This window comes from Xiphophorus maculatus, chromosome 11 (assembly GCF_002775205.1).
Source record: "Xiphophorus maculatus strain JP 163 A chromosome 11, X_maculatus-5.0-male, whole genome shotgun sequence".
Classification (NCBI taxonomy): Eukaryota; Metazoa; Chordata; class Actinopteri; order Cyprinodontiformes; family Poeciliidae; genus Xiphophorus; species Xiphophorus maculatus.
In genome coordinates, this window is record NC_036453.1 from 5,089,029 (window position 1) to 5,233,207 (window position 144,179).

Below are 144,179 nucleotides of genomic sequence, written 5' to 3' on the forward strand. Positions count from 1 at the left end.
AGCTTAGAGGGAACATTTTTGATTGATTTTAAGGTTTTTATTCTTTTTTTTTTACGTAAGCACTAGTTAAACTTCGACAGGGATTACAAAAATCACTTACAGCAGCTTGTATTCTATTTATTCAACAGTAGGTCTGTAAATTATAGATTTTTACAGGAAAACATGTTAAGTGTTAAGTACTTCAATATTTTATTTAGATAATTACAATACGTTATATATAATCCATAGAATTTTTTTCCCTCTTCTTTTCAGTGGCTATTTTGGTGGGTTTACATATCCAGACGGAAAAAATGAAGGTTATGCATCTTTTTTAGGCTGTATTTTTATTTCAGCTGCTCTTTCCTAAAATATCCTCTGACAGGTAAAGTCACTGAGCTCTGCTGTTATTTTAAAAATAAACAATTTGCAATGTATAATCTGCAGCTTATCTAGTATGCCTTGTTGGAAGGCCTCGGGCCGCAGGATGAGGTCAAAACAATCCATTCATTTAAGAAAACGAAGATGATAATGATAATAGGGAGAATTTTAAAAAATAACCAATAATTTATTCAGTTTGAATTTCACACTTTTTTTTTATTCCAAGTGAAATCAAGAGTGAGGAAAATAAATACTTAACAGGTGAAAAAAGCCATATAATAAATATCTATACAGCTCACCTGTGATTCTGGAAAACATGTTCACACCAAAATACTAAAATATAGCAGCAGCCACATTGGTCGTGCTCCCTGTAATGTCGGTGTCATTTCCATTTCTTAATAATTCAAGACGAACAGAGTGTTATAGCTTGTGATGAAGACTCGCTTTTGTGCGTAAATCACGATCACTCACAGTTCACAAAGAGAGCGGCTTCATTCGAAGAATTCAGTGGTTAAAATGTGAAACCATGGAACATTTATATCGTAAAGGCTCCACAGGTGAAGACATGATTGTGTGGGTATTTATGGATATATGAAGTGGAGATCATAGAGTCTGTTTTGCTATTTGTTGTAAAGGGGAAAAGTCCAGTTGGGCTCCAATGACAAGAAATGTGATAGTTCAAAATAAAAGTCCCTTCTCAGCGTGTGCAGACTACATTATCAATAACATCAAAAATCCCTTTAAAAGAAACAAATATGCCACCTCAACAGCAGAATCCGGAAAAGTGCAACAATGCCAAGTGAGTGACACAAAAATGGGTAAAGTCATTTTTGGAAACGATCCCAGAGATGCTGATAAATCCCTGTTTGTTAGGGCTACTCGGGTTATTATTAATCACTCAATCAAAAATGTAGTAGGCTATTTTATTCATGATGTTGGTGGGAAGAACTCAGTGCACCGCCGAGTACTTCATTCGCTTCTGTTTCTGCCGCTGATTGCAGAACCACACTCGAACCACGTTCTTTTTAAGGTCCAATTTCTCGGCGATGGCCGCGATTTTCTCCGACGAGGGCCGAGGCTGGATGGCGAAGTACGCCTCCAACGAGCGCTTCTCCGGCGCGGCGATGGACGTGCGCTTCCTTTTCCTCTCGCTGCCGTTGAAAAGGTCCGGCTTGCTGCTCTTCTCCCGGTGCGCAGCCTCGGCTTCTTCCAGCCAGGCCTGCAGGACCGGCTTGAGGGCGATCATGTTGTTGTGGGACAGGGTGAGGGACTCGAACCTGCAGATAGTGCTCTGGCTGAGCGACCCCACGCCTGGGATCTTGAGGTTGGCCAATGCTGCGCCGACGTCCGCCTGGGTCACTCCGAGCTTAATCCTGCGCTGCTTGAAGCGCTCCGCGAACGCTTCCAACTCCCGCGGATCGGACTCCACGTCGCTGACGCAGGCCATGCCTCCGTGCACGGACAGGGAGTGAGGATGGGCCATGGTGGCCATCGCCTGATGCAGCTGTCCCATGGTCTGCAGGTGGTGGTGCGGGTGCTGGTGGTGGTGCGAGGTCGCAGTCATCCCTGGGGGCTCTGGAGCACCCATCCCGGTCACGGCCAGGCTGGTGGAAAGGTGATCCAGGAGGTCCCCAGCCTCCAGGGTCTGTCCCAGGTGGTGGTGATGGTGGTGGTGGTGGGAGATGGGCACGGTGGTGGAGGAGGAAGAGGAGGCTGAGGTGCAGGGGACACTGCTCATGGTATGGTAAGTCACGTCTGGTTTGAACGGGTGGCTCTTGCCTTGAGAGACAATGCTGTCAGCAGCCGCCAGAGCTTCAGCCCGTGCCAGCAGGCTCTCATCAAAGCCTCCGAATATATTGCCCTGCAGCTGCAAGCAAGAGTGCGCATACTGGAGTCAGTGGGGAATTCTGTCAGGCAGCTCTCAGGATCTAAAAAACATTTTCCAAAGGCAAGCAGCGCCGAGGAGAGGAGAGAACCCCTCCTCAAAGCGCAGGTCATAAAAATTAATATGAAAGCAAGAGCATTGCTTGAATAGACATGTGGATGAAAGGGGGGAAAGGAGGAGGAGAAGAGAGGGGGCGCAGAGGAAAGAAAGAGAGAGAGAGAGAGGGAGAGAGAGAGAGAGAACAAAGTCCTGTCAAATCAACTTTACAGACATTTCCAGTGTGATATTTTCCCCTCTCCTCTCACCCAGCAGCGCTGGCCCTTCTCTCCCACCCTGACCCGAACGTACCTGCGGGGCCGGCAGACAGACTCTGCGCATGCCCTCCGAGCCTGAGTGCAGGCCGGGATATTTGGGCTCGTGCAGGGCCGGGTGCATGGAGAAGTGTTGCTTGCCGTTCATGGTCATCATCGTCATCCTCCCAGCAGGCCCCTCGCAAGCAGTGTGGCCCCGGACATGAAAAGAGCCGGGAGGAGCGGGCAGCCACGGGAGCCTCCTGTGCTCTCCGTCACCAGACTGAGGCTGTTCACAGCCAGGGCGCCTCCCGGCATCCTCCTCCTCTTCCTCCTCCTCCTCCCTTCCCAGCCTCCCTCCTCCTCCTCCTCCCTCCTCCTTTGCTCAACTTACAGGTTGCAACCGTGTGGCCTGTGGACTCAAACATATTGCTGGTCAAAATTACTAATATATTTTATTTCAAAAACTGTTTATAGACGAGAATATGAATGCTTTGGTGACATTTTTTTTCTGTTAATATCCTGAACATCCTCTTCTGTCACCATTGTCAAGAAAATCCGAGCTCATCCCACTTCCCCATGCTGGAGATTTTAGTTTAGCAGTAATAATAAATAAAGTTATCTTTAAAATGAATCACTCAAGTGATATCTAGGCCCAACAGTAGACTTAAGTGTCAATAAAGTTAGTTTAACAGTAATAATAAATAAAGTTATCTTTAAAATGAATCACTCAAGTGACATCTAGGCCCAACAGTAGACTTAAGTGTCAATAAAATAAATCTGGTTGTGTGTCTTGTCTTTGTCTCATGCAAACTTTGCTTTAATTCTACTTTTTTCTATCTAATCATAAGAAATCATAGTCAGTCAGAGAGAGTCATTAAACAGGAAAAGCAGGTTTCCTGGAAAAAGAGGAAGTTTCCAGCCTGCAGATTTATAAAAAATAGCTGAGACTATTCCTTATTTCAAAGCATGAAAGTTTTAAAGAATGAAATCTAAACATTATTAGTAATTTCATAAAATTCAAAGTAAAATACTTATATTAATATTGGTTTACTTGTAATAATACTTACACTTATATTTGTGAGAACATTTATAAGAAAAACCAGTAACCGTAACTTTAGTATTAAATAATTAGAATCATGGATTATTCTTTTGGTTTCTTTTTAGAAAAACATCTGTAATAACTCACATTAGGATTATAATAAGGATAATTAATAAGTTATGGTTATAAAATCATAAAGGAATGATAGATCAGAGAAGCTGAAGAAAATAAATGTGATATAAGTTATGGTTATAAAATTATAAATGAATGCTAAATCAGAGAAGCTAAAGAAAATAAATGTGATATAAATGTGATTTTGACATTGAACTTGAAATGGTGTAAAAAGGTGTAACTGCAATTAAACATCACTGATATGTTGGAGGTAGAGAGTAGGTGAAAGGTGAAAGGCAAGGAACTAACAGGAGAGCAGAGATGATCAACGCCTTATTTAGAGAGTAGGTGAAAGGTTGTGCAGGCAATGGACATAGGAGGTTGAGCAACCCTGAGACATTAGCACAGACATCAGGAAATGTCTGTAAGACAGTGATGGATATGAGATCATCTGTCTGAGCAGTCAGAAACCCTATAAAAGGTGAGTGCAAAAGAGGAACCGTTCGTTGGATCCTCCGGGCAGCTTCGAGCCAAGATCGAGATGGACAAAGAACTCTGCAGCTGAAGAAGAGCCGGGGCCACGGAGCCGAAGACTGTCCTGCTCATGCATGGGGACCAACCCGTCAGCCCCACAACCTGTGGCTTCGAATCGCACTTCTCTCATCGGCTGGGTTCAGACCCCAAAGACAAAGATGAAGACAAAGGCAAAGGCAAAGACAAAGAAGAAGAACTGGTGCCTTTTTTCTTGCCAGCACCAAGTCCTGTGTGACCTCACCATCCATGCGGAGAGGAGGCTCATCAGACCTACAGAGATTCCTGCCTTCATCGATCAACATCTTCCTCCTGCTGCAACACCTTCTTCATCATCAGACCTGCGGAGATCCTGGCCTTCATCGATCGGCGTCTTCCTCCTGCTGCAACACCTTCTTCATCATCAGACCTGCGGAGATCCTGGCCTTCATCGATCGGCGTCTTCCTCCTGCTGCAGCACCTTCTTCGTCGTCGTGCCAGGTCTGGGGTTCGAGGCGCCAGGCTCCGTCCGTCTCTCTCAAAGGTTTCCTTTTTTAGTTCTCAGTGTCAGCAGTAGGGAAAGATAGACTAGATGACTGATTTTACTTATTTGATTATTTCTGCTACTGAATTAAGCTGTACTGACCCTTGCAAAAATGCCTTACTAATAAAATATTTAGCATAAAGAAAATCTAAAAGATGTTGTGGACATTCAGTTAATGAGTCACCTTAAAGTTCTTTGATGGTTGTAAAATAGCTGTGATGTTTGATTCTGGAGAGGAAAAAGTTTAAAATGTTTTTAAGTTGCTGGTAGCCCAAATTTAAAACGTCATCCTTGGGACTCGCCCGAGTCACTAAAACCTACCTGGTTCAATAACAAATGCAAGTTGTAAAATAAGAGAACGAGCGACCGTTAACAGGTGTGCTCTGTGAAACTAGTTGGCTGTAGGCTGCTCAGTCTGGCTAATTCACAGAGGGAAGAAGGGTGAGACACCTGGATGTAGGCCGTTAAAAATCAGGTGAATCGTTTCTCGAAACCAGCTTAAACAGAGTTTACTTCAGTTCTGGACAGGGTAAATCCCGGCAGATTTAGGAAACTCAATTAACCCGTTAGATGGAGAGCTGGTAGCACATCTCCCCTCTCAGAAGAGGAAGTACGAGAGTGAGAGAGTAGAGACAGAAAGGAGGGGGGGGGTGTTGCGCAACAACAAGTGGCGCCCAACGTGGGGCGGCGCACAACTGAGTAGGCGGGCCCCAAAGATACCAAGTCAGTGAAAACAGATGTGAGACTCTGAATAGCTCACTTGGGTTACTAACTCTTAGGGAAAAGAGTTAGTGGTGACTGATAAGGCCATCAGTCACAACCCTCGCAGTAACTGTATAGCGTACAGGTGAGGGAAAGCTTCTACTGAGGATAGAATGACCGGATCCAGACAGTGAAGCTAGTAGCCAACATAGTCTAGACCCATCCCTGCTCAAGAGCGCAAAGAGAGGCTTTGGGGGATAGACAACTCGAACCGACAGAGAGACGGAGTGATGGATGATCACTTCGAGGAGGAAAATCTGGGGAAGAAACCGGAGGAAGCCGGCCGTCCAGATCGTTTGGAAAAGGAGGAGACCTCAACAGAACTGCATCAACTTTCTGCACAGCTACCCAGGGCACCCAGGACAGCGGATGGAAGGTTTGTTCATCAAGAGCACAGTCCCATGGGGTTCAGTCTGCATGGACGTAGCAGAGCCAATGGGGACAACAGGAAAGAGAGGTGAGAAGTACCTCTTGGTGCTGATGGACACAGTGACAACTGCTAGAAGAGCAGGTCTTCCCCTGCAGAGGAACTCCGTTCACGTCACAGAAAGCAGGGAGGCGAAGACACTTCTCCTTTTTGCTCAGAGAAGAAAAAGGGAAGTTGCAGCTCAAAGTGTCACTGAAAACAGGGCAGAGAGTTTGGATTAAAGCTCAAGATCGGCCTGCAGCTACGGGGATCAAGCTGAGATTCAACGCCCAAGATTTTGTAAAGTAAGTACTGAACTTCAACACAGTACTACTGATGAAGAAAGGGGTCCATGAGGAAGCAGTGCTCAAGCCAGTTCTTAGCTACAGCAAACCAGAACATTACGAGAAGATGGCCAGAGAATCAAGCACCATGCCATCCTACAGTAGACTGGCCACTATTACAGGAAGGTTGCCGTTCAAAGAACAACTTCAAGGCTTTGGACTGGGAGGGCCGTGAAGAAATTGGACTATGCTAAAGAAGAACTCCTGTCACAATCTGATGGATTAAAATGGAAAAGGATCATGATTACGGATAAAGCGTCATGATGCTTATGCTTTTTGCTTTGCTCTGCTGAACAGCCAGAATTTTTTTTTTTTTTGAGGCCTTCTGTCTCAGCCCATCTTCCCTTCCCTAAAGAACCATCCCACATCCTGAAGAACCGACAGTTCATCCAGCGAAAGTTCCTGTAGAAGAATCAGAACGATCCAAGTTTTCTTCGACATTCATCACCTCATGGGGGAAATCAAAACTCCAAGGAGGGGGTGTCAAGAGAAGTGGAGTTTTGATGACTACACTGAGCCCTCTGTGACAACTGAGGATGAAGAATCTGCATCTTCACATCCCAGACGAACCTCTTCTCTTTCCAGGGGATGAGGACGGCGAACTGCAGGAGGGTGATGGACTCCCAGCATGTGAAAGGTCTGACCTCGTGGAGGGGGTGTCAAGAAAATCCGAGCTCATCCCACTTCCCCATGCTGGAGATTTTAGTTTAGCAGTAATAATAAATAAAGTTATCTTTAAAATGAATCACTCAAGTGATATCTAGGCCCAACAGTAGACTTAAGTGTCAATAAAGTTAGTTTAACAGTAATAATAAATAAAGTTATCTTTAAAATGAATCACTCAAGTGACATCTAGGCCCAACAGTAGACTTAAGTGTCAATAAAATAAATCTGGTTGTGTGTCTTGTTTTTGTCTCATGCAAACTTTGCTTTAATTCTACTTTTTTCTATCTAATCATAAGAAATCATAGTCAGTCAGAGAGAGTCATTAAACAGGAAAAGCAGGTTTCCTGGAAAAAGAGGAAGTTTCCAGCCTGCAGATTTATAAAAAATAGCTGAGACTATTCCTTATTTCAAAGCATGAAAGTTTTAAAGAATGAAATCTAAACATTATTAGTAATTTCATAAAATTCAAAGTAAAATACTTATATTAATATTGGTTTACTTGTAATAATACTTACACTTATATTTGTGAGAACATTTATAAGAAAAACCAGTAACCGTAACTTTAGTATTAAATAATTAGAATCATGGATTATTCTTTTGGTTTCTTTTTAGAAAAACATCTGTAATAACTCACATTAGGATTATAATAAGGATAATTAATAAGTTATGGTTATAAAATCATAAAGGAATGATAGATCAGAGAAGCTGAAGAAAATAAATGTGATATAAGTTATGGTTATAAAATTATAAATGAATGCTAAATCAGAGAAGCTAAAGAAAATAAATGTGATATAAATGTGATTTTGACATTGAACTTGAAATGGTGTAAAAAGGTGTAACTGCAATTAAACATCACTGATATGTTGGAGGTAGAGAGTAGGTGAAAGGTGAAAGGCAAGGAACTAACAGGAGAGCAGAGATGATCAACGCCTTATTTAGAGAGTAGGTGAAAGGTTGTGCAGGCAATGGACATAGGAGGTTGAGCAACCCTGAGACATTAGCACAGACATCAGGAAATGTCTGTAAGACAGTGATGGATATGAGATCATCTGTCTGAGCAGTCAGAAACCCTATAAAAGGTGAGTGCAAAAGAGGAACCGTTCGTTGGATCCTCCGGGCAGCTTCGAGCCAAGATCGAGATGGACAAAGAACTCTGCAGCTGAAGAAGAGCCGGGGCCACGGAGCCGAAGACTGTCCTGCTCATGCATGGGGACCAACCCGTCAGCCCCACAACCTGTGGCTTCGAATCGCACTTCTCTCATCGGCTGGGTTCAGACCCCAAAGACAAAGATGAAGACAAAGGCAAAGGCAAAGACAAAGAAGAAGAACTGGTGCCTTTTTTCTTGCCAGCACCAAGTCCTGTGTGACCTCACCATCCATGCGGAGAGGAGGCTCATCAGACCTACAGAGATTCCTGCCTTCATCGATCAACATCTTCCTCCTGCTGCAACACCTTCTTCATCATCAGACCTGCGGAGATCCTGGCCTTCATCGATCGGCGTCTTCCTCCTGCTGCAACACCTTCTTCATCATCAGACCTGCGGAGATCCTGGCCTTCATCGATCGGCGTCTTCCTCCTGCTGCAGCACCTTCTTCGTCGTCGTGCCAGGTCTGGGGTTCGAGGCGCCAGGCTCCGTCCGTCTCTCTCAAAGGTTTCCTTTTTTAGTTCTCAGTGTCAGCAGTAGGGAAAGATAGACTAGATGACTGATTTTACTTATTTGATTATTTCTGCTACTGAATTAAGCTGTACTGACCCTTGCAAAAATGCCTTACTAATAAAATATTTAGCATAAAGAAAATCTAAAAGATGTTGTGGACATTCAGTTAATGAGTCACCTTAAAGTTCTTTGATGGTTGTAAAATAGCTGTGATGTTTGATTCTGGAGAGGAAAAAGTTTAAAATGTTTTTAAGTTGCTGGTAGCCCAAATTTAAAACGTCATCCTTGGGACTCGCCCGAGTCACTAAAACCTACCTGGTTCAATAACAAATGCAAGTTGTAAAATAAGAGAACGAGCGACCGTTAACAGGTGTGCTCTGTGAAACTAGTTGGCTGTAGGCTGCTCAGTCTGGCTAATTCACAGAGGGAAGAAGGGTGAGACACCTGGATGTAGGCCGTTAAAAATCAGGTGAATCGTTTCTCGAAACCAGCTTAAACAGAGTTTACTTCAGTTCTGGACAGGGTAAATCCCGGCAGATTTAGGAAACTCAATTAACCCGTTAGATGGAGAGCTGGTAGCACATCTCCCCTCTCAGAAGAGGAAGTACGAGAGTGAGAGAGTAGAGACAGAAAGGAGGGGGGGGGTGTTGCGCAACAACAAGTGGCGCCCAACGTGGGGCGGCGCACAACTGAGTAGGCGGGCCCCAAAGATACCAAGTCAGTGAAAACAGATGTGAGACTCTGAATAGCTCACTTGGGTTACTAACTCTTAGGGAAAAGAGTTAGTGGTGACTGATAAGGCCATCAGTCACAACCCTCGCAGTAACTGTATAGCGTACAGGTGAGGGAAAGCTTCTACTGAGGATAGAATGACCGGATCCAGACAGTGAAGCTAGTAGCCAACATAGTCTAGACCCATCCCTGCTCAAGAGCGCAAAGAGAGGCTTTGGGGGATAGACAACTCGAACCGACAGAGAGACGGAGTGATGGATGATCACTTCGAGGAGGAAAATCTGGGGAAGAAACCGGAGGAAGCCGGCCGTCCAGATCGTTTGGAAAAGGAGGAGACCTCAACAGAACTGCATCAACTTTCTGCACAGCTACCCAGGGCACCCAGGACAGCGGATGGAAGGTTTGTTCATCAAGAGCACAGTCCCATGGGGTTCAGTCTGCATGGACGTAGCAGAGCCAATGGGGACAACAGGAAAGAGAGGTGAGAAGTACCTCTTGGTGCTGATGGACACAGTGACAACTGCTAGAAGAGCAGGTCTTCCCCTGCAGAGGAACTCCGTTCACGTCACAGAAAGCAGGGAGGCGAAGACACTTCTCCTTTTTGCTCAGAGAAGAAAAAGGGAAGTTGCAGCTCAAAGTGTCACTGAAAACAGGGCAGAGAGTTTGGATTAAAGCTCAAGATCGGCCTGCAGCTACGGGGATCAAGCTGAGATTCAACGCCCAAGATTTTGTAAAGTAAGTACTGAACTTCAACACAGTACTACTGATGAAGAAAGGGGTCCATGAGGAAGCAGTGCTCAAGCCAGTTCTTAGCTACAGCAAACCAGAACATTACGAGAAGATGGCCAGAGAATCAAGCACCATGCCATCCTACAGTAGACTGGCCACTATTACAGGAAGGTTGCCGTTCAAAGAACAACTTCAAGGCTTTGGACTGGGAGGGCCGTGAAGAAATTGGACTATGCTAAAGAAGAACTCCTGTCACAATCTGATGGATTAAAATGGAAAAGGATCATGATTACGGATAAAGCGTCATGATGCTTATGCTTTTTGCTTTGCTCTGCTGAACAGCCAGAATTTTTTTTTTTTTTGAGGCCTTCTGTCTCAGCCCATCTTCCCTTCCCTAAAGAACCATCCCACATCCTGAAGAACCGACAGTTCATCCAGCGAAAGTTCCTGTAGAAGAATCAGAACGATCCAAGTTTTCTTCGACATTCATCACCTCATGGGGGAAATCAAAACTCCAAGGAGGGGGTGTCAAGAGAAGTGGAGTTTTGATGACTACACTGAGCCCTCTGTGACAACTGAGGATGAAGAATCTGCATCTTCACATCCCAGACGAACCTCTTCTCTTTCCAGGGGATGAGGACGGCGAACTGCAGGAGGGTGATGGACTCCCAGCATGTGAAAGGTCTGACCTCGTGGAGGGGGTGTCAAGAAAATCCGAGCTCATCCCACTTCCCCATGCTGGAGATTTTAGTTTAGCAGTAATAATAAATAAAGTTATCTTTAAAATGAATCACTCAAGTGATATCTAGGCCCAACAGTAGACTTAAGTGTCAATAAAGTTAGTTTAACAGTAATAATAAATAAAGTTATCTTTAAAATGAATCACTCAAGTGACATCTAGGCCCAACAGTAGACTTAAGTGTCAATAAAATAAATCTGGTTGTGTGTCTTGTTTTTGTCTCATGCAAACTTTGCTTTAATTCTACTTTTTTCTATCTAATCATAAGAAATCATAGTCAGTCAGAGAGAGTCATTAAACAGGAAAAGCAGGTTTCCTGGAAAAAGAGGAAGTTTCCAGCCTGCAGATTTATAAAAAATAGCTGAGACTATTCCTTATTTCAAAGCATGAAAGTTTTAAAGAATGAAATCTGGATGGCTGGATGGCGAAGTACGCCTCCAACGAGCGCTTCTCCGGCGCGGCGATGGACGTGCGCTTCCTTTTCCTCTCGCTGCCGTTGAAAAGGTCCGGCTTGCTGCTCTTCTCCCGGTGCGCAGCCTCGGCTTCTTCCAGCCAGGCCTGCAGGACCGGCTTGAGGGCGATCATGTTGTTGTGGGACAGGGTGAGGGACTCGAACCTGCAGATAGTGCTCTGGCTGAGCGACCCCACGCCTGGGATCTTGAGGTTGGCCAATGCTGCGCCGACGTCCGCCTGGGTCACTCCGAGCTTAATCCTGCGCTGCTTGAAGCGCTCCGCGAACGCTTCCAACTCCCGCGGATCGGACTCCACGTCGCTGACGCAGGCCATGCCTCCGTGCACGGACAGGGAGTGAGGATGGGCCATGGTGGCCATCGCCTGATGCAGCTGTCCCATGGTCTGCAGGTGGTGGTGCGGGTGCTGGTGGTGGTGCGAGGTCGCAGTCATCCCTGGGGGCTCTGGAGCACCCATCCCGGTCACGGCCAGGCTGGTGGAAAGGTGATCCAGGAGGTCCCCAGCCTCCAGGGTCTGTCCCAGGTGGTGGTGATGGTGGTGGTGGTGGGAGATGGGCACGGTGGTGGAGGAGGAAGAGGAGGCTGAGGTGCAGGGGACACTGCTCATGGTATGGTAAGTCACGTCTGGTTTGAACGGGTGGCTCTTGCCTTGAGAGACAATGCTGTCAGCAGCCGCCAGAGCTTCAGCCCGTGCCAGCAGGCTCTCATCAAAGCCTCCGAATATATTGCCCTGCAGCTGCAAGCAAGAGTGCGCATACTGGAGTCAGTGGGGAATTCTGTCAGGCAGCTCTCAGGATCTAAAAAACATTTTCCAAAGGCAAGCAGCGCCGAGGAGAGGAGAGAACCCCTCCTCAAAGCGCAGGTCATAAAAATTAATATGAAAGCAAGAGCATTGCTTGAATAGACATGTGGATGAAAGGGGGGAAAGGAGGAGGAGAAGAGAGGGGGCGCAGAGGAAAGAAAGAGAGAGAGAGAGAGGGAGAGAGAGAGAGAGAACAAAGTCCTGTCAAATCAACTTTACAGACATTTCCAGTGTGATATTTTCCCCTCTCCTCTCACCCAGCAGCGCTGGCCCTTCTCTCCCACCCTGACCCGAACGTACCTGCGGGGCCGGCAGACAGACTCTGCGCATGCCCTCCGAGCCTGAGTGCAGGCCGGGATATTTGGGCTCGTGCAGGGCCGGGTGCATGGAGAAGTGTTGCTTGCCGTTCATGGTCATCATCGTCATCCTCCCAGCAGGCCCCTCGCAAGCAGTGTGGCCCCGGACATGAAAAGAGCCGGGAGGAGCGGGCAGCCACGGGAGCCTCCTGTGCTCTCCGTCACCAGACTGAGGCTGTTCACAGCCAGGGCGCCTCCCGGCATCCTCCTCCTCTTCCTCCTCCTCCTCCCTTCCCAGCCTCCCTCCTCCTCCTCCTCCCTCCTCCTTTGCTCAACTTACAGGTTGCAACCGTGTGGCCTGTGGACTCAAACATATTGCTGGTCAAAATTACTAATATATTTTATTTCAAAAACTGTTTATAGACGAGAATATGAATGCTTTGGTGACATTTTTTTTCTGTTAATATCCTGAACATCCTCTTCTGTCACCATCTATCAGAAGAGGACGATGTAAAATTTGGCGAATCTAATACAGTCTAGTCATTTCAGCACCATGGACAGAGCAGAACAACATCAAACCATTGATAAAGTTTCTCAATAAGTTAGAATATCATCAAATAGTTCATTTCTTTCAACAATTCAATTCAAGTAGTTGAAACTCTACATTAGATATATTCATTTTACACAGAGATATAGTTCATTTTGTTCTTTCTGTTAATTTTAATGATTAAGGCTAACAGTTGCTGAAAGCCCAAACTTCAGTTCCAAAAGTTTGCAAAAAAGATTTTTTAACACTGTTTTGTCGGCCCACTGAAACGTTTTTCCATGTGCGGTTCTGTAACGATTCTTGAACCTCAGTTTTCAAATAAAGTGAAAAAAATAAATGTTTTCATCTTAAAAGAAAATCTTGGACCCCTAAGCCAGAGTTCTTTTTCTTCTAGCCTGTATGTGACCCTCCAGTTGTTGTCACTGGTTTAGGTATTGTTGGACACCAGAGAGGCTGCAGCTGCAGCCTTTGTCCTGGAAACATCTGTCTGGGTCTCCAGGATGTCACTTGTGAATCTCAATTAAAATGCTATCTGGCCTTTGCTTCAAATCCTCTCAGTGCTGCAGTTTTATTCCTTGTTTTCCACTCAACTTAACATTAATATGCTGTGATACAACCCCTTATGAAAGGCCAGCTTGTGTAGCAATTACCTTGCATAGCGCACACCTCCCGTTCAGGCGTTCAGTGAATATTTACTGGACAATTGTCATATGAGCAGTTTTCTCTAGCATAGGGACAAGCCCCACCTTTGGTCTGCGGTTGAACACCCCTGGTTTTGGCCGCAGGTGTGTTGGCCTTGTTTCACCCATAATCATTCAATTTAACAAAAAATAAGCCCACAAAACAACAACAGCAAAAACCAAAAAAAAACAACAGATTTTCAGATGGCCTTGTACAGCAGGAACGGTAATTCCTTTCAAACCCCACAGTTACATCCACTAACTTCATTGTATTTTATTGGGATTTTATGATAGACCATCAAATAGTGATAGATGAATAGGAAGAGGAAGGAAAATAATAAATGGTTTTTAATAGTTTTTACAAGGCAAACTCTGGAAGGTGTGGCATGTCTTTATACTCAGCCATCTTTATTCACAAACCTCTAAAAATTCAGGATAAACATTCGCCTTCAGAAGTCAACTGTTATAGGTTTCAAGATACTTTAGACTGGTGCAGAGGTTCAACTTCCACTCTAAACAAGCAAAACATATCAAATGTTAGAATGTCCCAGTCAAAGTCTAAACCTAAATCTAATACAATAGTAAGACTTGAACATGTGGGTTTACAGACACTCAGCCAAACCGACTGTCTCAAAATGTTTTACTTCTATGTGCAATGATGTTTGCTGTGGGGTAAGAGACTTAATTACCCCACAGCTGTAAATGCAGCAAAGGCAGTTCTAAAGACGTATTCACTCAAGATGGCTGAATAAAAAAAACATTTTACACTTTTTTGATATTTTTATTTTGAAAAACCCTCTTACTAACAGTAATTGTTGTGCAAACTGTAATAAATTGTATTGGCAGAGGAACATAAATGTTCATTGTTTAGACTGTGGTGTTGTGTAAGCCTGCACTTTAATGACAAGCCTTGACCCGACGGCCTTGGCCTGGCTCCTCTCGACGTGAATGCTCAGTTCTCTGGAGCTGCTGCTTTACCCGACTTCTCATGTGGCTGCCTGGTTAAAACTCAGAGACCCGGATGGACAGACCGAAAGAGGAGCCATGCAGACAGAGGCCAAGCTGATGACACAGTGGGTCCATCTGATCCTGCCAGCCGCCTCTCCAGTTCCCCAGACTCTGAATAATTCAGCAACATGGTGGCAGGCATCCATTACCATGGTGGCATCTTCTCATTCATTACGCAGATTAAAACAGGCAACCTTTTCTCACCATGCAAACATATTGCAGCCAAACATAAACCCATTCATACACATGCTTCAGAGAGACACGGTTGTGACAGAGTTTGATAAAGTCTTGATTCTGACTGAAAAAATTCAGCTTTTGGTGCATACACACACGACAAAAAGAAAATGCTAAGTTCTGTCTGCCATAAAATCGATCTAATTGTTTTCATATGCCTTGAACAGAAAAGGAATAAAGTTTGACTTATTCATGAGTGGTACAGTTCATTGAGGACATGCACATTCTAACAATTCTTTTCAGTGTTTGGTAAATTTTGCATCCCTGAGAAGTTACAAGTACCTTCTAAAAACATTTTATTAAACTGTAAAATGTCTGCATATCAGATCTGCAAACTCTGGAGGTAGTATTAAAAAGAGAAGTTTTATCATTTGTTTCTTTTTTAAACTGTAGTCAGTTCTATTCACTGCTAAACAGAGGTCATGGATCAGGTAATTTCCAAACTATAAGCAGCTACTTTTTTCACAGGCACTGTTAGAAAAGAATATTTATAGTACACTTTTTATTTAAAAAAATAAAATAAAATCTATGTAACTATCTCATGGAGATGTGGAATTTACAGACAGCAAGGAATTTTCTTTTCAAAGTTAGTACATGTAACTTATATTCACACACTAACATGAATATTTAGTATCTTTTTACAACATAAAAAAGATACTAAATATTACAAGACATCAGGCTGCTGTATGCTGAAGATGTAATGTCTTTGAAATGGGTGTTTGAAATGTGGCTACATAGGTAAACATTAGTTCAGTGCTTCACAGCAATGATAAATTCTCAAACATTTTCAACGTAAATACTTGATTTTGTAATAAAAAACTTGGAAGAATCTGAATGGAAAAATTGGAATTCTATTCAAGATAGATTTTGTATGGAATGTCACATTTTCTAATGTGTTTTAGCACTAAAGCTAAAACATTAGACATTTACAAAACATTAGAACTTAACCAATTATTTAAAAATATGTCTGAAAGTTCAAGCACATCAATACGTGGGTGATAATGCTCATAAATGCAGCATGGGAAGTAATAAAATAAAAAATACAATGAAGGAGACCACACATTATTTTAAAGGTAATGTTCTCTGGAATGCTTTTGCTTGTATCGTTTTTCTCCCCATGGCCAATATTCTCATCGTTTTGCTCAATTTTCTTTAATTTACTTTTTTTCTTTTCCAAATCCAATGATTAATATATTTTTTCTTTCTTTTTTTTTTTTTTATCATTTTACAAGCACCCCATTCCTTTGTCTTTATTGGCAAAAGCAAACATGCTAGTAAATTATAAATCCATTTATACAAATAAAATACATGAAGAAAATACACACACATCCTGCAAATATAAACAGTAACAAATCCAAAACTATTATCCAATAAACATTTTACATTTTGTACACTATTGGGTGATAGTAGCATTACAGAAGGTTGTACAAAAACTGGGAGATGCTCAGAATATGTTTACTCAAATGAGAAAAAAAAAAAAAATCAAAAAACACAACACTTAAACCTCTTTTTGGCAAAGTGAAATGTAAAAATCTAAAATGAAACACATCAGGTTCTTATCAAACTTCACTGGGACTGAAACGTGTTTAAAAGTGTTCTGTAACCTCCTAAATTGTGCCACTATTGTGGAGCTAATGTATTTACAAGCAAGCAAAATTATGCCTGCTAATAAGTTAATCTCACCTTTAGCTTGGCTTCATTCTGGATATGCTCAACCGAGTTGAGTTCTGATTATCGAAATGTAAACAATTATCTGCTGAAGGGGCATTTAAAGTCATCTTGCTTTTATTTGAGCAAACTCAGCTCATCCCATCCAGATGACTTTGGAACACAGTATATGTTACAAAAAGGCAAAAAAAAAAAAAAAAAAAACAGGAAGCAGAATCTTCGGTTGTCAAGCTTGCACACCTAAGCAGGTTTTGAACACTGACAATGTGAGGCAGCACTGCACTCATGCAAATAAGTTAGGGTGTGCTGCGTGACTCAAGTGTTTTCAAAAGTGTTTTAACAAATCAGAGCAGCTCTGAGAACTGGTTTAGAGCAAACGTTCTACTTAGATGCGGAGTAAAAGGAAACAAAACAGGGTGGACTGTTCAACACATAGGTAAAATTGTGCACTCATGTCTGACCTCTTCTACCTGATATACAATCCTGTCATTTGTGAAAAACAAAAATGACACAAAAAAAAAATTCCAAAGTTAACAGTAATTTCTCTTCAAAGCATTTACAAAATTTACAAAAGTAAATCACAAATCCTGTAAAAACTCAGCAATGAGCTGATAGTTTAAGGCAAAGAAATTACACATTTATATATATTTCTTTAATAAAATCAAAATGTTCAGTACTACATTCAAACACCTGTCTATGGATGTCACATTTTGGAAATAGGTGATCCGACCAGCTCAACAAGTGAGGATTTTCCACCCTCTCCTAAACGCCTGTGTGGATGTGTTTTCACACCGAGTGGCACTGGACCGAGTGAGAAAGAAAATTAAAGTGGGAAAAACTGGGGATATATGCTACAAATCTGTCAGTTGACGCAGAAACTGTAATTTGTGAACACTGATCTGCTGCACCAGGATCCGTCAGTACCTGCACACTCTCTCTTATGGTTCAACAGAACCTCGATGTGCTGGGCGTGCCAAATCGAACATATGGAATCAAAAATACTTGAGATCTTTAAAAGATTTTTGGGTAATTACTGCCAAAAAATTCCACTGAGAGTAAAGTAAAATTGAAAACCATAGCAGGTACAACACAGTGCATCGATGTGGTGACAAAACATTAAATAAACAGACCTCTCTCTGGAAGCAATAGAGAGGTTTCTACTGGTGATGGAATGGGTGTCCCTGAACTGGGCGTGAGATTGTTTTGTTTTATCTTTTTTTTCCTTACAAAAAACTGGTGAGAAAAAGCTTAAATACAGTATGTATAAAAATACCTATTCACAGTAGACACAAATGTTGTGCATTACTGATATTAATCATCTGATAAGCACACTACAACATACGTAGATTTTTCTATCTATAAGAGCAAAACATTTATCACTCTCAGCAAAAGTGAGATGTTGTACATATTTCATCGAGGGATACAAAAACTAATGACCCTCTAAGCTTTTTTTAATTGTTTATCACAAAGAAAATATGTTTTCCTTTAATTCAAGTCTAAAATTAATGCAAATAAAAAAACTGTTTCCTTGTATGCAGGGTAAAAATAATAAAAAAAGAACTGAATCCACTGGAGGGCATGCAGGGACACATCAGTCTCCTTATCGTCTCCAAGACCGGCTCTCATTCTCGTCGTCTTCATCGTCATCTTCCTCCTCTTCTTCGTCCTCCCTCCCCTCTTCGTTTCCTGGGAGATACGAGCTTGCTTCCTTCTGTTCAAATCAAAACACACCAAGTAAGCATCTTTATGCTGTTCTGGTTTTAACATATTTTAGAAACGTAGCATCTCACTTTGAGAGAAACTTTACACAATCTGTAAAGTTTCTCTCAAAGAACTTTACAGTTCTTTTGAGAACCTTATATTCCCTTGCTTTGTAAATAAAGGAAAGGAAAATTACAAAATATCTTAAGGAAAGAACATAAGGAGGCATGGAAGGACACAAAAAGGTTACAAAGTAAAAGCAGACTGTACTTTTACTTTGAAACTCAACAAAAAATGAAATAGATGGCTGAAATATAACAAGTAAGTTACAGACAAAATAATGAACAACTTAAGAATTTAAAGAGAATATATCGGATTTTATAGCCAGAGAGCCCAAAAAAATTATATTAATCGGATTTAAAAAAAAGAACATTCCAGTGTGTTTTGTTTTTTTAAAGCTGATGGCAAGTTTTAAAATAAATTGTGACACAAGAGTCTTTCCACAACAGAACAACCATCACCATATATGAATGAAAGCGTACGTAACAGCAAAGCACAGTAGTTTTCAACAGGAAAGGGATTCTTTTCTTGCCAAAAACAAAACATTATATCAACAGAAATATTTCTAATGGATATGTGCTTATTAGCACTGCTCAGGAAAGATAGATTGAGTTTTCCCAAAGTTATGCAGGCGAAGTGAGTAACAACACAGTTAATAGATCAGAAGGGTCGACTTGTGACAGTCTTTGCTTTTGAATTATGAAACGCTTTCACTGCTGACTTTTTCTTCAGAACAAATTTTTCAAATTGTTAAATCCTGTTAGCAATTTTAAATAATGAATACAAAAAATTCCTCTACCTTCATGAGTACATATATTTTTACAGCATTAGATTTTATGTTCATCACCTAAAAACAGAAACTGACAGATGAAAGGTGGTCATGAGGAGTAAATTAAGCAAAGGAAAATTAAGAAAATGGCTTAAGGAAAGAACATAAGGAGGCATGGAAGGACACAAAAAGGTTACAAAAAAGGAAAAACAACACATGAAAGAAAGAAAAAAGGAAACGTATGATAAAGTAAATATGTGCAGGTAAAGGAGGAAGGACACATGAAAGGATGGAATATGGACCATAAGGATTAAAAGGAGGGAAGAGAGGGGGCAGACAGATGGAAGGAAGAACAAATGAGAAGGAAATGTGGGAAGAAATTACAAAGAAATAAATAATGAAAAGAAAACATGACTGAAGGATGGAAAGTAGCAAGGAAAGCTGCAAGAAAGTGAAAAAGAAGGAGTAAAGATGGAGGATAACAGGTCATAAGGAAGAAAAGAATGACTGAAACACAGAAGGATTAAAGGAAGGGTAGATATAACATTTAGACTACGGCATAGAGAATAATTACAAATGCAAATATTTTTTTTCCAAACTCTTTCTCTTTTTTTCAGCACTTGGTCCTGGAAAATCTTGAACCAAATTTGTCTCAGACAAAAACATGTCCATGGATCCTGGACGTGGCTCTGAGAGAAGACCAACTGCATGCAGACTTGAGGAGATATAGTGATAGCTAAATTAATCCTAAAAACCAAACCTAACCTCGGAAAAAATATGTATATATATAAATACCCTTCTTAAAAAAGAGCCAAAGACATTAAAGTGATATGGTAAAGAATCCGTCCTTAAACAGCTAAAAGAAACCATAGTAGAAAGATTTCACCTGATTTTAATGCAGATTTACTCAAGAGGCTGGAATGCTCTTAGCACAGAGAGGTTCCCCCTCTCTGGGAGCCGCAGTGAAAAATTCACAAGCACTAAAAACATCCAACTCCAACCTGTGAATATAACTAAAACTTCAGAAAAGTTCACCAACTTTTCTGAAAACATGTGTCAAAGCATAAAGCTTGGCCTGAACTGAGTGTGTATGATGTGCCGTACCACCTTCTCCTCGTCTTTAGTCTCTTCCGCCTCAGGTTCAGACGTAACGGATGATGACTTGGGCTTGTACCAGGAAATCTGCAGAACGCGACCTTTGAACTTAGCTCCCTGATTTGCTGCCTAGAATACAAAATACACTCATTATTTTCAAAACATAAAAAGGACAAAGCATCTGGCATCATTTGGAGCGTGCAGCTTACATTCTCCGCTTCACTTCGTGTCTTAAAGGTCATGATAACAGTGTTGGCATCTTGGTAACGCAGTTCTTCAATTTCCCCAAATTTCTGAAAGAAAGAGGAAAAGCTTAGCACAACAATTACAGACAATTCCTGCAGATAGTTCTGTGAAATTATGTAATTACACACCACAAAATGAGGCATTAGCTCTTCCTTTTCGTCCTGCGTGATTCCTAAAATAGCGAGCGTTCTGGGCCTGTGGTCGACGACCATGCGGTTTACGACTCCACCGCGAGCCATCATCTCTCGGCTTCGGCTCCTGCCGCGGCCCGCGTGCATCGCCCCGGGATCCGGCGCCATCTTCCCTCGGCCTCTGCCTCGACCCGTTGGTGGGATGATGAGACCTAGTCGCTTCGCCTAAAGAAAAGAAAGAGACTGTTTGCTTATTTTCCTCAAGGCACAAAGTAACTAAATTGGAAAAAAAAGCATGATAGTTTTCAAAATCATATCAGATAACTATATAACTAAATTATTAAACAGAGGTATAACAATAGCATAAGCAGCATCAACAGTTAATTCATTTCTTAAAGTCATTTATTTATAAGTACTGTTTGTTAATCTTTTCCAACAACAGTAGCATGATTATGTTTAACAATTATCTCTCATGATTTACTTTCATTTCTGAAGAGGATCTGAAGACCCCACAATGATCGATTTGTGACCCCTAATTGGATCTTCACCCCAACATTTGCAAGCAGTGTGTCAGAGAATATTCCTACACAAACAGCATCATGAGGACCACCAAAAACAGCAGACAGATCAGGGATGAAATTGTAGAGAGGTTTAAACATGATTTTCCACTACAGCCTTTAACATAGAGCCAGAGATACAATAGAAGGGGTCTGCTCAAAGAATGTTACTGTTAGAATGGCCTAGTTAAAGTTGTGAACTAATTCATATTAAGAATGTGTGGCTAAATAGCTCAAGGTCAGTCAGATTTGACTGCAAGTGTCTATACAAAGCAAAGCTAAATGAGAAAAAAATTCTATTTCTGTCCAAACCTGGTAGTAGCATGCCACACTTTTCAGAAACCTATGAATTATTTTCATTCCACTTCACAATTAAGCAATTATTTAACTTTGCCTATCACATAAAATTCAAATTAAATGCATTTAAGAAAAAAGTTTAAGGGGTGTAAATACTTTTGGAAGGGCCTGTATGCGTTCTGCTCTCCCACTTCACCATTAGTTGTCCCTCCTCCATTTTTAACATGACACCTCACTTCTTAACCACTCCACAACCTAACAGCCCGTCTCTTCTCCATTTGTCCCTGCCTCACTTCTGCCTTTAATTGTCATTCTGCGATTTTCCGACACAGACCAGCAGCTCAAACTTTAATGAGACGGGCCCACATCAGTGTAAGGACTTGTGTCTGATTTGGCTTCGTTAGCGGCTACTCCTCTGGGGTTGCTTAAGTGGCTGCGGTTTAATGTGCAGAAAGAGGTTTGGGCTTGGATGGATGAGGCGGGATGGGGGGGCAGAGAATATGCATTTTTAACAACCAGCTAATTAAGGACCGCTGGGATGAAGCAAGGAAGAGGGACATAGGGTGTTGCAAACTAAAGCTAAGTTGATGTTATGCTGATTGAGGGACTAAACCCATTAGTGTCTATATTTACAGTACATTTAGATGTACACTCACTCTGGATGGTCTGGGAAAAGTGATCAAAAAGTACCCTGATAACACTAACATGAATAAAAAAAACAATAAGTTGTTGCAGCAAACACAAAGAATGTTCTGACTAGATTTGATCCCAGCTTTGCAGACACTTGGCATGTTTTCACCCCACTTGTCTTAAACACTCTCTTGTTGTTTTATTGCTTATGCTTGTTTGTTTTAATACACAAAAACCATTGTGCACTACTTTAGTGCACAATGCTTTAAAGCAGTGCACTGAAGCAGTGCAGCAATCAAAATTAATTCACGGGACTCAGGAGTGCAAAACTGTTAAAATATTTGAAATATAGACCTTTTAATGGGCGGGCATTAGGGTAATTATTTTTAGCTTTATATCATTATCCTCTCATCAAACACCTACCCAGAGTGATCTCCCATGGCAACCATTTGGGGGTGTCTAAAGCCTGTTCCCATTTCCCTAAAGCTCTGCCTTGGAGGTTCAGCTCCCAGCCACAGGACACCCCTCTCACACTCAACTCCCTCAGACTAGCGGCAGCAGCAATTAGCAAACAGCTGGAACTGCATCTACTGAGCTCTGCTTTAAAACTGCAGTTTGGAAAACTAAAAGAAGTCAATGAACGGCTACAGGCTACAAACTGAAGGCTATTATATCAGCACATAGACTGACTACATAACTTATTACATCTTGCTACACCAGGATCACTCCAAATACATACATATTTTTCCCCCTACGGCTTGTTTATCCAAATCAGAATGATGATGAAAATCAATGTTCCACCCTATTATGCAATCTGTTTAATACTCCAGTAGAAGTAAAGGTTTTTCTGTTGCTTTTCTTATTTACGTAAAAAAAGTAATTTGATCCTGTAGGTTTTTGCTTTACGTCTCAATACTGGGATGCTGTAGCATGTTCACTCAAGGTCATCACACCTTCAGTCTCATACTGATTCAATAGCTTTCTCTCTCTTTCCCCTAAAGTTTTAACTGAACCCACATTACTGACTCAAATTATGTCTTTTTCGCATAACAAGGCAAACTGTTATGTCTGACAGAAGCTGAAGAGCTCAATAAAGACCAAGTCAGCTCTTTTATTTATTTTGTGTTAAGGTTTTGGTTTATATGTTTACTTTTGTTGCATAATTATGCATGTGTGGAAAAAAAAAGTAAAAAAAAAAAAAAAAAAAAAAAAAGAGTAATCTTATCAGTAAACTTCCTCTGTGACATTTCTAAGAATCACATCCTCAAATTCAGCTTGCAGAAACCAAAAATGTCTGATGTTGTCTGTGTGTGTTTGTGGTCCCTGTTTGGGGAACCTTAATATATATGAGGCAACACTCCGGTTGTTCAGATTAGTATTAATGAATTTTCATTTTACTCCTTTAAGGTTGATTTATATCAACAAATTAAGCATTAAATGTACTTTTAGGACTGTGTTTAGAAAATGATGTCAGTGTAAATTTTGTACCTCCACCCGTAGCTCCACAAGTTTTCTCTTAAGGTCTGTTGTGTCTTCTCCAGAGCTAATTTTTTTATGAAAGTCTAATTCAGCATCGAGCAACTCCTTCTGGGCCTGATGAGAAAACCAAGACATGTAAAAACACCCTGCTTATCTGGTCATTTACTCAATAAAGTAAGTCAACGGAAGAAAAGAGATTTTAAGGATTACCAAAGTACCATTACTTATGTTGTATAGCTTAAAACTTAAAAATATTTGTACAGCATACACATGTATTTCTAAACTTACATCAGTTTTAGTCTTAGGTTGGCTGTGGTTGGTTTTGCCACTTGAGACCTGAGAGGTGGGGTTCATTTCATTCTGCAGCTGGGTAATCTTCTCTGTTAGCTCCTTGAGAGTTTTCATAATGTTGGCCCGCTCTTCGGGCTTCATCGCTCGGTTTTTCTCCAAGCGGTTGATCAGAGCCTTAAGGAAAAGCAGTAAGGGGAAAATGAATTGAATGCAATTAAGAACACAAGGCAAGAGAAAACCTTAGAGCAAAGGTCACATCAAAACCCAGTGGAGAGAAAACAAAAGAGGGCATGTTACTTTCTGACACTCGATCTGCGTCTTCAGCATCTCCTGTTTCTTTTTCCTCATGTCTTGTTGGAGTTTCATCGCCTCCTACAACAGAAAACAAACCCTTAGCACACTACTAGCTATCAGTAAAAAAATATTTCACAAACAAAATACTCAATCTTTTGCATCTATTCTGGAATATGTTAGCAAATAAAAAATATATATGCTACTTACTTGCTTCTTTTTAATAGCTTCCTGCACTTCCAATGCTTTTCCAGTTTTCCCAAGGCTCTTTGAGGAGGATTTGGCAGCAGTGGCTGCATAGGGGCCTTTCTGGGTGTTTGGTGCCACCTATGTGTCACAAGAAGAGGAAAAAGAAATAGAACCACGTAGGTCATCAAAACAGGAATACACACAGCTGTAAACCTTTCATCACAGTAAAGGCATTGCCTGGAACCACCAGCTTGGAATGCAATCCTAAAAAATGGCTCGTAAGGAGCTTAATGAAGCTTAAAATAGTGCAGAAGATGACATATTCTAAAAACATTAAAGACATAAAAGCTTTTTAATTTTGCCATCACACCTTACATAACTTCATGACATGCAAACCTTCCTGATGTCTTATGATGTGTAGAGTACCACTGTGGTTCAGTACAGCCATATAAAGCTGCATCATTAGTTAAATGATATATCTCTACACAAAAAAAAGTCAGCAAACTGATTTTTGTATACTGATGAGGAGAAGAAAAACGTACGAGAGCGTCAGAGCTGGGATTCATGCCGTCAGTCTTTGTTGCGATTGTGGTTCCAGGTGCTGCATTCAGGTGATGCTTGGGTACAGTATTGTTCAGCACATAGGCACCTGGACTGTGTTGTTTAATCCCCTGCAGAGACATTACAAATGGCAAAAAAAGAAAAAAAATTACAAATTTTAAGAAATTCAAAAAGAAATCAACTGGTGACCTGAAATTGGATGACTATTAGCTTGATCAGCAGAGTCTGCTGATGTTTTCTTCACTGACTGTTTGCAAACTGAAATCTGTCATAGTTTTCTGTGGACAGATATGAACTGTCTATCAGAGAAAGAACCATTTGTGCACTTTCCTGAGTTGAAGAATCAGAAGTCTTTGATATGGATGATATGGAAGTTATTTCTAAGGTAAGAAGACTTACAGCATTTTCAGTACGAGTGCCATTCTTAAAAATAATGAGACCGAGGCTTCAGCGTTTGCACCACTCTGCCTTGCTGCAGCTTTTCTCAAAACAGCACTGTCAGAAAATCAATAGCATTTAAAGCTTCACTTTGAAATGTTATAATGCGTTTCATTGTTCCAGTCTGCAATGTTTTGCATACATATAAAGGCATTTCTGGAAAAAAATGTTTAATTCAGTTTAACAAAGAACTTAGTTGTACTTTTACTGCATAAGTGATGCTAAAAATCAAGTGTAAGGTCATTTTTAAGGTGATGCAATCATTAATTACATCACCAATCAGCAGCAGGTTAAAATAACCGCACAGTCTGAATTTTTAATTGCCACTGCCAGGAGTTCTGCTTCATTTGCTGAATTATTTTGGCTTTATTTGGCCGCCAGGTGTCGCTGTTTTTAAACAGACCTAAGAACTAAACATGAGACTCTTTTAAAATGTTTTTTCAGAAAGTGAAAAAAACATTTCAACCTCCATCTCTTAGGGATCATCCTGGAAATGTTGGCTTTCTTTTGGAAATCTCTGACCAAAGGTAGGAATCTTCACACACAGTCAATTTAAGGCACAACTTTAGCTGTATAAAAATCTATGTTGTACACAAGGCTCCATGTCTCTCCTTTTGAGATGAAAGTTTTTTTTGATTCTTTAGTGTTAGCTCTTTAAGCTAACCTTGTGCATGTTGCTGTGCGGCAGGCCTTGGCCTGGCACCGACCCGGGCCCCTGGCTCCCTGAGGTGGGCTCCTGACCAGTGGTGTTGGTGCTGGGCTCCCGGTGCCAGTACACACGGATGAAGCGGTTGTTGAGGACGGCCTCGATGCTGGATATGGCCCGTCTGGCCTCTTCGTTCTTTGTGTACTGGATCAGAGCGGCCTCTGGATCACCGCCAAACACAACCTAGGTGGAGAGTGAAAGTGAACTGGTCAGCAGAACATAAAGTTCTCTATTGCTTTCATCGTTATCACTTTTCATCTGCTTTATTGCATCCAATAAATACTGCACCTGTATATTGACGATAGTTCCAAACTTGCTGAAGTGTTCATTGAGCTTGGTGATGTTATTCAGCTCCCGTGGGATCTTGCGCACCTCCAGCTTTGTGTTCACGTAGTGGTTTCTCTTTGGAAAAATATTCTTATCTTGACCAGCAAAATTTGGCCTGAAACAACAGAAAAATTGCAACAAAAACAGTGATGTTAATCTTAGAAATAACTTTGTTTTGATAAGAGCTGACTTTTGGGACCAAAAGAACAAATATCCCTAAAGAAAATTCAAAATGATAAGAAAAACTCATTGTAGACAGATTGTATGCATTAGTTTTCCTTCTTCTCTGTTCCAAATTCATTAATTACACAAAAATGTATTTTATGTTTAAATATAAAATCAAGTTTATGTAATCTTGATTACAGATTACACAAACTGTAGTCAAGATTACAGTTTATGCTTTATAATAAAGTTTTAATATATATTTTTAATATAGTACAGCATCTGCAATTGAATACTAGAAATACATTCATGTGGAAAAAAATGGATATCCTATGACAGCATGTTTCTTTATTCTAACATATTTAATATCCATATGATCCAATGAAATATTCAAGAAATAAAAACAACAATAACTAGCAATTCAAACTAATAAGAAAACCTTCTTTTAAATGTTTGCACTATGCTTTATATTTTACAAACACCATGATTAAATTGTCCGAGGTCTTCATAAGGAAAGATGTAGCAGCTTTGTGTCTGGTAAGTAATTTTAAGAATCTTAAAAATCTTCTTTTTCTTTTTTTTTAAAATAAACCTTTCCAATGTAGGGAAAATGTGGCTTCTGTGTTTCTCTTATTCTGTTATTCTATATTTTCTTCATGTTTATGTGAATCTTTGACTCCTTACTTCTCCATCCAGGGTTTCTTAGCTGCTGGACCATCGGCCATACTGGCTCCCATCGTCCTCTTCCTGCTGTCCTGTTCAGCGCTGAAGCGAGACACATTATTTCCAGGAGAGTTGGATCCAGTTGCTGGCTCTGTTTGGATCACTATGTTGGCCGCTAGAAGAGGAAATAGAAAGACAAGACATGCTTTTTAGTGAAAAAGTGATCAATCAAAAGATGTCGCATTGACTGCATTTCATCTTTATTGTGTTGGAGACACAGCGATAATATTTTAGGATTTATGTGGATGGCGTGGAATAAACTTGATTTTCTGAAGACTGGGTCATTTATTAAGACCACAATTATTACCTCTGGATCCTTGTCCTTCGCCGGAGGTGAGGCCAATGAGGTTGGAGCGTTGGGTCTGAACTCGGGGAATAAACTGGCGATAAGAATTACGACCCGCAGCCGTCAGTCCTGGAGATTCTGGGTTGTAGCCTTCCGGATCATAGTTATCTAAAAAGAGATAAACATTCATTTACAAAATGGAAGTAATGAAGATTAAAATATTTTACTTACTAAAACCTAAAGTAAAGCTGGAGCTTCCAGATATGCCCAAGTTTAAAAAAAAACACCTACATATAAAATAAAATAAAATAATCTAAAACAAAATGCTAATGATTATTAGTGTGAGCTGCAGCTTAATGTGGTAGAATTAAAACAAGAGATCTGAAAGCAAATAAGTTCAACGGGAACAGAAAAATATATTTTGTACAACTATCAGGAATCTGAAGTATGGAAGCTGCAAACTGTCACATTAGAAACACTTGTCTTTAAGATTAATAAACACCACCACCTTATGGCCAGCAAGGGATACTGCAACACTCAAAGAACATGCAAAGAAGCTCATCCACAACATAACAAAACAAATAACCAAAATCCCCACAGTGTGTAAAACATGCTTTAGTCAGCAGAAAAATCTACTGTGTGAACAGAAAAGTCAACATAAAGAAAAAGAAGAGAAATAAAGAACGGAAACTGAAACAAAAAGCCACACAGTCCCAATCTGAATAGGAGAAGCATTTCTGCTTACATTCAGACTGGACATATTGGGGCCGCAGAGACACAGATGAGGACGAGGGAGGAGGCTGAGGGGGAGCAGGAGGAGGAGGAGGAAGAGTAGGTGGGAGCCCGACTCCAGGTGGTCCAATGGGGGGAGAAGAAGTGATTGCAGATTGATGGTTGGGGGTATCGATCCCGCTGGTAGCTATCAGTGGAGGTCCTGGGGGAGACAAAGGTCCAATTCAATGTCTCAGATGTATCGCATGTACAACAGTGTATGAGGTTGTTTTCTACACTGAAAAATTAATTCACTCTATACAAAAACCAAGAAATATTGGAACTCCAATAGTTTGTATATAAAATTTACACAGACAAATGGAAAAACATCTATAGAAATATGAGGTATAATCTCTTTAAAGTTTTAAAAGATTCCTAAATATTTGGGCCAAAACCTAAAGAGTAGAAGACCCATGAAAAGTAGCAACCACAACCAATAAGTGAGAGCATAGAACTGACCCAGAAATCCACCAGAACTCAGAAAATGTACAACTAAAGTCTAGAAGATTTTGTTCACATCTTGACTCCAACATTCATCCTGAGGAGATACCATTATTTACAAACACTGATTGACAATTGACTCATGCAAAGCAGACACAGTCTCTCCATATGTGAAATTTGCAGTCAGTTTATGCATGTTTGGAACAGATGTTGAATGGCAGTGTTGTCCTTTTGGGTTAGTGACTGAGTAAAGCCCCATATTTTTATTATTATTGTCGTTCTCTCTCATATTGCATCTGTTACTCAACATTACTAAGCTCATTAAAATTTTATTGCTGAAATAACACCACAAAAACACAACTCAAATGAGTTTCAACAGTGTTGATGTCACAATAACAGGGTTTCTACAAAATCATGTAACAATATTCCAGAGTTTCCCAGATTTAATTTTATAGTATCCTGAATCATTTACTTTATTCTGAAAATAAGAAAAAAAGTTAATTACTACATTACAGCCTAGGAGAAAGGTTATCTATATAAACCTTGAAGAAAACGCAACTGGAAGGACAAAGGAAATTATTCAGAAATGTAAAGAAGGACAAAAAGAAGGACACAAGGGAAGAAGGACAGAAGTGGGAATAGAAATGAAGGAAGAAAGGATGATAAGAGGAAACAGGAAAAGACAGATAGTTAATGCAATGATGAAAACAAGAAAGGAAGGAAGGCAAGAAAAAAGCAAGAACACAAGGCAGGAAAGGCCCAAAGGAAGAAAGAAAAGACACAAGTACTCAAGGAAAATTGAAGGAAATAAAGAAGCAAAGACAAGGGATGAGATAAGAAGTGGACAGAAAGACAGGGAATAAAGAATAGAATGACTTAAAATAGAAAGAAGGGGAAAAAGCAGGATAGAGTAGAAAAAAGAATATAATGAACACATAAATGAAGATAACAGAAATAAAACGACAAAAAGAATGAATGACAAAAGGAGGGACACAACATTTGGGCAAAAGGACACGGAACAATACCTAAAATTACTAATATTTACTGTTTTTTTTAATATAATAATAATATTCTGATCTTGAAATTACTAAAACCAAATTCCAGACATTTCCAGACTCTTCCAAACTGAGTAGAAACCCTGGAATAATAACGTAGATCAAGTGACTGAATGCATCTGAGAAAATTAAGAAACATCCACAGAGCCTCAGCTGACAGCACACACTGACACACTGACTAAAGTTTATTTGCAGGTGAAGCTGCTAACTGCATTGAGTGTTAAGGGGCTAACACTTCAGGTGTTAAAGGGCATTGTTAGGCTCATCTAATTACTACAACTAAATTCTGATGAGCCAGGATGATTATTTATACCAGGGTAGCGAGACCAATTGTAGACGGTCTAAACACAAAGAAACTGCTTTTAAGAAGACACATGATGTTGTCATGATAAAAAAAATAAAAATAAATGTCAAAGGAGGAGACAAAAAGAAAAAAGATACAAAATACGTGTCACTAAAACTCACCTGTCATTGGGAAGACACCTGGTGGTGGTGGCTGGGAATAGGGGGGCATTGCTGGCATCCTAAGTGAGGGGGGCGGCTCAGTGATTGGGGGCATGGGCAAGCCGCCAGGAGGCATGACGGGAGGAGGCGGAAAAGGAATCATTTTGGGCAGGGTGACGTCATCAACGATGAGAGGGTCGCTGCCGTGGTCGAAGGGACACAGGTCACCCAGGACGCAGAATCCTTTCTCTGTTTGAGCAAAAAAGACACAAAAACATAAGTCAATCCTAACAGGTTCCATTCCAAATTTAAAATCTACCATAAGAGTATCAACACTGACCAAGGTGACTAAATAAAAAGCAAATGTTGAGGACAAAAGGTAGGTTAACACATCCAGTGTGCGTTTACCCCACAGCCTCATTAAAGCAGCAGGTCTCCAGTGGCTGTTTGAGCACTGTGACAGCAGAGAGCTGCAGGGACGGAGGGTTAAGTTTAAACTCTCCTGTGTGTGTGCAGAGCAGGCCTAGCGCTGTGCAGCCTCCCACTAGGGACAAAGGACAGAGTGCTAAACAGTGGTCATTAGTAAAGAGACTCAACAAGGGCCTGAACCCTTGAGGGAAAGTGAAACGCCAGCTTTATACTAACCTAATACAGCTAAACTTTTCTAAGTAAGACCTTCAACAGTGCTCCCCCTTTTTTTACAAAAACTTAAACTCAGCTCCTACCGTCATAGTCCCTGCATCGCTGCTTGAGCGGAGTATTCTTGCCGCCAAAGGGCTTTCCGACACCATCTTGCCGCTGAGCGATGTAGTAGCTGGACCAGCTGTCTGTAGTGCTGTCGGGCAGGTGAGCCGGCGTCACAACAGGAACCCCTCCAACTGCTGAGACCCCAGCAGACGAGGTAGCAGAGGAGAAGGGATGCAGAGGGGTAGGAAGGGGCAGTAGAGGCGGTGGATGCTGCTGCTGCTGGGGGACAGATGTTTGCGAAGCATTGTATCCATCATTGTCTTTTCTTTCCACCTCAAACTTTGACTTGAAATCTGTTAAAAACAAGAAGAAACATTTGAAAAATCTATCAATAAACCTAATCTAAGACAGAAGAGTTTAAAGTGTCATTTCGAAAATAGCAACTTCTCGCAATACACAAGCTTAACCTTGTGGGTAATTTATCCAATTCCAACCCATGTTATGGAATCCCCAATGATGTGACTGCAAAGCTGTCCACATTGTCCTATTAAGTCTCGACAATGCAACTAAAAACAATACAATCCGCTACATTCGATCTTCTCTAAACAGTCCAAACCAGCTCAGCTCCACGGTGCTCCTGGCAGCTCTTCTACATTACTGATGCACAGTTAAAGAGCAGCTGCACACCTGGGTCTGGTCCCCTGTGACTTTATCTCGGCTTGTGTAGGAACACTCGCTTCGTTCCTCTCTCACCTCTGCCTCCTCTGTGCTCCCGGTCCCTGCTCTTCCCTCGGCTGCCGCTCCTGCTCCGGCTGCGGCTCCGGCTGTAGCTCCTCCCCCGGGGGCTGCCTCTGCGCCGCTCGTGGCGCTCTCGCTCGCGGTGGGCATCACCGACTTTGCTGTGCCGCTCGAAGTCTCTGCGTTTGCGCTCATCTCTCCTCCTGTCTTCGCGGCTCCTGCAGGGTTTATTAGAGGGAGCGTTCGAATGACTTACCTGCGCCATAACTGCTTTGGATGAAGCAGTTAGCCGAGCAATTTTCCAACAGGAAAGACTTTTGATAAAGGTCTTAATACCTTTATCAAAACGGCCTAACGGGGCCTTTCAATAAATTACAATGTCATCCTTCCATCCAAGATTAATCTGTTCTGGGTCTTAATCCAGTTGGCAAGTATCTCAAGCAGTTAAAAAGTTGTTTCAATTTAATATTCATTTCTGAAAACTTTTTTTATTGTGATTAAAGCTAATGAAAACTTTAAGGGAGGTATATATATATATATGTATAAATATATATATATTTATCACAATAGGGATTTCTACTACAGAAATGTGTTATTTAGGCCTGTCGCAAAGGGGGCGACATATTGGCATTTATGTCAAAGAGACTGCCGATATGTTTTGCAGATGTTAAGTACAATAACACATCTCTCTATATTCATGAGGTTCTGAAGTAGCCATAGAAATATAACAACATATGAAGAACACAGTTGAAGCCACAGCCTTGCCTGGATTCGTTGAAGTCAGCGCGGTTTCTCAGGGGACTTCTCCTGCGTCTGTTTTCTCTCTCTTCCTCTGGAGTTTCAGCCTTCAGGGAAACAATGATTATGTTACACAGGAAGAGATTTCAAAAGATCAACAATTCAAATATAAATTTGTTTTGATGTAAATATTAAACAGATAAGGTAGCTCTTCTCTTTATGGAAATTTAAACTAATTTTGGAAATGTGTCCTTGTCCATTGTTCTTACCTCAACAACATCAGCCTTGAGAGGAGCTGGTTTCACCTCCTCTTTTGGACCCTCCTTGGCAGCAGGGTTACCCAGGTAGCTCTTCGTCGTCAACGACTCAAAAAGTTTATCTACAAATCCTATGGTTTCTAGAAAAGCAAAATTAAAGCAATTAACATGTTTTTATTTTGTTAGATGTGTGGCTAGTTTTATAGTTGGACTGAATAATACTCTTCATTGATGATGTGCCTATTGTCCTGTTAGAAACCAATCATTTTATTCTATGCTTTCTATGTTTAGCCCAGTATAATACATTACAATGTCATATAGTACAAAAACAATGTTAATATGTAAATATATGAAATATATTACAATAACATGTTTTTCAGCCACTGGAGAAGCAATTGGTGAATATCTGTAATGTTATATGATATAAACAAACTCAAAGACATTATTTTTGTTTTTACCATTTGCCATGCATAAAATCAAACATTTACAGCACTGTCTCCCCCTAGAGGTCATACGGGAGATAAGCTAACTAACAGCTTGGAAACATTATGGCTTATTTACATTAAGCCATTTTGAAGCATGCAAATTTCTCACGCTCTGAACATCTAGGTTTGACTATCCATCACTGACGCAAATTACTTTTATCATTTCTTACAAGGCTTACTACAAATCACTCTGGAGATAATCTGAAACAATGCTGTGTTTGATATGTAACCAGTTTAACCTTTTGAGAAAGCCAGAACTTTTTCAAATACTAATTTTGCATGAAGTGGGTAAATATATTTGAGGTTTTTTTTAGCGTAAATTACTTGACATGTCTTTCTTAATGAGCCAATTTATCAAAAACTCTCCCAAGCAATATGTTAGAATTATTATTTTTTTAAATAACCCATATTTTCAAAGTGACCCAAATATATTTAGCCATGTGACGTACCAGTGATATTTTCCTTTGATTGGAAGGTCAAATAAGGAAAACTCTTATTTCTCTGCCTGTCAAATGCATCAAAATATGAGAATTTTTACTTATTTAGTCCATAAACGCAACACCAAATGACTAATACCTAAACTAATACCTCTGAAAAGGGAACATGCCATTCTTTTATAGTCAACATTTAATTACTGAATTAAAATACATTTCTAACTCAGTCACTATTTTTTAAACTATAACTTCCCTACTTGACTTCCACCATAACAGAGCAGGGGATAACAAGGGGTGAAAGACTAAACTAATTGTTTTTATTTTTTCCCATTTCAGCTAACTGAGAAAGCAACACACATTTTTTAAATAAGAAAAGGAGGTCTCTCTTCATCCAATCAGCTTAAAGGAACCTTTATGCAAACTTCTTACCCTTTTGTAGGAAGACATCAAGCTGGTCAGCACAAAGCGCTTTCAGCTCCTTCTCTGGTTTGTCTTTCTTCACAAGAGCCACTACGTAGTTGGCCAATGCAGCAGGATCAGCATCACATCTGCAAGTCAGAAGGGATGTAATGTTTATTCAAAAAGTCTAAACCATGTTTAAATTGAGCCACATGGCTTAGGCAATTTCTTTGTAAAGTTAGTAGATTAGCCAGTTATTAATGGTTTATGTCATGTTGATTTTAACAAGTTGCAGAAAAATATAAAGATGAGAAGCTGTGAAAATTTTCAACTTTAAACTAAGGAATCTGACAGCTTGAGATGGGTTGTTTCCATAATAGGTAGTCTAATGCCTCAGAAAAAACATAACTGTACCAGTCACTTGTTTGGTAATGCACAACCAGACAGGTAAAACATTTACCAATATGTACACCCATTTATATCCATAGTTTTAGATTGCATTATTGCTTGAAATAAAACTTGCTACAATAGCATTAGCCAGATATTTAAGACAGAGGAATTATTAGATGCAAATATAAGACTTATTTAATCCCGGCAGTGGAATGCCTGTGTGCCGTTTTTCCACTGTATTTTCCTGGGGTGAGAGTTAAGAGGTTAACAAGATTACACTTTAAAACAGTTTAAAGAAAGGGTCCAAAATACACTCCACGTACACAACAAGTACAAACAGACCCAAAGCATCTTGACTCGCAGCTTTTTACAACAGTTTAAACTTTCCAAACACACGCATACAAAAACTGTTGGCCAACAAACAAAACAAATATTTGAGAACTATCAGTGTTTCCATGAACTCTAAAGCATCAAACCAAAAACAACTTGATGTTTATTTTTCTGTTATCCTTACAGGTAAAAAAAAACAACTATGTTTAAAAGAAACAAATACATCTTTGTTTATTTTCAGATCATTTTTGACATCCAAATTGTTAAGCATAACGTATTTTAGAGTCATGTACAGTCACCCATAAATCTAAATTAATGGGTGATTAATTTACATTAATTATCTATTGTTCACTGTTTTATCAAATCAGAATCCAACAACTAAAAACATACAGAATGTCCCCCTTCTATTTAAATGTTGTTGTTTTTTTAATTCATATGAAGCTCCTTTAAAAGGTATTTATCTGTACGGTGTACCGCTGCAGCAACATTTTCAAGTCATATGTGAGAACACTTCATGGAATTAGCAAAAATTAAAGGCAAATGTGGAAACGATTTATGAAGAGGGCTAGGACTGTCAGATCTGAATTTCATTATCAAAGAATTTCAGCTTAAGTCACAAATTTCATCGCAATTTTAATGATTGCAATATTGCAAATAAAAAATAACTGATTTGAAACATGCATAAGGTTGTATAATATCAGTTATTCATACTTTCAAACTTTTTATGCCAGTGTTGTATTTGGCCAGTTGGATGAACTTTTTCTCCTTTTGAGACCACATCTGATCAAGATGTTAGAGATCAAGATGCTAAAGCTCAAGAACAGAGGTGCAAATATTATGGGAATGGAAAAAACCAAGTTAGTTTGCTTACTAGTATTTATAGCTGATTAGCTCTGATTTCTCTTGTGATGTCATTGACTCAAGTAAACACAAACCAGAAGTAGTTGCTTTCTTCAATGCACATTTTAGAAACAATCATGTTGTGAAATGCATATGTAAAAATCCATACTTCCTTAACCAGATGGATTTTTATCGTAAGTGAACGTTTGTAGCAGATCACTGGACAGTATCTTTAAAGGCTCTTTGAAAAACTACTCTACTTAATCATAAAATTCAATGCAAACAACTTGAAAACATTCGGCACGCCACAGAATTATGATCAAGCTACAAGTCAATGAAGGTCACAAATTCACAATTTAATATTCATCACCACTGACTCTTCCAGACAATTATTAATTTTTTTTTTAGAAACATCTGTTTCCATAGAAAACATCAAACCGTAGCAATGGTCACTAAAGTGGTCAACTAGATTCATTTCGTTTCTAAAAACCTTTAAAAACGTCTGCGTACATACAATTAACACTCGAGTGTGTAACTATGGTAACTCAAAAAGTCAAGTTACTAGCTTAAAACGGACTGCAGCGATGTACATCTAGCTTGTACTGCAGCCACAAGTAGAAAAATAACCACAAGTGTCTTGTCTTAAAGCTTAGTGATATCCTACAGAGTCGTGATAAAGTAACAGCTTGTGCTCCAAATCTAACACCAAATTATTGCAAAATTGTAGTGAAAAACATATGCAACTACCCCAAATGAGGCACGTTAAACGTGGATTTCCTGAGCTAAGTGAGCAAGGATTATAGCTGCTCTCTTCCTCCAAAGGCCCTGATTACAGCACGGCTCCAATGATGCTTTGGTCAGGCTCGCCAGCTAACGTAGCATGCGAGCTAAATGTCATTTCAATTCAATACTCACATCGGCTCCAGGAGTTTTGCCAGCCACGATTTGAAGGCTTCCACATTTTCTATGATCATTGTGAAAAAGACTTTAATACTGCCTAGAAATAGAAAATGTGCTTCGTCAACCCTACTTTCATCGTCTATACATTTATAAGCTTTTAGGCCTTCTGTCTTCTCTACTGGCAGGTCGCACGCACTGTTTTACGGCATGGCAACACGAGTCGAGTTGTCGTAACGTAGGCCTGACGAGGGACGTTGTAATATTTAATATAAAAGCGTCGACTTGAAAATGATGACTAAATATTAACACAAGCAGATTCACATATTATTTTAACATTAGCAAAACCTTACATATTTAGATCAAGATAGTGGTCAGTTATCTGTTTGTCAAAGTAAACGCTTAAGACCTCGTGGAGACTGCATTACCCAGAATGCTCTGCGGAAAGACGATTGTCGGTGTCATCATCCAGACCCTGGTGGCGTGGGTTTCTCTTGTCGTTGGAGTTTTATATTATTTCCTCTCTTTAAGCTACAGAAAAGCACGTTGTTGTCAAGTTGTTAAAGAATGACGGTAAGTTCTAAGATGTATTTCAGAGTGATTTGTACTTCTACAGAGTAAATGAATACACTTTCTATCTTTATGTGTGAACTTATTGTAGCTGAAAGCTACTTAAGCTAGCATGAGCTCCCGAGCCAGCTGCCTAAATCTTATGCCAAACATGAAATCAATGTCGTTATGTTTGCTATTACATTATCAACATGAGTTTACTGATATTTTAAACAATTGGGAATTTTCTCCAAGAAATAAATTCTTGCTTAACATTGTATTCAAGGAACGAAAGGGGACAGCCAAGTTGGACTACTTGAGAAAGATTGAATTGGAAATCCAGGAGAAATGGGAGAAGGAGAGAGCATTTGAGGTTGACGCACCGTCAACTGTGGGAGAAACTTCAAAGTGAGTAGCTGCTGTCATTGTCATTTAGTTTGCCTTGAAAATTTGCTCTGTTGAGGTAACAAAACGGATATCATATTTTATAGTGTACGTTAAATACAATATTTCTTCTGCAGATGTTTATCTTATTGTGATGAATATGTTCTCATTATATTGTGACGTCTGTTGAAGTGAAAGAGAACATGGGTACAGAGAGAATTTAAATACATTTAATTAAACAGGTATGTCAGCAAATAACATGTCGAATCAAACAATTTCACATCAAAAACCAATTAAACAAATTTTTACATGACACCCAGATCATATGTTTCTGTTAAAAAATTACAGAAATACCATAAAATGTGAAACTTTAGGGTGACGTCTTTTTTTCATTTCCAGATAAAAATCAAATAACTGCCTCTTCACTTACAAATCTGTTACTGTCTGGTGTAAGACCACAGTTACCAAAACAGGAAGAAACTAAAAGGTCTTTATTTATAACTTTCATTTTTTTATTTGTTTACAGCAAAAACAAGTACTTTGTCTCCTTTCCTTATCCGTATATGAATGGTCGATTGCATCTTGGCCATACTTTCAGCTTGTCAAAGTGTGAGGTAAGTTGGGAACTCGGACTAAGGTGAATACAGAGAAATTAAATTCATCCTGTTCACTTATTAGAATAAAATTGTTAGCAGTTTTTTTAAACAACCGTATTACTTGTAGTAAATTCAAAAACAAGATATGGAAGAAATAAATCACTGTAATTTCAATGTTAAAACAAATCAGAATCCTGAGCTTAATTTGGTTTTAATTGAGAATTATTAGTTTAATGGACTGTTCATAGAAGTGTGTTTTCCTAAGAAATTTATTAATTTATTGATTGTGCAGAGTGCCCTTGGTTGAAATAATATATTACATAAAAAATATTCCAGGATGCTCTACCTCTGGTAGCTTGAAAATGTTAAATATCTTCCACTTTTTCCTCTGAGCTTCTCTTGTTCTGATTTGTTCCTGCAGTTTGCTGTTGGCTTCCAGTCTCTGAAGGGGAAGAAATGCCTCTTCCCATTTGGTCTGCATTGCACAGGAATGCCAATCAAGGTTGGCATCTTCTTATTATTTTCATTTTTAGTTACTACAGTCTGTCTTTGCTTTTACTTTAAACAATAAAAAGTGTTTAATAGTATAAGAATCCCCAACAGAAAATTAATGTAAGTTGCATTATGCAACAAGTACTTGTTGAATCTGATGGTTTTCAATAAAGAGTTTTATGAAAGTAGTTTGCGGTAACATCACATTTGCCTTTCTGCTCCATGTATTCCACTTAAAACAATCAATAATATGATCTTCATTTCCATCACCAACTCTGTTTTAAAGCACCCACATGCTATATCTCATACATTTTGTTCACTTTATCAGGCCTGTGCAGACAAGCTGAAGAGAGAGATGGAGCTGTATGGAAACCCTCCCCTGTTTCCAGATGAGGATGAAGAGGAAAAGGAGAAACCTAAGGCTGTTGATGAAATCATCATCAAGGACAAATCAAAGGGCAGGAAGGTTGGGATCATCTGACAGCTGAAATAATTTCCTACATTGAAATTGTGTCTTAGTGTAAACGGAATGGAATATTCTATGTTTGTGTTTGTATCTATTTTTTTAACTGCTTTCATGTAAACTGTTTTCACTGACTGAAAATCTCTTTGTCAGAGTAAAGCGGTGGCCAAATCTGGATCTTCCGCATACCAGTGGGACATCATGAGGTCTTTAGGTCTAAATGACAATGAAATTGCCAAGTTTGCTGAGGCAGAACATTGGCTGGAGTACTTCCCTCCTTTGGCAATCAAAGACCTCAGACAAATGGGAGTCAAGGTGACTAAACATATAAACTATTACTTGCAGTATTGCTTGTCTTTCTATTTTGTTTATACTCAAAGTAATTAGATTTATATAAATCTGAACTCTGTGTGCTTTTTTGTGCTTTTTTGTTGTATCATTGGGGCAAATCCCTTTCATCAAAATTTAAAAAAAATTAATAATCTGTGTTATTCTGTAGGTGGATTGGAGGCGGTCTTTCATCACTACTGATGTGAACCCCTTCTACGACTCTTTCATCAGGTGGCATTTTCTCACCCTGAAAGACAGGAAGAAGATCAAGTTTGGCAAAAGGTACATTTTTAATTAGGGCTTTTTGTACAGTTGTACTTTTGTTCAGTTGCGTAAACCTATGCAATTTTTATTTCTTACATCAGTTGAATTTTACTACTTAGCACAAATTTTCATACCACTTTGACTTGTTCATGTTTTATCAGGTTACAGCCACAAACTTTTATCATATTGTACAGGAATTTGAAAATTTAGAACATAGTTTTGAAATGGAAGAAAATTAAAATGTGTTTTCAAAATGTTTTAATTTTAAAAATCATAAAGTTTGGAGTGCATTTTATGTTGAACTCTTTTTACTATGATTAATTTGGAAAAAAGTTCAGACTTACCAAGACATGACTGTCCATCAAAACTAACAGGCTGCATAGAGAGAACATTGATATGTGAAGAAGCCAAAATGATGGTAGTAACTCTTGTGGAGTTGGAAAGATCTGTTGACAGAATCACACAACCAACAAATCTGACCTGAATTCAGTTTACACCAAACTTCAGATTTTCAGTTGTTTAAAAAAATGTGGAAAACCACGTATCCTTCCATGTCAAAATATATGCTCCAGGGTTGTGGACACTTTAGCAAGGCAACATATTTTCCTGTCCTGTGCTGTCTTTCTTGTTACCAACTGAATGTAAAATCAGTTTCATAGAATGTTTATGAAAAATAAAGGATGACAACTAACTTTAAAGTTGTTTCAGTGGAGTTTGGTGTGAATATTGTTTACCTCTCTACAGGTACACCATCTACTCTCCCAAGGACGGACAGCCATGCATGGATCATGACAGGCAAACTGGGGAGGTATGCACATTGTGCTTATTAAAATGTCAAACACCAAGTTCAAAATGTTGTAATGTGCATAAACAATGTTTATTCAATTTACTATGCATGTAAAATATTCAGCTATATCCTAACACCAGTTTATCTAAACTGAAGGCTTGTGATTCCATATAAATTAGTTTTTCATTCAAAGACATCACATGTAACCTTATTCACACTATGATGACCAAAGTGTAGCATTTTGTTTAATTTCTGTCATTTGCAGGGTGTGGGACCTCAGGAATACACACTCATCAAGATGAAGGTGGTTGAACCTTACACTGCAAAATTTAAATCCAAAGTGTTTTATAGCAGGTAAAATATGACTATGGTCTTTCTTGCTGTGATATGTATTGTTGACTAATTCTTCTTTTTTTTGCACTGGCTTTTAAACGCATAATCTCGTAATTTCCTGTTTCCAAATTGCTTGTTTGAACAGAATTGTGTGATGTCTCCTCTTCTTTTCTTTTTGCAATTTCCTAGGATTTCTTTTTTTTTTATCAAGCTTATGTAAATAAATTTGAAACTAATATGACTGAATATACTAATTCTTCACAAAGAAGTCAGATTTGAATACCTGCTATCCTTTCCACAGTGGTATGAAAGGCAAAAACATCTTCCTGGTTGCTGCCACTCTGAGACCAGAAACCATGTTCGGTCAGACCAACTGCTGGGTAAGACCCGACATGAAGTATGTCGCCTTTGAAACGGCCAACGGAGACGTCTTCATCTCCACCAGGAGGTCTGCCAGAAACATGTCTTTCCAGGGCTTCACCAAGGAGAATGGAGTGGTGCCAGTGATCATGGAAATACTTGGGCAGGTAGAGAGCCTGTTATGTTTTGCACCCAACAAACACAAGAGATACTAAGATAATAATCAAGTCTAGATGAATGAGAGAGAGGCAGGAAACAATGTTGACAGGCTGCCAGATTATTTTACATTTTGATTTGAGAGATAAATTATTTAATTGAGAAACAAAGCCTTAATATCTGACATGTTCTAGATCAAAATAACTCCAGGATATCAGTTATACAAAAGAAGTGATGAACTTATGTGTTTTCACATTTATTCAGAGTGAAAAAAAAAGTTCTACATGGCTGAAGAGAAGAACGTTTTGAATTATCAAAAGGCTACCTGCGATAAGCTCAGATTGACCGATTTCAGGCTGTTCTCTGCGCTCCATTCAGAGAATTTGGCTCCTTGTCAGAGTGACATTTCCTCTCAGACTGCACAAATGGTAATCATCCATTCTGTGTGATGTAGTTCTGACTGGTGTTGAAATGCTGTGAAAAAAACCACATGCCTATGATGAAGAGCAGCAAATAACCCATTCAGAAAGATGGTGGAACAGGTTAGGATTCAGTCTGTTACTGGGACCCTTGGGAGATGGAAGCTCCTGAAACTGGGTTATTGTTGTTAGGGGAATTGGAATCTGAACATTATTTTTACTTCATCCGCTACCAGCTTTTCCATCAAGGAAGATGGTATTTATTAACATCTGCCTTAAAGACAGAGATTTCAATAACTGGCTAAAACTTGACTTCAGTAACTGTAATGAAACTTACTGTATTTTACACAATCACAAGCTGAAAACTTGTCTAAGTTATGAAGTTAACGGTTTACATGGAGGTTGTAACTTTCAATCATAAAGATTTTAATAAGATCTCAAACTTTGTAAAAGTGTTTAGCAGCCATGTATAAATACAAGTGCATCTAAAATATAATCTTTATTGATGTAAACATAATAATTTGCTGCTCGTTAATTGTTTCTGAGTTTCCTATAAATATGAACTTTGAATCAGAAATTTGAACTGAATTTAAATATCTAATTCTTAAATGAGCACAAGTTCTCAATGACATAACATTGCTTCTCTGTTTAGGACATCCTTGGCTGTGCCCTAAGTGCTCCTCTGACCTCCTATAAGATCATCTATGCTTTGCCAATGCTCACCATTAAGGAGGACAAAGGTATGAGTCCTTCAAAATATATGAATGCAGTTCTTTACTGCATTAATTTGTATTAGTCTGTTTGCCAGTGTTGCTCACAAAGGCAAAAATTTGCACTTTTATAACAGTTTTCTAGATCTCTCATATTTAGGCAGTTTAGTTTATTTAGTTGTTTTTTTTCGAACATTGCTTTATTTCTTGCAATTTTTCAATGGGTAAGATATATTATATTTCAAATTTGCAGTATATTTTATAAATCAGATGAAAAATTTTATGATGATATTAAATTAAGAAGAATTGGCTACAAGTGCCCTAAACACATTCATCACAGGTTAATGAAAAAAACATGAAGCGGTTTGAATCTTTAAAAGGTCAGTGTATATAGTGATGTCCTGATGACATACTGAATGTTTTTCTTTTTTTTCCACTTGGAGTTTAATTGGTACCCCAAATAGACCTTTATTATTGCAGATATTTTATTTTTAGCTACTGTTGCTGAAAAGCTGCTGTTTGCTCCTAAGTAATTTTTTGTCCTGTTGATGGATTTCTGTAAATATTCATAAATTGAATTTCTGAATCACTAAACCGAAATGTCACAATATCCATATGAATAATAATGAATTTCTCATGCTCAATCTGTCATCTTGTCTTGAAGGGTTATGGAGTATAATGAGCAACAGTAAATGAGATCATGTTTGTGTGTCCTTTCTCACAGTTCGTTTGTTGCTCCAGTGCTTGCTGCACAGCAGATAATGAAATGTGGCAGCATGGGGCATTTATTAGATTTGGAACCAAGTAGAATGAAATAAATTAGTTTTGTTCATGTGCATTTTCTTGCACTTTTTTTCTCCTTGTCTCCAGGTACTGGGGTTGTTACCAGCGTGCCATCTGATGCTCCTGATGACATTGCTGCTCTCAGGGACATCAAAAAGAAACAGGTGACATAACCTTCTGCTTTAAGAGAATAACACCTATGTAAATCTTTTTATGCATAAATAGTGTCTGCTGTGCAATTCATTGAGAATTCATAGAAAAAAATACAATATATAATTAATTATTAATTCTTGAATTTCCTAAAGGCTCTAAGGGAAAAATATGGAATTGAGGATAAGATGGTGTTGCCTTTTGAGCCGGTAAGCAACTCTTTTAAAAGTAATTTTGGTTTCACTTGGACTGGACATACTTACTTAATGGTACTTTCCCAGTGTAACATTATTTATAATTTTTAAATGCCTACACCTCAGGTCCCCATCATTGAAATCCCAGGCTTTGGAAACCTTTCAGCCCCTCTCGTCTGTGATGAGCTGAAGATCCAGAGCCAAAATGACAAAGACAAACTGGCTGAAGCCAAAGAAAAGGTTTACCTGAAGGGATTTTATGAAGGGGTAGGTTTCAAACAACTAAATAATGATTTAACTTTAGGTTTGAAAAGTTTCATTATAAATACTGGGTTGAATATAAAATTATCCACTGATGTTTGCATTTCTTTCAACTGGTTTTGATTGTTTTGTTTGTATTGTTTTGTTTCATGTCACAAAGTTGTCATGTTAATAAATTGTTGCACAGAATTTCTGTTTTTCTTGAAACTCTACGGATACATTGCCCACTTATTGATGTGAGAAGTTTTAAAATAATTACATTTCATTAATATTAATGAACTTTTGTGAATAAATGTCTCAGATCATGCTAGTCGAGGGATACAAGGGGCAGAAGGTCCAAGATGTGAAGAAGCCGATCCAGATGATGATGGTTGAGAAGGTAACATGCTTAACTTCATCTGGATTTAGTTCTTTATACATCTGTGTACAGATGTGTTAGCGTGGGGTGTTTGTATAATGCATGTTTTCATATTACTTTACAATTTTCAGTTTGTACAATATTTATCTGTTACAGGGTGAGGCCTTGATTTACATGGAGCCTGAGAAGCAGGTCATGTCACGTTCAGTAGATGAGTGTGTGGTGGCGCTTTGTGACCAGTGGTAAGCGCAATCTTTATTATATAGAATTGTATTTTTGTCATTTGAATACATTTTTATTTCTATTTATGGGTATTGAGTGTTTTGAATTTTCATCCAAGATACATGCTCTATTTGGTTCATTCATTCTAGAGAATTTTATATTTGTGTTTTGCTTCAGTCTCTGAACAGATCAATACAACTATTGTTTTGGTATTTGGACAGGTATTTGGACTACGGAGATGCTGAGTGGAAGCAGCAGGCCAATGCAGCCCTCAAGTCACTGGAAACGTAAAAACAATGACTACATTATCTAAATATTTTTTGTTTGTTTCCTGTGGTTTGAGCCCACTTCTCAGGGGTCTTATAACAAATCAGAAATGCTTGTTTGCTATAATGGAAATGCATATTTATCTCCATTGTTCTTAGGCTTTTTTGGAAGCTGCTGGAAAAAATTATATGAAAAGATAAAACACTCCAAGGTCAAAATAATTTACCTACTCTGTATTTTTTGTGTACAAAATTCTAGATTTTGTGAGGAGACTAGAAGAAACTTTGAGGCAGCGTTAGCCTGGCTACAGGAACATGCCTGCTCTCGCACCTACGGACTTGGTAGGTAGACCAGTGTACAGTTTTGTGTAATGTGTTCAATAACATAAAAAATCCCCATAATCCTATTTCTTCTGTTTCTTCTTCACCTGACATGCAACCATGTAAAAGATGGAAGAAAACAGTGTGATACCTGAAAGTTTCAAACTGCTGTTTGTGTAAAGGGTTTTTTGTCTACAGATGGAGACAAAGGCCTGGTCACAGAGCATCTAGCACTAGCTTGTGTTCCTGCAAGAATAGATGCAGTATGGAGCCTAAATAATGCTAAATATATCCTGCATTCTTGTAGATTCAAATAAAATGTTTTTTTCTAAAATAAATAAAATATTTGATAAGTGTGATTACAGCTAGAGTTTTATAATTTGAGGACATAAAAATGCATTTGATGTAGTAAAACATTACAATACAGAATAAGGACAATACAGAAATTGTAATTGTAATTTTGTTGCATTTATTGAAATCTCAGTACTGTGAAAAAGTATCTAAAATATATGTTTTTGTGGTTTTTTGCTAAAAATGCGTCACTGCTTAACAAGCACAAATAGTACTCTAAAAATAATGATTGCAATCAGTTATATTTTGAAGCATATATACGGCAGTTATTGATGCCCTCAAGAAGCTAATAGTGGGAAATGGGTCAAAAAGTTTAAATAACAAACAGATTCATTCAGATTTTTAAGTTGCAAATATTAGTTGGAGTTTCTTGTTTATTATCACACGATGCCTAATTGTTTTTGTCTAGTATGGTAACTGATACGATCATTTTCCATCATTATTGTAACACAAAAAGATGAGCCAAGAGGTTCTGAAACTAAAAACAAAATAAAAATGGATTTTTGCTCCTTGTCACCATAGCTATTTTTTAAAGTATATAAAATCCAGGTTATCTGTCATAACAGCTGTTTAGAGATTACTTGTGGTTTTGTCTTCTGGCATCACCAGATTGCTTCGCTGTTTATTTTTGGAAGGATTACACAACTCAATCCAAATCTTTGGTTATCTACCAAGAATTGTTTTGTCTGAATGTGAACCAAGTGGAACAAGACTGATAATTTATTTAATTAGCAGTCTTAAGCATTTAATCAGTACAAAGTAATAAATATTATTTTATCTTTTAAGTATTTTTGTTGTGTGTTTCTTTGGTTGTCTGTCTGTGTGTGACTCTGTCCCGTGGTTACCATAGGAACACGGCTGCCTTGGGACGAGCAGTGGCTGATCGAGTCTTTATCAGACTCCACAATCTATATGGCTTACTACACTGTTGCCCACCTCCTCCAGGGAGGTGTGCTGAACGGACAAGGCGACTCTCCACTGGACATCAAGTAATTATTTGCCACACACAGACCTGCACTTAAAGCAAATATTGAACTTGAAGCTGTTTATATCTGTTGTTTTTTCTTCTTCTTCGTCTTTTTTTTTCTCTGCAACAATCAACCAGACATTTTATTCCAGAGAGTTAGAATAGAGTAGACTCATTAAAAACATCTTCTAACATGTAACAAATGAAGAAAACTGATGCTGGAATCCACAACTTTGTATCGCTGAAGATTGCTAAAAGCACCTAAATACATCGCTTTCTCAGTAGAATACCAGATTCGTTAAAGCTTATAGTCACCCCTAGCATTTAATGCACATAAGCCCAGTATTCTGTTCCTTGTGCCCTTAGCCATGTTTTCCTTCTTTGACAGGCCAGAGCAGATGACTAGAGAGGTGTGGGACTTTATCTTCTTTAAGTCGTCTCCTTTTCCCAAGACCGACATCCCTAAGGAGCATCTGCAGAGACTGCGGAGGGAGTTTGAGTACTGGTACCCGGTGGATGTCCGTGCGTCTGGAAAGGATCTTGTGCCCAACCACCTCACCTATTATCTGTATAACCATGTAGCCATGTGGCCCAAAGACAGGTGAGTTTTTCTTGTTTGACCTGCTGGTATAATGCGGGTTTAACTTTTAGAGTTTTATTATTTAGTTTGAAGTTGGGAGTTATAGTTCACATGAAAAATGTAAATGATTACAATGCCTTTCAAAAATGCCCTTGCTTATTTGTCTTTGTCACATTTTGCCACATTATGTTGATGCAAACTGTTACAGATTTCAGCCACTCCAATGTGTACAGTTATGAATGTGCTCTTTGTATTAATATCACATTTGAGTCAATGTTTACATTTCCCCTGTAATGCCTATGTGCTGAAAACATTTCTATACTTCAGAGTAGTTTCTTAGAGTTCCATTGCTGATGTGGCAGATGAAGCCTACAAATGACTTGAAACCTTCTGAATAATGGGGCGTGGAGCGCTAACAGAGCCTTAACTATATTTTTGTTTTATATTTTTATATTTTTCAACAAAGTTTCAGATGCTGCTCTCCATCAGCAAAACGACAGGAGAGGAAATTCATTTTGGAAACCCAACATTAATAGAATTAATGGGTTTTTTTCTATTACAGTGGGAAGTGGCCTCAAGCAGTTCGAGCAAACGGACACCTGCTCCTTAACTCAGAAAAGGTAAGTCAAGCATTTTTAGATCATAATGATTTTTTTAATTTTTAGTAATACTAAAACCTGAAGAGAATATAAAGCAATTTTTTTCTTGTTTTTTTTTATGAAGGCAGCAAATGGTATATTTTGTTTTTATTTGGTGGTTTATTTTGTATACAGTCACAAATGTCAATTTAAAATTTCAAATGTTTACACCTTTAAAGAGCCTCAGTGTTTATTCTTAACTCTTTGGTGCAAAAAACTGATTTACTCAAAAATCAATTTATTTGCTGCATGTCTGTTTGTGTAAAGCTGAGGGAAAACGGCCCTTTAAAAAGACGCAATCAAAACTGTCACATGACTTTATTACCCTGCAATAATAACTTAAAAATGGTCCAAATAGTTTGGATGTATTTTTTTTCCCTTCCTTTTTATTTCTTTCTTATGGAAAGTTTCTGTTTATATCATAGGTTTGTGGTGCATTTCTATCCTAAAGAAAATATATAAAAATTCTGATATTTCACAATGAGATATTAACATACATGGAACAACCTCATGAAAGCCTTGTATTATAGCAGAAGGTGTGATGACCACCGTAAGTAAGGCTTACAGTATTCAATTATGTCGCATGAACTAATCAGTACATTACTGCGAGGTAACGTAAAACATATTGCGAGGTAATGCAAAAGAGAATTTTTTTCCCCATATCCTCTAAAGGGCTCCGTACTTTGTAAAGTGTTTTAAATACTTTTTGAAGTTGCTTAGTTTACCGTTTAGTATTTCTGTTTTCAATATGTACCTGTTTTTTAGTCATCTGAAGCTGATGAATGCATTTGTTTTGAACTTATATGTAAAAAATGTTTTTGTTCTTTTACTAGATGTCCAAATCAACAGGAAACTTTCTCACTCTCAGCCAAGCCATCAGCAAGTTTTCAGCTGACGGTAATGTCAATTTCTTCATCTATTCTGGATCTTTTTGCATTTTATGTATCATCTTCAATCTTTTCTTCTTTTTCTCCTTGTAAGAGTTTTCTTGTCCATTTCAATGTATATTTACACTGTAGAGGGTATTTCACTGGATTATGTTGTAAACATTTTCTGTCCAAGTAGCGGTTATAATTGAACATGAACACAATCGTATTCCCAGGTTACAATTAGAGTTGCTCCAGGCTGTTGTGAACAGCTTTAAGAAATAAAGCTTTTTTTTTTTCAAAAAAAAAAAAGCTGTTCATAACAGCCTATAGCAACTCTTAATTGTTAGTATGTAGTATGTAAGTCTTTGCTTAATTTTGAATATTCTTATAAAACATTTAAAAGAACCACAAATAATGCCCAATGTGTGCGATTTCTTGGGTCCAACTATTTTTTATTGGCTTTGGGTAGTCAGATTATGTGTCCTAAATCCTAAATCATGCATTCACATAGTTGACTCAAGAGGCTGCCTTCAAAATAGAAACAAAAAAGCTGAGATAATTTTAGGATGCCATGGGGACCAATAAGAATTAATTGGGATATGTTTAAAAAGAATCTTGTGTGCTGTGTTTGTGTGAACTGCTACATGTATTACTTAGACCATCATTAAAATATTTTTGAAATACAAGTTCTCTTCCTCCAAAGCCTTATGAATAACAGGAATTACAAGATGCACCAATTTGTAAAGTTGCCATATTTATATCAATATTCAATATTATTACTGCTGTTATGACTTATAACTGATATTTATCAATGTTGAATATATTTTCCTACCCTTTTGAAAAACATGACCATATAGTCGACATTGTTTCTCTGCTTCAATTAAACATTTCTACTTCCTGTGCTGCATCACTGTCACATGACTAAACAAACACCACATGACCAACCCCCCTCCTCAACCTGAAACACATACACAAATAGAAACAAGAGAAAAATGGAAATCAGTTATTAATATCATCCCACTTTTATTTATGGAACAGACCCCCTTATGTTAAAAAATGACTAACGGCCATACTGACATTAATGCAAATGTATTGTGCATCCCCAGTTTAAATATAGCAAATGATAAACTTAGGGAGTGCTATGTACAGTGTTTGCATGGTGCGTGTGCACTAAACACATTTGTTTTAAACACAACCCATTTTTCAGACTACATAATCTAAGTGAAGTTTGTGTTCTGTGGATTTTGCATCGCTTTGTTCTTTTCAGGTATGCGTCTGGCTCTAGCTGACGCTGGGGACACGGTGGAAGACGCTAACTTTGTGGAGACCATGGCTGACGCTGGCATTCTTCGCCTCTACACGTGGGTGGAGTGGGTGAAGGAGATGATTGCTAACCAGAACAACCTGAGGACAGGGCCCGTTGACACGTTCAACGATCGTGTGTTTGCAAGGTATGTGGTAAAATGAGCTAAGTAATGGTGAGGTTTGTAAAGATCAAGAACTTGATGCATGCATTTCTTTTCATATTATCTGGAATCTGCCTTCATAATAATCTTATGACAGTGCATTTCAGAAGGATGTTTTCTCTTAACTTTTTAAAAATTGTTTTGAATTTGATTAAAATTCACCCTAAAACATTTTTGAGTAACATGTATATCATTACTTGCCATTTTTACCTGCTAATTATGAGGCACTTTCTGCAGTAGGGTTGTCTTTTATAACAAAAGGCTCTTATGTCCTAGAAAAGCTGCATTGTGAAACACTGAAGTTTTATGAAAATGAGCATTCTATCTCAGTGCAACAGCTCAGCTATTCTTATTTATTATATAATTTATGTTATATAATTACATGGACTTTATCTTTTCTCCAGTGAAATGAATGCAGGCATCTTGAAGACAGAGCAGCATTATGAGAGGATGATGTACAAGGAGGCTTTGAAGAGCGGCTTTTTTGAGTTCCAGGTAAGTACATTAACTTTCTGAGAAATATCTTTAGCTCAAAAAATAAGAATGTCTCTAAAGCGTTGAGATTACACTATTATGAGAAATGTTATGAACCATTAAAATTTCTGTAATTGTTTTGAAACATATATATAAAAAATAGCAATTAAAACTTGCAAGGCAAGTGTCTAAAGATCTAAGAGCTGCTTATAAATAGTTTTCAATGTGATCTAGCCTATAATATGTTGGGTTTTTTGGGGAGTGTCACTCTATAAACAAGCTAGTCCACCAACCAATTTTAACTGATTTAGAAATTTCTTTTAAATAACTGTATTTAAAAGCATTGCATTTGTTTTAGTTTTTCTACCTTTAAAAGATTACTAATTTCACATTTCTATTCTGTTCATTATTAGTGTGGTTTGTACTGACATCAAAAACAGCAATCTCTTTATGTACTTGCTAAAAACCATAAAGTTCCTCAGCTCAAATTTCTAAAATGCTGCCAATATTTTATTTGCAATATATTTATTTGTGACCCTACAAAATGTTATATTTTTTATACTGTTTTGTTTTATATTAAAAACCTTACCAGTACTAAGAATAGAAGATCTTTACATCTTCTAAACTGAACATGCTTGCTGTTAATGATGCTGGTTCTAAAGGAATGCCTCATGAAATTCTTGGTTGAAATCGAAAAACAATTGAGTGATGCATCAGAGGAGTAGCTCTGATTAGACACAATTTTTAAGAAGTCATTTAAGTTAATATGAAAGTCTGATCAGCTTTGACAGCACATTTATTTCGATTTGTTGCTGTTGGATCATGCTACAGTATACACTGATTCTTACAGGTCTGTTTTTCTTCATCTCATTTTACCCTTTCATGTATCCATTTCTAAGCATTTATCAGGGATAGTAATATTGTTTTGTTGTTGGAGCATTGTGCATATTGTAACTGATGTGGAAGTTTAAAACTGTTCATGTTTTTGCTTTAGGCGGCTAAAGATAAGTACCGTGAGCTGGCTATTGAAGGCATGCACAGAGACCTTGTCTTCCAGTTCATAGAGAGACAAACACTGCTGCTGGCCCCCATCTGTCCACACCTCTGTGAACACACATGGAGTCTACTGGGCAAGGTATGTAACACAGACTTTTGGTATTTCTCTGCTTTTAGTGTTCACGGTGTGCTCTCAGGGTATAAATCTGGCTTTGATTCTCTCCTCCCATCCTCTCTTGGGGCTTTTTCCTCGTCATAGACTTTTACATACAACAGAGAAATGCAGCCAACCAAAACGGGTCACCGTAATGTGTTAATTTACATTCATGAAGAGCACCTGGGATCGGAAAGCTTAAACTTCCAGGTTCACGGCTGGCCCTCAGTAGCACTTGTTCCCACTGCTCATTTACTGGTGTGAAATGGCTACTGACAAGTTCGCACTGGTGAAATCCAAGTCTGCTGGGAGCCTGTCTTCACGCTGAGCCGTTTCCTCTACACCATGAAGCAAGTGCACTCACTGTTACACGCTTCCTGTAGCACTGAGAGCCATGAATATTTTTAACACTCAAATTTGCGAATATGAAGGAGTGCTGCTGTGTTGGAGATATGTTTTTCAGTTGTTGCTTAGCAACAACAAAAGAGCCCCCCTCAACTACCTTTATTTTCCCCACATCCTGTGCTTGGTACCACAAGCTGAAATCATATGTTGCTTTTCTACACGCTCAAGCACAACTGATTCCTGCTAGAGCCGTTACATAAGCACTGTGACTTTTGATTATATAATTGATGAGACCAGTTTTTGTTTCTACTTTTTAAAAATAAGAATCTCCTTTCACTCTTCTCCTGCTTGCCTCTCACAGACTGGTTCTCTAATGAAGGCATCATGGCCCGTGGCCGGCCCCGTCGATGAGGTTCTGATTCGTTCTTCTCAGTACCTGATGGAGACGGCACACGACCTCCGTTTGAGACTCAAAGCATACATGCTTCCTCCCAAAAACAAGGTATAATATGTCTACTATACTTGGTTGTGTCCCAAATCAATATGCTTACTAATTCACAGCTTCTTCAGTGAACCTTTTTATTCATGCTTTTTTATTTAGTGTTGCATATTTTTTTATTCTGTTTTGCAGATCACTTACTTGTAGATTCAGAGGTTTTCAGTTTATCCTTTGGCAAAACTAATACAACACGCCTGGCTCTAGGGAATTAAAATCAAAACCACCTATGTTGTTTGTCATTATAGATTAGTTATCAATGAATAAAATGTCTTATACACTGGTATTAAATTTAAATCACGAGGATCTTGGAAAGGCTTCACATTTAAATTTAACTTTCTGAAACGTGTAAAAGCTGTTGCATGTTCTTTACATTGTAGATATGATGACTTTTTGTAAGAGTAAAAATCAATTTTAAAATTGATCGAACTCTTTTCATAGTTTCTTTTTTTTCCTTGTTGAATGAAAACCAAACCTTTTGTGCACCAAAACTCCCAAACAGTCAGAAACTGGAGTGTTTTTTTTTCTCTGTCAACAGATGTTTCACAGTTTATTATTGTTTGCACGGGAAGCACAATAGGAAAAAAAAATAATTTAAAAGAAATCGACTTCAGACTAGAGAAGGCTTTTGTTTGGTCTTTTTTTTTTAATACAAATGAGAATTTTTTTTCTTGACCATCAGGGTAAAAAGAATGTATCAAGTTTTTACTGATTTCAGAAGCAAAATGATTTATTTGAATTATTTCTCTGTGTGTCATGCCTGAAATGCAGCAGGTGTGGATTATTGATGTTGAGCTTCCTGAAGCATCTGTTATGCTTTTGGATAAACCAAAAGTGTTGAGTCTTGTGTTCACAATGGAAAAGTTTGTCTGTTCATTATGTGGATTTCTGCAGCCAAGAGGGAAAATCAAAGCAGGTGTACTGACAATGTTATCTAAGACAGGCGATATCTTGGGCTTCCAGGCCGAAGTTATTGATTTGTTACCAATGTTTTGGGAGCACAGGGGCAGAACTGGGAGAAAATAGGAAAAGAGGGAAACAAACAACTGGAAGGACTGACTTTAATTTTATGATATGGTTTCATATTTAACCTTTGTTAGAAAGTAGAGATTTCTGATAATATATTTTATATTAGCCTAGAAAGCTCCCGTCTGTCATTTGTGTAATATACATATTTAAAAATGACTAAAGTGGCTAGAAACAAATGTTTTGTTTCAATTAAATATAAATTATGCACAATTAAATTGCTGCAGTTGAGCTAAAAACCCATGTGACTTTACAGAAATTATATTTCCAGTATGAACCTTTTTCCCCATCATGACTCATGTGGTACAGTCTGTAGGTACACGACTGCCATGTAAATTAAATGAACAGATCACTTGCTAACGAGCATCAAAAAGCATATGTATTTGTTATATCATCCTAAGTAACCCCAAAGTGGTATTCCATTGCGACCACCTTGTGTTGTGAGTTAACAATGAATCAATCACATCTAAAAGGTTGTTTTTATTTATTTTTTTCTTAAATGCATTTTTCTCCTTTCATAGAAAGGTGACTCTAAGCCCCCTGCTAAGCCGTCCCACTGCACTATTTATGTGGCTAAGAGCTACCCTCCATGGCAACACAGCGCCTTATTTCTCCTCGGCAAGCACTACAAGGTAAAAAAAAATACCTTCCACAGAACAATGTTTGTTTGCTCTTTATTTTTTATATAGTTGTGTTTAAGACACAGTCAAGTTAACGCTGGTACTTGTTCAGCTGTCCTTTTCATCTGACTGTTCACACTCAGCTTTTGTTTAAATCTGTAGCACCTCTTTGTGTTTGTGACCAGAGCAACAACGGGATCCTGCCAGACAACAAAGTCATAGCCAGCGAGCTGGGAGCCCTGCCTGAGCTGAAGAAGTACATGAAGAGAGTCATGCCATTTGTTGCCATGATCAAGGTATTTATTATTAGTTTTAAGGGTCACATTGAAAGTGCACTATTCAGGCTTTTTCTGGCAAATACCAGTTTTTGACTCTGATTTTGACCAGTTCTTATTTTCTTTGTTTTAAGGCCTAATACACGAAACTAATATGTTGTAGGGTTTTTGATTGATTGAATATTTCAGAAAAGATGCAATCATGAGATTTATCCCTGTTAATGAATACATAACTATATATGTTTTATTTATTAGTGCAAGTCTGTAGAATTTAGCAGATTTTTTGTTCAGTTTATTTTTTTACTCCAAACTTTCACAAATGCAACATTATTTTAAAATGTATTTTTCATCATTGAGATATATTCCCATTTTGAGTTGTCTCCTGTGGTACGATTAAGGTAGCTAATGTTTTGTACTGACTATATATGTTATTATAATACATAGTCAGTGCGAAGCATCCAATGGTGGACAGAACTATTTAATACCTGCACTAAAATGTCATCAAAGATTGTGCTTTTCCTATCTCATTTAGAGCTTAACTATGTACAGTATATGTATAATATATATAGATATACAGTTTGATTAAAGCAGCTAATAATAATGCTGATCAAAGGCATTTCTCTTTTAAAAATGTATGAGTCACTTCTCTTAGGTGCGTTAGTCTGTATTCAAGTGATCAAACAGAATAACCCTGATAACATTCATGATAAGCTTCTTTATTTATTTATGGCTCTTTACGTCTTTTAAGCTCATCCTGCAGATACATGGTGTACATTTAGAGTAAAGTGTCCGGTTTCCAATAATTATTTTCTGCAGCTGCGTTGTTAGTACTTTTAGCATTATATTCATATTCTACTTACTGTTTGATTGCGTTTGTGTTTTTTAGGAGAACCTGGAGAAGAACGGCCCCAGAGTCTTGGATCTAGAGCTGGAGTTTGATGAGCGAGCGGTTCTCATGGAGAACCTGGTGTACTTAACTAATTCTCTGGAGGTCTGTGACTTCACTCTCTTCAGATTCAACAAACACAAAGTCTCATCTGTTGTTGCTCACAATGCTTTGATTTTCAGTCTTCTGTGACCAAGCTGGCAATGATTATCTGTAACCAACTTTATTTTTCTCCCAAAAGGCTACTGACAAATAAATAAACCTACAACTCCAGATAATAATTTTTTTTACAAACTAACACATATTTAAAAAAAATTAAACCTATATGTTTGCACAGTAAACTAAAAGGCTAACCTAGAATTTTTGTGCATTTCAAGGACTGGATATTACATGGTGTATTTCTTGCTGCACAAACCAGTAGTTATACAAAGGTCCCATCAGTGATACCTCACTGAGAAAAGAACGGTCAGCAGAGAAAAGGTGTAGATGGTGAAATGACTTCAGTTTGCTGCTATAAAAGGGCTTCCGCTGAACTCAGATCACTGGGGAGTTGTTGCTTTATAAGTAATAAAGTAGCCTTAGATTGCTCACAGCCTGTCTAGATGGATAAAAATAATGGTAAAATGCAGAGGCCAAATTCCATCCAATGCAAAGCATGCTGGGAACAACAACTAAATGAGCAAATGGTGTAAAAAAACAACAAAAAAACAAACGTTTTCTGTCGTGCATCTCTGTTCAGTATTCTGTTTTACATCTAGTTTAACCTCCAGTTGCTGTTTTCTCTCCAAAAATACACAAAATGTGTGATATTCTGGTGTAAGACCAGGCAACAAGTCTGGGATTACTGTTTGAGTCTAGTTAACACTGCCAGTCTGTGCCAGTAGAGCAAACGCACAAAAAACATCTAAGCAATGCACCGTTGTGGTTAGTCTGCTCAGTTGTGCACTGATATGTTTTCTTCCCCCATACAGTTGGAGCAGATTGATGTCTTATTTGCATCAGAGGCTGATGACAAAGTGAAGGAGGATTGTTGCCCTGGGAAACCGTTCAGTGTGTTTAGATCAGAGGTAAAGGCTCCCGATGTGTGATGGACGCTAAAAAAATGACAGAAAACAGTTATTTCTGAATGTTTTATGAATGTTAGCAGATACTATTTTTTTATGTTCAACTGCAGGTTTGTTTGCATTCATGATGCATCATGTTGTCTTTATGTTGATGATTAACAAAATGATAACGAAATAAACTTTGTTGCTCCTTCCAAGCCTGGAGTAGCCGTGTCCCTGGTCAACCCTCAACCATTCAACGGCCTGTTTTCCACAAAGCTCGACATCCGGCAGGGAGACAGCAAAGACGCCATTGTCCGTCGACTAGCCAAAGTCAACAGACTCATAAAAGGTTAGCAGCACAGATTACGAAACATGATTTTATCCTTTTGAAACCCAAAAACGTCTTATTATAAGTCTGTATTTTAGAGAGCATAAACATATTCACTCTGTTTCGATAAAATAATCTGTAAACCAGTGAGTCACTTCAGAGTTGTGTTGATTCATATTTTTGGTTTGTCACACCTCCTGGTGGATAAGCAAATTCAGATGCATGTTTTCAAATCTGCCTCAGAAATGACTTCTCTGAGCCTTTGCCATCTGCCAGTATAGAAATGTAGAAAACCAAAATGGCTCATTCACTAGTATTTTGATCTTTTTGCAATCTAAACTGTGGCTAGATGCATGCTGATTGCTGAAATTACCCCTGAGATGTGCCTACAGCTTGGAAGTCCAGCTGTTACAAATTTAATTAGATTAGGTTGAATGAAGCCATAACAGCATGTAGCCTAAAGAAAATTTCATTGTGCTGCGTTAGTTTGTGTTTTGTAATTTATTCTTTATGTTTATACGATTAACCTGAAAGGCACTGCAGTTAACAGTTAGCCTTTTTGGCTAAATCTGGTATGTTTTGGTGCTGGACTGAAGAACTCCCTTTAATTTGTTGATACTAAAACATAATTTTCTTTTTCATCTTTCTTAAATAAAACTCCATATTTTTTGGTCTATAAATGCAACAACCAAGTTGTAGTTTGACATCATAACATCCAAATGGGTTTAATCCAGAATCTGCCATTCAGGCTTTAAAGAGAAGCGTAATTGTTATTGACTTGGAAGAGCATAATCATTGCATTTCTCATAAAGAATAAATATAAACCTTAACAAAACATGTAATGTAATGCAGTTTGAAGATCTATTTAAAGATTTATTATCTGACACTTTTTTGCCCAGCACATATTTCTATAAAAATACAATAAGCAATACTGTGATTGTCTTTTTTGTCTTCATATATATATTTTTGTTAACTGTACAGGTTTGCAAAGAGATGACATGCAAATATCTGAGAATTTATGCTTTCTGATAAAGAAATCATGTTTTAATAGCTTTTTTAATCTTGATGTATAAAAAGTTTGAAACCACCTGGGCTCTTCAGTTTGTTGTCTCTTATTCCTCAATCATTTTCTAATCTGTTAAATAGATAAAGCAATAAATGGTCAGCCGTCAAATTTTCTGATTAAAGCAGTTTCCAGTTGTTTATTAATATCAAAATGGGTTCACAATTCCTCAAACACAAAGCTTAGACATTAAGAAACTTAACTCACTTGTGTTCATGTTAATCACTATGGTTTAAAAACATTTAGGCATGTCTGTTAAGTATTTGTCTAGGATTTCTTAAATTGGTAGTCCTTTCTTTCATTTTTTACCAAAGGTTTCTTTTATGTCTGTCATATTTTTTATTGGGGTTCTTATGATCACTCATGTAATCTTGCACAACACTTCAACTCTGTCTGGGGAAAAATATGGCTCCTATAAATCAATATGAATTCTCTGTGATTATGTCATCCAATTCATGACCACATTCTGTTTTATCTCACTTCCTTCCATCCATTACCCCTTTAACCTATACTTTGATTATCTTTTTTGTCTCTTTTCTGTTTGTTTGTTTTTTTATCTTAATTTTCTGCCTACCCTGACTCTCGTTTTCTTAACCTCACGACTAGATCTGTCCAGAGTGAAGCTGATGAGGTATGAGGATCCTGTGCTAGGCCCACGGCGCGTGCCCATATTGGGACAGGAGGAGCAAGGCAAGCTGCCCATCTCCAGCAAGTCTGTGTTCAACATAAATCTTAATGAGAAGAAGGTCACTCTGGCTGACAACGGCCTCACTGTAGACATTGGAGATACTTTGGTTTATCTTATCCAATAACGTACAAACGGCTGTCTCACAGGCACAAAGGAGCAGGTTCAGCAGTTTCTTTGTAAAATTTCAAAAGCTATTGCAGTTAGAACAAAAATCTTTTCAGTCAGAAAAGACACAAAAAGATCACTTTTCCTTTTAATTTGTGGATGCCTACAGTTAATTTTAAATTGACAGCGAAATAACACCAGAATCTAACATTTGTTTCACAGTACTAGTACATCAGTCTACTGTGTCAGATAGTCTTTTTTAGAAGGTTCAGGTTTGGCAGTTTTGTAAATGGTCAGTCTTTTCCTGTCTGGTATTTTGAGTTTTTAAGCTTTTAAACAGATCTGTACTGAACAAACAATCCACCACACCACCACCTCCTCACAGGGTGAGCACTTGTGTTCATTGTCAGGCAGATCCTGCTGTGCTCCGAATGCCTGATGTCATATAAATGGAAATGTGTCTGGTGTTATTTTATACATCAAATGTGAGGGATATCATGTCTCTTCAGCTTGTTGGGCAGCTTTTATATTTTCTAGCTGTCAGTTGTGCTTGTCTGGATTTTCCACAAAAATAAAAATATTTGAATGTTTGCAAGTTGTTTGTCTCTGCTTGTTTATATGGTCTAAGCTATAGTAGAAAAATATTCCACATGAGCACTAAACTGGCAGCATTAGGTTTGCATTTTTAAATGAATACATTCTCTGCAAAATCCTGTTTGGTTCCTTAATGCTAGCCATTAAATTGATATGGGTGACTATTATGTGAGGCATAAAGGCAGTTTGAATGTTTTGTTTTGTTGATATTATTTATCCAAAAACATCAAATTTCTATTTAAAATGCAATAAAGGGATTTTCTGAACACATTCAAAGAAACAAACACAGACTCCTGTTTGTTTTCAGACCGAAGGAGTACTGTGTGAAGTATTTCTTGACTTTGTTTTTATTAAGTCAACCTGGAGGGGTTTTGAGCATGAACAGCCTGCTTGGGTCATACCACTGCATCCTGATCAGATTTAACTCTGGACTTTGACTGGGCTACTTCAGACACTTTCTTTTAGTATTTTTTTCACTCACTCAGAAGCTGGGTTGCTGTTTTGTGGGGATTATTGTCCTGCTTTAAAACTCAAGTGTGTTTGAAGTTACATGTTGATTGCGGGACATTCTTCAGGATTTTCTGCTACAGAGCAGAATTCATCATGGTTTCAGAAGTTGTACAGTCATCCTGGTGCTGAAACGGCAACACAGCCCCAGACAGTCAAACTACTACCTCTATGTTTGATGAAGGGTGTTATTTTCTGAAATGCTGTTAGATTTATACAAGGTATATAGTGACTCTTTGTATCACTAGAATTGATTTCAGAGTGTAAGCTTCTGAACCTCTTGGTTTCACTACATGACTTTTCAGCACGTACAAAGCTCCTCTTCCTTTTTTTTCTGTCAGTTTCTAAGTCTCAAGTACAAAGTGCATCAATCTGAATAAGAGGTCATTGTTAGAACAGAGGAAATGAGCCCTCTTAAATGAAAACCGCAGAAGTTTCATGACATCTAAAACCAAGATTTTCCCTCTCAGTGCCTCATACAAGAGTTCTTTACCTCAGAGGTAAGTGTTGCATTCATTGTTTAAGAATTTATGTATAACTACATATCATGAATCAGATAAAGTGTTGGATTTGATTTATTTGGTTTGATTTTTTAAATTCTTTCTAAATTTCTTCTTGTAGTTATTTGCATGCATTTTCTTTTCAAACTTTAACAGATATCCTCTAACTTGCTTTTGTGCGAATGCATCCTTGTCCTCCCATGCTGAACATTTTATGTTTTTTGCCCTCTGACGTTCATTTGCCCTCTCTTTATTTGCTGTATTAGCAGGGTGCACAGCAAAGTCTCAGACTGAAGACAGCAAGACTTATCTTAGTCACGCAGCTTCTGGCTGAGCCCTCTGACTGCAGGTTTATCTGCTCCGACACACAGCCTCTCACTGGGAGAGCGGCACTTTGGCTCCTCTTTCCTGCTGACTCCCGGCTCCACTCTCGTCTCTCCTCCTTGTGTCACCCGTCTCAAGGAGCTTCTGGTAGAAGCAAGTAATGGAGGAGACAACAGTTACTGACCAGTAAGTGTTTTATGCTGTCCCAAACTGCTTCATTAAGCTCCCAGTACTTGGCACAATGTAATTAAAGGCAACAGTTTCACCACATCCCAAGTACCACTACTTGATTTACTTATTTTTGCATATCATTGGTATGCAAGTGAGAAGTTTTTCTCATCATATAACTGTATAATCCTGTGTTTTATTTATTTTGTGAACAATATGAACAAGGAATAAATTAGACCTTTAGATTATATCCCTTTTATGCATAAAGAGAACCAGCTTGCATTTAAACCTGCTTTTTCTTTGTTTTTTAGACCAGAACTTTCAGTCAAAAATGTTTCAGCGTCGATGTGTCAAGATGAAGAAGTGGAAGTCTTTGACACACAAACTGATGACAGCCAGAGGTCAAACGAATTCCCTGTGACGATGAGCCCAGTGCTAACTCAGCCTGGTCCTGGCATCGCTACAACAACCATCACCACCGTCACACAAATGGGGGGAGACTGGAGCACTGGACTTTTTAATGTCTGTGGAGACAAGACAACATGTAAGAGGCACTCACACACTACACTAAAGCACATTTCTAATTTAACATTGATGTTAATAATAAAAGCAAATGTATTTAGAACCTTGATTCATTCATTCATTCATTCATTCATTCATTCATTCAGGCTGTGTTCTGTTCTGGTTTTCCCTATTCTGAATCCTGTCCATCTGTCTTACACATTCATTACTGAACCTAAAACAACTAGAGTGTAATACAAAATACAGCTAATAAACCTTTTTACAAAAACAAAAAATAATCAAAAGATTTTTTTTTTAAATTATTATTATTTATCCTGTATTTTTGTGGGACGGTGTTAATTTCATTCACATAGTAATTTGGCATGCATTAACATTTTGAATATTTATTTTCTACAAAACACTCAAAAGAAAGCATCAGTGAAGCATTAAAAATATTTTAGTTGGTTCTACTTCTTAAACACCTTTAAAGAATAATGATTTATGTCTCGAGCAAAACACTTAGAAATACTCAGACAGAAACTATTGTTGCCTTCTTACATGCTTACAGGTATTATTGGGGCGCTGGTGCCGTGCTACTTAGATCTGAGTTTAGCCCAGCAATTTGGGGAGTGTCTTTGCATGCCTCTCCTACCAGGATCCACTTTTGCCATCAGAGTTGGAATCAGGGAGCGTTACAAGATTCGGGTGAGTGCAGTACATAGTTCTTTGTTTGTTTATTTTGAAAAACCCAAAATGTTTGTGGTGGTGAGTTGGCTCCGGTGTGGGGGCGAAAGCCGGTCAGACCTGGCAGGCCCAAACGTGTTGTGAAGGTCTGCTGGGAACGTCTGGCGGAATCCCCTGTGAGACGGAGCTTTAACTCCCATCTCCGGCAAAACTTCGAACACGTCCCGGGGGAGGTGGGGGACATGGAGTCTGAGTGGACCGTGTTCCGTGCCTCCATTGTCGAGGCGGCCGATCGGAGCTGTGGCCGCAAGGTTGTCGGTGCCTGTCGCGGCGGCAACCCTCTAACCCGCTGGTGGACACCTTCGGTGAGGGATGCCGTCAGGCTGAAGAAGGAGTCCTATCGGGCCTTTTTGGCCTGTGGGACTCCGGAAGCAGCTGATGGGTACCGGCGGGCGAAGCGGCATGCGGCTCGGGCGGTTGCTGAGGCAAAAACTCGGGCGTGGGAGGAGTTTGGAGAGGCCATGGAGAAAGACTTCCGTATGGCTTCGAGGCGATTCTGGTCCACCATCCGGCGTCTCAGGGGGGGAAGCGGTGCAGCACCAACACTGTTTATAGTGGGGATGGTGTGCTGCTGACCTCTACTCGGGACGTTGTTGGCCGGTGGGCAGAGTACTTCGAAGACCTCCTCAATCCCACCAACATGCCTTCCACTGAGGAAGCGGAGCCTGGGGACTCTGGGTTGGGCTCTCCAATCTCTGGGGACGAGGTCGCCGAGGTGATTAAAAAGCTCCTCGGTGGCAAGGCCCCGGGGGTGGATGAGATCCGCCCGGAGTTCCTTAAGGCTCTGGATGTTGTAGGGTTGTGTTGGTTGACGCGACTCTGCAATATCGCATGGACATCGGGGGCAGTTCCCCTGGATTGGCAGACTGGGGTGGTGGTCCCCCTGTTCAAAAAGGGGGACCGGAGGGTGTGCTCCAATTATAGAGGGGTCACACTCTTAAGCCTCCCTGGCAAGGTCTATTCAGGGGTCCTGGAGAGGAGGGTCCGTCGGATAGTCGAACCTCGGATTCAGGAAGAGCAGTGTGGTTTTCGTCCTGGTCGTGGAACACTGGACCAGCTCTACACCCTTGGCAGGGTCCTGGAGGGTGCATGGGAGTTCGCCCAACCAGTCTACATGTGTTTTGTGGACTTGGAGAAGGCGTTCGACCGTGTCCCTCGGGGAGCCCTGTGGGGGGTTCTCCGGGAGTATGGGGTACCGGGCCCTTTGATACGGGCTGTCAGGTCCTTGTATGACCGGTGTCAGAGTCTGGTCCGCATTGCCGGCAGTAAGTCAGGCTCGTTTCCGGTGAGAGTTGGACTCCGCCAGGGCTGCCCTTTGTCACCGATTCTGTTCATCACTTTCATGGACAGAATTTCTAGGCGCAGCCAAGGTGTTGAGGGGATCCGATTTGGTGGCCTTAGGATCTCATCTCTGTTTTTCGCAGACGATGTGGTCCTTTTGGCTTCATCAGATCGTGATCTGCAGCTCTCGCTGGAGCGGTTCGCAGCCGAGTGTGAAGCGGCCGGGATGGGGATCAGTGCCTCCAAATCCGAGGCCATGGTCTTGAGCCGGAAAAGGGTAGAGTGCCTTCTCCGGGTCAGGGGGGGTGTCCTGCCCCAAGTGGAGGAGTTTAAGTATCTCGGGATCTTGTTCACGAATGAGGGAAGAAGGGAGCGGGAGATCGACAGGCGGATTGGCGCAGCGTCTGCTGTCAAGCGGGCGCTGTACCGGTCCGTCGTGGTGAAGAGAGAGCTGAGCCAAAAAGCGAAGCTCTCGATTTACCGGTCGATCTACGTTCCCACCCTCATCTATGGTCATGAGCTTTGGGTCATGACCGAAAGAACGAGATCGCGGATACAAGCGACCGAAATGGGTTTTCTCCGTAGGGTAGCTGGGCTCTCCCTTAGAGATAGGGTGAGAAGCTCAGTCATCCGGGAGAGACTCAGAGTAGAGCCGCTGCTCCTTCACATCGAGAGGAGCCAGTTGAGGTGGCTTGGGCATCTGGTCAGGATGCCTCCTGGACGCCTCCCTGGTGAGGTGTTCCGGGCACGTCCCACCGGGAGGAGGCCCCAGGGAAGACCCAGGACACGCTGGAGAGACTATGTCTCTCGGCTGGCCTGGGAACGCCTCGGGATTCCCCCGGAAGAGCTAGAAGAAGTGGCCGGGGAGAGGGAAGTCTGGGCCTCACTTCTGAAGCTGCTACCCCCGCGACCCGACCTCCGATAAGCGGAAGAAGATGGATGGATGGATGGATGGATGGATGGATGGAAAATGTTCATTGTATACAGTGAAATAAAAACTTTATTCAGCATTTTATCAACAATTTTAAAAGTAAAATGTGCATTGGATCATGTGTTCTATTTTATGCCCTTGTAGTTAAAAATGTGTTCTGTGTGTGTTTCTGCTTCCTCCACTTGCTTGCATGTACTGTATGTCTGCTCCTTGTTGTCCTACATGTTTACCCACAGGGAAGTGTGTGTGAGGACTGGAGTGCAGTGTACTGCTGTTACCCTCTGGCTGTATGTCAAATGATAAGAGAGATGAAGCGCAGGATGAAGACCCAGACATATCAAGTGTCTACAGTGATGGAATCCTCCTGAAGAAACTGTTGTCCGTAACTGTGTCCTTTGCTTTAACTTTGCAACACGGATCAGTGAAGTCAACAGAGATTAGCATAATATATCACTGGCATAGGATTAGAGCCTTTGGAAACATTTGATCTAAAATGTAAAGACTGGAAATCAAAACGGGGTGAAACAAAATGTCCAGGTTTAAAGCTCCACTGAGTGATATAAGATTTGTAAATGCAAAGAGAAAAAAAACTGTAATTGCTGTTTGAATATTAATAGCTTGAATTATATCTCTGAAAGAAATTATTTTGTGGTCACATTTGCATATGTATGAAAAACAGGTGGGAAGATGAAGGGTTTTCCTTTTTTTCCAATTCCAACAGACATCAAACAAGCTCCAAACAGCTGGTAAAAAATTAAATCAAACAGAGAACATGTGTCAAGAGAAGAAAAGAACAAACAGTTAAACCTGTTTTACAAAAACAATAGTCCTGTTATTGTGTTCACCATGTAGGCATATTCGCTGACACGCTGTAGTCATCCTTAAACTGTATTAAATATTGCACTTATCACCATTATAATTCTGTTTTTACTCTTATGACATTGCTTTCAAAATCTAAGACTTATTTGCTACAAAAGATAAGACTTTACAACTTAATGGTTCTAATAATTTAATGCCCTCTTTCAGATTACTTTGAACCTGATTAGACCTTTGCTTAGCACTTTTTCAGTCAGCGTCTGAACTAACCTTGTCACATATTTTACAATGGGCTTTAAATTATCAAAGAAAATCAAATGTGACATACTTGTCACAAAATTCAAGATTAGCTTAGATTTTAAGCTAATAAATGGTTAGCATTTTCTTTTTCTATTACATTGGATATGCATTTTCATTAAAAACCTTTTTATTCTGTCTGTTCTCAACACCCAAAGTATTTGTATGAGAAATTAATTGTCCTTTTTTTTTTTTAAATACGCATTTTATTGTAACTGTTTACAGTAATATTTCATGACACTGATCAAGTCATTTTCTAGGCTGATTTATTTATAAGTACTAAATTTATTTTTAAAAAAACCAAATGTAATAATTGTTACTTTACAGAACCTCGTCAGCAGGTGGTGCAGTTGAACATTTTCTTACACAAATGTGATTTATAAGGTTCATTTCCTGTATTGGGTACCCAGTTTTGTAAAGAGAAATTGACTCATATGCATATAATGAAAATAAGTAGACACTAACACCAGACTGTATGTTCTCCAAAAGCAATGTCTTTGATTTTGCATTGCTTACTTTTTCTCTGACTTCATTAAATTAATTTGTAAATTTAAATTTTTTCAAATAAATTGGAAATTCTTTTTATATTTAGATTCTCTGACACCTTCTTTCTCTTCATTAAGTAAAGGTCACCACACAATGAAGGACAGGAAAGAGCAGATAATTCATTTTGACAGGAAGTCTTTACAGATCAAAATGATAAATTCTGTTTGAATGTCAGATCTAGAACACTGTAAATGAACTTACAATAAACTGTTTGCTTTAAGAAGGCCTAATTACTATTGTAACAGATTTACTTGTGTTCTGTATGCAGCACCAGCAGTACGGTTACCCACCATTCCCTTTGCAGTTGTTCATCCAATACAAAAAAGAAACTTATTCCTTTAAATATGCATTCCTTGATTTATCCATAGGCATTGAATCATTTTATTAATCCAGTCCTGATTGCCCTGCTTCCCTGAACCTGAAATGCCAACCAGACTGAGCGGATATGAAAATGTTATTTATTCACAAAGGCAGATGGATCCTCAAAGGGCAAATATGTAATTTGTTAACTCTTGCAGTCAGTCTCCCATCTGGCAGCTTTCGTGAATGAAATGGGAAAATGGAGAAAATTGGGTTTGAGTCAAGATAAAAATATCAATCTGATTGTGTTTGGTGGAAAGTTTTAATTTCTGTGTGATGAAATGTAAAAGTTTTAAAATTGGTTAAGTTCATTAGAGTGTAAGGGTAGGTCTTAGCTTCATCAAGACTTTTTGTTCTAGGTTTGAACTATGTTAAAGGTCTTTGAATGTAAAATAGGAATGGCTGGATTTACTTTAAGAAATCATTGTTGAGAGCAGAGTTGAGCTCATCTCTGCAAATTTGCAGCCAAGATGCGCTATGGATCTAAGCATGGAGATGAAAAATGGGAATGAAGATCTTTGACCAGAGACGCACCAGGCAGAACAGCAGTTATATGTTGGAAGAGGGTTAGTGAGGAGCAATCAACAAATAGAGAACACAAACTATGTAAAAATATACCACAGCACAATGGAAGAGTCTGTTAAAGACTATACCTTACACCCATGGTGCTGTTTCTGTTTCTTTTCAGTCATACTGACCACGCTAAGCGCTTTACACTACAGACACATCCACCCATTCACACGTGCAAATATTAATACACTGATCCATAGATCTGCTAATCATCTGCTCAATTCTTGGATGGATTCAGAGTCACCTGGTGACATTGTAATGTTGAACTGTGTATCATCTGCGTAGTTATGATACCTAATCTTATTAATTGTCATAATCTGAGCAAGCGGGAGCATACAGTATCTGAAAAGGGTCCCAGGATTGAACCTTGTGGTACCCCACACATGACTAATATATGTTTCAATGAGATATAACTTATTGACTCAAAGAAATAAGACTTGAACCAGTCAAATCCAACCCAGCTCTCTAGTCACTTGCATATGTCTTAGTCAACAGTGACGAATGCTGCGCTGAAATTCTTCTACATGCTATATTTATATTTATTGAACACTTTGACGAGGGCAGTCTCCGCAATGTGTTGAACAAGAAGAGCGGATTAATAAACATCAAAGCAATTGGTCATTGTTAAGATGCTGTTTAGCTGATAAAACACCGTTTTTCCACTATTTATTTATAGATCTAAGGTAAGATGTTGGTCTGTAATTTTGCAGGAGTGATTTGTCCAGATTGTTCTTTCTTTAACAGCCGTTTGACTACTGCTGTTTTCAAAGCCTGGGGGGAAAACACCTGATAGGAGAGATAAGTTTACTATTTGAATTTATCAGATGCAATGATGGGCAAAAGTTGTGAGTAGAACATCAAGATGGCAAGAGGAGTTGAATTAATTTATAATTTCTTCTGAGTGTTTCTGTATTTGTTGTTGATGTGAAAATTAGTCCTCCAATTTTTGTTACATTTACTCTTCAAAGATATTGACAAATTAGTTTCAATTAATTGAAGTTCAACTTCTACATTCATGGAAAGGTTTGTCAAACATTGTACAGGGTGCACCAATAGGTTATTTCTGGGGTTGAAAAAAAGAAAAAGTATAAGATCAATTGGGCTGTTTTCTTCTTGCTTGCTGGGTTTCATCTACCATGTAATTTAGGGTCTATGAAGACATAACCATACATACTTTGTAAGTTTTATTTTATTAGTCACATGATAGAATTTGACACAAATTCAGATACGTTTTGCTTATCATTCTGAAATTATTGCAGAATAATGACTGTATTTAATTTCTGCATCTTAACCATGAATACACTTTACATACTACAGTCTTACGTCATCTCTTCCAGATATGCTTTCACATCTCAACCGTTAGGGGGCAATGTTGCCCTAGATCTGGCTGCCGGCTTCTTTTCTATGCTTCAATGGCTCAGCAGGGTGACATCAGTTTTAAGTGCTGATGTGAGGTCAGAGTTGGGATTTCCAAAGCAATAGCCAGGTCAAGATCTGGAACAGTGAAGCCCTTTCTAAGTCAGAAGTCAGACAGGCATCATAAAATATCTCTGCGGATGTTCTTTCCTGCTGCTTCAGCATGAAGACAACTATCCCTATAGAGGCATCAGGTGTAGAGTACAAGCTGTTATCGACAACAGCCCCCGTGGGAGTTGAGTTTTTCATGTGGGTGTGTGTGGGGGATGTATTTCCGAGAGCTGTTTCTTGCTGTTGTGCTCATTAGAAACTGTTACTCGCACAGAGAGGGAACCAAAAGATCAAGGCATCATTTGCCAAATAAATTTGCTCTCTCATACAAGAAACCAAAGGTGAAGTAATAGAGAATTTATAATTTGAAATTTATTTTGGCACATCAAACCTCTTGCTTCCTTCGATTCTTTTTTTTAAATTAATTCAGCAAATTTATCTCCACTGTCTGTGCTTATTATGTCTCCATTTAAACCTGATTTATCTAAAGCCTTCCTCTTCTTATTTCTGCCCAATGATACTTCATCTAACCAGGGCCACCTGGGGTTTGCATAACACAAACCCACACTCTCCTCCCTCCAGTCCCTGGTCGAATCAGTGTCTCTGATTCACATTTGCCTCATCCTTGTCCTTCCTCTGATTTTCAGTGTGTCTTTCTCTCTAACATAGCATCATTGTTGGGGATTTTGTTGATGTGATGGTCAGCTGCTGTTTAGCCTGGAAGCTTTGTCCTTTTGACACCAGCAGTCTTGGTTTGGTTTGTATGTGATGATGGTGTCTTGCTTGGCACTGCTCCACTTCTAATGGTAGATGGATAATTTACCTATTTGCTCTATTTTTAAGGACAATTGAAGAAATAAGTTAATTTGGGAAAACATGAGAAAACCAAAATGGTCTGTTTTGCCTTCTGGACTCCATACATTGCTAACAAATTCCAGCCCTAAAATTAATTTCTTCACATAAGAGGATTTTTTTCTTTCTTTTGATTAATTAAGCTGTGCATCCTTTGAGGCTTTTGTCTATTTTCAGAACGTCTTCCAGCATTAATTAAAATAAACAAATGTGAGCCAAGTTTACAAATTTGCCATGGCTCTTACTCTATTACATGAGTTTATTTTAGAAAAATAAATTGTTTTGCGAGCATCAAAGCAATTGACAATGTATTGAGTAAGGGCATTGACATTGTTTTTAATATTTCTTTGCAGCCTGTTGTTGGTAAAATTGGTTTAAATATTTTCACGACTTATTTTTATTCAAAATATTTCTTAATATTGTTTTTACAAAATTGATTTCTTCTGTCAGGTCATTTCACAAGCCTATCAAAGTCTTGCACAGGAAGAGATTGTACTAGAAACACAATGCCTTATAAGAGTGTTCATACCTCTTGGACTTTTAGAGTAAACTAACACTAAGTAGTAAATATTTTTTAAGTAGAAGGAAAATAGGGCAGGTGAAGTACTGGCAACCTGTTCAGGGTGCATCCCAACTCTTCCCCTACGTAGGGATGGATGGATGGGAAATAGATAAATATCTGAAACAAAGACATAGACATCCACCTGATCTGATGGGAAAGGAGAGAACCAGCCAAGAGGGCCATGGGAACTCTGGAGGAGCTGCAGTGATCCACAGCTGAGCTGGGAGAATCAGTTGGTAAGGCAGCTATTATTTGTGCACAGATCAAATCTGGAGTAAGTGGAATTGGGGATAAGAGGAAAACCATAGTAGAAAGAAAGCTGTTTAGGTATTTCCACTTTGCCACAAGCCATATAAAGGACAGAGGAAACATGGGGAAGAAGATGCTGCAGTAAGATGAGAACAATATTTTGTTATTTTGACCTACATGTAAAGCACTGCGTAGGGTAAAACTAGAACTGCACCTTTAATGCACCATACAGTACAAAATGGTGGTTGCAGCATCATCCTGTGGGAATGCTTTGCTTCAGCAGATGCATGGATGCTGGTCAGAGATTACTGACTAGAGACATGTTGGAGACCATAAAAGACTTGAGGTTAGGGTGATGGTTCGCTTTCCAGCAGGACCACAAAACAAAACATTCACAAATGAAATCATTTGGATCAAAGCTTGATTATGTTATAGATTACCTAAATCTCACTGAGAACCTATGGTAAGACTTGCTGTAATGAAAGTGAAATCTGGTTTTAAGAAGTGACCCATAGAAGCAGAGTATAAATACCAAAAGCATCTTTAAGGCTAATATTTATATATATATAAAAAATAAAATAATGTTACTTTTTCCTTCCACTTAGGCACACAAAATCACTGTAATCATTGACGTTTGTAGCTGAAAAATGACAAAATACAAGAAAAAAAATCAAATCAAATCAAGGGGTTCAGATGCTTTTACAAGACACTGCCAACTTCGTCCAATGCCAATATTAAGTATGGTAAGTTGTAATTTTTTTCATTGGATCTTAAATTTGAGAGCCTCTAAAGCATGCACAACCATAAAATGTTAAAATCAGTAATGCTATTTGTGCTTGTGTAGGTGAACAGTGACTGCTGCATAAGTACTTTGCAGTTTTAAGAGATAGGAAGCACCTCTAATTTAAACCCTCATTCTGCTTAATATTCCAATCATCACATTCTCTACTCTAAGCCTGAGAGGAGGCAGTGGTGTTGCTGCTGGCTTCTGTTGGTGGTTGTACTGAAATGAAAGTTAAAATATAAAGAAAGGGTCCTCTCTTCACTTTTACTATTCTCTAGGGGGAGAAAATTTTAACCATTGACAACCAACACACAGGTTACATTTTTAAAATATGACAGTTTGTGAATATAGATCATACAATTAGTTGTTACTAATAATCCTCTTCATTATAAGTTCTAATGCTTCAGAGATTTATGCAAATATACAGTATTTGACACAAATAAATGATCTTCAGCTAATAAACTCTTTCATCTTATCATTTATTTTTAGTTAGATTGATTACTGCAAGTGTCTCCGCAGGTCAGCCTGAGAAAGCTGCAGCTGATCCAAAACTATGCTGCTTGTGTCCTCAACAAAACTATAGATCACATCAACACCCAGTTCTAAAGTCCACAGTAGGTTTTAAAATACTTTATTTTAATGTATTTTGCATCAAAATACATTAAAATAATATATTAAGCTTACCATGAAAAACTACTTAAATTCATTAAAAGGGGTCTTTGATATATAATTATTTCCACCATCCTCACTGTTCATGGTTGGCAAGATAAACTTGGGTTCTTGGCCAGTTTGGTTTCTGACTGTTCCAGTTTTTTTAATTTTTTTAACTATTCCTCTTACTGTAGATAAAAAAAGTGATTATGATATAACAATAATAATAATAATGAAGTTATTATTATTTTTGAAGCTTACATATTGTTATACTTTAGTGAGTTCATTTGATCATTTTCAATGGTATGTTACTTTAACAAAATTAATAAATACTGCAAATATTGTATTATTGCATTTGTTGAAGTCAACCTTTGAGATTCAATCAAGATCCATGCAACTCCTTGTAAATTATCATCTGAACTTGTGATTCCAGAACTTAGTCAATTCAATATTAACCAAAATCATGCAAACATTATTGTATTTTGTTTCTTCTGTTTCCATACTCCACTCACCACCAGAAGATTAGGATGCCCCCAGTTTTATGTGCAACAGATAAAAAAAAGAAATGTTACAAATCCACACTGAATAGTTTTGCTATCAACTCAGTTTGTGCCACTCTATGTAAGCCAACTTATTTCAAGATAAATCACACAACCAAAATTAATCCAGTTATAATGACGTATGCCTCAAGTCAGTTTTGTTCATTACATCAGTCTTCATCTAGTGACAAAATTTAAAGTAAGTCTCATAATGATGCACTGTATTTAAAAAAAAAACACTTTATATTTAACATATATTTACACATTACAACAGGACCTAAATACAGGGTATCTTAACAAACAACACACATTTATTGAAATTGCTGCCAGAAAATATTTAATTTTTGTTTTTTTGGGTCACTATTTTTTTTATTTTGAATAAGGCCAATTAACTGCAATGTTTGAATAAATCTGAAATAAAATCATAACTATTTTCTAATTTCCAAATCTAAATTCAAAGTATAATTTTAACAGCTTTTGTTAGTCTATAATTGGAGAAAAATTGCCCAATTACTTTTTTATCACAAAGTTATTTTCTTGTAAACTTAATGAGCTCTTCATTTATTTCAGATTTATTCTCCCATCTGTTTGTGACATAAATTATTAATGCATTTGACTGAATATTTCTGTTACAAAGCAGAAAAAAACACCAAGTACTGAATCATTGTTTGTTCACTGGCTATATCTCTGCACAGTCGCTACAAAGATCCATAGACTTCACTGTGAGCACTTTTCATTGTGTCTAAAAAATAAATGGTCTCTATGGGAACTGCTAAAATCAATCCCCTTTTCAAAAGAAAATCTCTGTAATTAAATCTCACAGAACACCATCTTGGAAAATATTAAGGCTAATGGTTTTAACTGAGGGAGAGAAATAATTGCAACATGTGGACAGGTAGAAGAGATGAGTTTTAATATACAAAACCTGACCAATCTTCTTGGAAGATTTTATGGTCACACCTCGTGAAGAGATTTGTGATAATGTACTGTTGTTTGTTATGATGGACTAGCATCCTGACATTACTGGAAACCAACTTTTATCATTAAATTTTCTGTCCACCAGAAACTCCACTGATCTCCAAAAGTCATATTCAGTTGATTTTGTCACAATACAATCGCAAACCTAAATAAATGTTGCAAAGATTTATTAAATTTTTTTAGATAGGGGATTGTGAAAGCAGAATGTAAATACAGTTTCTACACTTTCACAAAATTTCTGGTATAATTTGATCTGAGTATAAATGCAGTTGTTCTGTGAATTCCTCAGTCATTTACCAGAGAACATTAGTGAATAACTAGCAAGAAACACAGTAGAGAGGTTAGGGAAAAAGGTAAGAGAGGCTCAAAGCAGGGTGGGGTTGTAAACCAATATAAGCTTTATTGATCTCATAGAGCACCATTCAATTAATCATCTGAAAGTGGATAGAGTGTGGCACAACAGCAAACCTACCAAAACATGGTGATCTACCTCAACTGACAAGAGATTTAATAAGAATATTAATTAATTAATGACCTGCATTGAAATGCTTAGCCAATAAATGCCATTTGTTAAAAAAAATAAAATTGTACATTACCCTGAATGGACCATTATTAAAATTGTACATTACCCTGAATGCACTATTGTTAAAGAAGTTTGAACTGTTCACAGTTAATGGAATAAATTTGATCAAAGCATATGTATGTGTTAAAATGGCATTGTCAAAGTTCAAGTCTAATTTCAGAAGACAAGTTTTGCAAAGGCTTTTAAATGTTTTTGCTTGTTTAATGCAAAAATATCTACATAGCATTCAATAAAATACATCTTATATATAGAGCTAACTAATGCACATGCAGGATGATGGTCTACTTCTACATCATAAAACTGTAAAGAACAGTTTTAACCTGAAAAACTAAATAAATGTGATGCTGCATCACAAGGAACAGTAAGTCCACAACCATGGCCATCTCAGAAGAAGGACCTCTGATGTTCAGTTTAATGAAACAGTTTCTGAACTGTGTGCCTGGGTGGTTGTGTGTCCTAATGAGCTCCACAGAGTTACGTGTTGTTTTGATATTTTATTCTCTTTTTTTTTCTTGTTGAAAACTAGAACAACTGGCAGCATGTACCCTGTCTTCTTTAATGCCTTGGTCTGTTTACATACAAACATAAACATACATTGCCACTTTATTTATTACTAATCAAGATGTATCTGTGTTTGAATTGTGAAACTAATTGGCTAATCTCCCATTTTTACTATCCCACACAATTTCCAAATGAGCAACAGAAAAGGTGGGCTGCAGCTTGATCTCAGTGAAGAAGTGAATCTGATGCTGTCATATTCTGTGAATATTTAATATGGAAAACAAACAAAAAAGAAACAAGTCAGAAAGGCTGAAAAACATAAAAAACTGGCTAAATGGGCTTGAATACCAGATATTAACACTGAGTGAGGAAAACAAGAGAAAGGAAATTAAGAACATTAATAAGTTAAACTGATATCTACTTTTTAATTTATACAGATAAATGCTTCATTAAACTTTAACTGCACTTTGTGAAAAATGTTTTTGAAGGATCTTGAGCTTCTGGAACATTTGTATTTGTCCATTGTATAGCATCATTATTTATTAACAATTGTAAGACAGGAAATGAACTTAATATGCTTTTAACGGTGTTCATGTCTCAGTAGACGTTTCTGTTTTCTACATAAATTACACCACTGAACACTTCAGTAATGCTATCTTAATGGACGGAGCCACTGGCGTCCGTGCAGCAATGCTCAGGAAATATAAGCTTTGTGGTTTAAATGTTAGAACAGAATTCTTCCTACTTTCACATGACACAGAGGATGCACCATCAGCCATTAATAACTGTGGAATGTTTGTCACATTCATGATAGGGTGGATACATTAAAACATCTTAATTGGGCACTGTTTATAGATACTCCTAATATAGATGAAAACAGTGCTGGTAGTTTTTCCACTTTTGCCATCTGTTGTTCAGTCTGTAGAACTTAATTTAAATAAAAAAATAAGTTGACAATGCATATGACTACAAAAACATTGCAGTTTACTGGATGATGTTTTTATTTTACCAACAAAGACTGCATAATAACAATGTGAGCTTACTCATTTTATCAGTGTAAACGACGCTGGGGTTTGCAATAGCTGTAGATTTTTACTCAGAGCATAATTTTATCAAAATAACACAATGTAAAAGAGAAGCTTATGATGGACAGGTTATGTCCTTATTATAGTCTAAAATGTTGTAAAAAGATATTCAGATTTGCTTCTTTGCACGACCGATCAGATTTCAGGACATGGACAGAGTATATTGACAGCTGTCATCTCATTCAAAAACATGTAGCTGTAACCAAAGTGATTATTGAGAAGTGTATCAGTTGTATAAGGGACATGTTTTTCGTTTTGTAACCAAGTGATGGAGGATAATGTTACTCTGACACAGAGTTGTGATGGATGTGCCATTTAAGTGACAAGCGTCAGACGTTGCCTGGAATGCATCATACATTTAGGTATTTGTAATTCAAATAACACTCCTACATATTGTTGTCAAACGTAGTTGTTTTTTATATATATATTATGTAGTGAGATGTTTCAGTGTAGAATAAATTTTTTAACCAATATATTCCCTTTTGTGTTTCCATGTGTACTTATCTGAATTTAGATGTAGATATCAAGCTAATGCAGCAAAGATTATTTTTTAGTCTAATGGAATCATCACATCAGCAACTGCAGATACTGAATCAGTCAGATGCTTTTCTTCTTTAACTATTAGTATTCAACTGCTGTTTATAGTTATGATAAAAAACTACATCAAAGTCTTGAATGGTAGGAATGAGGGAGGGCTGAACAAGCTCAGGGAAGGATGCAGGGGATGAATTCCAAAGACTTTAATTCATTCACACTCTCCTTTCCCTCACTGCACCATTGCAACTGGCTTCACAGAACCCACCTACACATTTTTCTGCACTGCGGCCTTTTGACACGTTGTAATCACATGCACACAAACACACACACACGCATGTGAGTCGAGCAGCAGATGCGAACAGCACCCACATCAACACTAGAACCTCGAGAAACATGTGCAAACAAAGATACTAAAACATTATGTAACACATGCCAGCTTTTAGAAATCGTTTCATATAATATCAGTTGTATTTACAGCATAAGTACAGGTTTGAAGATTAGGTCCATCTGTGTGGAGAAACATGGGAGACACACAGCAAGGGAAACTGATGTGACAGACTGACAGACTGAAAATGGCCTGCAGGAATTTTCACAGCCCAAAGGATGATGATAGGAGACAGCAAAGCGGGGGCTCGTCTTTAAGAGATTCATGCACAGGGCGGAAGAAAATTAAATCTGAACAAGAGAACATCATGATGAGACTATAAACACAAACATTTCTTAAATATATATTGTGGTTGGAGTTTGTTGTGATGGATCTGCTGATAAATTCTAAAATGTTAGAAATTACTTTTTAAATAAATATGCACAGCCTCAGCCTGAATTTGGTTTTTCTCTAGTTTTTGCAGATTTTTTTTTCTTTAATTTAATTTGTGTACATTTATCCAAAAGGAACAAATTAATACAGTTAAAATTCTGTCTATATATTATGTTATAATATTATTCATCAAACACATTCTCAGTCTGTCTTTGATTCATTCAATGTACATTTAAGGAGTCCTTGCTTTTCCCACTCTAACAGACTAACAATCTCTAACACTTGCTCATGCAATGCACCCCCTATCTATTCAAATCTCCACAATGGAGCTTCAGTCCCCAGCCAATCTTCTGACCCACAAAGCTCCGCCCTTCTCACACATGTGCACCGACACGCACGCACACAATTCCTCCAGACTAGCAGCAGCAGCAATTAGCAAACACCTGGTGGAACCACAGGTCTTCTGAGCTGATCACACAACCAACAACACTCCTTAATGGCATCAATGGAAGACATGGAGAAGCATTGTTGTGATAAAACACTGTGAGTGTGCCAGAAATGGTATAAAGTTCTTAAAGAGACAAAGGCCAATTTCAAGGCATCAGACTGAGCTATGATGCTAAGTCCAATTTCTTTTAAATTGTTTTTGTATACACATCATTGACATAATAATTGAAAGTAATATAATTACTTGATTGCAATATGAAATGGCAATATGTGCCTGCAAGGTACAAAAACCCCTACTCCCAACATTCTTTAAAATGTGGTTTTTTTTCCCCTCACACCATAAATTTACATTACATTTAGATTTAATGTTGGAATTTCAAACATTTTCTGTGTAAGGTTAAGCTACTGCAATAAGAGATTTTCTAAGTATTTTTTTATTTATTCAGCGAGAATTGAATATAACACAACTGTAGAAACACCAGCACAGTCAAAATGCAGCTGAAATAATAGAAATCCCACAATGAAACCCCTTATCTTTGATCAGCCGTGAACCGCCTGAATGGAGGACCTGCAAAGCTAAAGCATCAGAAAAGATTTATCTCTGGAAAAAAACTCTGAAGCAAAACGTTGTCTGTATGTAACAGCATTTTAAATTTACTAGCCAGACCAAAAGGACCTTTCTGGTTCATAAGTGATAACATAGACAAAGACGGTGTCAGATTTAAAATATTTACAATTGTTATTTGTTACTTCATATATTGTTTTACTGTTCTTTCTTTTATTATGCAGTGATGGCCTCTCACTATATGAGTTTACAGATACTTTGGGTTACAAAATCAAGACAGTCTGAATATTTAATCTTAGTTATTCCACCGAGCTGAAAAAGGGAATTTAAATGAATACTTCCTGTTCTTTATTCTACACTCCCTAAAACACAACTTAGTGGTTGGTTGATATCAAAACTTGTTTTCTTTGTTTTGTTTGTCATACATTATAGCTTTTGTCAGTCACTCAGAAAGCCATTTGAAATGGACTTGATGTGTTTAAAAGCTGCTGACTGAACAAAGGTTGACAGACTGATGATACTCTTGCTCATTGACCGTTCTAAAACATAAACCGAACAAAAGCCCAAGAGCTTAAATGAGGCATAAAACTGTCAGAGTTGCTTCTTATCTACTGTCAAATGTCACATCAACCAGCCATAAACATGGTTGATGACTCAAATTCTTTCAGAAAGCTTTATTTATTTAAGCTTTACTATATTTATGAATGTATTTTATTGGTAGAAACTAAAAGACTAAAAATTGTCCATAATAAAATAAGAACATTTTAGGAAATTCAATCATATTTCTTTTTACTGCCAGCTCTGAATCTCAATCTCCATCCTAGCATTCGGATAAGGATCCTTCAGGTTTAGTAAAAAAAATCTAATCGGCTCAGTGATCGGCAGCAAATTTTCATCAGAGGTGGTGCTGTACGTCTATGAATGAAAACACCAAACACAGAGACCATGGAGGTGTGAGTGGTGTGTGAGTGGGGGGTATCTGGGTTGAAATGGCTGCTGTACAGAAATCCTATTGCAAAGTGAAATGGCAACAAGCCCTTCTGGCAAATTGAAAGAACAACCTAAACATTCACTTTGAAGTTTTCACAAGCAAGAAGCCATCATGACACCTTCAAAGGAGGTGGGTTTCCCCCCCTTAAGGTTTTCCAGTGGATGTTAAAGACTCTGAATTGGCACAACTCAGTGTGGGTCCTGTAAGTCTGTAGGGAGAAATATTGAATGATGACCATCGACTTGTAGCAGAAGGATAGCTTCTGATGCATTTATTGCCAAGAACCATTCATCTTACAAACCAATGTCTACTTGAGTATATGAGGGGGTTTTGTATGAAGTCTTTATTCGCTACTTTAAAAAAAATATATCTTCATCTGTGTTGCTTTAATAAGCTGGTTTTAAGTTAGGTTGACATTTCTCTGAGCCACCAGAATAGGGGCTGCAGCTGAGGGAGTTTCTTTCACTTTGTTAGCTAAGGCTATATGCATAAAAGGTTATGTAGGTACACAGGTCCAATGAAATCAAGCTACTTGTCAAACAGATGCCTTTTGAAGTTCTATTTTGACCTTACATGCACACAACTGTGATGGAATTAGGTGAACTTTGATCATGTGAGCCATTACAATGCATATCAATGGCTCATTTTAACTGCAAATACATTCATTTCACAGTTCATGAAAGATTCCTTCTTTCTAATTTTTACCCCCCTTATTTATAACATGGTTATTTGCAAAACTCTTATCCTGATGAACTAATCTAGTCTGCAAGAGTCATTATCAGAAACCTTCAGAAATACCCGTATGTGATGGATTGATTATTGTTCCAATCAATCAATCAATCAATCAATCAATCAATCAATCAATCAATCAATCAATCAATCAATCAATCAATCAATCAATCAATCAATCAATCAATCAATCAATCAATCAGTTTATTCACTCAGTTTAACAAATTTCATTATTAATTTATAAACACATTCTCTTACAGCAGGAAGAAGAAAAATGTAGTAGAAACTTGCCCTTTTCTCAGTCATTACAAAACCAATTTTTCTTAACTAAATACATTAACTTAACAATATAAGTTACAAATGATGTATCATTCTCCTCATTCTTAACTCAGAACTGTACAGGACTTAATCATAATGAAGTATTTTTAATTGGTTTAAAGTAGAGCATTTTTTCACTCATCCAAACTGTTCCATAATTTTATCCTCAGTTTTACTTTTGAAATCATACTTCCTTCTGTCACTTGAGCTTAAGACTTTTGCATTAAACTTTTGGAAATTAATTGGCAATTATCTCTTTATAACTTTACACATAACTAAGGATTTTCAATTTAACCAAATCATTTAGCTTCAAGATATGTGATTGCAAAAACAATTTATTTGCTTGTTCTCTAGCATCTATATAAACTTCTCATAGCTTTTTTTTCCACTAACCAACACTTTGATGTGTAATGATGACTTGGAAAGATTTAATGTTTCAATTGTTGATTTTTGTGTTTTTGTTATGTGAAGCACTTAAATGCCTTAATGTTGGAATGTGCTATACAAATAAAATTGTAATTTTGTGCAACGAAGAAAGGTTTGGTGTTGGCTTTATATGTATTGCCCTGTATCTTTATACAATAAGTCCAATATGGAACAACAAATGAATGGGAGAAAGTAGGGACAAAATATGACTAACTGGAATGAACCAACTCATTCCAGTTAGTCATGAGTTGGAGAAAAAAACAAGGTGGAAAAAAGACACGGTAAGTATTTCTAAATATAAATTTTTAAATTTAAAACAGCTATGATAATTAAAGAAATCTTTAAGAATGAGACTGCAGAAGGTTTTTAGCAAAAAAGTAGGGTTTGCTCCGCTTTTAAAAATGATAGGACAGTTACTTCACTTGCTACTGTACCAAGCCTGCTACCTGGACAAAAGGCAACACAAAGACTGGGGAAAAAAATGCTTTTAATATGAAGAACATAGATTTTCCAGTCATTGCACCATACACCTGCATTATGAGAAAAATAGAACTGGCTAAATAAAACATAGGAAATAGAAGGAAAGGCTTGGCTGTGAGCACCACTCAACCTTCCAACATTACAAAAAAAAATATATACAACCAAAGAAATTTTGACTTGACAGGACAGAGCTGGAGCTGATTTTCATGCAGACACAGTAGAGGGAACCAAAAACAAGGGTTATGGAGTAAGCCTTCCCACCTCAAAGATCGAAGATCTGCAGCCTCCAGTATCAAAGCTATGCACAGAAATCACTCAAACAGTCACAACAACATTTTCCACAAAGCCACAAACTTTTTGTCAAAAAAGAAAAATATTTATAAATGCAGAATATACAGTATATCCCTGGGAAGAGTTATTTTTAAAATTCACTGTTCATCTGAAAATAAATGTGAGTGGATTAGCCTCACATCCTGATCTCTGTGCGTGCACAGTCAGCCATGAATGTACAAAAAGCTTCCCATTAATCATGATGCACTGAATGAGCCCCCAGATCAATGTCTTTGTGTTGAATCATAACAGTAATAGGCAGGGAGATTAGGAAAAGACTTCTGACACAGAAAGAGTTTAATAGTCCAGGAAATCTTTGTGGTCCATCTACCACAGATTCTTCCAAAAGCTGTTGCAACATTTTTTAAATATATTTTGCATGGTTACAAAATTTGAAATAAATGAAGCATTTTTTTTTATATATCCATCAAGTCCTGTCATATCTATGCAGTGTATGTGTGTTTCATTTGATGTGATTTCTATTTCATTAGGTGTATCTAAATTTGTAGAAGTCAGGACATAATAAATCATGTTTGCTGTGATGTACTAGTTTCTTTTTTTCCAAAAACTTAATTATCATTTAACCATCTAGGGATGGAAGTTCACATGGCAGTCTATTAGTGCCAGAAAGTGTTTGAATAATTGTTAGCTTAATCGAACGGTAGGTCACACTGCATTGAAATTGTTTATTCTCTTTCTGGTATGCAAAAGAGAATAAACCTTCATGAGTGCAGACAGACTGTCTGCATAGCATGCGAGGAGATTAGAGGAAGTAATTATCAGATCATTACAGTAACATTGGGTTAGAATCTATCTATATTCTGTCTCAGTGGTGCATGTGTGTGTGTCAACTATGCAACCTTTGTGACATGCAATGTTTTGACATATGCAAATATTTGTGGTACCATAGTTTATTTGGTGTAAATATTTTACATATCTAATGTAATTTACTCAAAGTGTTGCATCTTTCATTATCATTTAAATGTAAGGCAGACATGCAATAGTGTGAGGGGGTAAAAGTATTTATATTACTTAGAAACTTCATAGCAAGGTCAACATACTGGAAACTGTTTGCTTTTTGACAGCAGAAGAAAATGGATAGACAAAATGAGAACAGCTCATAATTTGGCTTCATGTAATATTTACTATAATTTGAAGACTGATATGCTACTCTTTTTGCACATACTTACAACAATTGTCCTGAATTGCTCTGATTTGATGAACATCACCAATGAGTGAACACTGTAAGCCGTAAGTACAGTTTTAGACTACTGGAGCCAAGCTTTCTAGCTGCGTGAGAAGTCCAATCAAACCATAGTCTGCAGAGTGTGAACAAATATGGGAGACTATAAATAAACCAGAATCAAACTGCCTGTCTGTTTTGAAACACAGAGCCCTGGCTGGGATCGAGCTAGCGTGTCCAATCCAGACCTACAAAAATCTTTTGGAGGGTAATATGCAAGTTGAACATGAAAACAATGAGGAGCAGTGAGTCACAAAGAAATCCTGACCAGTGGGGGGTGTTGGTCAATGTACAAATATAACACATATAAGCAAAACATTTGCTTTCATATTCAGAACTGCATCTATAATAACTTGGTTTACGTATGTGGCATTCATGCATGCTCACAGTGGTGGTAGCTACTAGAATTTAGAAAGCAGCATAAATTTAAAATGGAGGGTAGATTCTGAAAAGAGACAAAGCTGGGTGATATTTAAGGGTGACAAAAAATCCCTTCGCTTGAGAGACAGATCGACAGTAAGTAACTGTTGCCACAGTGAAAAAGAGGAAGTGAGTTGCACACTGACACCAGGTATTCAATTACAGACTATTGTTCTGACTCCCACTCCCGGGAATACCAGCAAACATCAGCCTGTCAACAGCAGGGTGGGAAAAATGTGTGTGTGTGTGTTTGCAGTTTACAAATGGAAATGGAAATAAAGGTGTGTCGGTGGGAGACTAAAATCTCTCACGTTAACTTAGTCAGTATCCGAGGTGAGCCTGGCCTGAGGCAAGCCCTGCAGAAATGGGGGAATAAATGACAGGCTCCATCTCTCAGCGAACACCTACATCAGTTAAGCTTTCATTAGCTCAACCGAGAGCTGTGAAAAGACAGTGAATGAAGTCAAAGACTAAAAAGTGACAGGACAGGGCACAAGAATAGATGCAAGCTTAAAAATAGGATGACAAAGACAGACAGAGACAAAGACGACTTACAAAAAGGATAAAAAAAAAATGAGACGTGAGGGTGGTAGGAATAATCAAATTGAAATTATGATGATACACCAAAATCCCACTTGAAACTCTTCACTCTGGTGAGATGCCCCTATGTTATCCTTGGTCTTTGTTCACTTGAGTGGTTCCCTTAATTCATAATACCGTAATAATAGTAACAATGAAATGTTAGGGAGAAGAAGTGCCCCACTTTTGGAAAGCTGAGTTCAATTGCCCAAGTTACACTCTGACTTTAGTGTAGCTTGCCAGACTTGTACAATCATGAAATCACTTAAACAAAACCTGTATGACTACATGAAGTAATCTGAAAGATCTCAGAAAGCATCATCATGCCCCCATATAAAAAAAAATTAACAAAAGATGAGCAAGCAGAGTCAATAATACCAGTCTGATAATGATTTGATCATAATATTTAAGGCTTTGGGATATTATAAGTCACTACAAGTCCCTATCCACAAAAGTAGTGGTCTCTGTCTGAGCCTAAGGACTTCAAGCATCTTGGTGTCATGTTCTAAGATAGATGGGTAGATGGACTGGGGCCACAGGAGCTGCTGCTCCACTCTGCTGTGGTGAAGAAATGGCTCAGCTATAAAAGTGGATATTTCTGACTTATAGGTAAGTCCATGTTCTGTCCTTCATGAAATATAGATTATGATGATAGAATGAGATTCTAGATACAGGCAGCTGAAATGATGCTTTCTCTTAAGAGGTGTCAGATTTAGAGATAGAGTCATCTGGGCTTGGAGTAGAGCTGCAATTCTGCATCACAAGGGGTTGAGCATCTGATCACGATGCTTCCTAGACTCATCCCTTTGACAATAAGGCACCAAGACTTTAACTTTATTTGTCTCTTTTGTCACTTCAAGTGGAAGAAAACCCAGGGAAGACACAGGGAGGATATCCATCTTGTCACAGATGATCTGTCTCATAACACACTGTCCTGACATGGTGATAGTTCTAATAAATATGTACAAAATGATTCTTTCTAAAAGTTACTGCAACTTTTGACCCAGCATTTAGCATCAGAGCAATGCCAGAAAAATGTGCAGTTTTTATTCTTAAACCTGTCAGCGGTTTTAGTGTTGTGAATAATTACCGTGTTGAATACATATTGATATATCTGGTCCTGTCAGACAGCAGTACTTGGTTCACTGTCCGTGACAAATGTAGCTAAAAGGAAAAGCTGTGCTACCATCGGGTTCCATCTTTATTTTCCGCTGGAAACAACCACATCAGAAATAAAGATTTTATTCCTCTGCCACATAAAGAAAGTTTAGAATTATGCTTTCAAAGCTGTTATTATATTGTCATTTATATATAAAAAAAACTTATGTAGGATGCTCGTGTACCAACTTGCATTCACTTAGCTCATATAAAATTATAAAATTAGAGCAGCAGCTCTAACCCACATCCCTCCTGTCCTCCCCTCTCCTAAGTGAAATTAAAGCTGCAGTATGTAACAAATATATTTGTTAAAACTGTCATTATGTTGTGACAGTATGGTATAGAAATAATCAGTGAAAAATGTATTTCATCTGCTTTCTCCCAGTACTATTTAGAAACAACCAATCAGAGGCAGGAGAGTTTTAGTGCTGTTAATCACAATCTCATGTGGCTGTCTCAATCTCCCCTTGCTCTGTGCTATGCTGTAGCTAGTGTTACGACTGGCTCAAGTTCATAACAATAACGGGAGACCATGCAGGGATTAAAGTGCATAAAAAAGGAATATTTATTAACTCAAACAACAATGGATTGAGGATGTCAGTATCAGTGGTGTAATGCAACTGTTTGGATGTGATGTATGAGTGCATATGGAGTTGTTGAAGTGCAAAAACAAGAACAAACTCAAATGTGCAAAAGGAGGGGAGCTGAGGCCTGGCAACAAAACACCGCAAGCATCAAGGAAGAGTGGACGCTGAAGGCGACCCAGAAGGTGGAGACAGCCAGGTTTAAATGCTCTGTGCTCCAAATGAATAAAATCAGCAGCACCTGTAAAGGGGAGGAGCACAAAGACAGACAAGACACCTGCAACCCAGCCATTAAGGCCCAGGGCCGTAACACTAGCAATAACAATAAGTTGTTTCTCCACCATTAGCACATTTAGCAGTGAGTGAATGAGGTTGATTGACAGCGCTAAGATCCTCCTCCTGGTTCTGATTGGTTGTTTTTGCCCAGAACGTTGCATTACTTTCGCCAGTAATAGTAGTTCAGCGAGGAGGTGGAGGAGATTGATTGTTTTCACAGATTATCTGTCTCATAACAAACTATCACAATATGGTGCCAGCTTTAACAAACATGGAGAAAACATATTTTTTTATTAAAATTCTATACTGCAGCTTGAATAAAATGCAACTACATAGCATTTTTTGAGAAGTCTGGATTGCTTTATGTGTATTTTGCATGTTGCCTATGACTGCTGCTTGCAGGGAGAGACATTTCAGTAAACTAAAACTAACAGAAAAATTTAAGCAACCTACTTGAATACTGTAAGCGGACTGTTGGATGTAAAATTCATGAGCAGTAAATATTGTGCCAGTTATCAGTATTGGACCAAAGAAAGCAAGGCCGTTGCAAGCCTTTAAAATTGTGACACTTTTGATGGGTCAGATAGACTCAAGAAATTGTAACAGCAGCTGCGCGCTGCTGCTGGTTCCAAGATTCCTGGCGGCGCCCCTGGTTGTAGGTATAAAGAGACATTTATTTTGTTTATAAGTTACAAGCAAATTTCAAAATGGCATTTTCTCCTTTGTAGTTGCTCCTGACTTTAGATCAGAAATGGTAAAATTATATAAACTGTTGCTGGTGTTGGTTAACATGTACTTTAGAAAATCTCCAAACAGTCCCATTAAACTGTCCACTGACTTGCATGTAAGTGCTTTGGGGGTATAAGCTTTCAGTAAAAACGTACAAGGACGTTCTTTATTGAATCCTAACAGCAAATAGTTAGATCAGTACTTCCAATCATGCAGCTAAGACCTGTGTGGTTCTGTTTGTTAGAGGTTAAGTAAACAAACACAACTGTCAACAAAAAACAATTCAAGATCAGATATTTTATATTTTGGAATATGCTCAACAACATAGCAGCCTTCTTGTTAATTATAAATTAAATCTTGATTCAACCTTTCCGTCCACGAATTTACATTGCTTTGTTTCACAAACATCCCAACTCTTACTTAACACACATTATGACTTCAGTGAATTTTCTTTCCTTATACTGCTTAACAATGCAGATAATGTTGTGGAAGGAAAACAAACAAACATTTGTTTTGGTGAGATGGCAGGATGATGGTACAATTTACTACAGCAGCCAAGGTTGGGAAAATGAAAAATTTAGCTGTTGAAATCTCTTTGCAGATAATGGAATAATCCATCACCATTGCTCTCTCTCTTCATTGTCCTCTCTCTCTCTCTCTTTCTCTCTCTCTCACTCTCTATTTCTCTAGCTCTCTCTTTCTCTCTCCCATTAATGGGATCAGGCCCTAGAAATAGACTTGACAAAGCAAGCATAGACAAGAGGTTGTATTGTGTAGCATGTAAGACTTCAAACATTTATTAAAACATTAAATTCAGAGATGTTGTCGTTATGTTTTTTTTCTTAATATGCAGTTAGCCAGGTCTGGTTTGCCACTTTGTATTCATTTTTTTAACTAATTGGTCAAATATTCAACATTTTTGTCAAAATTTATATTCAAGATTTTTGAATTTTATTTTTTTTAGTAAATATCTTGCTTCTTTTGGTGATTTGAAATGTTATTTTTTTAGTTAACACAGTTTTGTGCCATACTGGTTTCAGCTACTTTTGTGCCATACTGGTTTCTCTCTGTTCACACATGCTACAGGTTTGGTTCACACCACCTGCAACTAGTCAGCTGTCATTCTTCCTCTGTATGTTATATTTCATGTTCTGCCTTTGTTCACTGTGAGATTGGTGTGCCTCTTCTGGCTGTCATCCTGTCAAATTTATTTGTACCTTTAACCTTTTTTCTCTTTGATTTTTTCTCCTACAGCAGCATCTTTGTTCTTCCTCTTAAAAAAGCCCAAAGTATCTCATCCACCTGCCTCCTGCTTTTGAAACATGCATTTGGGTCTTTCATGCATTTCAGTGTCACACATTTGATTAAAGTAAAAATAAATTGTCAACAATTTATTCAATAGAAGGAAGAGATGATTAATAATTAACTATATTTAAAAAGGTAAATATCTTGGGCTGCCATATCAAAGGGATCATTAATTTGGTGATTTGGTTGCTTCTGAAGTGCCAGACATTTTACTTTACGTTACTTCAAAGTCTGCAGACATGGTCTAAGAATCAGAGAAATAAAAGCACTTCTTTTGAATAATATTATTCTGTCTTTTTTAAACAATAGAAGAAAATTACAGAAAAATGTATTCAAAAACAAATTATCATTTATAATTTTTGTAAAGTTGCTGTAACACCACTGCCACACTGGTGTTTCTGAAATGCTTGTTATCTTTGTTGAATGTGAAGAAATCAGGTTGGGGTAAATGCAATATTCAACAGACATTTTGTGGACGTAAGAGGAATGAGATGATCTCAACCTGAACATTTAAGCTGTGGAAGCAGCAGTATAAATGCAGGACAACTCATTTAGAGCAGAACATAGTTTTTACATGCATATTGTGCATGAGTTCTCCTACTACACCCTACCAGAAGTAACTAAATAGACCAGCAGTGATGCTATCTTACTTAAAGAACCCTACTCTACCTCATTAAGTGTGTGTGTACCCCTGTTATCTTCAGAAAAGTCATCCACACAAGCACTGTTTTTCCACAAAGATATTTATAAGACAAGCAGAAGACTTTTCCATTTGATGAGGAATATACTACTCCCATGGCATGTGCTCTCCTTTAGATAGGCCCCTTTTTCAATAATTGTTTTCACTTTGACACCAGGCATATTTCCCTGTAGGGCAGGTTCACAACAGTCTCATATCAGTTGTAATCCTGATTTCATATCAGATGCTCCCCACACTGACCAGATCCTTTGTTTTTCTTTGTAAGTTTATGCTCCTCTTCCTCTTTGCTGGTCTAAATGGAATCACACAATGAACTGGAGCTACCATTTGCACTAGCATTAGCAGCATTTACAGCAACAAACTTTGTAACTGTATTTTAACTGTTTCCGACTGCCTGCAGCCTGAACATTGGTAATTGTTGAGTCAAAAATGATATTTTGAACAAAAACCTATTTGAACAAAACAAGAGTCCATAGTTAAATGAACAGATCAGAATGTTCCAAAGTGCCCCTGGTGTGCTGTTTGTATTTCTTGTGAACAACAATGAGAGAATCTGAGTGTTTTCCCTTCATATCTGGTATAGACTCAGCAAGTTGTTGTTCAGTTCCTGATATTCAGGCTTGTGGTGAGATGAAACAAAAAGACAAGAAAAACTCTCTGTTAATAAAAAGGTTTACAGTCTATTAAAGTACTCCAGGTGAGGACTGTATGTGTTCTAGACGACATCAGTGCACCAACCTTCGTTTATGTAAAAGCAGATTCCACTTCCTCTGTTTTTCCCCTGAGAGCTCTGGGCTGAGGATCAGCTGGAAGTGTGTGTTCCAGGGTGTGTTTTCTGAAATAAAACACTTATTGGGGATGTTGAACAGAGAGACAACAGTACATAAAAAAGCAAACAATGGAACAATTTGTAACAACATGAAAATTCTAATCTACAAAAATGAACATGGAAAGTAACATAAAATGTAAAAAAAAAAAAAAAGTGGGATAAAATATAAAATAATGGCAGGCAATAGAGGAACTTTGCAACATTTTGCACCCCAGTAAAACGGAGCAGACAGCAGAAAAGAAACCTACTTTAAGCTGTGACATCACAATGAAATAAGGTATCCCAAGCAAAAAAAAAAAAAAAAAAAAAATTAACCTCCGAGAATAAAATATAGGTTAATAAAATACACATAATTTTTGTTGTATTGATATGTATACAAGGATGTCTTGTATGTATGTATATTATTTGTGAAAGTCCACTTAGTAAAAATATATCTGGGTCACAACTTTTACCGGAACTTATAAAAAGGAACAGAGGACACTTGATTGAGAGGAGAAAGGGGTGTGGCAGCACGCTGGAAGAGACGCCGAGCGACGGTCCGAGGAGCTTGCAAGATTAGCCCGGAGAGAACTGACTGCTGGACTAAAAGCGTGGCCAGAGCAATTCACAAAGGGGTCAAAAGTCTTCTGGAGGCAAGGTAGAGCCACACGGAGCGTTGACCGGACCCGAGGCGCTCGCGATCCAGGCCTGACGAAGGGAACCGCCCGGGCACACAAACGCCAACCCGGTGAGACCCTTCCAATTTTTTTTCTTTCTTTCTTGTAGTTTTGGTGCACGAAGACGGATAATGAAATCGTTTTTCTAGCATTGTTTGATGGTCATGCTTATTACCAAATTCGTATAAAAAGAAGTAAAAGGACTCACTTGAGCGTGTACATTTCCCGTTTATTCGAGGATTTTGTTACAAAGCTTTGAAATCTTTTGTTATCCCCAGTGTCACTTCATCTCAGCAGCCTCTAAACACAGCACCTCTGCAGTTGTGAAAGTATTTAAGGATTATTTTGATGGCTGTGTTCCCATCTCAGGTATACACTTTATTTTTTGCAGTGGTGAATGAAGTAACCACTGTAGGACTGTGTTTTTAGAACTTTTAGATATTTGTGTTTCTAAAAATGTATATTTCCAGTGAGATTGATATGACAGCAAGTGACATGAAAATAATCTCATCATTTAACAAATTGTCAGGAACGTTTTAGAAATACACCTGTAATTGTATCTGATAAAACATAGATTATTTTTGCTTTTAATCTGTTAAAGTCAGAAAAGGATAGTGATATTTCAATATTTTATTTCTTAATTTTTGTTTTATTATTGAAAGAGACCTTGCTTAGTATTTTCTTAACTGCATCTTCAACAGCACTACAATCTTTTGGCATAGTATCATAGTTTATCTGGGCTCTGTCATCATGCAGACAAGCAAGTGTAATCAAAGGCACTTCTGAAGAAGAGCAGTTGATTTAATAATCAGTTTGGGCAGGAAGAGATTGCTCTGTGAAAAAGAAAAGAGACTAAGGAGTATACGTTCAAGGAAAGCTCTGTGGTTGTGTGTGTCGCTAAATAGATGGAACAGTGCAAACAGAAGGAGGGAGAAAGCAAGACCTGAGGGATGCAAAGGTGTGTCGGGCAAATCAGGCTTAGAGGGGAAGGAGAGGATATCGGGACCAAGGACTGAACATAGGAGGAGAGGAAAAAATGGAGGTTAGGGTGAGTGAGAAGGTGAGTGTCAAAGGAGTTGGAAGCCATTATCTTCCTTCATGATGTTACAGGAGTCTGTTTAGCTCAGTGCTGTCAAGATTTATCATTCAACAGCAAAGAAAACAGCAGGTTTTTTCATTGTGTTTTCAGAGAATTGACAAGTAGGCGTACAAAGCAGCATATATATACAGTAAGTATTATGGCTGATGCTTATAGTCTGGTACTATCTGACGGATAGCTGGCAGATTCCATTCCAGACAGGAGCAGACAATTTTTTTGACAGTTTTCTGAGGAGGAGCATTACCGTTGCAACAAAACAAACATCTGGGCAAACTGGCCAAAAAAAAAATCAGCTGCGTTTTCTGTGCCAACACAGCTGAGATAGATGTCCTTAACAGCTGCAGTATGTCACTTTTCTGAAAAGAATAATAAATATATAAAAAAGATTTTTACATATTTGTTAAACTTATCCCTTATGTTGTGATATTATAATATGAGACAGAAGAAATGTGAAAAAATTGAGCTCCTCTGAAATAAACAATTCAGAGTAAGGAGGAGCGTCTTAGTGAGGTTAATCACGTTTGGTCAAAGCCCCTGTATGGCTTTCTGCTACACTACAGCTGGTTCACTTTAACATAGCCTGCAACGATTGCTGAGGCTAGTTAGCATGGGTAACCAATGATGGCAGACAAACAGTGGTGACAGTTTTAACAAATATGGAAAAAACATATTTTTGTAAAAGTTGCAAAAATATTAATCATTAGTGACTCAAGAGCAAGAAAATATTACACATTGTTCTGGAGACTGCCCACTTTATCCAGTTTTGGGGTATTTATTAACTGGGCTTACAGTTTCTTAGACTTAATGCAACATTGCCACAAAGAGCTAGTCTAAGGTACTTCTTTGTGTCACAACAACAGCATTTAGTATTAATGATTATTGATTATTCTCTACTACAAAGGGACAGTACAGGTTTGGACTGGTTGTATTAAATCACAACAGTTATTAAAGAAACAAGCAAAACAAAGTGAAGCAGGTTTTAATCTGAGCTGAAATCAAGGCTTATTCTTTCCAGGACTCTGTCACAATATTGCAAATCTCCCTTATGTTTCTATGTCATGTGAGAATCTAAAGCTTCAAGGAAATAACATTGTAATGTTATAGCACTCATAATTTAAACTTCTGTAATTTAGTCCATTTTTAAAATAAACAAATATAGTCTCTAAAAAAAATTGTTTAAATTACATCACCTTTTGGGAATGTGAGCTGAATTTCATTTATCCTGAGTTCAATCTCTCAGGAAGCTGATATGGTGGAGGTCATCTGCAGCACAGAGTCCCCTTAAGCTAGGAGGAACAGACTAAACTTTGACAAACATGTGCTGTGGTGGCCTCTGCTTGGCCAAACTAAATCACTTGATTTAGTGATTCTAGAAAGGGCTTGAAAAACCGGAGAAAAAAAAATCTGAGAAAATGAAAAAAATAATTTAATTTAAGATGAAACGTCAGTATCAGCCTGGAACTCAGTTTTCCTGTTTATTGTCCAAAATATTTCTTGAAGCTAAAGTTAATTTCTGCTAAGAATATTGTCAGATAATACAAGTCTCACTTAACCCATCATTTAGCTTAACAGCAGATTGAACTTATTAGTATTTTTTTTGTTCATATATGGCTTTTTCTTCCTGCTACCTAAGAGGCTTATGTTTCATGAGATCTATTGAATCAGCCTTTGCTGATCTTGGTGCCAAGATTTGACCGTCTTGTGCAACAAGATTAACAATACCAATCACTACACTTTGCATACAGTGCCAATAGTTTTGCCTGTGCTGTTGAAATTATTTCACTCACTAAGTTTCACATTTTCCTGCTTTCTTGTGTGAAAATCTTGTGGGCAAACAAACCCGAGGTGCTAACCATACTGATAGTTAAAGTGTAACATGTTTAAAATTTGCCTGAAGCGCAAACATTCCCACAAACATCAGCACAGACATTTAAATAAACATGTTCAAGCAGGCATGCGGTTTAGCAGATGTTAAAAATGGCAACACAGCTGTGTCACACCCTTCCCCTTCAACATGCTGGAGTTTTCTATTGTTTTACACAGATTTTGCACAATTTTGCAAGTCCTACATTTTTTAATTATCTTTGTTTATTTTACACCAGGCTTAACTTTCTGCATTAGACCTTCGTTACATGTTTACCAAAAAAAAAAAAAAAAAATCATGAGTCCTTCGTCTTATTTCAGCCTTCTACTGTTGAGTTTGTTAAATCCTCATTCTCATGTTACTCCCACAGCACATTTTGCCCCTGATGTTTTGTTTTTGTGTGTAAGGGGCTTCGGCGTCTTGTTCTCAGCTTATCGCACTGGATTCAGGAAGCGATGGAGAAGCTAAAGATGCAAAATGTGCGGGCAGACAACAGGCTGAGAGATGGTAAGCTGCTTTTTGTTTTACTGGAAAGAAAAGAAAAATTGAGGGAACAACAAAAAAAAGAACTAGCGGGTTGCAAAATTGCAAAAAGCATATAGCTTGCCTCATATCTCCATGCTCTTGCCTCATAGTTACTGCTTCTGCTTCTTTTTTATGACAAATTAGTACTGCAATACGTTTTCTTTCTTTTCAGCACTGGTATGATGATAAATCCAGCAAATCCAAAGGTTTTGCTTCCTACCTCTTTAAACAAATACCTCTGAACTAATCTATTGCCTGTATTGTAGATGATGAAGGTATTGAGAGTTTTTTTTTCTAATCAAAAAATGGAGCTATAGGATTCAACAGCCTCTAAATTTGAGGCTTCTCTTTTTCTGGTTATTTCCTCTAACTTGTTCTGGCTGTGCTTGATCATGTGCTTGTGCTTTACAAGTACTACGATGTCCCTCTAAACATCATCAGTGGATTTATTTGTGGCCCATTACAGCCAAAGGCATGCGATCTGTGACATAGCTGAAATTGCATTTTCTTCTGAATTGCCCTCAGACAGTCATGGCTGTAAATGTAGAAATTCGTTATTGCATGACTTTCATTGATGATGTTTTCGCAAAGAAAAAATAAAGCAGGACAAATAAATAAAATAATACTATATGTAGGCCTTGAGTAGAGCACACAATAAGTCCTCCTTATATGAATCTGAAACTTTTGACAGACTGAAGCACTGTGAATGACTCTAGGCACTGAACACCATTATTAGGCCAATTACTGTGCTAGATGGGAACAGGGCAAACAGACTCAGCACGACAGCAAGACTGAACAGCAAAAGTGACACCTAAGGGAATTCATTTACAAAAAAATATTGCCAAAATCATGAAGTAGATTTTTTCTTCCACCTAATATGGAAGAAAATAGTTGGCAGTAGGGAGGGAAGTCTGCGAAAGATGTTAAGGAATTCTTATTTTTTAAATATTTGGTTCAGGTAAGAGTTTCTTTGACATGAAATCCTGTACATAACACCAATTTGCATTAAAAATCTTTATTTTAGCTTTTATACTAAAGTGAAAGACGATGGCTCTTTTATGTCTGCAGGGATTTCTTGCTGTGCTTTGAGGAATGTATCTAAATACCCAAAATTGAAGCTTATTTTTGAATTTTGACCTTCATAGAAATATTTTGTTGTGTTAATTTAGCTTTTCATGAATTCTATGCTTTCCAACAATTCAGTTATTTTTAGGTGGATTTCTCTTTTATATTAAAATTGAAAATCAGGTATGATTTTAACCTTATTTGTGTATTAAGTTTATGTTCCTGTTCTTCTCAGTGGTAAAACCTATGTTTTACCACTGAGTGTCAGTTTAAATAAACAATATAGAAGCCACTGATCCCCAATAAAAAGTTTCTAACGGCTCTGTTCAAATTAAAAAAATAGAGTACAAAGTAGAAATGGTAAAATGCTCTCATTACATTTTTCTTAAGGAAAGTGAAAGAGATGCCAATATGTGTGGCAATAATGGTTTTGTGAGAACAACTGAATGCATGTACTGAAATTAAAGGTTGTAATTATACTACTGCAGTAAAGGAAGGTTTCATTTGAAAGCTTTTTATATAATTTTATTGGGAGTGTTAATGAAGGTGGAGGGTGTGGGTGCAACTTCTAATTTTAAATACAAAGATACACAGAAAGATATTTCGATTTCAAGGGACAAGTAATATTTAGAGCACCAACATCACCGACAATAACAAGCGTTAATCTAAAATGGGATCTTTTTCGTTAGGAGATTAATTGTTTTTGATCTTTTCTTTACACCTGTTTTGTTTTTGGTTGCTTTCAGAGTTTATTTTATGACAAAGCTGGATAAGGATTGTGTGGATTTTTTAGAATCACAATCTTTTGTTGAATGTATATATAACAGTAAGATTGATTTTGATAATTTTATAAGACGCATAAATGCAGACTTACCGGTTCTGGTGTTTAGAATTTCTTTATTTCACACTGCTTGACTTCCTTTGGTTTGCAGCTTGTTTCGTGCCACTGCTGTGTTTGTATTGGATAAAGAATCATCTATGTGGAGCAGAATAAACTCCCTCCACTCGAGTGACATCTGCCACCCTTTCTTTGCGATACAGCCAGACACTCTTGAAATGAAATGCTCCTTGAAGGCTTAGAAAACCATCAGATGGGAACAGAGGCAGCCAAATGGCTGTAACATAAACCAAGGCAATTCAACCAATTTTTTAAACATAATAAATAGAGCACTATTCCTCTAGGATTTTACTTCTGTTCACCTTCCCACCTGCACATGCATCTGCTGCTAAATAAGTGCTAACTGTTAAATTCCTCTCCAAGCTCAGCTGCTTGAGAAATGATTTGAATAAGTTTTGATTTCTTTTTCTATTTGCTGCCTGATCCAATTTTCTCTTTCTATGAAGGTCTTGTACATTGTGACATACCTCACAGCCTACTTCATTGCTCAGGTTTCCAGTCTATTACATTCAAAGACATTCCCAGCTTGAGAAATTTTAATTCCATGATTTACCCAGAGTTGTGCATTTGTATGTGCCATCCTTTATTAAGGCAACAGGAAAGATTCATATATTCCCTCTTTGCCTGATTCATTACATCAAGTGCATGGGGAATAAAATATATAAAAATTGCTTTCACTCTTGAAAACTCAAATGTAGCAGCAGTGGAGTTTTATTTATAGTTGTTTAGAGTTTTTAAAGCTGGAGATGTTGGAAAAATACATGTGACATGTGACTTCAGTCTGTTAAGTCTCAAGAGTCCTTGTTATTGTGCAAGAAGAAGAGCAGTGCAATAAAATGAATCACTGCTGTCATCACATTAACATTGTCTGCAGTATTTGCAATAGCATATACTGCTAGGTCTGGATGCAATATATTGTCATGCAATAAAACTGTGTCTCCCTTCATTGTTTTTTGCCACTTAAATAGACCTTTACTGTCCTTTTTACCAACTTCTGTATAGATATAATTGTCAAAAAGATCAGAAAGCTTAGGGAGAGTCTTGGGGACATTGCTATGATGAAAAAGGAAGATGAAACTGGGGAAATGGGGGTAATTATAAGCAATATCATCAATATCATATTCAGCATTAATAAGTGATGCGCAGTCCTAACAGAAAATGTTCACTGTTGGTGATTTAAGTATTTTCTCTCACCATTGAAAAACAGCTCTAGTATGCTGTTAGCTTGGCTTGGGCTGCTATAAGAATTTCACAAAACCTTCAGCCACCAAAAGTAAAATGTAAAACATGATCAAAGTGCTTTATTAAAACAGAAAATATGCATAATAATATGACATCTTAATTATTTCAGTAACAAAGATATTTGTAAACTTAAATAAAACGTGTAGAATAAGATAAGATAAGATTTATTTGTCATTGTCATCAACAGATTACGAGATTGAAATTTGCTCGACTCGAGTTAAAATGCAGGCTATGTGTGTATACATAATATACAAAGATAAAGAAATAAATAGTACAATGTAGAATGATACTTGCTAATGTTTCTTACATATTTCATGATTTTAGATATAGAAATTAATATAATGACTGTAAGGTACAAGGCCAAACACAGTAACAAAAGCTGTAAAAATACTTGATTTAAATATTTTAATCTGCTCAGGGTGTGGTCAGTCCAGGATTATATCAGCAAAATAATCAAACCGGGCTGTTTTTAACTGTGGTCACTTTAGAAACCGTATTAAAAACAGATTTTGCATGAAGTTACAGTTCATGTCAAGAATATCATGGCCTAACTGCCTGTGTTTGTATCTTGAACCTCATTTTGGTGGTTTGCCGAGACAATTAAGCATCATTTCTGAGAAGGGATTTATTTTTAGAGGTGAAATTAAAGGGGATTGAAGTGGTCACAAGAGCAGGCTTCGGTCACACTTCAGACATTAGTTCTGCATACCGTTTAAGTTTTCATGGGAGCTGTACACCCATTGTCATTAGCACAGAGCTAATTAAAATGAGATAGGAAACCAGTCCCATTGAAATATCAAATATTAACTTGACTCTGACTTGCAGAATCCATCATTTGATAGACACCATAATTAAGATAATGAAATTTGAATGTGTTAGCAGTTCTATTTAAACCACTGATACTGAGGCTGTTTTGAGGCAGCAGTCTAATTTAATTATATGTTAAGGGTTTCAGTTTTGTCATCATTAAAGTGTTTTAGGAAATTTTGACAATGTGCACATTTGGAATTGGAAAGAAGACATGTGTTAACAGAAGCAGAGGTGAGCCACCCAAATTTCCAAGTTTGTGAATCTTGAGCAGCGTCCTCCAGTTCTTCCTGTGAAAAAGATAATTGGAAATCCAATCCTTTCAGAGATTCTGACGTTGTCCTCCAAGCCTTCTTCCCAGCTGGCTGTGCCTTGAATACGTCTCAAGAACAGAGAACATAGTGAATCCTTATCAGGTTTCTAAGCCACCTGAACTGATGTGACCTGCAGAGCCCCATGGAGGAAGTCTCCCTCGCTGAGCTGTGCATTGAATTCTCATTTATGAAAACAACAACCAGGACAAGAAAGACGGTGGGGCTTTCATGAGTCTGGCATCAATGCTGAACAGATCTGACTCAATGGAAACGCTGCTTTCTGCATTCCCAAATCAGATTCCACAAAATATCCCAAGGTATTAAAATTTCCAGCTTATGTTTAAACTGCAGAAGCAAAGTCAAACTGGTTTTTATAAAAAGCTCTTCCACTTTTACTTTAAAACTGAACAAATATCCAAGAGTATGGATCGCTGACCACAACAGGGAACAGAGAAATGACATCTGACAATGGAAAATAGATTTCTTTAGAGTTCATTTTTTTATATAATAAAGTATCTTTTTTCCTCATTATTGAAATTCTTTAATAACTGAAAATAATATGTCCATCTGCACTATCTGAGCACTGAAGAGAAAAAGGGGATGACTGGTGTGAAAAATGTACTGTAAGTGGTTGCTGAAAATTATATTACAATTTCTGCTGAGGTGGGAGGGGGGGAATAATGGAGATAATAGAATATACATGAACTGCTAATGTGGAGACACTGAGAGCCAGATTTAGTGGCAATTATTAAACCGAAAGCGGCACGAATCCGGCACATTAAACAGTTCCGTCTCTGTGATGCATCCAAAACAATTTCTTGCCTGAGTAGGCATACATGCTTGTTCGGCAATCTGATTAAGATGACTCTCGGTCAGGAAAGAGACAGGAGATCGTATCTGCCTGCTCTCAGTACACCCCCTCTCCCTTCCCTTTTTTCTGTCAAACTTCATATTCCCACTAATTTTAATAACTGTCATCTAAAACAATAACTCTGAAATTTAACTCTCCATGCATGTAGTGTTTTTCTGAAAAACTGGTTATTAGAAATGCATGAAAACTACTACCATAGCTGCTTTTTTAAAAACTGAGATTAATGGCAAGAAATATTTGTAAACCAATTTTAATTGGATATTTCCATAATGCATGAATGTATGAAAGGACTTTGAGTGCATACAGCATACTGTAGTATATAGTGAAGATAAATGCATTGACTCTAATCTAAACAGTCCTCATTTGATCTAACTCTAAAAGCTTTCACCACTAGGAATTCAAAAGTAGGCTGAAACCTAACATGAATGTCTAAATAGTTGACCCACACTTGCAGCACTACTCAAAGCAAAAGTCAGACCCGTTGTGCCTCGAGGCAATTATGGAAGTGACAATCTGAAGTTACAGATGTGACTGTTGAATGTAATTAAATCACTTAAAGGGAACTGTTGTTTTCGAATGACCTGCAGGATAAAGATACTAATTGCTTTCTTTGAAAGTCCATCAAAAATCTGTTACTACTTTAACATTTTTTCATAAAGAAATTTTCCTCAGGAGGGAATGCCTAAGTAACTGACTGAGGTGATCAAAAATGACTCAAAGATTTTTAAACAAATAGGAGAGTTTAACAGTGTAATGAGCAAATGAGACTTTTATAACCATCTGGGATCAGGTCTTTGGATTGTATCTCAAACAATGTTCCTGATTGGGCCTGAAGAGAAGCACTGCCGCCAGCCTTTACAGGCAGAAAAATGGTATCATCACAGGAAAACAGTTGAATGTGATATGCTTTTAAAGTAAAGCCAGCCTCGGTGCAAGAGCATGATTATATAGATGATCTGTAGAGCTCTTCTGTCTTCAGGTGACTTTAGATGATGCAGTGAGAGACTTGACTCCACACGTTACTTCAGCTGATGGTGTGTTCAAAGGTGATTACTTACCCTTGAGAGACTCTGTATTTCCAAGAAATTACATATTACAACATGTGTAACAGAACTGAAACAAGAATTCAACAGGATGTTATAAAAACAGTCTTACTATAAATGGCTTACATTACTTTTGTGTGTAGTTGAATTACAGGTCAGTGTTTTATGGCTCTTATTTATGCTCTCATACCAAATGATACATTGTAATGACTCCATCTATTTTACCTTCTTCAATTTCTGAGGCTTTACATTGCATACAATGTGCCCTTTGTTACACTGTCATGGATCAGTAGGCCACATAAATTGAACTGAGGCCTCATTAATTGTAGGTAACACATGGGTCTTTATTATAGAGACAAGTAAAAATGTCTTACTAGAAAAAGAGACATCATATCTCCAGAAAGGAAAAGTAAGTCTACTTGAAAAATTATTGGTTTCCAGGTATATCATTGGAGCCTTAATGTAGCCAACAGATTTAATGACATTTACTCTGGTTTTATATTTTGACTCCAGTCCAATTCCTGATTTTTTAAAAATGTGCTTTGGTATTCCAATTTTGTTTTGTTTTTTTGGGGTTTTTTTTTGGTATATTCTACGTTGCTGAATCTTTCTCAAGTGTCCCACATTTACTTAAGGAAAAGGAATGGCATAAACCTTGTAAGGGCTCTAGTATGGTATAAATTATGGCAATAAAAGTCAAAATTCTTGCAAAGCAGCTAAGATGAAAATTGTTTAAACATAAATTTTAATACTGCTTATTCTAAATTTGATTTCAGTTGTTTTAACATTTGTCAGAGAGTCTCATGAATGATGTTCATAGACCTGATACTGGAAATTGGCTTGATCTTAAACATGAATAACTTAACTTTTGGGTGTTTGTAAATAAATATTTCAAGTGGAAAAACCACAGGACCTTATAAGAAAATAATGCTTTTTATTGGTTAACAATGAATAAAGGATCTAGTGACATAAAATTTACTGCAAATGTCACAAACCAAGCAATCTACACAGACAGGTGAAAAACACTGAGTTCATAAATTAAAGCATAAAAAATCTTGACTACACAGAAATAAATCATACTTTGCTGGTTCATGGTGAAATTATGTTGCTTCTATTTCCAAATTATGGACCAAATGGGAGTAACAGAGGTTTAGAAATACATCTATAACCAATACTGTAAGTATGTCTAGACCTTTGCCATGGTGGCAAAGGTCTAGACATAGCTCGTTGTCTTTATTCATCTTTTTTAATCAATCTGTTTCTCACAATGCCTCAATAATGAAAAACCTTTTTACAGACCACCAGTTAGGACTAAAATGAGAAATACACATTCTAACATGGTGTGTATTTATTTTTTGCACATGCAAAACCTGAACAAGAAAAATCTTACTAGACTGATATTTTAATTTAGTGGCATCTGGGCCTTGATAGACAGAAATGTTTTCCTTAATTCAAATGTTTCATATAAAACAGCAGCTAGTTTCAAATGTTATGTTTATTTTTCAATACTAATGCACTTGGCTCTGATCCAGTGACAGTGCTGCAAGTACTTTACTCCCACACACACATGCACAAATTCACAGACTTTCTCACTATTTCGACCACAGAACTGCACACAGGTCCTAGATACTTTCTATTTCAGTGATCATAATTATTTGATGATGAAGCTTCTAGTTTCTCAACCACCCCTTTGTACACACGATCTAGCTGTGAATAATTTAGCACGAGGAGCTAAAAAGGTGGGTCCCTTAAAACAGCAGGTACACTCAAACTCTGGGGGCAGGACACAGAGCCTTTTTCATTCTAACTTTACATCCACCCACTCCTTACACACGGCTTTTCATCCGGACTCTCATCCACCAAGCTGGAAATCAGTCCAATATTTTAATCCATCAGTCCACACAGCCACCTCACCCCAAGGCAGCATCGTGTCAAACTAGTGCCATTCTACTCAAGAAGGGTTTTGTAGATGGACTGACGCTTTCTCCTCACCTCATCCTCAGTCATCTGCCATGGAGGAGTTTCAAAGAAAGCTGAACCAGCGCTATGAAGGCACCAAGCCCAGAAAGGCAAGTTATTTATGGAACTACTTTCTTCCAGCTTTATAGGTTTGAAGTGCTGAATCTGTCAGAGTAAAAATTAAGATCAACTGATTGTTATTTTTTCTGAAAAATAATTTAACAGATCTAAAATATCAGTGAAAAAAAAACTTGATATTATAACTAAGAATGAATTTCTTAGTTTGTATCTGATTTTGATAAAATCCTAATTGTAACAGAGAAATGAAGCTCAGCCTTGTGTGAATGCCCAGACCCCCCTCCTTCTTCAGAGACCAAACAGCTTTTTTTTCACTCTCATATCTTCTTCTATTTTAAGGCTGCCTCTTGTTAATGCTGCATCTTTTTAATGTCAAAAAGCTGCTGAGCAGAGGAGCATAATCATACCTTTTACTCCCTGAAACTGTAGGTGAGGTTCAAGCTAGCATCCTCCTACAGTGGTCGGGTGCTGAAACACGTGTATGAGGACGGTCAGGAGCTGGAAAGTCCAGAGGAAAAATACCCTCACAGCTTTATCCACCGTAAAATCCCACCCAGCCACCTTGAGATGAAGCAGTTTTGCAGCTTTGAGGAGACTAATAGGGACGAACAAGGTGGGTTTTATTAGTGCAACATGTTTATGACTCTATTTTAGTTTGCTTGTAAACCACAGATATACTGTTTAGTTAAAACTGTTTTCCATATGGGAGCACATGCAGTACTTGCAGTTGGATTTTCATTTATTGACCTTTTGAATGATGTACATTCACATTGTATTTAACCTATAAACAAAATATTCACTCCCCACTTAAGGTAGGCACACTTGTTCAGCTGGTTGTTAACATAAGCAGTGATTTATTAACTTAAATGGCTGCTCTTCAATGTATTTAGACATCTAGACTTGGCAAAGGCAATTTTCCAAAGTTCACACTGAACTGAATGGAAAAGAAACGGGATTTAAGTGACTTTGAACATAGCATAGTTGTTGTTGACTGACTGTTCTGATCTGCTGGGATTTTTACACAAAACCCTCTGTTGGATTTATAAAGCTTGTTCTAAAAAAGAGAAAATATTCAGTGAGCTGTTGTGTAGATCAAAATGCATGTCAGGGGTCGTTGCATGGAGCAAGTGGTTAGAGTGGATGCTCCGTCTACAGAGGCTGCAGACCGATGCGGCCGTCTCAAGTGGGAGTCCCGTCCTTGGTACCTTTACTACATGTTTTTCTTCCCTTAGCTCAGCCTCTTCCCTGTCAGATTACTGTTGAAAAAAGGCCACTACTGCCAAACAACATTCTTAAAAAAATAAATAAATAAATAGATAAAATGCATGTCAGATGTCAGAGGATATTTGACATGCTGGTTCAACATGATTTGAAGGAAAAGTAGTTAAAACTACCATGGGAAGGAAAAACCACTTCTGGGATAAAACCTTTCAGTGAAGAACGGGAAACTGAGGCTACATAGCAACACAGGCTCATTGGAAACAGATTGAAAAATCTTACGTCATGTATCTATTCTACATTGTGTCAATACAGACATTTGGAAGTATCTCACAGGCCGAATATTATTGTGTAAGCCACATTTGGCGTGCAGGCTTGGGTTTGACACATACACTTGTAGAGCAACATTATGTTTGCACCAGAATTTGCCAGCTGAGTTTTGTTCATCTACACTTTGCCAGTTCAAGAATAATTCCATGTATCTGTGATCAAATTGTGTAGACTCACACCAATTTAAATCCAATTGCATGGTCTAATTAAATCCAATTTTAGTGAAAAAACAACAGTCAGATTCAGTCGATCTTAAAATACTGATTATTGTTGCCTCATAATAATACTTTTAATTATGCCAATAAACCAATTAGTCTCAATCTATCAAAGATCCGTCAGACTCATAATATATCAATTGATATATGATGATTAGAAGGATCAGTTATCGATATTTTTATTGAGCAATCTCAATAAAATAAATAAAAATCAATTAAAGAAAATAAAATCAGGATAAAAACGCAACATCTGCATTAAAAGTTTGACTTGTTTACAATATTTATAGGTATGTCAATTAAGGAGTTTTAAAAAAGTTTTTGGACTTTTAAATGATTGAAATAAGATGTGAGGAGAAAGGAAGACAAATTACATTTGGTCAAAACAAAACAAGGATCTAAATCACGATTCCACTTGTGTGAACAGAGTTTTGCTTTGACCAGACTTGGAATTATCTGTGGAGAAAGAGAGTAAGCATATTCAGATGTAAACTTTGAAATTATATATATATATATATGCCAACATAAATTGCTGACATTGCACCAATCTCACATTCTGAGCAAGCATCCCATAAATCATTTGGGAAGCTAAATGCTCCTAGCTCTCTGGTCAAAAGACTTCTGGCAGTCATTTTACACTTTCTATGTTTTGCTTAATCTGCATATTAAGTGCAGCAAAACTTAAGACCTAATAAATTAATTCTTATTTCAGTTGGAAAAAAAGTAAGTAATTAAAATGAATCAATGGCAGTAGTTAATCAAATTCACTGAATCGCAAACCATGACAGTCAATGAGAATGTGCTAAACAAACTGTCATCACTTAGGAGAATTATTTCTTACTGAAGGAACACGAGAGAGAGAGACACTCGCTCCCTTGCAGCTCTGCATAGACAATACATGGAGGATGGATTTCATCAATGAATGAAAAAATATATAATTTGTCTGTTTTACCTGTAGTCTCAGGTTTCTAACACTAAAACTATGTGATCAACATACACATACACCCCCCCCCCCCCCCACACACACACAGATGTGTTTTAATATATCAGATTTTGATAGAATAATTTTGTTCAGTGATTCAATTTGAAAAGTGAAAATATCTGTGCCTTATTACGGACATGTCAACCTAATTCAAAGTATCTCCATGTATTGTACACTTAATACTTTTGAATGAATTACTGCATCATTGCAGAGTGGCACTGAGGTGATCATCCTGTGGTACTGCAGAGGTGTTAAGGAAGGTTTTCTTGAGAGTTGCTTTAATAGCCTCCTTCAACTTGTCTGCATTATTGGGTCTGGTGTCTCTAATCTTTCTCTTGAGAACACCCAATAGATTTTCTGTGGGTTTTGGGTCAGATGAGTTTGCTAGCCAATCAAGCACAGTGCAAGTATTGATACTTTTTACAGTTTGGAAAGGTGCCAAGTCCGCCTGGAAAAGAAAATCAGTCAGAAAAGGGAAGCATAAAGAGCCCTACAATTTCAAGTTAGGCAGCAGATCAGTGGAATCCTGGCTGATGGTTGAACTTTTACTCTCAACCTCAGCAACTTCAATTCTTTCATAATATGGGATTTTCATTTCCAAATGAAATGCAAAATGTGCTTTTATATAAAAAGAACACTTTGGATCTTGTATTAATAAACCTTTCTGAAAAACTGAATGCATTGAGTTATTTCCTTTGAACAAACATGGAGAAAGCTGATTGCACCATGTCATTAAATCTGCAGGCTTCCCTCATACACAGGAATGCATATGGCAAAAGTCAAAAGGAAAGATGACCTTCAGCCTTTAGCTGAGATGGACAAGTCACAACCATCTGCTGTGACTGACTCAGGGTTCAAACTCTCTATGTTCAAGAAAATAAACCAAATTTATAGCAATAGTGTCACTTCCAGATAATTAATCTGATAAGCTCTGAGCTTGTAAAATATTGTAAAGTATGAAAAACATGATATAGTTACAGGTAAAACACCTTCTGCAAATTGATTTGAATGAGCCAATGAAGGAAATCTAAAAATAAGAGAAATATGACCTCTCAATTATATTTGAGTTGTCAGTTTATTTTTGCTTTACATGTAAATTATACTAACAGTCAAGATAAGCTCCTTACATTTAAATAGAAAACTCACACAAAAGGTGATCATGAGAACATAGCAGCAAACTGAGAATTGAATAATTACTTTCATATTTGAAAATGTTGATCTTCATGTTCCCTATTACTTTATTCCAAACCAGAATGCCACACACAGTTTATTAAATACAGTTTCATCCACTTAAATGAACAATATGGCTGTAAAATATCCCATTAGTTGATTCCAGGCTGATAAAATTAAATCAGATATATTTAAAGGCTAAATAGCAAGAGGCAAATTAGGATTTGTGACAGGGAAGTTGTATTTTTTAACTCTGAAATTTCTGATGCAAGTTGTCAAGCTATGCTAAGATTTTCCTTTGTTTTGTTTGCTTCACTCAGGTTTCTATCCAACAACAGGACTCATTGCCCAAAGAATAAATGTATACAGAGGGCTGAGAAACTACAAGCCTGCAGGTGGCCAGACTGTGGAAACAGAGGGTGACAGCAAGGTAATAAAGCTTGCTGTTTGGGATGAGAAAATGGAAAATACATTTCTTATTTGCCTGAAAGTCTAAAGTTTTAAGCACTTTCTTGATTTATTTTTCCTTGCAGGAATTTTTCACTGCAGATTTACCTTTGGTTGGAACTTACAAAAGTTTCTTAAGTGGTTTTAGGCATTTTAATCAACGTCCAATAAAATCAGATTTAGTTGCGCTAGAAAATCAACAAACAAACCAACAAAGTAGAAGTATTGTCACATGAAACATTTTTAGAAGGTGTTATATTGATAAAAAATATGTATAAAGATGATGAAAGACAAAGAGCAGGGAGGAATAAATTTTTTAAAAATTATTTTTAAAAATTTGACTCATGTACAGAGCTGTAAAAAAATTCTACCACACCTTGAACTTTTACACTTTTACTATATTACAATGACACACCTCATTTTATTGGGATTTTGTGTGATATACAAACATTAAGTGTTGCTTCCATCAGCTTGTAAAGATAGAGACTCACTCTTTTGCCCAGTATTCTTTGTAAAATAGGAACAAGAGCATCTGTGTCCATTAATTTTGGTGTCTTGCCAAACGTTCTTCAAAAGATTTAGAACTGAACTTTGATCTACACTAAACTCTAACACATCAATAACCTTTGAACTATTTCTTTGTACAGTTATGCATGAATACAGTCAAAATTATTTGACAGATGTACTAGTTTCAACAACATGATTCTTTGAACTGTAAGTAATATTAATGTTTTGATGACTGTGATATGTCCAAAGCTTGGGATAGTGCTTTATAACCTAATCCTGCTTTAAAACTTTCTATGATTTTATCCATGACCTGTTTGCTTGATTCCTGGTTGTCATGATGCTATTAAGTTTTCAAATTGGAGGTCGTTTACTATTTTCTTTTTATTTCAGATTTCACATAAGTTGGTTTGTGTTCTGAAATCTACTGAAAATAAATTGAGATTTATGGTTGTAAAGTGACAAAATGTAAAAAAAAAAATGTAAAGGCTATTTATATTTCTACTCAATCCAAGTTAATTTTCTAAAGATGACTGAAAAGTCACTTCATGCCAGTTACTACAGAGGCTACCCAAAAGAAAGACAAGAGTAGACTTGCCCAAACAATTTCAATAGTCATCAATTTCACAATTTTACAGAGAATGTAACTCAGGGACTGTTAAAACTAAATGCTTTTGAGCAAAGACAAGGTTTTCTTTCTCTTTTGTTCACTTTTTATTTCTATTTTTCAATCGGACCAGTTTTACTGAGCTGCTGAGGAAAGCAGCTTCATTAGTGCATCAATCCGAAACAGAGGTCAGCTACAGTGCATTGCCTGCTGGATTCATGTCACTTTCATTGTTTCATCTTCCAAACACATACACACACAGATCCACCCAGAGGCCAACTGACCACATCGGAACTGATCTAAAATTGGAAGGCAGAACTCTTACATTATGTTATTAGTTTAGAGCATTACTGAGCTGGCATGTAATGACTGTACGGCAATATTTTTTAAATGCTTTAGTTGTTGTTTCATAATGAGATTTAGAGAAGATAATGTAAGAACTTTAAATGATTTGTAATTACTGAGCCTTTGTTGACAAGCAGGCATAAAACCTTCCACGCAACACAGACGTTTCCCTCTTATCTCTGAATGTTTATTCCCCGTGACAACATAATATGTGTGCAGCATATAGAATAAATAAACAACTTTAAAGATATAAGGATCCAGCATTGTTGTCAGTATTAAGGATCAAAGGTTTCCTCTAAAATCTAATTATACTGCAGTAAGGCTTTCTAATAGAGGATTACTTGCTTTTCGATTTACCAAAAGCCTCATTAGCAGAGCTGCAGTAACAAAGCTTGTTTTGTTTTTGACAAGGGTGTGACTCTTCTGCCTCTTAGAACTTTTAATCCTCCTCTGACACAAAAGGTTCACATCATTGATGCTAAATGCAACTTTTATTTTGAAAATCCAATGCAAATTGTGTTTTTATTGTATTGTCTGACATACACAATTGAAACCACATATAAACACACAGCTGATAAAAAGACCGATGACCATTTGTAAATCAAACTAAACACTTCCTGTTTTTAATCATTCATAATTACTATAATTATTTATATTTTCTAAACAAGATGATGATAATTCAGAAGACATTAAACATTATCTTAAAATACCTCTGATGATGTTGTTGTGACTTTGTAAGCTTCTGATAGCTTAATTTAAAATATGTCAGTTAAATTGAGGCCCACCTGTAGATATATTTTAAAGCAACAACACACAGCATTCGATTTATCACATTAAAGATAAATTAAAATTAATGAGGCAAACTGTAGAACAATATGCAGGTGCCGGAACGGCTCATGTTTATTTGTTCAAACAATTTTATAATCAACTTAGAAATGTCTCGCCATCATATTGTTCAAGAAGGACTTCGTTTTTTTTGTTTTTTTTCTCAGTGTTGAATCTTAGCAAACTAGCCAAAACGAGTCCTGTATTGAAATGGGCTGAAAAGCCGCTCAGCAAGGAAGAAGCCACTATTCTGAACGTCCCATAAAATAGCCAAATTGCGGTGTGTAAAAGTACTCCAGGACAAAAGTTTTAATTTTCAGAGGCACGAATGTGGTTTAATTTTAGAAACATACTTTTGTGTTTTTATGCAACTTTTTTTAATTATCCAGTAACAAGTTGACATTTCTTCAGTCCTCAGTTTTGGACTTTGGCAAAATAATCATCTACACCAGCAATCTCCGCATAATCAGAGCACCACCAAAGAAGCCTGAAATGATGCGGCAGCACTCCATCCCGCCAGTGGAGTTGGAGGGATGTCCAAAGGCCAGGGATAGGGAAAGTCGGAAGAGGGCTAAAGCTCTTAAGGCCCAGGAGGATCTGGAAAAAGAGGAGAATGGGATCGAAAATGAAGATACCAAGGTAATGATGCATGGCCAAGTCATTCTCAACAGTGTGGTTAGGTTTTTATTATCACATTTTTGAGTCATTTTGTTTTCAGTCTCACTTGTCCTCTCTCTTCTTATCAATTCTCACTTTATTCTAGGTTTTCAGTAATCTCACTTTAAACGTTTACCTACAAAATGTCAGCAAGTTTATCTGTCGACATCACATTCTTACCTTATAACAAGAATATTAGTAGTATTGCATTTTCCCTTCTTTTATGCCGATCTTCCTGCTGCAATAACTGTTAACCAATTGTCCCGCTGTTATCTGTCTACTGTGAACACATAGTGATGAGTCCACAGTTTTCTTCTGCCCTTGCAGCATCTGCTTACCACTTACAAGCCAGCAAGGAGACCCAACTTGCTATTACTTCCTCCCTCTCTTGGCTGATTACTGCTCTTTCCCCCACCGTCTTGCTCCATCTTTTGCTCATTGCTTTTGTTATTGCCACATTTTTGCTGCATCTGAAAAACGTTCATGTTGTGCTTTATTTGTTTCATAGACCCAAGATAATCTTCTATCATTTTTATGTTTGCCCAAGTTTGAAAGCTGTTAATAGTTAACAATTTATAAAGAGAAATGTTATGTCATGTAATTAGAATAATTGTTGTCTAACATGTTATGTGACATGTTTGGATCGTCAAGTGATAATGACGCAAACATTAACCAATTAGAGGGCAGCGCCTGTGACTCAAGTGACCTGAATGGCCCCTGAAATGACTTCAATCATCGTATTAATGTGGTTGTTATGACTACAACTTATAAGCCTGTTACTTACAACCCAAATTCAGAATTGTAAAAGTCTTTCAGACAGGAAGCATTTCTGCAAATGAGGCCACAATAATCCATCCATCTCCCACTTGGTTCTAGACCCATTTGTAAACAACAAACCAAGATCCTTGAACCCCTCCGCTTGAGGAAGATATTAATCCCCGACTCTCTGAGGTAGCCATCCACTCTTTCCCCAGTTGAGAACTGTTGTCTCAGACTTTGAGCTCATAATATTTATGAGTAACATGCAGGTTAAATATGGAGATTGAAAGCATGACTTCGAGCATGACTTGCATTATAAATTTTCACAGATGATACCACTTATCCCAGCAAATTTTGAAGGCATTTCATTGACTTTATTGTGCTGAATAACAATAGCAGGGAGTATTTTATAATCTTTTTGTTCTTTTTGTCAATCTACATGGATACTTTTCATTTGTTCAATATTTGCTGACAGTGTGGCTGTAAGTAAGAAAATTGCTATATAATTATGCATTTTCCTAACTTGTACCTATTTAAGACAGACACTGATTAAAAATGTTGTTGGAAAAAAAATCTCATTAAGTCATTAAGTTTCCTTGAGTTTCCCTGAAGGCAGGCCACTCAGACTGGGCAGTTGTATTAACATTTGTTAATTATGAACTGGCCTGGGGTTGGGATTAATCCATTTTGAAACAGCTGTAAAACAAACTGTACAATGTAAAACTATAACTGTGTCAGTTCATGGAATGGAGGACAGATGTAGATCATTGAAAAGCATTAAACCATAGACTGAATTCTAATAATTAAAAAGCAGGACCACCACACCAAGTTCTGTAATAAAAACAAATCATATGGCATTGCCCTATCCTTGATCTTTCAACAATCTCCCATTTTTTGCTTCTGCATTGTTTACCTGCTTCTTATTTTATTCCCCCATCCATCCAGCCTCTTCTACTCCTTATTCACCCTTTGCCCTACCTCACAGTTTCTCTCTCCCACCTCCTATTTTCTCCCCTAATGTGTTTGCTCTGTCTCCAGGAGACCGACAGCTGCCAGCATTGTGGTGGTTCAGGCTGCGCTCCATGCTCCCTGTGTCATGGCAGCAAGCTGTCCATGCTAGCGAACCGCTTCAATGAGTCCATCAGTGATCTACGTTGCCAAGCCTGCTACCCCGATGGTCTGGAGAGGTGCCAGTCCTGCTCCAGTAAATAGCACCATTTGGCCAGTACCCATGTCTGGCGATGAGAGTGCAGCGCTGAGTGTGTGACCGATGCGCTATTGCCTTGTCAGAACTGCCTCTGCTGCAACACTGCTTTAATCCCAAAATGTTATTGGGATGTTTCAGAGCTCTACAAGGAACCACAAGCCATGAGAAGACAAGGGAATAATGTCTGTTCTGCAGACACAAAAATCATAAAATAACAATTACTGTGTGCAGTGAATGTTGCATGAGATAACACAAAAACATAATCCCTTTTTTGTTGTCTCTTTTTTGCATCTGTGTGCCTATTCTCTGTCAAACCTGGCTCAACAACCTTGTTATAATTTTAATTAATATGAAAAATGTGGAGGTTAAATGTTCTTTTTCCCAGTTTATTAATCAGAGAGAATGTAACCTTTATCATGTCAAAATGATGTATTCTTCAAAGCTAATTACTGTTCATTTATTTTAAACGGGAGAAAACACATAACACTGAAAATAAGGATGTAGTATGAAAAAGTTATAGCGTGAAAGAAAAATGTTTTCTAAATAAGGTATTGTAGATCAACTACTTTTAAAAAAGAAAAATTTGTAATTCATCAAGTTAACAGTACACATGGTTCATGTTCTATGTTCAAAATGCTGTTTTTATACTAAAATAGCACTATTTCATACATGAAGTGCAACATGCCCATTTACTGCACATACAATTTTCTTTTGCTCATGTACTTTAGCACTCCTTATTTGGAATCTTTCTTGATCACAACCTAAAACAAAAATCACATTTTCTGCACATTTTTTTAAAATTAAATTTATTTATTAAAGTAAGTGAAGTGAATGTCGTATTATGTCAAACAAAGCAAAATTTCCGATATATAATCTAGATAGCAGTTAGCTTACTAGGCTATTAGTAAACAATATCACTAGGGATTTCACAATGTACAATATGTAAACAATTTAAAGGGCAATAAAAGGGAGAAGTTGTAGTTGATGTAGTGGTTGGTGACTGATGGGCCCCAAATCTAACGCTGCGTTCAATCCTCAAAACAACTTGAGCCTATTCATTGTATTTCTTGTTCTGCTCTGAACAAGAAATACAATGAACCAATTCAGGAGGATTCTGCATTGTTGTTTTTTTATCATGTTAAAGATGTAGTGGGTAGAAAATGGGGAAAAGTTAACATATATCTTCTATGCTGTAACAATTTTTTTCTTGGATTTGAACCTGTAGACAAACAGTTTCATATAAGTGAATTATTGTATAAAGTATTGCTCCTTTACCAAACTCTGAGGATTTTTATTCATCCTGTACCTCTGCCTATCCTTATCAACATTCAATAAAGACTAATTATTGCTGGTATCTATTAGCAGTATTACCAGTAACACAAATTCTGCACTGAGTAATTTATGTATCAGTAATGAGTTTTGTAAAGAACAAAATATTCAAGCTGATCAAACAGAACTGATTTTGCAAACATTCTTTAACACATGGGTGGAGCAAAAAAGTCCAAACATTGCAGATACCACACAATCATTAATAACAGAGAGCCAGCAGGTTAACCAAACAAATTCTGGCATCAGAGATTACGTTTGATTTTCCTTGGTATGGTCACCTTTCACTTAAAAATCTTCACAGCTTTAAATGACTCTCCACCAGATTCTTGTGGTGTTCTAAATTAATTGCCTATATTCTAGGTAACTAATAAAGAACTAAAATTCAGATACATTTTTTCATTATAACAATATGTAACTTTTATTTAATGGTTGCAATTTATTTTGTCCCCTTTCACTCTAAACTTACTGGTAAGAAATTTTCACATTCATCAAAACATATATTCAATTTTAAATTAAGCAATCCACTCTTACGACTCCTGGCTAGCAAATAATACTCTGAGGTACAATGTCCAGTGAAAAAGTTAAAATGTTTTCTACTCATAAGAGCTGATGCATATGATATGATGCATCTGTTTGATGACAAACAGATGCATCCACCCATGTCCAAAGTCCAGTAATAAGTTCTTACTCATCAAACTTCAGCAAGATAAAGAAAATTTGTATTAAAGAAACAAATCAATCTTTGTCAGTCGATTTTGCTCAACTCTTTAGATGTTACTGGGATTCTAAAAATGGAAAATAATGTGGATGTTCTCTGCTGTTGTTGAGATCTTCTGGGATGCATAGAGTAAGCTTTGCACAATCCATTAGAAATGATTGAATCAGAGAGTCTTGCAGCTGTTTTCAACCTAATACTTTAGTAGTGGGATTACTGTGGCTCATTGGTGACAGAGTAAGTGGGTCGAGTGCTGCGTGGAGGAGCCTACCTGGACGCAGTAGAAGCTTATCATTAATGTATGGTTTGCATGCACCTGTGTTACTCTGACATCAGAGAATTTGGAGGTAAATGAGCCAAGGGCTACAACCTAATTACACCTACACAGAGCTTGCTGTTTTACAGCAAAGCCGATTTATTGAAATGCACCGTAATTACAATTCATTTTGGCTCTAGAACCCAATCTAGATGCAACAACAATGAGTTCGCCCAGCAGCTTTATCAGTATACATTCTGAAATCAAACAGAAAAACTTTGATTATGCTTAAGTCCCTTGCATATGGAGATTGGTGGTCACCACACTGCACATAGTAAAGAGCTCCCAGCTGGGTAGAAAAAGGCACACCTCTAAATTGAACATAGACAAACAAAAACAAGCTTTTTTAGGCTGCAATTCAAATGCAATGTCATAAAGAACAGAAGCAGAGTGAGGAGGAAAAAGAATGAGTAGCAACTCAGAGAGTTCATAACTTCCCAATGGCTACAATTCCTGAAAGATACACGTCCTGCAAATTGTGCAAAATAACAAAGTCTGCTGTGAGCTTCAGCTGCACAGGAAACCCTCACACTGTTAGTATCCTGATGAACATGCTGATAACCTTTCTCCATTTTTGCTCTCACACTGAAAGTAGGTTTTACAAATTCAAAGAAGCTTTTTGATGTTCACGGATAGGGATTTAGTCTGTATCAAAATTAACACTGTTACAACACAACTTCAATGCTCGCAAATATTCAGCCATAGCCTCCAAATGACTGACTGTTCAGTCTTTTAGTTCCCATGTGATATTACACCGCCTTTGAAGCAGATTTGCCACCTTGGTAACCAAATTCCTAAAGCTGTGAGATTTAGGACAGAGAACATCACATTTCCATCACTGGCAATATTTTCAGAAGCATTTAAATATAATTAAAAGTTAGTTTTCTTACACACTTAAATTATAAATTGCCTAAAGATAATAATGGGATTACAGGCCAATAATTACAATCATTTTACAGACCTCCAATTTATATGCTGTTAATTCATGGATTACTGCTTTTCAACTTGTTTCAGAGCTTAATATAAAACTTTTGAACTCTTTACTATTTCTTTTTAACATACATGATACCTCTGTTATGCTCTAGCATCATGATCAAATTTGTATCATAGTGGATTATAAACAATAAGCAATAGGCTTAGATTTATTGTTGATTTTTACACCTTTGATTTTCTCAAGGCCTCCTTTGAGCCTGAAATGTCAGTTTCTTTCCGTAATCTGTATTCAGCAGTGAGAGATGCATCATAAAGATAACAAAGAAAGTTTAATGATAATGCTCGATATGTAATTCTGGAATGTTTCTTTTTTATGAAACATTGTATGAATATGCTAATAGCTTTTACTATAAATGGCACACAACCACAAATGCATCACTGCATAATTACATCTAATTACACCTTACCCATTCCTGCTAAAATTAGAGGCAGTCAATCATATTTCTATTGTATTCTGGGATTCTTATGAGAAAATTTTTTTATGTTCTTACTATGTTTTCGTACCTCAATATCTCTGAGGCAGTTATGTATTTTCTCTGTGGTGAATGTTATGTTGCCAGGAGCCATCATAAACCGAAAAAAAATACGATTTAAACATCAGTTGATGTTATTAGTCACAGAGGACTTAGTTTTTTAGCCAGAGGCTATTTTCTTAAAAGTTACACAAACAAGCCAGGGCTAAAAATAGTCATTTTCAGTATATAAACAACATACAAACTGCACTGAGCTGAAATGAGTATTTTTTTTTCTTTTCTGCATCAAGATAAAAGAAAATCAATCAAAAACGGTGCCCAAATAATTATTCAATGAACTCCTCAAGGTTTCCATGTCACAACCCTGAGCTGACCAACCATCTGGATGGTTTTTAAACCCATTATCCTCACATTACTTGTGGACCTTTCCTTGCACAGGTAATTTCCATTTTTACTTTTATTGTGTCACCAAACCCGCATTCTGATATGGAGCTAGCAATATGGCCGAGGACATATCTGGCCAAGAGCTCGAACAAGAATCAAATTACAGCGGTACAGGAAGGCTAATTCAAAGACCTTTGTTTTCTTTTCCTTTGACCTCTCTGCTCAGACGTCTTCTAACAGTATGGACATTAAGGCTGTGCTTTTGAACCTTTTAACCACAATTCTCACTCTTTATTCCACTGGGCAACCAGAATGGTAGAGAATTGGGTCACAAAACTGTTCTTGGCCTCTCACGTCCTGTGTTGGCCCAAAGGGATAAGGGGGAAAGGTAAAAGACACTCAAATGTCAAACCAAATACATTATGCTTGCTATACTTAGAAACTGGAACCTAAACTACACAACATTTTTTAAGTTCATTGAATTCTGTCACTCTAAGAATAAGGTATACACAGATCTGCGTATGCCTTATTTTTTCTTTAATTAGAACAGAGTAATGCAGACCTGCATTCATTCATTTCAATATTTTTTGTTCTTTTTATTTGTGTATTGCTGACCAGATTTATGCAATTTTCACGTATATGGATTCATGCTTTAGAAAGCAAGTCTAGAAAAATGCATTAAATACCCACAGAGCACATTAAGCACAGGTTCAAACACATGACAATATGAGAACAAGAGCTTAAGAGAGAATAAGAGTTTTTATTAAAGTACAGTATAATCATAAATTTATTATTGTAAATGTTGGGTTTTTATTCTTTGTAAACCATTATCGGAGTCACTAAAAATAAAGCTAATCTCTATATACACTGCTCAAAAAAATAAAGGGAACACTTAAACAGGTGTTTAACACTTAAAGTGTTCCCTTTATTTTTTTGAGCAGTATATATCATTTAATTTTCTGAAATGAGACAAATTACTGTAGAACTTCATGATATCCAAATATTTTTAAATGGACTTGTAGATCACTACACATGTGATGGGTAACTACATTTTCAAATTTGATCTGTCCCAGTAGTTTTTTGCTTTAACTCTTTCACCCACCTTGTTGGAACAAACTGTCTATAATTGCTACACAACACCCCTGAGTTGGTTTGTGAGACAGTTTGTGACTACCTTGCTCGATGTCTCAGATGCGTAACAGCAGCTAATTGATTTCAGCAGTCAGCACACCTTCATCCAAGGCTTTTTATAAGTGGCAGAATGATGTTTCAGAATATAAACTTTATGTCAACATTTATTTATTAACATTTGAAACCCATCACTATACACTCCTTCTCCATAAGAGGTGAGATAACAGTGTGACTGCAACTTTAATGTTGCATTATTTTATTGAAAGAGAAATAAGTTCAGGTTGTTTATGAAAGCACAAAAGAATTGCCCTGAAAAGTGCTGCTTGTGATGTGTCACTGGCTGGATTTGTGCTCTATAATTATGCATTGGTAAACTAAGTCACACAGCTGAGTGGTTGACAAAAAGTGATGAAGAGTAGCACCACATGCCTGTCCGTTGTACAAGTACTTCTGACAGTAGATAAGATCAGTCAACTTTGTTTATGCATAATAAAAACAATACATTAAGAGGAAGCATTATGCTGTTAACCTAAAGTGTGTTACAGTAATTTGCCAAGCACAAACCTCTTAACAGATCCATCTTATTGTTCTACAAAAATAATTAACAAAATCTATTACAAACTTCATAAATTAATTGGTGGATGAACACAATCTTATAAAAAATACATTGTCTGTTTGTATGATACTTTTTACAAGTTATTTTGAGCTTTGTCTTAAATACCATCCTGTGCAATAGGACTAGTAGCAAATACAGAAAGCTGGGTAAAAAAGGTGTGAATTAATAAGGGAAACATTCTTGCAAATTACAGCATCATTGTTTCTTATGCTATATAAATAAATCTGTGATGATGCTTGTTTGTAGGAGCAGGGAACTTACATTAACCATAAACTTTTCTTCAGGTGCCCAGCATTGCACCAAGTCATTTAATCAGAAGTCAGTTTTTCAGCTGAGACGGCATTTAACAAAGGATCCTTGTGTCTTTATTTCAGCACTTTATTTTCTCACTCGTACTCAATTAGAGTAAAACAAGAGTTGTGAAATTTTACCATTTAGCAAATATTTTTTGAGCATATTATAAAATGTCACACTTGGCCTTTTTCTGCTCTATAAAGCAGGACGTGTAAGAATTTTCTAGCAATTAGAGTGTGTAGTAGAGTCTGTTAAAACCTCCTCAATGCAAACATTGATGCTGCAAAAGGCTCAATTCTCCACCATTTCTTGCAACCTCCAGCAACAGCAAAATTATTTTTCATAAAAAAATATGTTTGCTCAGTTTTATATGTAATATTTTTCCTGTGTTCATTTAAAATGGCCTGTAACTTAGTAGACCGTTTTTATTCTGAACCTTACTGGTGAAGGTTATCTGGGTAGGCAAGCTTAAACTAAGTAAAATGGGATTGTTAATGCAATAACAATATTGCATTAACAATGCAATATTGTTAATTTGTGATGGTGACTGTTTTGTATTCTTTATTCATAATATTTAGCTGATTCTGCTTTTGTTCCAGCCTTAGATGTTCGCCCTTTTGAGAGAGAGCAGCTTCCTTCCACTTTCTGAGAGCTTTTCTGTGTTGTAAGAGTTTTTTCTGCTGGTGCTGAATTATCTGGCCACCCTCCCATGACCTCAACAAGGTGTTTCAATCCATAGAACAGTTTCTTCAATGCTTTTCACACGTTCCTGAGTACAATCTAAGAAATGATGTGCATCAAAATCCCCAGAGATGAGCAGTTTCACAAATGCTCAGAGTAGTCAGTCAGGCACCAGAACTAGCACCATGAAAAAAAACTTTGATAACAAAAAATATTTTGAGATTAACATTAACCGATGCTTCTGAAATTGTCCCTCTTTGCTCCTGCTACAGAATGTGATTAATGTATTGCATGTTTAGAACTGTGTATAGCTGTTTATAGACAATTAGACAAAATAAAATAATAGTGTTGTACATTTGTAGATCCATACAAGTAGAGAGTGTTAAAATATGCTATTCTTTAATAACATATTGTGGTCTTAGTTCAAAACAATGCTACAATTAGGTTTTAAAGTATAAGTTAAAATTTTAGATACACACGTAACTAAATGTGATTATTTATGTGCATGTCCTTTTGTCCTAAATGCTGCTAGGGATGTACGAAAGGAGACCCTGCTAATTAATTTCTTGCCTAGTGAGCTAGGCACCAGCAATGCTGGGACACTGCAAGGGTCAATATGTGTCTTCTATGACTGTGACTCAACCAGAAGATAGACATACAGACCTAAACAAAACCCCAAAAACACATAAACAAAAAAAGTGTTTTCGAGGACTCCTAGAGCCTGGCTGTAATGTGATCCCAAGCAACACATTCCAATTTCTGCAGTGTAAATATTAATATGTTATTTACACATATCTTGGTATTCCACTTCTACAAACATGACATTACATGCTGAATTATCAACCCCTTACAATAGAAAAGAACAATTCCTGACTCTCATCCAAGAAGTTGTAAATATTGTATTTGGATGCATGTGGGTGCTTTGCCATCTAGCCGTGTTCTGCCATTTTCTGCAAACAGCAAATGAATAGTCATAGACATTTCTCTAGAACAGAATATTGAATATTACGTTGCCTGTGCATGTATTGTTTTTATTACATGTTAAGTTTGTTTAAAATAAAACTAACTGAATGTCAGGTTTGGTTAATGACCGTATTCTTGTAATTAAACTATTCTTTTTTAATAAAGTATACTAAGTAGAGTATCTTGTTTCATTTGAGTTCCTGCTGTTACCATGAACTGAAAGTTTACATATTTTAGCCTACACTGTAATTGCAAACCAAGTTAACATTTCGTTTTCTGTCTAAGAAGATGACCATTTCAGTATTTGAAGAACATTTCGTCTTATGTGTCCAAATGTTATGTGTATCCTCTATCCTCTTTTGCTACCTCTGATTGAAAGTGGATCAGAATATTGAGTGTGAAGTCTTTTCAAAGTTGCTGCTGTCTTATGACTTTTCTTGTAGTTCTAAAGAAAAGTTGTTTTCTACTCCATATGTCACAACATCCATAAAATATGAAGAAAAAAAAAAAAAAACACGCAGCCAAAGAAAATCCTGTCCATATATTTGACTTACAGTCATTGTAACAACAACAAGAAATTGTAGATAACATATTTTTCTGCATGTAAACAATGTTTAATATAAATTGTATGGAGCTCTGTTTTCTCTGTCTCTGTTTCAAATTCACCAATTAAACTCTGACGTCTCAAGAGAGGAACATTTCTCTGGACACCGGGCCTGATAATGACTTGTAGATTGAATTCTATTGAGTTGTCCTCTATGCTATCTCTGGCTTAATGAGAGAAAATATGACATTTCCTTGCATATTTGTATTATCAGAGATTTATCACAGGCAAGAGGGATATTCCACTGAAATTGTTACATTGTAATTTTGCAGAATAGACCCAGCTTCTGTGGCTGCTCTCTTGTGCATATAAGTTTACCATTTTATGATTCAGCTGGGAGTGTGGCAATTTGCACTATTCTGTATAGAAAATACCTCAAAACACACATAACGCCGTCATACTGAATACAAATGTGTATACAGCGAGAGATATGATCACAAAGTGTGGTTCGGTAATAGGAACGTGAGATGTTGCAGTAGTGGAGGGAGAAATTCATCAACCCAAGCAAGACTGTGCAAGCAGCTACAACAAATCACTTCGCTTTCAGGGCAGCGTTTCTTCAGAACACGAAAACTGCTTGTGAAATAGCTATGATTTGTTTGTATATGACTGTCAGTTGAATATGTGTGTAATGTTTGCAGCCTTATTGGTAAACAGCTCAGAAACAGCTTGAATTTTCCCCCCGCTTTTCATAACAATCAACTTCCTGTTGGTATGATGTACAATCTTAAGCTATAATTTCTGGTTGCATAAAATTGGTCTAGAAAAGAGAACAGACTATTAGTTTAGGCAAATAAAGGCTCATTTTCATTAAAAAAATGTGTGTACTAAATGTATTAAAACAAGTCCTCTAGGTTTTGTAAATTTAATCTTTTCAACATCTTCATCACCTTTAAGCTACTTTGCTAATGTATTTCAAGCAGATGAGGGTGGGGCATTTTCTGCCTCTTTCTAACATTCTGCAACAGAAAATTAAATGAGTAACTGTTTAAAAGTGTTTCCTTTCAGACTTTGAACCCTTAGGTATTCTATTCTTTTATGCAAAATTACCATCTAGGCCAAGTTCTATGATTGGCATTAAAACCTTGAAACCAATCAAGCCTCCTGTCCAATATAATATTTTGCAATGACAAACTCTTTTTGATCTATAAGACATTGTCATTTTGAAGGTTAGGAATACTTAGCTTGCCAGTCAAGGACTGATTCAACAGGGAATCCTGAATTATACGACTAAATTAAAAAGAGAGAAGTCAAGACAGCTGTTCACATCATGAATATCAAGCCACTATAACGTTTTGTACTTTGCAAATCTTAGTCTAAATTTTGTAGTAACCCCTCAACATCCCTGATTCAACATAAGTACTCTGGCAACATTTCTGAAAGTTAATACAGAGATCTAATCAAAATTGCTCTTAAAATGCCCTCTGCTGCACAAGATGACACTTTGTACGATTTAAACTAAATTAAAAAGTGGAATGCTTTAAATCACATATGGAAAGCTTTGGAGTTCCCATACAGCTTAAGGCAATATGGCGTGTCGCTTTCCCAGATAATTGATGAAGGAACCATATGTTATCCTTTCATGTCCTAAAATACAGCAAAACTATACAGAAAGACTCCTACGATGTTCTCTGTGCTGCCTTTGTTTCTTTGAAGTAGATATTCTTTCTTTGCTTCCTTGTTTCTCCTGTCAATTAAATTTAACTGAAGTGAATTTTCAAGCTGCTCCAGCTTTCTGACTTTATAGCCTCGAGACTTCTTTGGTGGGCATCCTTAATCGAACAAAGAGCTTTCTAAAGCAGAAGTGACAGTGACTTGTTTACACAGAAGAATCACTAGTTATCCTTGACACTGCAGACTTTATTATCGAGCAACTCATTTGGAAGGTAATGAAATGGGTTGTGAATCATGATATATGTGAGAGAAACGTCTGCTCTACTCTTGAAGACCAAAGCTGCCTTCATAGACACAGAAAGAGAAAGCATTAAAATGGTTCAATTAGCTTTCATTTTCTTATTATATTATTGTTATGACTACTTACTTATTTTTTTTATTAATCTATTCCTGGTTATAGTCAAATTGCCAATAGCTCAATATGCATGTAGTACTACACTCTTTTTTATTTTCTATGGCTAGGTATAGGGGATATTTTAGAAATGCCAAAATAAGCTAAAGGTTCAAATATCTGTAGCTTTCTAAAAATGAAAGCTGCTATTTTATGGAGACAGTTGTTTAGAGTGTCGTAATTAATCATCTAACATTTAACCAGTTTATATAGGTTGGATGCTGGACAGATGTAGGAGGACTGTGGGAACCATTTGGATAGTTAGAAACTATTTTCTTAGTACACACTGGAGACCCATTTTAGAGTCACATGCTGTGTCAAACTGCTTTTACCTGATTGCACCTGTTCCACCTTGAGGTTTCCCCTCAACAATCCCACTGATCCCAGGCACACTTCATTTGTATCAAACATGAAATTCAAAATTTGTATGTGGCCTGAACACACAATTGCATGGAAGGCAACTGACAGATAGCCAAGCCCAGCATCAATGAGAATGCAAGTGTCTGTGCTTAGCTGTAGTTTGATTCATTCTTTGTTTAGTGTAATTGAGCTTAAACTAGAAAGAAACTGCTGGTACTATGGTTTAAAATGTGCAAACAACAGCTGTAATTCTTTAGTCCTTCCTCAGGTTTCTTACTAGACTATCTTTAAATAGCATGATGGTTTTATTTGGAAACTTTGTCAAATTGCTTAAATAGGTTTAAAATGTTCCTTTCCAGCTATTAAAAGAAAATTACAAATAAAATGAAAATAAAATATTTCTGTATCTTCACATCTTCTCTCCCCCTCTTCCATGAAATTATAATTCTAATGCTACTGCTAACGGGTTCATCCCCCTCGACCCGGAGAAGGCACTCTACCCTTTTCCTGCTCAAGACCGAGCTTAACTTGAGACTTCAATTTATTCAAGATTTTTTTTAGCTCATTTAGGTTGAAGGCTTAGAGCTTAGAATTGTGACGTAGAACTAGTAGTAATTGGTCATCAAGACAACTCAGTGATAGTAGCCATTTGGTGGAGGAAGGGATACACACTTCTTCTGCTGCCTAAACTGAGCAGGGAATTTTACACACCCACTGTTTAATAAGCAGAGTAAATGGTGCAGAGTCTCAGATCATAATGATAATGATGTGGAGCCATCAAGGTGAGTTAGTGTAAAGCCTATCGTGTGCCTAAAACAACTCAAACGCTTCTGAATCAGATGGAGAAATATGAGCGAGTGTTAGCCAAATGGAATCCATAGGGAATCCTTAATCTGTATCAGTGACTCAGTGCAGGTCACTATTTTAGTATGTAATAAGATCCTAATGTTGGCAAAAATCAAAAATGTAAAACTTCCTTACATAGTTACTTAGCACAGAGTTCACTTCTGAGATAAATTAGTCTAAGTAGTTCCTATAGTAGCATTACACTTGAATTGTGCATCCATTAGACCTAGTAGTGTTTGACGCTAGAGCTCCAAATCCTGATCATTAAAAGGAAGAAAATGACAGAACATTATCTCAGCTCTAACAAATCATTGGTTACAGTGGAAACAACACTGTGAGCCTTTTCAATCAGCTTAATTTAAATCATTTTTATACTTACTAGGATGTTTTTTACACACCAATGTCTTAAAAACCTTCATAAAAAATGTAATTTATAGCTACAAGGAATGACAAATATATGCTTTTGAGCATGGGCCTATGCTGTTGACATCTGATGCATGGGACAGTTCTTTTAATTTCTTCAGTTTTGGGTTTTGTTAGTAAAGTCAGGCCATTTCTGGTGCAGAATCAGTTTGTAAGACAGCCCAGATTTTCTTTGCCCTTGAGACTGATGTTTACTTCAGACTTTGTATTGAGGTTTAACCCTATTGCTGAAACTGTCTCTCTATCAGTCATTACTCCCAGATTGCCCAATGGACCATTGTCCTAAATGAAAATTACAGGACCCATTTTTTCTTGGAGTCAATTTTATATCTTAAAAAGAGAAAAATCAGCCTCTCATGAGACATCATTTTGTGACCTGAGTTGTAAATTTGTCCATTCGGTCCATTTTGTCCACCGTCAATGTCTAATATGCCATCAATCTCTTTTCAGACTTTTCAATAAAATTAAAATTAAAATCTTTAAAAGTAAAAATAATACCATTTGTGTGGTTTCTAAGAAGTGAATTTGCTTTATGACTGAACATCAGTCTATTAATTAAATAGATCACATCTAAATATTCTATCCTACCTGAATAACTTAAATATATGCAATAAATACTTTTGCTGATTCTTTTATTTCTAGGTTTATGATCAGATAAATGCTCCAGAGCATTTTCAATTTGCTGCTAAGCAAAAGGCATTGCCAATTTTTTATGTGAGAATATCTTTTCCAAAAATGTGTGCAAGATTTGTCTAATTGTAAGGTTTTTATATTAAAATATATTCATACAGTAAAAATAAACAGCTACTATTACAGGTTAAATTAACCAGCATGAAATCTCGTTAAAGGAAGATTGTGTAGTTCAGTTAATGCAGTAAAGTCAGTTTTATTTGTTCAGCACATTTCAGCAACAACACAGTTCAAAGTGCTTTAGACCATAAAACACAATTCAGAAACTAATTATGAAACAAGCAATAAACATTAAATTCAATACTTGCAGATATAATCCTTAGATTCATGACCTTTAACATAATATTGGAAGCAGCTTGATATATACAGTATATATATATTCTGCATGACTCCAAGAATTGATCTTAGTTTATATATCCTATATATATATATAAATATATCCTATATATAAACTGTACAAAAGGAAGGAGCATATAAGGAGTATTTTTAAAGCTACAGCACATTGCCAGTGATTGTGTAATTCAAGAAGTTCTCAAATGCTTTCTATTTAGGAACTAAATCAAATTTCAATTGATTCATAGTAAATATAATGGTCTGTCTGATTTTGATCGCATTCCTATTTTAGTGTTCTTTATCCTATCTGTTTCATTTAGAATCTCATTCTGAGAAATGAACACATTATCCACTCTCTGCCTGGGTGCATCAGGCTGTAATTTTCCAATACCTTTGCAGAACAGATCCTTCCTGCTTGTCGCTTCTCTTTAATGCAAACCTCTGCTTGAAGCAAATGAAAGCACAGGTGATCAAGGAACCACTTTGACCAGTAGCACAATGGGGTTCATGCTGGTTGTGGTAGCTCTGATGTGTTTATGTGTGAAAATAAAAGCTGTGAATGTGTATCAATAAAGCTAAACCAAAGTAATGTCTAAACATGGAGAATAATTACTGTGTACACATTTTGAAAGGTGTAACTGATGACCAAATAATATTATAAACAAGTTAATTACTTGGGTATATTTGAGTGTACTATGGCTGCCACAGCAACCTATAGCTATTATAAACAACTGACAAGTGCATAAAAATCAGATGGCCCCAGTTTGAATGTGTCTGGAAAGGCATCCTGCACAAAATGTTTGCCTAGTCTGTGTTCGGCATGCAGCTGTGGAGAGGGGGATGCTATTGTGCTGTGGCAGCCCCTTGGAGGCATGTGCCAAAAAGACAACAGCAAAAGTCTTATGTAATATTCAAATTTCCTGGGAACCAGAGCATAAAAATGAAACAAAATAAATGACTGAGGTATATCACTTTATCTGTATTAATTTTATAATGCATACATTTTAGTTGAGATTGAGATTAACCTGTTTAGTTTAGTGATCCTACTGTATGCACTGTTGAGGACATTTCTACCATGATAAAACTGTTGGATTAGGAAAATATCAAACAAAAATTTAACATTACTGCAGTGTATAAATGGTATACTGCATATAATAGATCATTTGAGTCCTTTGAAGTTTGGAAAGAAACTTCAGGACATCTTGCTTTTTTATTTTTGTATTAGAAAGAGAGAACAAGAACTCTGCACAGTGAATTGTCAGCAGAATGTGTTCTAAGACTTTTTCTTGTTTCTGGAGATGAATCTACAATCGATCAGTTACCCTTCGTACCATTTTCTCCCACTGTATCATGATTTTTGACCCATGCTGATCACATATGCTGGAGACTACACTTACTTGATGTCTTTCTGTTCTCTTATATTTCCTCAGTATGTCCTCTCCCTATGACTTTACCCAAAAAACTCTGGAATGCATAATTTATTTGTGACATTATTCACCCCAGAACTGCAGAGAAATGGCTGTTATTGGAAGAGAAGACCTCAGTTATCATCTTACAGGAGTCCAGTATAATCACTGATATCAGCAAATTCAACTTAGGAGGAGCACTTAACATACTTTTCTGTAAGATCTGCCCCTTGACAGGGACAATCTAGGTTCTAGATTGTAGTTGCTAATATTTTACTGGTTTACTTGCATTAATTGTGTCACAGCCTTGGATAAAATGTCAAGCAATGTGAGATAAAATACCAGTAGTTACTATTTAGTATGTGTAATAACCAATTGCTTCTAGCACTCACCATTTCAGACTGACTGGTACATTAAGAGCTCCATTTATCTTGGAACACTGTACAAGTGTTGGTACATAAATGAATGAATTCATATTCATGAGCAGGTTTTAATGTCTCTTTGCTCATGTGGGCGGATGTAGATCTGTGTTCTCATTTTCACACGTGGGGCGGAGCGTTGCCAGGACTGCAGCAGCACATCAAAAAAATCAGACATTTATGGTACCAGAGTTGATGGTTTCTCCTATCATACTGTAGAGGCTTTGAAAAATTTTATTTTTGACTGAAATACATGATTTTATTGCATTGTTTCAAATGTGAACATAGTTTATTGCTGATATGACACACATCATGGACTTTCTTCTATTCTTTATTATAGCTTTGAATAATGGAATATTAATCAAAACAAGCAATTTATCCAATTTTGCCTACGTGCAACATACTAGCATTTTTTTTTGTAGATTGTTAATTTTATGTATCTAATGTAATTTTTGCTTGATTTTATTATTGGCTTTTATTTTATAGTGTTTAACTGTATAAACTTCATCTTTTTCATTTGTAGCACTTTGGCCAACACCTGTTTTCTGAACATCGCTTAATTGTTTTTTATTTCATTTGACTTCCATAAATGCTCATGTTTTAGCAATAATATATCCACATATTTTATGAATGATTTTATGGTTTTGATTTGTGTTTAGATTAAAGATCATTGTCCTTCTAATAATTTGATCTTGTAGAAGGACCACTGCAACTAACTAGAGAAAGCTCACAGTGAAAGAAACTTTCTTTTTGTAATCTCAAAGGTCCGTTATGTAATAGGGGATGATTCTGCATTTAGTCAATAAGCGATTAATAGTAAGTGTTTTGTTATTTAGATTGTAAATCTGTTAGGCATGGTTGCATGCTGGTCCTGTTTTTAATTGTATCATACATCATTCAGACTTGGCTGGGCTGGAAGGCTTCAAGCTGCACCCTCATTGCTACTTGCAAATTTCTGTGCATAGGAAAAAAATGGATATGGAAATATGTAGCAAAGTTACATTATGCAGTCTAACGCTTGCTATGGGGCGACTGTGGCTCTTTGGTAGAGTAGTCGTCTTGCGATCGGAAGGTTGTAGGTCTTAACCCCAAATTGCCTACCTATCGGTGTATAAATGTGTTTGTGAATGTTACTGGGTGAATGTGACTCTAGTGTAAAGTGCGTTGAGTGGTCAAAATGACTGGAAAAGTGCTATATAAGTTCAGTCTATTTATAATACCGAAGCCTTTATGGTTTTTATTGCCTATGATTTTCAAATGCCAAACATACACATTCTGTAAACCTAATAAGTGGAGACCTAAATTGTAAAATTGTAAGAGCCAGCTACTTAACTCTAAATGTTATTTTATAAAATCCGAAAAAAAAAACTGCTCATTAAAAAGTTCAAACATTTTGGTCATATTTTTTAACCATACTATGCCTTAATAACATTTGGACTGATATAAATTAAGTTAAACTGTTTTGTAAAACTGTTGCCATTATCAATTACATCAGAGTCTGCTCTTGAAAAGCTTTCTTGTAATATTTAAACATCACTAGAATTATTGATAAAACCACCAATAAATCATACAATGTATTGGTTATTGAGACATATAAAGACATTTTTTGTTGCCTGAGCAACAGGCTAAATTGGATGATGATGGATTTGAACCATTTATAGACATGTAGATGTTTGTAGACAAGGTTTTGTGTTGAATCTGTTTTTTTTTTCTACATTGGTCAAAGATGTAACCCATACATATTTTTAGAATTTATTTGAGACAGTGTAATGGAGCCGAGAAATATTTCAAATAAGAGCTGAGATTTTGTCTCAGAATACTGAAGTGGAGAACTTTTCTCCTAAAAAAATATTTTAACCTAGTTGAGCTTAACTAGAATTAGCAGAACTACTTGTTATTTGGAATGATAGGTAGAACACATGAATGCATACAAATGTTTGAAACTTATATACAATTAGTTGCCTTATTATTATTCACAGTAAGCCACAATAGGACCAAAGGTCTTTAACTTTCAGTGATTCATAACAAAAAAAGTTTAAGAGAAACTCTGTGCTGGTTCAAAATTGCTCTGTATCTGAGCCTATGGTGAATCCAATAGATGAAAAGTGAGGAGTATAGCTGCGCTCCAAGTCGAAGACTGATCAAAGGGCAACTTTTATCTGACACATTACTGCAATTTGAGCAAGGGACGGAATGGCTTACAACAGAAAGGATGAGGAGAAGCCCTGAAGAAGATTGAGTGAAGCGGAAAAAAGATTAAATATGCAGAAGATAGATGATCTGCAGTCAGAGAATGAGTTGCACATTAACTCATAGAACACAGACAGAACAGAATTTTATATCTTGGTGCTCCAATTCTTTCTGTTAGAAGCTCTGATGTTGTATTTTGCTTAAAATGCCAAATAGTGGCTCAGAATCATAATATTTGAACTTTAAACAATTTGCTTAAGGAGAACTGAGTAATTTGTGTGTTCGTAGAATTTCTATAACACACTGTTGATTCAAACAAACAAAAAATAAATATCTGGGTTCTGTCATGTTTCTCCTGCCCTGATTCAGTGATTAATATTAGCAGTAGGAACATTTGACATATTCTCCTTCACACATCTGATTCTACCATTACGTTCACAGCTGTTTGATAATCCCAGCAATATCACAATTACAATTTTACCACAATGTGAAAATAATTATTGTCAAGAAAAATATTTACATTTTGCATAATTTTATAATTAAGTTTAAGTTTATAATTTTTCTTTTCAATTTATGTCAAGAAAAACTGTATTTTCAAAAATGTGATAACAAATCTAAGGCTTTAAGTACATTTTATGCCAGACTCCTTTGCATGGCTCAAATATAATAATAAAAGAAGATACAGCAACAACAGCACTCCAGTAATCTCTCCTTTTGTTACATAAATACTTGCTTGTTTCTCAACAGCAAGAAAAAGAATGAGAGAATAAATGAATAATTTCATGAATGAATTTCACCCCATATGCCTTATGTCACAATGATTTTCCTTGCACTGAATATTTGTTCAAGTACACACACCTCCAATTTCTTGATGTTGCTTATTCATGCATGTTTATCTTTCTGGTTTCTTGATTACCTTCGCCATAAATGGTTCATTAAAAACACCTAAAATGAAAGCCTCTGTTGCTCATGCCTCAGTGAGGGGCAATTTGCAGGAGATGAGTCTACAATTCTCTGTGTCAACAGGAAACTAATTGTTTGTTTGCTTTCTCTTTTTTTAAATGGCTGTGAATTCTTCCCTCCAGCAGGGCACTGGTTGGTCTGGTAGAGAGGGAAAGTGAAATACATATGCAGCAAGAGCAGGAGTAAGAGATAGGGCAAGCAAGATTACAAAATTGTCATTATTGTCTGCACTAATGAGAAAATAATTATACCACAGCTGACTGTGCAGACTGTAGTGGAAGGAGCTAAACATAGGGGGCAACACACAGCGCCATTTTAACAGTTCAAGGAGTTTGGGGAAGATGCGGTGGTCTTATTAAATAAATTATATTTAAATTGGAAAACAGATTGGATTTTGTGACGCTAAAACATCACAACATTGAGGGAGTGATTAAACAAAAAACTCCACACAGGTAGTTTTCTTTAACATCATACGAAAGATGCACTCATGCATAAAGATGTTTAATATTTAATCAATATTTTTAGCCAGAAATTGTGTTTTCAAATTTCCAAACATTGTGCAGCCATGCCAGAAAGAAAATAACAATGCCTGAGAGGATTAGGTTGTCAGCTTTGCATTTAAGATTTGCCACTAAAAAGAGAACCGCGATGTTTGTTGGCAGATTGTCATTGACTCAGCCAGATTTACACACAAAGATGAAGACTTCTACTTTTCATAATCACTGGATTCATTGGAAGTATGAGTGGAGTGGTTCCTGAACTTTATGGTTTTTAAGCCTTTGTGTATACAGTAATATTCAGTAAATTAGTAAAAGTCCCAATGAGGATTGTTTGTCAAATTAAAAGTACCTTTTGAAAATAACTACCTTTGAGCAGGTATTAAAAATACTTTTCATCAAGCCCATATTCCAGTTTTTATTCATTTATTTCTGGTTCTAATTTTAAATGTAATGTTTTCAGTAGCTGAAAGTGGAAATATCACAATTAACAGATTCAAATGGCTTCACTGTAATTAATCTACAATGTATAATGTGTTTCATTAGTAGTACATTTTCTAAAACAAATGGACTTTTCAATAATATGCTAATTTATAGAACAAGTCTGCATATATTTTTTTTCAAAGCCATCTTTCTTTTCATCTGCCATGGAAAAGAGGACCGGACAGGTAATGAAACTGCATCTGCATACAATTTCTTGCATAAGTTCAACAGGGTGCACCGTCATGTCCATGGAGAGTTTGTCAGCTATGAAGGGCTTCCCAGTAGACCTGATATTCAGCTAGATGACCGAGTCGTCATGAGGCGAGACCAATGACTGTTGCACGGTCTGATGGTAAGTGCCACGGCTAATTTAGCTTTCATTATAAGATTATAAAGAGGGAGAGCATGGCAGCAGAGGAGGCAAATCTGGATAGAAGGGTTGAAGCAGCTTGATATATTAAATATATATGATATGATGGCAAAAGAAAGTGAAAAGAATAAATATGGACTACAGTTTAAGGGCAGTACAAAGGCTATATGGTGTAATAGGAAAGAGCAGCAGATCAACCATGTGGGCGCAGCAGGTGAGCAAAAAGAGATGCTCAGCCCTCCACCTAAACTCAGATGATAAGATTCTAAATGCCGAAAGCGATGGCAGATTATTGTTGAAAATGCCTAGAAGTATCTTAGCTTTTACTAAGGTGGTACTTTTTGTATAGAGCTTTCCAGCCACTGTTTTAAGAGATGAATTGCATGTGTAGTGAGACTTTTACATGTGTTGATCTCTTGTTTTAATCTGTAGTTCCAGCATATGTTACTATGGTGACAGAACTAGGTAAATTGTAAACATAATCTGAAGATGTACTTACTACTTTGTGTTGTAGGATTCAGCCAAAGCTATTTAGACAAACAAATCAGTTATTCACTTATCTTGATAAAAACAAGATTGTTATACTACTGAGCTAGAAACAGCTTAGAAATAAAAAAATAACTAAGCAGGTTTACAGCCAACATTTCTATATTTGCATTTTGTTAATTTTCTGTGTATTGAACTGTTCTCCATTGGTTTAACCTTTTATTTTAGAATAGCTTTTTTTTGTCTTTTTCCATCTTCTTGTTCACCATCTGTTCAAACTCCTCTGTTGTCTTGTCTTTATCATCACATGTTGTCCTATTTTGGAGATGGTTTTTGCTTCCCTTTTCTGCTTGCCTTCCCTCCCTCTTTGTTTCATCCATTCTTCTATTTGTTCTCAGTGTGTGTAGAGTCTTGTCTCACCTTCTGTGCTTTGTTAGTCCATCTGCTTCCCCGTACCCTCATGTGGTTTTACTCCTCTGCATGATTCTTGCAGTCTCTGTACAGTCCCTGAGTCTTAGTTTGCCGCCCAGTATTTTTCTTTTATTATAGACCATCATTTTTTTTACTTATTTTTTGCTCTACCTTTTGTGGTTTTTATTATTTGGAAGAACTTCAGTTGGTTGACTCCAGAAACAACTGGAACCAAGTTATGCATTACTTGTTTGTTTCCTATACTACAAGTGAACTATACCCCAACGTGCTGCTGAAACTGGCCAGAATTAGAGTACACACCTGTCGACTGATCTTCTGCAGACAGCATAGTTATTATAGATCTACATAAAAGTGGTCTGAGAGACAAAAGCAATGTATTTTCCAAAAAGTGTGACGTTGAACATAATCGTTTTTTTTTTCTCTCGTGTGTAATTTCCCTCTAGCTTTTAAATCCCACAACTTCAGAAATATCATGGCTTCATCCATTGGGCGTTGCTTGACATCCATTCAGACAATCAATCTGAATGCTGAGAGACAGAAATCCAAAAATGCAGCATGCTAAGATGGGAAAGAGGAACTGACAAACATCCACTTAACACTACCAATAAAATTAAAATCCAATGCAATTGTATGGAGATGTAACAAAATTATGAAAACAGTGGATGCTCATTTTATTCTACTAATATCCTCAATTGTCCTATTACTAAGTGACAGAAACAAAATAAATAAAAAGTCAAATTAAATGTTGTAGGCTATTTCATTTCATTTAAATGCCTGGCACACATGCATGAACTCAGAGGAGGTCAGAAGAAAGTCTTAAAAGGTTTATTGAAAACAATGCTAAATAATATAAAGCTCTTGATCTGAGGGGTTTCTGCAGACATGGGACAGTTCAGTCACTGAGGAGGAGAGGAACTCTGAATGGTAGGCTTACTGGTCGATGCAGAGGGAAGACGCCAGAGGGAATGAATGGTTACCAGGAGGACAAGTCCTTGTGGAGGTGGTAGTTGTGGAGAGTGATGGTGCTCTTGGAGCAGAGGTGGAATTGTTGGAGGGCGGTCAGGTTGCATGGAGGATGATGGAGATATGGATCCTTGTGGTTGCCAGCAGTAGGAAGGTGATCAAGAGGCTATTACTATAACACTAATATACTAGTCTGTGAAAAATACATCTCACCAGGAAAGCATCCATAAATCAACTCAAAACAATAAGAATACAAATAACATAAAATTTGGCCCTAAAAATGGCAAATGCTATGTTAAAAGCTTGAAAAACAATATTTTATTAGGCAACAATACATGTCCCCATTTAAAGAGTTATAGTTTCAGCTTACAAAATGTGCCTCTATGGAAATCCAAACACATCTTAATCTATTTTTTCCTTTTGTCACTTTAAGGTGGCGTTATTTAATATTTTTTGTGCTAGAACTGCAGTGGTGGCTCGCAGAAGAAAGCCTTTTGCAAGTTGGCATACACTTTCTCTCAGCAATTCTGATTCAAACATTTATTCAACTCTTCCTCTGCTTTGAAGCTGACGCTGGTTAAAAAGCGCTTTGGGTTTTACAACATCATAACTTCATATGTGGACTTTGAACTCTACTGGTAGACTCACCCTTAAACAAATGGAAAGTGCTACCTTCTATTCTATGACTTAATTAGGCAGCTGTGGCATCAGACAGAAGCTAATGTCTTCAGACTGAGGAGGGATTGCTTGCTGTTTGGACAAGTGGCAAATATTAAGATAAATAATTTATATCTCACAATCCTGTTATCTTTTACAGGGAGTTGGACTGTTTTCCCACAAACAGCTGGACTGAGGAGAGATTTGCTGTTTCTTTGATGAAATTACTGGCAACAAAACAACTTCAACAATAATAAAACCAATCTAAAAGGTAAAATGGCCTTACACCTATTTGCCCATATCTGAACCGAGAAAAACAGAGCTTTGCAAACTAAACAAAGCAAGTAGCTAAGAAAGACAAAAGTACATAAGTAACAGACAAACGATTTTAAAATTATAAAGACTCTGGAACACAAACATACAGATGTAGAATAAAAAAAAAATATTTGTGATGAGTTAATATCACAGGTCAAAACCTATATTAACTTATTGGGGCTATGTGTGTTATTTTGCTGCACTAATTTTAATTAATTATTTGAGTAGGCCTTGGTTTTGGGAGTTTTAATCATTCTGATCTGTACCAAGGACAAAAGTCCTTGAGCAAGCCTAAGATCAAACATGATGACATGTAGACAAAACAATAAATTACAAATCTCGACACACCATTGTGTAATTTATCATTTTTAAGGGAGGTTAACAGAAACATTGGTGCTCTTAGAGTTGACGACAAGGATTTGAAAAATAGTTTTAATATATATTTTGATCCAAAAAATTAAACCTCGATCTATTGCTCCAAAGAGTTAAATATGCTCAGCACGGTATCCAGTGAATGATGAATCATTTCAGCAAAATTCTGCAAAAATACCTCTCTGTGTTTTCAGCAAAGTTCAGACTTTATTTTCTCTGTTTACCGCCATAATGTTTTTCACCAAACAATCTAAATATGTTACATAGAAAATATTCATTCACTAACATTCTAAGGCATGAACTAAAGCATGCATTTTACAAAGTCCTGATTTAGCCACATCCTTTTGTAGGTGCATGAATGCTTAAATCTCTGATGAAATCATCAATAAACTTTTATTTATTTATATATAGTTAGAATAATTTTCAGGCTGACAGAAAATTGATATTCTGTTGTGATGATTATTTCTGCTGATGGAGGCAGATGGGTGTAACTGTCAAATCTACTTAGAAAGTTGTTTACCAAACTACTAACATCCTTACATGTTGAACATGTAAGGATACATGTTGTATCATTTCTCCCCAGAATCAAATAAGACACAGTTGTTAGCATTATAGGTCCAAATGATGTAACTACACATAATGGGTAAATATGCAGTCAAAATCTGGTCATGATTAGCATAGTGGCCTATGAATACAAATGTCTCTGACCTGAAATTTTCTCCAAGAACAGAAAGACTCACTAACAAAAATATTTAAAGTGATTCACTTAGCACTTAACTTAAAGGCCAGTTTTAATAAGTTTACCAATTAATCAATCAATCAATCAATTGTAATAAATATTTTCTTCTATCACAGGTGGTCCAGGTGGTCTCCACACTCATACATCATCTGTTTTTAAGCAGGAATAATTGGGGACATTATCTTCTGATTACAGCTTAGTGTAATAATTTACTGCCACATTTACTTTTTTGCGTTGTGATTTGCAGGACAATTGTGCAAGGATCAATCAAGAATAAGAGGTTGATGATGCGATGGGATAAGATGTTGAGAGAGACCCAGACTAAGTAAGTGATCAATCAAGAACAATTGAAGGAAATTTTATGCATTTTATCTAAGCACAAAAAATACTGAGAAGGAAGGTGCAGGAGAACAGCAGTTCTTCTGGCCCTGAACAAAACCTGTACTTGTTTTCATCATGCTGGAAGCTGGAGGTAACTTGTAAGTCAGAGGACCAGTCAAGTCTTTCAGTACAAGTATGTGAACTCGGTGTGTGTTTGTGTGCTCCGACAAAGAATGCTACGGAAGAGCAGACACTCTTTGTGTGGGCTGACACAGCGGGCAGGCAGGACTGTGGAGTCAGAGAACATGTTTAGTCTCAGAAAGCAACCCTTCTCTCAGCATACAGTCCCACTATTATAAAAATGTTGGTCTTTGACTTGATTTATTTTCCATTTTCCAAATATTTCTCTTTTTCTTTGCTATTGTGAAGCTCAGATGCCTTTCATTCCATTTAAATGACCAATTATTCATTCCTTGAACATTTTGCCATAACACTGTTTAAATGTGTAGTTTCATGTGTGATATCAACTGCAAGCAACTCTGAAAATAAGGATTTATAGAGTCTAGAAAATAAAGCGTCTTCCATGTGTGGATATTTATGGGGAAAAAAATAAGTATGAAAAAATATTTTTTGCCTGTCTATCCACCCATTCATGTTTCAGCTTGTTGTTTTTGTGTTTAAGACCTGACTGAACATACATTCTGAATGTTTACCCCAGATGTACCAACACAAGACTGAGATTAAAATGATTGAAAAGTTGTGAATGAATCCTTTGAATAGGATTGATACATGTCTTGATTGAAAATGATTCTGTAAGCCTTTGTATGGTTTGAACATGATTCTCTAGGGTGTTGCCACTGCTATCAGATCATGGAGAACAACCTAATGCTGCATTTCCTTTTAATATGTTAATTTTACCAAGGGCAAACCGAAAAAAAAAGGGTTTTGACACTCAGCAATATGTTTTTTGGCTGAGCAGACAGAATTAGTATACAATTAATGGAAGCATTACTTAATTATAACAAAAGTAGCTGTTTGAAGGGAGCAGAATCTTTCTGTCTATGCAGACCTCCAGCTGAGAGTCTGCCTGCATGGCTAATCAAAACTGCTGAGTCACATTTAGCAATTGCAGTGTAGCTCTAAATGCAGAGAATTGTTTAATTGCTCAATTATATCCACTAGATTAATTACCATCATGCATCAAATGGTTAAAAATTGTGCAGACATGCAACATCTACAAATTACATTTTGAATCAAAGTTATGGCATTTAATAAAGCATGTTGAACAAACAACAAACTTCTAAACCTCATCCTACAACAGAATGTGTTTCACATCAATTATGGCATTTAGAATGTGGTGTTTTAAAAAGTGACAGCTGTAAAATTACAGAACCAGAGATTTTTTGTTGTTGCTGTTGTCTGGCCTCCTCATTTGGCCTTTGAATGACAATTCAGTTTTGCTGTTATAAGGGGGTGCTAGGTTTAAATTCTTCTTTTTACCAACAACCAGGGTAGTTTGATATTTGAAAAAGTTACACTGAGTGGCATAAGGAACAGAAAGTTAAAACTTGTTGCATTAAACCAAGATCTTAAACATAACTTTCAAATTCAGGATTTTTGTAAGTTTTAAGGACAAAGAATATGCTTAACTGAGTTAAATTACTGTAAAAAGCCTTGATAAGGAGTAGTAGACTCTTACTTATTAATTGAATTTTATAATTTGTATCACCAGCAAGAATTTAAGCTTCTTTGGTAATTGGAAACATTGAATTGTGACAATACAGTAAAGGCTGACAAAATTTGTGAGGAACTTTTTCCCAGCACTGATTGTGATCAGTGACGTGATTGTTTAACCCTCCTGCAGTCTTAGTGGGAGGGACATTAGCAGCATTCAGTAAGATTTGTCAGACTGCAGGGAAATGTTTGTTATGTATAAGAAGTAATTTGTAAAGCAAATTACTTCATAAACATGATTCACAGCAGTCTTTATATGTTACCACTGAAATTTTCTTGAGTAAACATTCTCAACACTAAAACATACAGCAACATAATTCAAAAATCACCTTTCAAAATATTTTGTATAATATTTTAGTAGAATTTATTTATCACAAACTGATGATGGTTATGAGAATTACATTGATGTTTAATTATCATGTTTGGTTATGAAGGATGACCCAAAGCAAACAAGAGACTCCCATGATTGTAGTAAAGTAAATGTTTAATAAGAAAAATGAAGAAAAAAAAATAACATAGACTGGCGCAGAAAACCAATATCCTAACAGAAGAGGCAAACAGAAAGCATGAAAAAAGGGATAAGCCACTGATAAGGAGCAGAGCAGAAATAACTGCGTGGAAAATGGTAAGTAGACCACAGGAGGATCCAACCATGGTTGACTGATGAGCATAAATACTGAGAAAAGTGATTACTAATCTGAAAATGGATGAGTCATTGGACTGATTGAAAACAGCTGGGAGGGGAACAAGGAGCTTAAGGCAACTGAGGGAAAAATAAATCAATAATGAAAGGAATAAAATGACACAGGAAGAAGTGAAACAATAGCTAAGACAAAATGGAGAACTAAAAGGTCAGAAATTATGAAAATGCACTGAAGTTAAACCAAACAGTCCAAAAAAAGTGGCAGCTAAACCAAAGTTCTAGAGGTCATTGCAACAGCAGCCTGAAAGATTATTTCATGCCTTACCTGGATTGGGCCAGTGGCATGTTATTCTCAGTTAAATGCTATTGACCAATCTGCCTCTGAAATTTTGCAAAAACTTTAAAATTGTCAAGTATTTGCCCAGCAGAAGAAGTGAGAGTTCTCCTTGTTGGTATTGTTGGTGTTGCTCTGGGACATGCAGCAGGTTTCTTGTCAAAAATCTAAAAAGTGAATCTTGACTTGTACAGAGAGGGCAGTAGCAACGTACATTATTTATTTGCAAACCCTAAAACTGCGTACACAGCTGGCAGGTGTTTTTTTCTCTATTCACACAAACTCAGCTTCTTCCATCTATTTGTGATTTTTGTGAAATCATATCAGGAAATACAAAATATTCTGACCTATATTTTTTAATAGATGGATATAAATTACATTACAGCATAATCTTCAACTTGAAAAACTTGTTTAATTTGTAATTTTTCATACTAAGCTATTATTATGATGAACAGCTTGTATGTAAATTTTCTCCATTTGCAGACCTGGATATGGAAGTTTAGTTTCTGTTTGACCTTAAAAGAAGGAGTCTTAATGGCTCTATCTTTTACAGCTGTGAAATTCCTTCTGACATCATGCTGGCTGAGTCAGGCAGCTAGATTTTTTGCCTAAAGCTTGTAAATGTATCTCTTACTATCTTACCATGAAAAAATACACAGTTTACCAAATGAATTGTTCTGTTGTCTTGGTTAGACTTCATATCCAAGACTAGAGAATCAAACAAAAAAAAAGCCTGCATGATTCAAATGGTAACCCAACCAATTATGTGGTGTAGAGGACAATCACTTTTTAACATAGTGTCCATTGGATTTGCATAGCCCTCTTTTCCTAAAACTCATAATTTGAAAACTGATTTTTAATTTGCAAAGGTAATGTTTGTTTTTGATGACCTGACACATTTAAGTGTGTCAAAAAAGCCCAATAAATAGATAAACAAATAAATAAATTATAGGGTAAATATCTTAAGGCTGTACATTGTTTATTTAATTTATGGTTTTACATATTTCTCTAGCAAAAGGTTTTTGCATCCATGCTCATTTTGTTTACATTGTTTGCTCCCTTGTTTAATTATTTTTTGCTGTGGGAATCAATAAAATGTTCTGATCTTATCTAAGTGACGGATAGTGAGAAATGGTCTGCCAAAACAAGAGTGCAAAAAACAGTTTGTTTTTAGAATTCAAAGCATATTTTCAGTTCATTAGGAAAAGGCAGGACAAATCAGAAACAGGAAGCTTGTCTTTCTCAAACATCCTTTGACATAGTGAGTGCAAATGTTTGTACACACCAGACAGACCTGATACTTCAGATTCTTCTAGCACAGATGGAGATGGTAACAGGAATATGATTTACATGCCTTCTTACTGCTAAGATGGGAACACAAGCCTTTTAAGCAAATGTTGGGACTAAAATATGCATGCACGTGTAAGTCATTTACATATCTAATGTCTTTTAATACTGAGAAATGTATCAGGAATTCAGTGCTGTCTTCAGCTCTAGATTGTGTTTTTCCAGAAACAGCTTTTCTCTTTCAGGTATGCATTCGCTAGATTCAAGAGTTATGGAAAGATTTAAGAGCAATGCTGCAGAACAGGAAACGAAACGATGCTGTTGTCTGTTGGAGGACAGAGGCATCCATCAAGCTGAGACTGGAATAAAGGGCAGCAATGGGAGTAATTATCTGTGGTAAGAGACAATGATGTGTGACTCTGCAGTAGAAGCTCAAGAGCCAAAACACCTCAAGCTAAACAGTTTTCAGTCGCTTAAATTTACATGAGTCATGTTATATGTCATATATCTATAAACTTATGAAAAAAAAGTTAGGGGTACAAAAAACCTTAACAATGTAATATTTTATTTGTAGAATTTTTTGAAATTGTGTGTTAATCATTTCAATCAAAATCTGAGGACATATGTGAATTTAAGAAATACCTTTTTGCACAAAAATGTTATCAGATTTACTCATTTCATATATATATACAGTATTAAGTAATTGTTTAGAATGCATTTGTGTATTTTTAATGCTTACATTGATCTCTGACTTGGTGTATTTAGGATAATTGACTTTCATGCTTTTGCAGCCTCTAACAGGTTTACTTCCAGGATGTTTTTTTATTAACTCTGACTTTCTTCCCACTCCCTGCTTAACAGAGGCATCCCCACAGCATGATGCTGCTTCCACCATCTTTCACCATAGGAATAAATGTGATGCATTAGTTTTCCATCACACATGAAGTTTTTGTATGTGGGCCAAGAACTTAACTTTTCTTGTAACATCACTGTATATGAAAATGTTCACTACTTTTGCACAACACTTTAACAAAACATGTTTCATGGAGGTGAATCATCTAAGGAGACACAGATGAAACTTAAATGGCAAGTAAAAAAGGAAGCAACCCAGACTAAAAGGGAGAAGAAACAGAAGAAGGTGTGTCTATGTGTGAGAGTCTTTGTTTGCAACTGGTGTTTCACAGGCAATTAGGTCATTGTGGGTAATTTGGAGCCGGAAAGATCTCATTAAACCATCACATTTGTGGCTTTTGATCAGCCTCCGGACTGAATGTAAAAACTTCTATGTGTGCGGAGGAAGAGGACAAGCAAAGTGCTCAGGAGACACAATTTCTGCTTTGTGCCCCTGTAATAACATATAATGATTGATTGTAATGTTCTCAATTGAGATTGACATGAGTGTAGCATTAAGGCTGATGTCATTAGTTCTGACATTAAATTTCCACAATTACACTGGTGGCTAAGGAGAAAACTAATTTTGAAGCACATGCTGACCTTAAGCTTAATCAAATTAATCAGCAAGATAGACTTTAAACTGTGCTAAAAACTGAAGTCTCATTTTCTCAGAATAAATTATTCCAGTAAGTATGGTTCCTGCTGGATAGGTTTGAATCATACCTGCCTGCTGAAAGCACAGAGTACCCACTTTCTGTTGAATGGAATAATGACTCCTTTCATTTGGTCGATAGCAGTAAGAAACATCCTGTTTTCTGCATGTAAAATAAATATAGTAAATTTCACTGGTAGTCATATACCAGTAAACAGTAATGGTGCAGAAAGCCTTTTCTTACTGGTTAATTGCTATTGACATAACCATCAACATGCTGACTTACATGCATTGTGCAAAGGACAGCCAGAGCACAGAATCAGTCGGTATCATACTTTGGTTAGGTCTCCACATCTGTCAGCCTCAGTGTGTGACGGACTTTCAATTATTCCCAAAACTTTGTGTCTGACAGCTTGCCATAAAAACTGAAGTGTTCCAGTTCTTCTTCATGACACCGATGCCAGCTGGAATCTTTATCTGAAACAGCGAAGCTCCATGGTGGAAACAAACAAAATATATAAAAATAAAAACAATGAATTAGGCTACCGCTGTGAAGCTAATACAAGTACAAAAGATGGGAAATAAGCCCTTTAAATGTCGAAAAATAAATAAAACCTTTTTGTGTTTGAAATAAAAAAAATGCACGTTTTCTTTCTTCTACCTAATACACTGGAAAGCAAACCTAATTCAAACGTGCAATGGGAACCATATCGATTTAAAACCATTAAGGCCTAATTTCCATTTTTCAAGTGAATGAATATATTTTATATGCTCCTTTACAGTGAGCGAGTCTTTGGATGCTGTCATTGCCTGTCCTGAATAAAAGTTCCAATGTGAGCCATTTTCAGCATGCATATCATTTAGAGTACAATAACATGTGCATAATTATTTGTACTGAAGCCTGAATATTTTCCATAGCAAACAAAACAACTTCAAGGAAAGAAATCCATATTTTATAGCTATTGTCATTTCCTGTCTGCTTCACAATTGCTGTGTGTTCAAGGGATGTGAATACTTTTACAAGACACAAACTACAGTAACAGCTTTACCTTGGCTAGTTGAATAAGTTAACTCGTTTCCACCTTTTTTTGCATCAAAACACTGACAATATCTTTAGTTTCAAATGATGCTTTCCTGTATATCCTTGCTGGCAGACTGAAATAAAATAAAAGTTTCTCCAATAGATTTTATTCATGTGTTCTTACTTTCCCCAGTTATGTCTTTATGTTTTCTGATTTTCTTTTTAATCACGCTATACCTCAACACATATGACGTTTAGATTTTTTTTTTCCGATGAGATTTGTTTTGTTCAGATGGGGATATCAGATTTTTTATTTATGCTCTGACTTTCCAAATTCCAGCTGTCAAGCCTTTTTAAACATAAATGGCTTGCATTTGACTGTGCATAAATGCTTTATTACTGTTGAGATGGTTGTTTTCCCTTAGGTTAGCCTACCTCTCTAAAAGATGCAATATTTATTTTAGCTGCAGTTCTTTCTTTCCTTATTTAGTGGAGGAATGTTATTCTAAAGATCTGTGTTTTCTTTTGTTTTAGTCATTCTTTGGCTATACCAACAACCTAACAAGAGATATACAAATCTATAATTTTTGCAGCATAAAAAGGAATACCTTTCTAATCATTTGCATTACTTTTCTTAAGAAAAGTTTCTAACTCTACATGTAGTGGCAGCATCTCTCAAGTCCAACCTCATAGCACAAAACCTGAATCCAACAAAAGGAAAAAACTTCTAAAAATACTCGTAAAAATAGATTTTGTTTCATTCAATTTATCTATACCACTTTATATTTTTAGAGTTTTGCTTTAATATCAATCTTGACACACTGAAACAAGTTAGAAATGTCAAATATATTAAAAAAAAAAAAAGTTAGATTTTAGTACATTGCTCGCAGCTTTGGACACCCCAGTGGAATTACAATCCTGTACACATTTATCTGGATTGTATTTTATCGTCTCCACACCACCTGGACTGACTTCTTTGTAGTTTTCTCCTTCTATTACTTAGGCATCAAGACCTGTGACAGGTGCTACTTCCCTCCAAAGTGCAGGTTTGACTCGCATCAAGTAAAGTAATATCTTACTTCACAGATATGCTCCTGACCTGAGAAGCCAGCAATGGTGTTTTATTGTTTATTTTTGATTGTGCATGAAATGACAATAAAAAACTTTGTGTCTTGATTTGAAGCATCAAGGGAGTATGCATGTCTCAATCATCATCTGTCCTCCATAAATTACATTAACATAAGCTGACTAATTAGGTTTGATTTATAAAGGTCACTCTTACCTTATTTTTACAAAACACATCAGCATGTACAGTTATCTAATACTTAGACATAGTCAGTTGCGTTTTAATATAGAATCATTCAGTCACATGGCAACAACTCAATGTACCTACACATCTAGTACAATGCAAGTAATCGTCATGGTAAAGATGATTACTTGTATTTTAAAAAAGGTGTTAGGTCTGAGAAATAACCATACTTCACTGTCTTTGAATACTGCATTGTTGTTGCAGGCAGGTGATTTCACTGGTTTGAAAACACAAAAGATCCAGAGAGCTGTACGTATGTGGACAAAATGTTTTCCTAGAGGGTCGAAAAAATGGGCAGATTGATTGGAGATGATCAAAAGGCAACAGTTGCTCAATACATTTCCTGTTACAATTAAGGTATAGAAAATGCAATATATCAAATTATTAAGAATGTATGTCACAGCAATTGACGACTACACCAAAATCACACTTATTATGGTTTTGTCTTTTTAACTTTATTTATTTATATACTATTTTATTTATAAATATGTACAAATGTACACTTTATATTAAGGTTTTTTATATACTCTCATTATATATATATAGGCTTCTTGAACTATGACCTGACTCCAAATGCTGTACTATATAAATTTGAGTCGGTATGACAATAAAAAAAACCCCTTGAATTCTTCGGTGTCACTCCTGTTAGCCAAGATCAGCTAATCTCATCAGAGACGACAACGACCTGGACTACAGAGAGGAAGTGGAGCAGCTGGTGGACTGGTGCAGAGACAACAGCCTGATCCTGAACGTTGACAAGACGAAGGAGATGATTGTCGACTTCAGGAAGAACCGGCCCAGCCACGCTCCACTGCTCATCAACAGCTCGGCTGTGGAGGTGGTCAGCAGCACCAAATTCCTGGGGGTGCACATCACTAACGACCTCACCTGGACTGTGAACACCACGTCTCTGGCCAAGAGGGCACAGAAACGTTTGTATTTCCTGCAGAGGATGAGAAGAGCACACCTGCCCCCGCCCATCCTCAAGACGTTCTACAGAAGCACCATAGAGAGCATTCTGACCAGCTGCCTCTCTGTGTGGTGTGGAAGCTGCAGCGCCTCCGACTGGAAGAACGTGAGGAGAGTGGTGCGGACAGCAGAAAGGATCATCGGGGCCCCCCTTCCCTCCATCCAGGACATTTCATCCCAGCGCTGCGTGTCCCGAGGCCGAAACATCATCAGTAACCCCTCACACCCCCACCATGGACTGTTCTCCCTGCTGCCCTCTGGAAAGAGGTTCCGCAGCATCCGGTGCAGGTCCACCAGGTTCCGAAACAGTTTTTTCCCACTTGCCATCAGACTGCTGAACTCTTAACTGGACTGCACTTAAAATCTGGTCTCCACTTTATACCTTGCACATGTACAGAGCTAAATAACTTATATTTTACTGTCATTCCTGCACTTTATATTTTATATTTATTTTCATATTTTATACTGTATTTTATTTTATTCTGGAGTAACCTCACAACATTGAAAGCTCAAAACATTGTCCTGAGCCATATGCAACGAAATGTCGTTCTGTATACACCCTGTGCATGCAAAATGACAATAAAGTCAGTCTAAGTCTAAGTCTAACTGAAGCTATCATTTGTGCAAGGTCAGCAAAATCAGACAACAACCTATTGATAAAACTTTGCTGGGTTTAATAAATCTTGATTTCCAATGAGTTATCCAGGTAGGGGAATCAGAAATTGGCAAAAAAAACAAACAAACATAAAAGCAGGAATCCGATTAGGTTAAAACATTTCTTGTTCTATGCCATAAAAAGTGGCCAAACCATTGCTAATAACATGTGCCTGTTAAAGTGGTCAGTGAGTAAGTGTTAAATGTTAGTATATATGAAGTGAAAATGTGTAATTTTAAGTCTTTTAAAACTTATTTCTGACCCTCAAGACTCATATCTCAACATCTGGCATCATGCTAGCCCACTTTAGCCACTTAATAAAATCTGCTGTCTCTTGCTAATTAGGTATTCACAGCTTGTCTCGTGTCTTTCTCAAATGTTCTATTACATGAATCATCCATATGAGGAGAAAGTTACAGAGTATTTGTAATTGCCTTTAACAGAAACCCTTTGAAACTCTCACTGGTACTTGTTATGTTTGGAATCACACAAGTACACAGAATGATGAATACAATAACAAAGGCTAGTGTTGCAATGAAATGAGGCTTGCTAGTGTTTCTTCTGCAATTAGTAAACTTAACCAACAGCTTTGTGAACTAAATGCACATTAGTATGGCTGTGGAGTGTGCCTATTAGTGATACAAATACAAAAAGCACATTTACTTGTGACAATTTAAAAGATAAGTTTTTTGTCTTTAACCTTTCAAACTTTAATGTTAAAGTAAAACATCACTATGAATAAAAAGAACATATTTAAGGCTAGTGCCGAGTTCTGGTTAATGCAATGAGCAATGATTCGTAATTGCACATACAGATGGTGGAAAGACTTCCCCTGCTAACACCTGCTGTGCATTGCAAATCAACACATTTAACAGTCACACCTCCTCCAAGAGCTTTATAAGATTATTAAGGCTTCATTTTGTTTTCCATTTATATATATTGTAATCATCCATACTATACTGCTTTATATTTGTTAAAAAGTGTTCTCTACTTTTATGCAAAATTTCTCTGAACAGAATGAAAGCAGATGCTGTTATTTGCAGAAGAAGGCAGTAATTTTGACAAGAAATCAAATATCAACCAAAATAAATCACTGAACCATTAAATAGATTTGACTACAAGTTTTCCTATGCCCTTAAAACAGAGGATTTTTAAAGCAAATGTTAAAAGTTTCTTTATGTAATTACCTTTCAATGCTTGTCACTGACTTGATGTGTGGTTCTGAAGGATACTCAGAGCTGCAATCACCTTGTTTAGTGAGATTAAACTTTAGGTAAAA

At 37.0% G+C, this 144,179-nt stretch overlaps 5 protein-coding genes across 12 annotated transcripts; 3 read left to right on the forward strand and 2 right to left on the reverse strand.

Moving 5' to 3' along the window:
• Positions 1-604: 604 nt before the first annotated feature.
• On the reverse strand, positions 605-13,325 carry pou4f3 (POU class 4 homeobox 3). Of its 2 annotated transcripts, XM_023342436.1 has the most exons (3): positions 12,348-13,325; positions 11,205-11,981; positions 605-1,447 (listed from the first exon to the last, which is right to left on the reverse strand). In XM_023342436.1, the coding sequence occupies exons 1-3, from the start codon at positions 12,471-12,473 to the stop codon at positions 1,307-1,309; spliced, it is 1,044 nt and encodes a 347-aa protein (XP_023198204.1). In that variant the 5' UTR covers positions 12,474-13,325; the 3' UTR covers positions 605-1,306. The 2 variants fall into 2 exon arrangements, with proteins under 2 accessions (XP_023198204.1, XP_023198205.1); XM_023342437.1 differs by lacking the exons at positions 11,205-11,981; positions 12,348-13,325 and adding an exon at positions 2,591-3,103 and having other exon boundaries at positions 605-2,224.
• A 2,552-nt stretch (positions 13,326-15,877) lies between these two features.
• Positions 15,878-36,514, reverse strand: rbm27 (RNA binding motif protein 27). Of its 2 annotated transcripts, none has more exons than XM_023342435.1 (21): positions 36,344-36,514; positions 33,899-34,017; positions 32,563-32,690; positions 32,321-32,400; positions 31,571-31,773; positions 30,856-31,170; positions 30,152-30,379; positions 28,165-28,353; positions 27,441-27,587; positions 27,095-27,248; positions 26,210-26,363; positions 25,880-26,104; positions 24,759-24,887; positions 24,238-24,354; positions 24,034-24,108; positions 23,734-23,910; positions 23,455-23,559; positions 20,480-20,707; positions 20,315-20,398; positions 20,115-20,234; positions 15,878-18,191 (listed from the first exon to the last, which is right to left on the reverse strand). In XM_023342435.1, the coding sequence occupies exons 1-21, from the start codon at positions 36,400-36,402 to the stop codon at positions 18,081-18,083; spliced, it is 3,147 nt and encodes a 1,048-aa protein (XP_023198203.1). In that variant the 5' UTR covers positions 36,403-36,514; the 3' UTR covers positions 15,878-18,080. The 2 variants fall into 2 exon arrangements, with proteins under 2 accessions (XP_023198203.1, XP_023198202.1); XM_023342434.1 differs by having other exon boundaries at positions 20,118-20,234; positions 36,344-36,490.
• A 267-nt stretch (positions 36,515-36,781) lies between these two features.
• lars (leucyl-tRNA synthetase) lies at positions 36,782-58,686 on the forward strand. The gene is made up of 32 exons (XM_005805441.3): positions 36,782-36,898; positions 37,161-37,282; positions 37,785-37,872; positions 38,276-38,356; positions 38,675-38,812; positions 38,963-39,124; positions 39,309-39,421; positions 40,148-40,211; positions 40,456-40,544; positions 40,825-41,050; positions 42,111-42,198; positions 43,039-43,115; positions 43,257-43,310; positions 43,422-43,562; positions 43,858-43,935; positions 44,071-44,156; positions 44,358-44,423; positions 44,662-44,744; positions 45,925-46,063; positions 46,430-46,642; positions 47,184-47,241; positions 48,093-48,156; positions 49,396-49,579; positions 49,999-50,089; positions 51,063-51,203; positions 51,925-52,065; positions 53,607-53,717; positions 53,891-54,001; positions 54,867-54,971; positions 55,838-55,933; positions 56,129-56,261; positions 57,910-58,686. Exons 1-32 carry the CDS (start codon positions 36,893-36,895, stop codon positions 58,113-58,115), a joined length of 3,555 nt encoding a protein of 1,184 aa, XP_005805498.1. The 5' UTR covers positions 36,782-36,892; the 3' UTR covers positions 58,116-58,686.
• Positions 58,687-58,770: 84 nt separating this feature from the next.
• On the forward strand, positions 58,771-64,858 carry plac8l1 (PLAC8 like 1). The gene is made up of 5 exons (XM_005805465.3): positions 58,771-59,697; positions 59,964-60,207; positions 60,501-60,733; positions 61,259-61,395; positions 63,883-64,858. Exons 2-5 carry the CDS (start codon positions 60,182-60,184, stop codon positions 64,012-64,014), a joined length of 528 nt encoding a protein of 175 aa, XP_005805522.2. The 5' UTR covers positions 58,771-59,697; positions 59,964-60,181; the 3' UTR covers positions 64,015-64,858.
• A 23,340-nt stretch (positions 64,859-88,198) lies between these two features.
• grxcr2 (glutaredoxin and cysteine rich domain containing 2) lies at positions 88,199-114,597 on the forward strand. Of its 6 annotated transcripts, XM_023342818.1 has the most exons (11): positions 88,199-88,616; positions 88,824-88,914; positions 89,451-89,605; positions 89,735-89,774; positions 91,916-92,015; positions 98,210-98,276; positions 100,277-100,342; positions 100,740-100,923; positions 104,543-104,652; positions 107,362-107,589; positions 109,405-114,597. In XM_023342818.1, exons 6-11 carry the CDS (start codon positions 98,262-98,264, stop codon positions 109,576-109,578), a joined length of 777 nt encoding a protein of 258 aa, XP_023198586.1. In that variant the 5' UTR covers positions 88,199-88,616; positions 88,824-88,914; positions 89,451-89,605; positions 89,735-89,774; positions 91,916-92,015; positions 98,210-98,261; the 3' UTR covers positions 109,579-114,597. The 6 variants fall into 6 exon arrangements, with proteins under 6 accessions (XP_023198586.1, XP_023198585.1, XP_023198589.1 ...); XM_023342817.1 differs by having other exon boundaries at positions 88,199-88,914; positions 91,939-92,015; XM_023342821.1 differs by lacking the exon at positions 98,210-98,276 and having other exon boundaries at positions 88,199-88,914.
• Positions 114,598-144,179: the final 29,582 nt, after the last annotated feature.

Bases quoted from the DNA above. Each gene is read 5' to 3' on its own strand.
- pou4f3 (XM_023342436.1), bottom strand. From the start codon at position 12,473: ATGACGATGATGACCATGAACGGCAAGCAACACTTCTCCATGCACCCG. The intron at 11,982-12,347 runs GTACGTTCGGGT...TCTTGCTTGCAG, and splicing joins TCTGTCTGCCGGCCCCGCAG to CTGCAGGGCAATATATTCGG. The intron at 1,448-11,204 runs TTCGCCATCCAG...TTGGAGGCGTAC, and splicing joins AGCGCTCGTTGGAGGCGTAC to TTCGCCATCCAGCCTCGGCC.
- grxcr2 (XM_023342817.1), top strand. The intron at 100,924-104,542 runs GTGGGTTTTATT...TGCTTCACTCAG, and splicing joins GACTAATAGGGACGAACAAG to GTTTCTATCCAACAACAGGA. The intron at 104,653-107,361 runs GTAATAAAGCTT...ACATTTCTTCAG, and splicing joins AAACAGAGGGTGACAGCAAG to TCCTCAGTTTTGGACTTTGG.
- lars (XM_005805441.3), top strand. The intron at 39,125-39,308 runs GTGACTAAACAT...GTTATTCTGTAG, and splicing joins TCAGACAAATGGGAGTCAAG to GTGGATTGGAGGCGGTCTTT. The intron at 48,157-49,395 runs GTAATGTCAATT...TGTTCTTTTCAG, and splicing joins CAGCAAGTTTTCAGCTGACG to GTATGCGTCTGGCTCTAGCT.
- plac8l1 (XM_005805465.3), top strand. From the start codon at position 60,182: ATGGAGGAGACAACAGTTACTGACCA. The intron at 60,208-60,500 runs GTAAGTGTTTTA...TTTGTTTTTTAG, and splicing joins GAGACAACAGTTACTGACCA to ACCAGAACTTTCAGTCAAAA. The intron at 60,734-61,258 runs GTAAGAGGCACT...ACATGCTTACAG, and splicing joins CTGTGGAGACAAGACAACAT to GTATTATTGGGGCGCTGGTG.
- rbm27 (XM_023342435.1), bottom strand. From the start codon at position 36,402: ATGATCATAGAAAATGTGGAAGCCTTCAAATCGTGGCTGGCAAAACTC. The intron at 34,018-36,343 runs GTGAGTATTGAA...TCTGACTTGCAG, and splicing joins GCAAAACTCCTGGAGCCGAT to ATGTGATGCTGATCCTGCTG. The intron at 20,708-23,454 runs GTACAAAATTTA...TCTTTTCTTTAG, and splicing joins TTGTGGAGCTACGGGTGGAG to GCGAAGCGACTAGGTCTCAT.